The sequence below is a fragment of the Lutjanus erythropterus genome, chromosome 20 (genome assembly GCF_056507025.1).
Source record: "Lutjanus erythropterus isolate fLutEry1 chromosome 20, fLutEry1.hap2, whole genome shotgun sequence".
In the NCBI taxonomy this organism is placed as follows: domain Eukaryota; kingdom Metazoa; phylum Chordata; class Actinopteri; order Lutjaniformes; family Lutjanidae; genus Lutjanus; species Lutjanus erythropterus.
The window spans coordinates 18,650,596-18,768,199 of NC_139336.1; the positions used below are offsets into that span (position 1 = coordinate 18,650,596).

The 117,604-nt window shown below is 39.2% G+C and overlaps 5 protein-coding genes across 6 annotated transcripts; 4 read left to right on the forward strand and 1 right to left on the reverse strand.

Annotated features, from left to right (window-relative positions):
• Positions 1–4,424: 4,424 nt before the first annotated feature.
• On the forward strand, positions 4,425–34,463 carry LOC146308369 (nipped-B-like protein B). Its single transcript, XM_084745442.1, has 47 exons — positions 4,425–5,053; positions 7,601–7,749; positions 8,567–8,732; positions 9,044–9,174; positions 13,596–13,704; positions 13,784–13,932; positions 14,116–14,246; positions 14,334–14,424; positions 14,541–15,068; positions 15,521–17,242; positions 17,710–17,829; positions 18,746–18,907; positions 19,268–19,339; positions 19,458–19,547; positions 19,648–19,748; positions 19,839–19,925; positions 20,042–20,273; positions 21,451–21,596; positions 21,701–21,781; positions 21,924–22,024; positions 22,144–22,273; positions 22,381–22,463; positions 22,938–23,070; positions 23,176–23,319; positions 23,441–23,527; positions 24,021–24,238; positions 24,339–24,441; positions 24,525–24,623; positions 25,123–25,269; positions 25,596–25,730; positions 25,824–25,922; positions 26,011–26,064; positions 26,188–26,296; positions 26,403–26,539; positions 27,913–28,053; positions 28,153–28,246; positions 28,891–29,045; positions 29,139–29,229; positions 29,382–29,555; positions 30,014–30,204; positions 30,362–30,469; positions 30,810–31,010; positions 31,132–31,278; positions 31,370–31,773; positions 31,872–32,046; positions 32,297–32,485; positions 33,477–34,463. Exons 2-47 carry the CDS (start codon positions 7,686–7,688, stop codon positions 33,834–33,836), a joined length of 8,391 nt encoding a protein of 2,796 aa, XP_084601568.1. The 5' UTR covers positions 4,425–5,053; positions 7,601–7,685; the 3' UTR covers positions 33,837–34,463.
• An 865-nt stretch (positions 34,464–35,328) lies between these two features.
• nup155 (nucleoporin 155) lies at positions 35,329–50,746 on the forward strand. Its single transcript, XM_084745880.1, has 34 exons — positions 35,329–35,473; positions 35,699–35,865; positions 36,516–36,653; positions 36,790–36,886; positions 37,024–37,094; positions 37,181–37,273; positions 38,057–38,320; positions 38,410–38,483; positions 38,606–38,697; positions 39,250–39,347; positions 39,447–39,614; positions 40,162–40,262; positions 40,406–40,576; positions 40,693–40,803; positions 40,959–41,053; positions 41,619–41,704; positions 41,918–42,059; positions 42,206–42,272; positions 42,375–42,490; positions 42,703–42,806; positions 43,027–43,160; positions 43,330–43,521; positions 44,439–44,577; positions 44,919–45,054; positions 45,152–45,305; positions 45,394–45,498; positions 46,338–46,492; positions 46,936–47,065; positions 47,208–47,321; positions 47,427–47,547; positions 47,648–47,758; positions 48,108–48,244; positions 48,388–48,494; positions 49,436–50,746. The coding sequence occupies exons 2-34, from the start codon at positions 35,724–35,726 to the stop codon at positions 49,572–49,574; spliced, it is 4,104 nt and encodes a 1,367-aa protein (XP_084602006.1). The 5' UTR covers positions 35,329–35,473; positions 35,699–35,723; the 3' UTR covers positions 49,575–50,746.
• Positions 50,747–51,732: 986 nt separating this feature from the next.
• Positions 51,733–52,857, reverse strand: ora5 (olfactory receptor class A related 5). The gene has a single exon (XM_084746643.1). The coding sequence runs from the start codon at positions 52,855–52,857 to the stop codon at positions 51,733–51,735; it is 1,125 nt and encodes a 374-aa protein (XP_084602769.1).
• A 3,093-nt stretch (positions 52,858–55,950) lies between these two features.
• zdhhc8a (zDHHC palmitoyltransferase 8a) lies at positions 55,951–72,171 on the forward strand. The gene is made up of 10 exons (XM_084746380.1): positions 55,951–56,259; positions 65,241–65,362; positions 65,463–65,620; positions 66,912–67,084; positions 68,035–68,137; positions 68,298–68,389; positions 68,470–68,599; positions 68,691–68,805; positions 69,765–69,877; positions 70,441–72,171. The coding sequence occupies exons 1-10, from the start codon at positions 56,156–56,158 to the stop codon at positions 71,731–71,733; spliced, it is 2,403 nt and encodes an 800-aa protein (XP_084602506.1). The 5' UTR covers positions 55,951–56,155; the 3' UTR covers positions 71,734–72,171.
• A 17,307-nt stretch (positions 72,172–89,478) lies between these two features.
• LOC146308373 (splicing regulator ARVCF-like) lies at positions 89,479–115,786 on the forward strand. 2 transcript variants are annotated; one of them, XM_084746433.1, is made up of 16 exons: positions 89,479–89,919; positions 98,709–98,888; positions 101,300–101,913; positions 104,801–105,279; positions 105,369–105,552; positions 105,646–105,763; positions 106,200–106,368; positions 107,402–107,419; positions 107,573–107,644; positions 109,313–109,440; positions 110,443–110,593; positions 110,678–110,870; positions 112,012–112,123; positions 112,959–113,046; positions 114,536–114,612; positions 114,838–115,786. In XM_084746433.1, exons 1-16 carry the CDS (start codon positions 89,899–89,901, stop codon positions 114,928–114,930), a joined length of 2,697 nt encoding a protein of 898 aa, XP_084602559.1. In that variant the 5' UTR covers positions 89,479–89,898; the 3' UTR covers positions 114,931–115,786. The 2 variants fall into 2 exon arrangements, with proteins under 2 accessions (XP_084602559.1, XP_084602560.1); XM_084746434.1 differs by lacking the exon at positions 107,573–107,644.
• Positions 115,787–117,604: the final 1,818 nt, after the last annotated feature.

Consider the following 117,604-nt stretch of genomic DNA (forward strand, 5'->3'; position numbering starts at 1 on the left):
CTAATTCAACACTATAGCGAGGTACCAAATACCATGAAAATACTATTAAAATAGGGGAGACCGGGGAGTGTAACACTAGCTTAGTTGAAACACTGTCAGTTTTATCAATGAGAAAAGTGCTGCAGTGATATAACTAATAAGGTAAAGCCCCATGTCCTTTTTGAGCTCAACACTGTGGATTTTATGAACTCAAAACTGATTTTTCAAGTAATAATGAGAAGCTTTCTCATTTTATTGAATAACTATGTTGAGCTGTTTCTCATTATTTTGAAATACTAACTCATTATATGTATATCACACATTATTACGTATGATGCCATTATATAGACTGACCTTTTACTGACTTCCAGTGTCCCTGTGCTTAGTATTAACAAATTAGGGAAAAGAAAATTTAAAACAAAATCATATTTAACACTCAAGTTAAATTTTGAATCGTTTTATTTGATGGTCTTCCTACTCTGGCATTTGACCTTTGGAAGTGTGGGTCAGATGTGTACACTGTCAGTTCTTGGCTCACAAAGTCTGCACTCTAGGGGCAGCCATCTATATTTGCCACAATTGTGACAGTGATGAACCCTTCTGTGACACATGCAGATTCAGAAATACAGTCCACACACACACACACATACATAAAGTGCTTTTTGTCACTTTAAATGGTTCACTTTCTTCTAAACTGTTGTTGTTGTGGAAGTCATCCAATTTAGTTTTATTTGTGGTAGGCAAATTTGAGAAATTTAGCATGGAAAACCAAGAAATGTTGCGACCCTCCCATCTCCTCAACTATCCTTATCAAGTACTTCACAGTTGAAGAAGCTATGCCAACATTTAAGTTAATTGCTTTTTTTTTTTTAGGTTATGATATTTCATGATAGTCTGTCATCTTTTGTCTGCATACAAAATGCAAAAGACTTTCAAAACAAGTCCAAAATAGAACTCCAAGCAATAAATAATTTTGTCTTGCTAAAATAATTACATGTAGATACACTGTCACTGTGAATGATTACTAAAACTGATCATCTTTATGTAAATATAATATGTTGAACTACAAATTAATGATTCAACAAAATTGAAACTACGGAGCAGTATGGAGCCATTAAGATCTCCAAAAAGTCAAGTCAACTTTGGTATGGAGTAAACAAGCTCGGAAAATGTGGTTTCACCTGTGAATGAGGTAAAAGAATGAAGTTTCCATTCACATGACTTTTATTTCTTCAGTAAATGTATGGGTGTTGCATAGAAGGAGAAGGAAGTCCTGGAGGTATCATTTCACATAGGATTCACATGGCCTCACTCTGCCTTTGCTCCTGAATAACAAAGTCTATCTTATGACGCATGTTGGGCTTCATGTGTTTTTTTTTTTTTTTTTTTTACATAAATCAACCCATTGATCTTTGATGGTATTCATTCAGAGTAAATGTTTATTACAGTAGAGTAAGATTTTCTTACAAAAGCTCATTCTCAACAATATAAAATAGTTCTTCATGGTATTATTTGATTTTCATTATTCAAGCCGTTGCCTTGGGCCTGAACTGTTGTGTTGATTTTTTCTTCAGATGGAAAAATCTAAATGGAAATATCACAGTTTGAAAAGGGTAAGCTGGACAAAGACGCATTCAGAGTGGAAGAGTAAGCAAGAGACAGCAAAAAGTTTAGTTTGGAAAAACATTCATTTTTTTCCCCACAAGAGGGAGACCACAAGCTGTTTATGAAATTGAGTCAGCCTTGATCTCTCCGTCCTCATCTCGATAGGCCTACATGTTGTATTCGATGCTATGAATTTGTTTGTTTTCAGCTGCCCTATGTTCCTTCACTGCGGCATTCCTGAATAGTTTAGAGCATGTGAGAAAACCTAAGAGGAGGAGACTTTTGCAGCTTGGGGTAAGTCAGCTGATTGGCTGATTGTTCATGTGTTTGTTGTAATGACAAGCCTATACATCAGCTCTCAGTTGAATAGACAAAACAGGCACATTGATGTGGGCTGCTCATTTTGTCAACTGGTTACAGAATATTTATGTTAATTATTCTGGTCTTCTTGTCATTCTTGTAGATTTTTGTCTGTGCATGGATTTCCCCTTATGTTGATTCTGATTTTTTCCTTTCCTGTGTTCCTTTTAAAGTGTTCTAACATTTATTATTTATTTTAAATAATTTTGTTGGTGGGACAAAACAAGCATGTTGGGGTCTGGCTCATTGTGACAACTTTTCCTCACTGTTTTCTGAATTTTTCCAAACAATTGATCTATTAATGAAGAAAATAATCACAAGATTAATCTATATTGTACATAATCATTAGCTGCAGTCTTATGCAAAGTAGATCAAATTGAGTTCCAGCTCAACCAGCTCCAATGGTAAAATCCTTCTTTTACATTAAAGGCATACTGTGCAGGGTTTGTCGGTTGCTCTTTGTAAACACACTAAAGTTGGCCTGTCCTCAGCTCCCCAAATATATCAAACACAATATGTAAATTCTGCCAGTAAGAGTCTTTTTCATATTAAAACAATAAAAAAAACATTGCATTTTGGTGATGTGGCATCATGGGAGTTGTTATCTTCACTAACAGCCACCATAGCTGATGAGAATCTATCTGACATGACTCAAGCAGAAATCATGTTCATGGATGAAGTAACATTGAAGTTTTATTCAGGTTACATGTAGTCATGTATGCTGACTCCCTTCCTCACTCTCTGCTGTATCCAATGTGTTCTGTGTTTTCCTGGAAGTTATAGCAACTAGCAGCTAGCTAGCAAAGGCCAGCAGGAAATACACTATTACCCTGAATAAACTACGGATTTCTCTGGATTTGAACATTGTTTGAAATATTTAGGATAATGTAAGTACACAGCTCAACAAAATATATAAAATATGTCTGACATTTTTAGATTTTAATGTGGATTTGTTATATATTCTAGCTTTAAGAAAGGGACCGGTGTTAGCCAACAAAGCAGTGAATCAGAGAAATGATTCACAAACATAAACATAGTTCAATGCACTTACATCTGAATAAAAAAAAGTTTTCATTTTATTTTCAGTCATTAGTTGGGGTAATATTTCCGGTTTATTTAGTTGTTTTATCAATAAATACATCACTACAACCTGCACTGCAAATGCAAAAGTATACAACAATGGAAATGTACATACTTAAAACATATCTCATAGTAAACAATTTTATTTTAAATGCCATGATAATGTGTAAGTGTGCATGTGACATAGCTTAAAGTTTGTGCCAGCTCACATTTTCTCTAATTTGAACACCTAACAGTTAAAATGATATATATTCCATGACTCATAAACCTAATAACTTTGTCTACTGTCCCAAAATTGTCCTAGACACCATTATTTTGTGTCCCATGGGCTATTTTTATTGTTCCCTGCACTACCCAACATCCAGAAGCATCCAAGTATGGCAAAATATGAGAAAATAATAAAATACTGGCAGAGGGCACGGTATCCGTTTAGACACTACCACACATCTAGTGGGTCATAACTAATGATTGGAATAGATTATTTTTAGATATATGTATGTATGTATTTATTTATTTACACATTATATGCACATTGTTTTTTTGTTTGAAAACCCAGCATGTCATGCCTTTAATACAATAGTCTTAATAATCTCATTACATAGTGTTACAGTCACCCCTTTAACACTTTAAGTAAATGATTATCTAATGCCTTATAAAAACAGTCATTTTATTGCACCATCAATATTGGAATAGCTGCCCCCTTTATATGAGTCAATCTAACAGTAAATCCTCGTTCAAATACCATTTACACATGCATTACTTATGCAGCAGATTAATAGTCCAGTGTTGCTCATGTACTGTTTTGTTGTATTTGCCTGTGATACTAATTTATGACGCAAATTCCTCCAGACCAGCCTCCACTCACTAAGTAAGAAGAGTCAGAAATTAATGTACTGTAGAATGAATGGATGACAAATTTGTATGATCAGTTTCTTAATGTACCACAGGTAGAGATGCACATGTGATGAACATAAAATAACACTAATGTGATGCTGTATATGCAGTATGATGCATATTATGAACTGAATTTTGGACCCCAGGAAAACTATGGGGTCATGGGCATTAGCTGATGGGGATCCTTTAAATGAATAAATAAATAAATAAATAAATAAATAAATACTTGGGCCTACATACTTTTACTTTTTAATAACATTTTCAATGCAAGAATTTTAGTTGAATTGGAGTATTTTTGCAATGTGATATGAGTACTTTTATTTCAGTAAAGGATCTTAATTCCTCCTCCATCACTGCAAGTATCCCAAGAGGTTTTTCTCTTATCAATGGGCGATGGTTTGGGACTCAGTCCTTTATAAACGGTGTGGCTCCCCGCCGGTTGAGGGAGTTATTCCTTTTACCGGTTCTTCCGGTCGGCATTTTGAAAGAGAGAGAGAGAGGGGTAGGGGGGCAGACGCTGTGGATCCCCCTTTTTTCTCTGTTCCCCGATTGTTTTTATGTCAGGGAGCTTAACCTGTACCCGCAAACATAACCTCCAGCGTCTGATAAGATCATCCGCCGATTTGAGGGGATGCTCTTCTCCTCCCAGCAGACATGTTCGCCGTGAGAAAGAAGAAAAGCCCCCAGTCCACCCGACGGGAATCACTGTCGTTGTGTTAGCTAGCGTTATTACTCGGAGGAGCTGTTTGAACGGTGGGACGGATAGGAAGCTAGAGACTCTTCTTCAGTCGTGTCTAGATGGGAACCTAAGAACCGCGGAAGGTCTCGCGAGGTTAATTATTTTAAACAAAACCACGATCTTTACTTTACCCTAACAAATGTTTTTATCGTCAAACCTAAGAAAATCTTGATCATAACGATGTAATTTTATAAAACATAATTAGTTTGTACAGAATGCACAGTTAAGAAACAACGGGTGGAAATCTCGCGAGCGCCTTCCAAATCTAGGGTTCCCTTGTAGATACGACCCTGTTCCCCAGCTCCAGCTGCCATCCTACTCCTGCTCCTCCCCCTCCTCCTCCTCCTCCACCTCCTCCTCCACCAGAACCACTTCTCTTTCTCATCACATCCAGAGGTAAATAAGCCAGATTCAACAATAACAGTCTCTTTTCAGACAAATTGTTTACCTTTCTGAGTATTTCCGCGTTGCCAGATACACCAGGGGCCGTTAACGGGATCAGCCAAAGGGGATAATTGTGATTTGTGATGGGGTCTTTGCTTTGTACCCCTGCCTCCCTGGCGTCGGGTCGGGGTTACGCTTCCTTAGGCAAGTCCGAGGTCCACTTTGTGAGCAAGAGATGCGTCGATGAAGGCCATAGTGAGTGTGAGATAGAAATCTAAACCCATACACGACCTGTGTCCTAAAAACAGCGACACATAGCAGGAAACCCACGGCTAACCGGGCTTGATGCACTCCCGGTGATGCTAGCTTAGGCAAGTTACACATATACCTTGCGAGTTAGCATACGTTAGCTAACTACATCTCCAGTTGTTGCTAGCCGGCTAACGCCGAGTTCATTTTAAGTCACTTTCACATACGCTGGTATGCTGCTTGTATTCTTAGCAACTGTCTACGTCGCTAAAATGATAATAAGTGAGTAATAATACTGTCATAGCCGGTGTTAAGATAAGCTAATGTCGATGTTATTGGTTTGGACAGCCCCGGAAACCTTAACTGTAACAAAAGAAAGAATATAGAGATAAAGGTTAGCATCATACAAGCTATATTACAAGCTTCTCAATATTGCTGTTGGATATTGTTTGGTAGGTTTCGTTTGGAAAAACGAATATAAAAAACTCAGTCAAGCTAACGTTTGAGGTTATAGGGGCACTGTAACTTTTTATTCATTCTATCATAGATTGTCACCAGCTGAATGTACATGCATTGCACGTCATGCTGCAAAATGAGACCTTATATTGTTGATTGTCTGTATGTTATTGCAGCAATTGCGTTTTCGACTTGTGCAGGTTGAAACACCACAGCTAACAATAATGCATGCACCGAGGAAGAAAGAGATATTGCAGTTTACGAGAGAAAGAAAGAACCAGGAAACAAGATGGTCTGGACACCAGAAGCTGATACAGATCGATCAGTACGTTTACATGGACATGAGTATCCTGGTTGTAATCAAGCTTTTGTGTCATGGTTATGTTTTGCAAATGTAAACGTCATATCCTGATTTCTGAGACCTGGATAAGGCTAGCCTGCTATGAGATGCTACCTGGAGTACTCTTTATAGAAACCATAATAGTGTGGCCTTATCCTTCTTGGCACTGATCACAGTGGGTAAGACAGTGAGAAATCAAGATGTTACTCAAACATATGATTGGAAATAGAGCCTCACCGATATATTTGTATCAACTGATATGTTTTCCAGTATGCACTGATATGAAAACTTTTTTTTATAGAACATACAATGCAAACAATGATGCTTGGTGTGATTTACATTTAGCACACTGGGTGACATTTATGCGGACAAGAGCTGCCCCCTGACAGCTATAAATGCTGAAAATGCTTCTTGTTTTACAACCTGCCCCTAACTGACTGGCAGTATTAAGATAGTCAGCAATTCACTGATACTGAACAGTACAGATATTTATTTAGCTATTTATTTTATCTTTATTTATTCTCATTTAAATTGTCAGCAGTTGGCTGATACTGAACATACAGTATTAATGTTTATTTACCTTTTTATTTTATATTTATTTATTATTTATTTTGTGAGTGGTCATTTATAGAATTAGTTGAAACTATATCTTTGATTATTTAACATGTTAAAGACTATTCAACTCAAATATTCTTTAATAAATTTAAAGTTTGTTTAAGAAAGGAACCTTCTGAGTACCTTTGCATAGTCAAATCACATGCAAAATTGGTGCAAAATCCATGAAGGAAAGGTCTGTTTTCATTCCAGCTAAATAATTCACTACATCAGCCACCACATCAGTAATCGTTATCCACATTGGCCTCAAAAATCCTGTATCGGTGGGCTCTAGTTGGAAATCTGGATATTGTTAGAATCATACAGGGATATGAATAACCAGGTTTCTCCGGCTCCATGTAAACATCATATCCTGAATAAAATCAAAACCACGATAAGACTCAAAACTGGGATACTTGTGCGCATGTAAACGAAGTATAGATATGTCACCATCCGAATCTACTTTCAGTGGAAGACATACTGCATTCATATGAGAACTGAAATAGTTGATTGTCTGTATTTTTCTGCAGCAATTTCATGTTCAACGTGAACTGCACTGTTCACACTGAACATGTGTATTATGGAGGAAAAAACACAGGAAAAAAGAAGGTCTGGACACCGGAGGCTGATATAAATCAATAACTTTAAGACATGCCCAGGCTTGCTACGAGGCCAGTATAAACTGTCTACGTCAGAGGTGCAGTTATGTTGGCACCGTAATAATGCACACTCATGAGCTGACACAATTTTTAAATCCTCATCCCAGAAGAAGCACTCTGTAGTTATATGGAAACACTTGACTATTTCTTAATACTCATAATCTTGATAGGAACAGTGCTGCATGTAATGGCATCCAACCTTGTTGACAGTGAACATTCTGTAGGACTGACTGTTCTGTTGCCGCTTCTTTGTCTCTGCAGCATTTTGGAGATGTGAGGAATAGGAAGAGATTGGTGATATTGAGCAGCCTGTGCATTGACACGACCTCTTGACCTCATCTTCAGCATGAATGGTGATATGCCTCATGTTCCCATCACTACTCTTGCTGGAATTGCTAGCCTGACAGACTGTAAGTGAAACATCATCTCTCTAATGTTGTTCACACAGCCTAAACACTAACAATTCAAACCAAGATGTGGCAAAGGCTAAGGAATACTTCACTGGCTATGTAGTTATACCAGAAGCTAAATACTGGTAATTGTGATGCTTCTTGTTACTGGTGATTACAGTGCAGACAAAGGTTAAGTGGCTTATATTTCTGAAGATGGGAAGATAGAGGCTTAAGCTTAGAGATCCTAAACCAGTTTTGATGAAAGAAGAATGGTTAATTGTTGAAACAGTGGAACATTATACCTTTCATTATTTAATTTCATGATTAATTGAAGAAAAATAGACTGATTTCGATTGTTAAAGATTACTTAATAAAGGGGTAACTTTATCTTAAGTCACTCTGATGTTACCCTACTTTTAAGACCGTTTTATAAAAAGATATAGCCTATAGCATGTTTATTATATTATATATATTTTGTATTTTTCATGCATGAATTTGGCATATTTTCTGAGGCCTTCAAAATGTTCATTCTGATTGGAAATGGAGTAAACACCATCATGAAATCCAATTAATGTGTTCTGAGTTTGATAAATTTGTTTCATTAAAATTAAAGTAAAGTATAATCAAGCTTCAGTTAACATACATTAAACATATATTGTCTAAAAATAGTTATTACCACATAGAATGGGCGAGTTTCATATTTTCAAACTTTGAGTGCTTACATACACATATTTGCATGTACTAACCCTTTTCTGAAACAAGTTATTTTACATTTTTTCCTATCTTTCTTCTTTTTTTTCACTCAACCTCACTTGTCTTTACATCATCCTTTTAGTGTTGAACCAGCTGCCCTTGCCTTCTCCTCTGCCTGCCACCACCGCTAAGAGTCTGCTCTACAATGGAAGAATCTCCGAAGAGGTCAGCAGCCTGCTGGTGTGTCGGGATGAGAATCTGGTGACTCAGCTGGCACAAAGCCTTAACCAGGTCTCCACTGAACACATGTAAGTACCACTCACCCATCTTTCACACCTTACTGAAAGTTTAAAAGAGAAGATTTTAAGAGGAGAAAGCTTACTAATACCTTAAAGGGATGTAAAGGTGTAAAATGTTTCTAAAGCCATCATTGTTGAATCGATTTTGTTATCAGGCATTGCTGTTTCATTTTCAATGATCACATTGCAGTCATGGCTTTACCAGATTTGTCAGCTCATGCTCTGGATTCTCAGAATCGAGAAGTCAAAACTGGATTGAGTCCAGTGGGCGGCTATTGCCTGCAATTTGACTGTGGACTCTACTTTTGCTTGCTTTCCAGAGAGTTGAAGGACAACTTGGGCAATGATGAACCAGAGGGTGATATGCCAATGCTTCTACAAACTCTGCTGTCCAGGAACCCCAAAATCTTCAGGGACAAAAGTATGCCAACCCAGTACAAGGTTTCGGGTGGTAAGGAGGAGACATTAAGTCGCTGTTGCTGTTGACTCTGCAGTTGAGCTCACTGCATGCTCTCTCAGTGGCTGTACTCTTTCTAATGTAACTAATTATCCACTGGAGCATTTCCTGGGTCAGATGCACTATTTGTGTATAGTTTTACTACAGTATTTATTCTTAAACTGAGGACAGAGGCATTGCGGAGGGAAAGTAAAACTTAATTTAAATAAACATTTTTTTCTGTTATAACAAATCAAAGAGGATTTTTTGGCTTTCCAATGGGGACATGACAGAAAAAGTGTGGGAACCACCAGCAACATCACCAGTTGTGTTTATTTACTCTTTGGCATTACTCAGTTTTTTGGCTGTAATGTTAGGTGATAATTTATCTGTGAATGTAGGTGTAGTTTTAATTGGCCAGCATTAGCATTCATTGTCAGCACAAGAGGTAAGGAGGTAAGATTACATGAAATACAGATGAGTAGTCTGTACATATTTAGCCTTACTTAACTCTGTGGATTTTAGAGTATGCTGTTGATCTATTTCTTGATCAACAACTACAACTTTCAAACATCTGGAAAGACTAGTATTCATAGTGGGGTTGCCAGGTGTGCGTGAGTATAACTCAGCAACAACATGACTCAGCCAAACCACAGAGATTTTCTGATGTATTGTGACTAGCTTGCTAGCTAACAACATAAAGCATCTAAGTAAGAAAGCTGTGGATATGTGGCAAGGTTTATTTTTGTAGTGGTTAACTTCCATTTTTTGAGTTAAGCTAGGTAAAGGATTAGTTTATCCAAATTACAGAAAAAATGTCTAAATATTTTCTCACTTACTTCATATGGTATCTAGTTATGTAGCACATATTGTTGACAGTGTTCATAGGGAATGTAATGTCTATTGCTTTGGTAGAAAGCAGTTAAAAGTTTTAAACCTTTTCACAACAAAGTTAATGGATTATCCAGAATGATCCCAACATTGATGAAGAAAGACGTATTGCTCTTTATTAGGACTGCGACTAACTATTTTCATTTGCTATTAATCTGTCAATTGTTTTTTTGTCATTTATCATTCAGTCTATAAAATGGTAAAAAAAAATGTGAAAAATGCTCGTAACAATTTCCCAGGGCCCAAAGTGACGTCTTCACATTGCTTATTGTGTCCAACCAACAGTCTAAAACTCAAAAGACACTTAATTTACTGTCATAAATGAAATAGAAAAGCAGCAAATTCTCACATTTAAAGGTAGGGAATGCAGTTCTGGAGAAAGACAATCAATATTTGAACTCAAAAAAATGAAAGAGGTGGCTGAAAAAACTGGACAGATATCTTAAAACCTGGCCTAGTGTAACCGAAGTTATCTCCAGGGCTAGATAGCATTAGTAGTAAGTGAGAAAGTATGTTTTTTTCAGTCATTTGGGTGAACCAACTCATGCAACCTTTGGTTGTCCCCACATAGCTGAATGTGCTTATTGTAAGACGCTTTGGATAAAAGCATCAGCTAAATAAATGTAATGTAATCTATTGTAAATATGTGTGTTCACTAGACACACAGAGACAATCTTCTAATAATCCCTTTGCCTCTTTTAAAATCTTCATGGGTGGGAATGAAGTATGGTATGGTAAACACTTGTTAGAAACTTTGAATTAAATTTTAAAATAATGATTTATAGTTTGTTGGTGAGAACTATAATTGAAATCACATCTTCACTTGTTTTTTAGCACATGTGATATTTACCAACAGAAATTATTTAAAAATATATTTTAGGATCGATCCTGGACACATTTCTTAAAGGCTTAGCTGTGTTTGTTTTTGGTATCAGCAGTGATATTGCTAATTGCCATAAACAGTTCTATATTTATCTCTTAACCTTTGTTCAGAAAAGCCTTCTAGTTTTATGAGCGGCTACACTAACCTGTAATTACAGGTAATTATAAGTATATAGCATGCAAACACATTTTCATACTGAATCACTATTTGTGCCAACGAGGGAAAACAAGAGAGAAAAGCTTTGCAAACAGTGTGTACTGCAAAGCTAGAGGTGTTGGCAACTGCAAGACGAACATTAGTCAGAAAAAATAAACCACAAGCATTTGTGGTAGTGACCGCACACTCAGCCCATGAAAATACATAATCAAGGATATTTTATTAACACTGATGTATGAGTCTCTTGAAGTGCTGAGCGAAATTCGTTGCTGCTATTATGATTGTCATGATTGTGTCGTTTTAGACAGTAGTAGGGACATAGTACTTCTGATCCATTGAAATGCTACTTCCAAATATGTGTCCATTGTGTACTGATGGGATTTACTTAACTTCACACCTTGGTAAACCCTCACTATTCTCCTGCAGCCATAACCTCCTCCTTCATCACTCTGAACTCCAAATAGTTTTTGTGGTGATACATTTTATTTTCAGAATGATTAACAGTGTGCATGATCAAGCTTACAATACAGAAACCAGACTTGTGGGGTTATGGGTACTAGGGTTCCAAATTTTGTGCATTTTCCTTAACCAATAGTTGACAGCGCTAAAAATCGATTAATTGTTATTAAGATACACAATGTCCATTTTTTTCAGCTTTTTTCACATTTTCATTTTTTGTTGTATTTTTTCTCTTCTTTTCTCATTTTAAGTTTCCTTATGCAGCAAAAGGATATGCCACACAAAATGTGATTAATTACTGATTTCTATGTTTTTAATTGGTTACAGCAATTAATCAATTAGTGATTAATCATTAACACCCCAATTGAAAAACATATATATACAGTAACTGCACAATAAATCCTATTTTTGTGAAGCTTTAAATATTCTGTTTTTGTAGGCACTGAGCTTGTGACAAACACACAATGACAAATTTATGGAGGCAGGATATTTTACACTTTTTTGTCTATTTCATATCAGGGCACTGAAACAGTTAAATTTCAACAGTATTTTTAATAATTCTAAATGAAAAAATAAATAGAAACATGAATAGAGCAAAATACATATATATACTGAACGTGAATTAAGAAACGGGATCAAATATATACAAATGCCTATCAAACAAACAAACAAAAAACATATGTACACAACATATATGCTGATCCAGACCAATAAAACTATGTTAGGCCAATATCAGACAGATTATATTGACTGACCGTTATATCTGTCTGGCTCTGGACAGAGTAGTAGTAGAAACCCCTCTAAATATGCAATCGAGTACAACAATACCACTAACTATGGCCTCAAAAATGAGGCGAAGCAACCCGTCTGACACACTGTTAATGGAAAAAATGAAAGTAGGATTAATAAGATTGTAGCATATTAGTAGCTTCTACTTGTATCGCTGTTAAGAAGATGGGTTTTGGTTTAGCTGGAGACTTTTGATATTCATGGGAATGTTATCCTATTTCACTTTCACTTTTGAATATTTTTTTAACCTGAGGGTCCTTATTTCAGCAAGCTGATGTTATCAGATATCAGATAAAACTCATGTTACTGATAGGGGTGCAACGGATTACAAATCTCATGTTTCGGATCATATCATGGTTTTGAGTCACACATTGGATAATTATTTGGATCAGTTTTTAAAAAGTGAAAAAAAAAATGCTCTGGTGTAGTCAGTTCTTTCTGTCTGTTGTTACCACTATAGTCCCGCCCACAGCACTATCTGTCATGAGTAATGGCCAATCAACACTGAAGACTATGTCACAGACAGGCCGAAGGCTGCTCCTGTGAGTGACAGCTGTGTTTCAGAGGGAAAGCAGCAGCAGACATCGCTGAAGTTACAATAAACATCACAATCTTGCCCAAAATCATGGTTGGATTTCACTTGATGGAGGTGAAAGTGACGCCTTTTAAATCACTCACTCTCTGTGACCCACAGCACAGAGCTTCAGAGTAAAACACAGTGCGCATCTATCTCATCTTTTCACCGTCTCGTCATTTTACTCTGCATACGATACGATATGATACAATATACTTTATTGTCCCCATAGGGAAATTTGTTTTGGACTCCAATGCTGCACACAACAGCCTCCACAGTGTGATAAAACAAACAACGTAATAAATAAATTGCACATAATCCACATTGCACATTACAAGATATTGCACATACAAATACATAACACATATTGCACATACCCTGTGCTAAAAAAACATCATGAAACTATTGCACAATCCCTGCAGGAGTTAGTGCTTTAAAAACTAACCCCGACAGTAAAACTGTATTTCACACTATGATGGTTTCATTTAGTCTGCGGATCACATGCACTTGGGGGGATGACCTGTTTGGACCACGGGCTAATTGTAATCCCTTTCACCCCTAGTTACTGAGTTTCCATTGTGTAGGTACCTAGGGGAGTTTTGGTGCTGCAGAATTGTGTTTGCTCAGCTCCTTGTTTGTGTGACCTAAAATGTCATTTTTTAAAATCCTTATCTCTTATCATAGGTGTAATGCAACAGCCAATGATACAGCAGTATAAGCTGTCTCAGAATCAGGTGCATGGGAGTCCAGGATCAAACTATCAGCAAACCACTGTCCCTCAAAGCCCCTCTGGGTAAGGCAATGTCCACATACTGTCAGATGATGAAGAAATATATGTACTTCTACTTAAACTATTTCTTCCTCCTTCACAGATGCTTTACATCCCCGCAGTCTGGGTCAGGTACTCGGTTCGTGCCCCCACAGAACAGCCCTATACCAAGTCCCTACACCCCTCAGAGTCCTGCAGACTACATACAGTACAACCCACCCAGTTATTCTCAACACCAACAGACTCAGCAGGGTGAGTGGCAATTTAAATCAGAAAATCGTGTCATTAGCTATCAGATATTGAGGAATACATCACTAGCTTTATATATACTAACTTAAAATGACATCTGTCTGTCAAGTGTGAAAGACTGTCTCAGGTAGATGTGAGACATTACAAATAATTTCATGGGATATTTCATTTTGGTTTTTGTTTTAGTTGCTGGTGGTGTGAGAAATATCCATGACAACAAGGTCTCTGGACAGCTATCAAGTAACTCATCTAATCATAACTTGAGACTAGGCTCAGACGAAGACTACATGAACATGGCTCACAGACTGGGAAATGAGGTAACGCAGTGAATCAAGACATCCTCAACTGGACCTCATCAGATACTGAGTGTTAAAAGTGCTGAAAAATGTCTTGTGTTCCAACAGGAGAACGACCCCTCTATGAGGGCTGCTGCTTTTCCAGTTAAATCACCACAGTCTGTGTGTTCCTCTGTGGGGAGTGAAGAGGCTGCAAAAGGTATGCTGCCTTAGCAACAAGTCGATTCTTCTTCATTTTGTGGATCAAAAGTAGGTCCAAAAAAAGACTTATTATTAACTGGTGTGCACCTTTCTTTAAATTTCTTTGTGTTTTAGTAGTGTCCAGGCCTCCCTGTATCATGCAGTCACCTCCACCTGATGTGCCACCAGGTGCAGCACCTGACCTGCTCCTCACCTCTGCTGACCGCAAAAAGAGGCAGAGAGAAAGGAGACAAGAAGAAAATGAACAGATCGACAAAAATGCTTTGTATGGCATTGTTAGTTCTCCATCGAAAGACTCTTCTAGACTGACTTTAAAACTGTCCCGTGTGAAGAGTCCAGACACGGATCAACCTGTAGAACATCCTTCGAGGGCACATATCCACGCAGACCATGAAACTGATTTGATGAATAATAGTAATCAGTTGTCGAGGACTCCCCATGACACATCACACAAGTTAGGTGCTGAGGAGCAGCCAAACTGTCAGCATCAGGGTCCTGTTCGGCCAAACACCAAGGACTCTGGAGTCGTCAGTGGGGCTGTGTTTGATGATGCTGAGATGGACACACTTGCAGAGATCGAGAGAATAGAACGCGAATCAGCCAATGAAAGAGAACGATGGTCTAAAGAAGTTCAAGACAAAGGTATTGTGTGCCTTGTACTTGGGCTACAACGACTAATCAATTGGTTGTCTATTAAATTACTAGACTAACTATTATGATAGTTATAGGTTTTTTAAATTTATTATAATTACATTTATAATTAAATTTTTTAAATGAAAAAAATCAGATTTCTCTTATTCTAGGTTCTTAAATGTGAATACGTTATGGTTACTTTACTCCTTTACTATTCAGTGAAATGAATATCTTTGGGTTATGGACAAAACAAGAACATCATCTTGGGCTTTGGGAAACACTGATCGTCTTTTTCACCATTTTCTGACATTTTAAAGTCTAACAACAGTTAATCGAGAAAATACTCAACAGATTAATGAAAAATGAATGTTAGTTTCAGACCTACCCTTTACCTTCTTGCATTTATTTCATTGCCAAGGTTTTGTGTTTATAGCAGATCTAAGCTACATTTTTTTCTGCAGATAAGCCACTGAAAAAACGGAAGCAAGACTCGTATCCTCAGGAATCAGGAGCTGATTCAAGTGATGGGCCTACCGCACAAGGGGGCAACACTGACAGCAAGTTGACACCCAAGAAGACGAATGCTGCAAGTAACGGAGCCAGTCGGCCAGCTTTGATGGTCAGTATTGATCTGCAGCAAGCTGGCCGACTGATAGGACAGCCTGTAGTGGTCTTGGAAGCCAAGCAGTTGTGTGAGGACCACCTACGGCGCATTAAATCAAAGACAGATGGAAAAGTAGATAAAGTTGTTGAAAACAGACCTGCGATCATCAAACAGCATGGTGACAACCCCAGGAAGTCTGGCTCAGATGGGCAGCAACCAGAAACCCCCAAACAGAAGCAGGAAAGACGGCGCGAATCCAAACACAGACATGATGGCAAAACCGAGAGCAGCAAGGGACACTCAGATGACAGACGGCCAGACACACCACGACAGAAACATGACAGGCACTCAGACTCGCGCCACAAAGAGGAAAAGAACCACAACAATCACCGGCCCAATGTCAGCCAAACTGAGACTCCAAAAACCACGAGCAAGGCAGAGCGTACCTCCAGACAAGGAGAAGACAAAGTCAGGGACAGAAATAAGGATAAGGACAGAGATAGAGACAGAGACAAAGACAAAGACAAAGACAAGGACAAAGACAAGGACATAGACATAGACACAGACAAAGATAAAGATAAAGATAGAAACAAAGACATAGATAAAGATAAAGATAGAAACAAAGACATAGACAAAGATAAAGATAGAAACAAAGACAAAGGAAAAGATAGAGATAGAGACAGAGATAAAGATAGAGACAGAGACAAAGACAGAAACAGAGATAGAGACAGAGACAGAGAAAAAGGCAAAGACAAAGTTAAAGATAAAGATAGAGACAGAGATAGAGATAAGGACAGGGACAGAGACAGAGGTAAAGACAGGGAAGGAGAAAGAGACAGAGATAGAGACAGAGACAAAGACAAGGAAAGGGAAAAGAAACACAAGATGTCAAGGGAAAACTGCAACAGACACTCTCCTGACCGGCATACTAAACCTGACAGCCCCAGAGTGAAGCAAGATGGAAGCAGAAAATCCACTGACCTCAATGGTCGACAGAGGACAGAGAATTCTGGCCTTCAAAATGTTCAAAATAAGGAAGAGAAGAGAAACGGGGACAAGGAAGAGAGGAGAAATGGGGATAAGGCAGAGAAGAAAAATGTGGATAAGGCAGAGAAGAGAAATGGGGATGGTAGCATCAGCTGCCAAGGTAGAAATAAACAGCAGTCTTCTGAGACAAAGCCCAGCGAGTTCCCCTCATACCTGCTGGGTGGCAAGTCCGGAAGTCTGAAGAACTTTGTGATTCCTAAATTGAACCGGGAGGGTAAAGATAAAGATAAAGATAAAGATAAGGATAAAGATAAAGATAAAGATAAAGATAAAGATAAGGATAAAGATAAGGATAAAGATAAAGATAAAGACAAAGATCCCCAACTTTTAAACAAATTGAAAGTGGGCTTGAGTGAACCCCTTGTCCTGCTGGAGAGAGTGTCGTTAATAGAGAACTTAAACAAAGGAGCTAAGCCTGTTGTTGTGGTTAAAAGACTCAGTATTGATGAGGTCAAAAGGATCATTAAGGAGAGCAGGAATGCACACAGGTCCAGACCCAGGAACTCGTCATCTTTTGACAGATCAGACAGAGGTATGATTCACTTTGCTATCTATTTAGTAAGTCAGCAGTTCACAGGTCGGCCATGTTGGAGGCACTGAACAAAAACAATACATCCAGTCTTGCAACTGGTCCTGATTATTTGCTGCCTTCAAATGGGGTCGTGTTTACCGTGTTCACAGGAAGAGTCTGTGTGAATGCCCCCTTTTGCAGTAGTCACAACCTTGTAAGTGGAAATTGTCTGAAAGCTCTGAATTCACGAGATCCCTTACCTAAATATTACCATTTTTTAAATTGAATATCCAATGTGTAATCCATCCTGTTGTTTACATCCCAGTACCTCCAACATGGCCATGCATTCAGGTTACTGAGAGCAAATCATGACATACATTCTCTCTATCCAAATAAATATCTCTGGATTAATGAGTTACTGATTGTATCTTTTTTTTGAAGTGTAATTAATTCCGTGCTAAAAACGTGATCACCTCTTGTGCTAACAGAGATGTCACTTCATGGGAAGTCAAACAAGCGGAAGCACAGTATGATCAGTAAGACATCCAAGTACGCTGAGGTGGACTCGAGTGAAGATGAAGATGAAGACGATGACTCTGGGGATGAGTGTCAGTATTAAACCTAAGAAATTTGCAATGTTTGTACAATAAATGCACATCAGAGCACTGCAAAATCTGTAAAAAGCAGAATGCTATCTACACTATTGACAGAATATTGTTTTATCATGCAGTAATCCTTGAGAAGAAATGTGTACCTACAAAGGCTTTATATTAGAATTATTTAATTTTAATAATTTAACAATTTATTTAAGCAATAATTGGTGTTTAAAGGTATACTTCAGATGTTTTGAAGTCTATGAAGTATTTATTGATATTTGGTGTCCTGACTAGGAAACTAGGCAGTGTACTGCTGTGGACAGTGACAGCAGCAAAATGTATTTTACCTACCTAAAAAGACCCACCTAAAAAAATCAACAACAGTTTAAGTGTGCGCCATAGTTAGAATATTTTAACCAGCCTCCCTTGCTGTTAGACAGTTTTTTCAGACAGGAAACCATTATAACATAAGCCAACTATTGCTCTGTCCACAGCCACCAGGCTCCTTTGGCCAAAACAGTACATTTAACTGGTAGAACAGAGTTGCTGGTCTGGAGTGGTTGGTTTGTTGGTGTTTTCGTGTGATTCTGGTGAAGTCAAACTAACCCTCTAGAACACGGAAGTCACAAAATAACACTAACAAACCACTCAAGGCAGCAGTAGGCAAGAAACTCTTGAGTTCTGCAAGGTAAAATGACTATTTTTGCCAAAGGAGTTTGGTGCTGTTACCCTATCCCCAACAGTACATTGCTTAGCTTCCTACACTGGAAATCCTGCTGTCTTCAAACTGCTGACCAGAATCTACTGTCGGTAATACACTGACTATGGATAAATACCTCATGAAACCCCACCTCAAAAAACCCAAACTCTCCCTGTAAGGTTCTGTGAGTCAAATTTTGGACTTATCCGTTCTCTGTTATTGTTACAGCTGCAAGAAAAAGGTACAAGAAAGATCACGACAAGACATGGAAGCACGAAGGGAAGAGAGGCTCTGGAGACCACCGGCGAAGCCGGGGATCTGGTAGCCGTCACCGTGAATGGAATTCTGATGATTCTATTGAGGGTTCTCCACCACCAAGCCTGAATGATGGTGAATCTTTTTTTTTGTACTGGGCGTATGCAAAAAATACATTAATTAAAAACATATTTTGTAGACAGTATAGAGGATATTTTTATTTTATTTGTCTCTAGGAAGGCAAAATGATTCTATCACGGTAATAACTGTGCAATAGACAATCCAAGTTGTGTCAGGAAAAGCGAATTGTGATTCTTGTTTTTGATGTCTGTCATTTGAATTTTTGCCATTTGAAAGCAGTGATCAGCTGGGCCAGCTCCCTGGATATTTGAATTACTACACCCAAGTCTTTCTCTATTAAATATACAGTGCTTGAAGGTTAGTTGCTGCTGTCAAGGATTTGACTAATGTTGTTATTGTTTCCTCTTTGTTCAGTTGCCAGAAAAATTAAGAAAAAGGAGACACAGAAAAAAAGAAAGGCGTACGAGTGCAAGCTGTCATTAGAGGGTATTGTTTTACCACTTTGTTAAGAAAGTTCTCTTATAATATTAATGTTTTTTAATTAATAATTTTAATTACATGTTTTATTTATTTATTTGTCAATTTGTTTCCATTTGTCACACAGAAAAGTTGGACTCCTCCACATTTAAGAGATTCGCGGCCACATTGGACAACATTCTTGAGAGCCTTGAGGATGTGGACCTCACAGCTGCAGGTAAACAACAAGCGCTGCACAGTTTTCCAAAGTTCTTAACATTTGTTGAAGTTTTAAGTTAAAAAAAAAATCAACATTATAACTTTGTGCCCACAAATAGATGATGATGAAATACCTGAAGAGCTCCTGCTTGGAAAGCACCAGTTGGGCGAGCTAGGCAGCGATTCTGCAAAGATTAAAGCTATGGGTGTCTTTAACAAGGTAAGAGGATGTTTGTACACTGTCACGTGGCCTCACTCAGATTCACAGTTGATATTCACAAAGTGACCAATCATTTGCTTTGATCCACAGCTTTCGTCTAGCAAACTGGTGAAAATGTTGAATATCCTGGACAAAAACATTCAGGACAGTGTCAAACTTTCCACATTAATGAACCATGTAAGTTGATATTTTTTTTAGTTGTGTTTTTCTTACACAATTTTCTTAAAGAACTTTTCAGTGAGTTTTGTCTGTTGTTTTATATGTTTTTTAACGTATGTTTTTGACATTTGTAGGGTAATGATTCCATGGAGGAGGAGCGGCTGTGGCGTGACCTTATCATGGAGCGAGTCACGAAGTCTGCTGATGCCTGTCTGACGTCACTCAACATCATGACGTCTCCACACATGCCAAAGGCTGTTTATATAGAGGATGTGATCGAGAGGGTGTTGCAGTTCACCAAGTTTCATCTACAAAACACTTTGTACCCTCAGTATGACCCAGCCTACAGAGTGGATCACCATGGAGGTCAGCACATTTTAATTCTGTACCTGTGAGTTCAAGATTGCAAGAAGTTTGTTTTCCAGGAGCTTTTTTCTATAAGAAAAGTTGACATATTAGCAAGCTGATTATATTGATTGGTGTTAGAGTTTTTTTTAAAGAACAGATTGTGTTAAAGGAACAGTGTGTAGGATTTACTGGCATCTAGTGGTGGACTTGCAGATTGCAAACACCTCACCTCAGCCTTGTCTTTCAAGCATGTAGGAGAACCTATGGTGGCTGCAAAACTTGCAAAAAAAAAGAACATTCCAAAAATTCAACCAACAATCAGGGAGAGCCGCATGCTTCTCTCATCTAAGGAACACAACCAAACTTAGTTCCATTGTGTCAAGAAATGAAATGGAGATGCTGCTACATGCACTCCTCTTGTCACATTTAGACTACTGCAATTGTTGTTTCTCTGGCCTTAATAAGTCTTCATGACACCATCTGCAAACTAACCAAAATGCTGCTGCTAGGCTTCTAACTCCATCCAACAGATGGTCAAATATTACACCTATTTTTACCTCTTTGCACTGGCTTCCTGATAATTTTAGAATGCATTTTCAAATCTTGGTGCCGTCTTAGAGAGCCCTACGTGGTTAGGCTCCACAGTCAATTATTGACCTTCTGCAACCCCCACACTATGAGTCAGTCTCTTAGGTCCTCCACTCAGGGTCTTCTAAGTGTTCCTCAGACACATTTCAAGACTCAGGGAGCTCTTTTCAATTGGCACCCCTAAGCTTTGGACCTGTCTCTGAGTAGGCTTGTAATTTTAAGACTCTGGACTGTTTTAAAAAGAATCTAAAAACCTGTTCAGACAGCTATTTGGATATGTTTGTTTAATTCATTTGAATTCTATCTGATTTTATTTCTTTGACTCTGAAGCACTTTGTGACTGTTGTCTGTGAAGGGGACTAAATAAAGTCACTTAGTTTGCTTGTTAAAAAATATAAATATAATTGAAAAAAAACAATAAAGCTGATGAGTTATAGATAGTTCTTACAGTCACACAGTCCTGATGTGAAAGTGTCTGACACACTCCAGCACTATTTTATATATTAAAAAAAATAACCTGCAACCTTGGTATTTTTCTGCTTGTGTTTGAAGTGGATTACTTGTCTTTTATTCAACTGTTATTTTCTCTTTATCTCCCTTATCTAAGGTGGTGCTTCAAAGTCCAAGAGAGCAAAGGGGTCCACCCACAAACAGAAGGTGGTAGTCACACTCTACAACAAAGTGTGTGATATTGTCAGCAACATTGCAGAGCTCCTGGAGATCCAGTTGCTAACCGATACAACTATTCTCCAGGTGGGACTTTTAATCTAGTTTTATATCACTCCAATTCATGACCCCATTTAACCTTTGACTCTTAAGCTCTAACATACCTGATTGCTTTTGTGCCTGACTTTTAGGTGTCCACCCTGGGTATTACACCATTTTTTGTGGAGAATGTCAGTGAGCTGCAATTATGTGCCATCACACTTGTGACTGCTGTAAGTCTGCCATGGCATGCAATTTTAGTGTTATTTTAGCAATTAATCCATCTTAAATTAACTGCTGAATGATTCTTTATTTTATGACATTGCCTCTATTGTTATGCTTTGATTTGGCACTTTGTATTTTACTCTTCCGTAGGTGTTCTCTCGTTACGAGAAGCACAGGCAGCTCATTCTTGAAGAAATTTTCACCTCCTTGGCAAGACTGCCTACGAGTAAACGCAGCCTCAGGAACTTTAGGTAGCTACATTTGGAGTGAATATTTGCTCATAAATTACATGAATGAAAATTGTTGTCATTGTTGAAGTCCTCTGTGTTGCTCAGTAAACATACTGTATTTGCTACTTTTACTCCCCCAGGCTAAACAGCAGTGATTCGGATGGAGAGCCCTTGTATATCCAGATGGTCACAGCACTGGTTTTTCAGCTCATCCAGTGTGTGGTACACTTTCCCTCAGAGAGGGATGGAGAGGAGGAACACAATAAGAAGGTAACTACCAAGGAATTAACAGATATTTAAACCACATTTATATGTTATATATATATATTTTTTGATCCTGTAATTGTTTTACATATGAAGTTACTCTATTTCTCCAGGTGGACAAAGATGTCTTCATCACAAACTCTTATGAAACTGCCATGAGGACAGCTCAGAACTTCCTATCAGTGTTCCTCAAGAAGTAAGACATTCTGTCTGCTCTCTAGTGTTATTTCCATTAACAAAAACTATGTCAAAGTATGTATGTCAACAACTTTATTCCATGACTAAGATGAGAAGATGACGAGACGGCACTGACAACATTTAAGACTAAAATGTAGTTTACAGTAAAAATAAAAAAAATTAATAATATTTGATTCTGCAACTACGATTCTGGAATTACAGATTTTAACCATCACTTTACAGTGAACTGCCTCCTTGGCAGAGGTTTGAGAGCATTTTCTAGTTAAGTATCTATTAAATCATTGTAGTTTCAATTCCATTTTTTTACTGGAAGTCCCTGCTGTGTCTGTTTGTCTGTAAAAAAATTCTGGAACTTAGAAAACTGTAGCTGATGACCTCTGATCTGTAGCACTATAGCTTTGTCTGTAGACTGTCAAACAGGCTTAATTTCAAAAATACATTCTAATAAAATATTGTATTTTGTATGTTTCAGGTGTGGCAGTAAGCAGGGAGAGGAGGACTACAGGCCTCTTTTTGAGAACTTTGTTCATGACCTGCTGTCTACAGTCAACAAGCCTGAGTGGCCTGCCGCTGAACTGCTGCTCAGTTTACTGGGTCGTCTGTTGGTGAGTAGCATTGTTCACTTCACAGGTGGCATCACTCAACATTTGTCCAGTGTTGCTGATGTTTGTTTTTGTTGTGGCGTTTCTCCTCCTCTCTCTGTGCTCCAGGTGCACCAGTTCAGTAACAAGCAGACAGAAATGGCGCTCAGGGTGGCATCTCTGGACTACCTCGGCACTGTTGCTTCTAGCCTACGCAAAGATGCTGTCACTAGCAAGATGGACCAAAAGGATATTGACCGCATCCTCAGAGAGGTAGACAAGATAATTACAGAAACATTTTTGTTTTAGATGTATATTAACAGTGGTTAGATGTAAATTAACAGTGGTGGTGAACTGCTTTTGAGATGCTCCTGGCTTATTGATTTCCTTGCAGAATCCAGGGAGTGATGAAATCCAGCAACTGCAGAAGGCCTTACTAGACTACCTAGATGAGAACATTGAGACAGATCCATCTCTGGTGGTGAGTGTTTAATTTTCATACACTCAGCAGTGTATTTACAGAAATCACTATGGTCACATTTATGATTCCCTAAGGACTGCATGCTCAGTGTTTGCATGCAGTAATATGCACCCCTTCTACTCAGGTTTCTTGAAACTTAAATGCCTTGACACAGTGTTATTACAGGCTGTTGGGTTTAGCGTAAAAGAGACATTGGCTTAGTGCTGCAATGATTAGTTGATTAATAGGGTAGTTTCCAACTATTAAATTAATAGGGCACTGTGAAACAGTAATCAACATTTTCACCTATTTTTTTCACATTTTATGGACCAAACAGCTAAGCAATTAATTAAGAAATTTACTGAAAGTTTCATCTGTAATGAGAATAATCATTACTTGCAGCCCTACAGTGGTTAAACAGCATTCTTTGGGGTCAAAGCGGTATTAAACTCTATAGTATGCTATAAAATGTTCTGCATTTTTCATCACATATGTATGTATTTGTGTCATATAGTTTTCCAGGAAGTTTTATATTGCCCAGTGGTTCAGGGATGCTACAAGTGAGGCAGAGAAAGCGCTGAAGTCTCAAAATGAGAATGACGAGGACTTGAAAGGTCGACATTATTCCAACGATGTTGACTCAACTGAGGAGGTTGTGCAGAGGGCCGAGATACGGAAGAAATTCCTCCGCAAGGTCATCAAGTCATCACCATCACAGTTCAGTTCTCAGAGGTAAATGCTACCTTACTTTGGATGATCGCACTAATTTTCTATGCTGCTTGACCTCTTTACCTATCCTGGTGTTAAACGGTCATCTGTATTTTTGTTTCAGGTTAAACTCTGACACAGTCAACTATGAGGACTCCTGTCTGATTGTCAGATATCTGGCCTCTATGAGGCCGTTTGCACAGAGCTTTGATATTTATTTATCACAGGTAAGAGGATTTATTCAGTGTGAGGGAGAGGTTGGATTGAGTTGGCTGTCATTAACCTTTTCCTTTTCTGGTCTCTCGCATAGATTCTGAGAGTGCTGGGTGAGAGTGCCATTGCAGTCAGAACTAAAGCCATGAAGTGTCTGTCTGAAGTAGTAGCTGTGGATCCAAGTATTCTGGCACGGGTAAGTTCATGGCTCATTTATGTGTCATTCTATAACACAGGGTTGAATGGTGGAAAAGATGGTGGAGTATTAAGGATGAGTTGAGGAGTCTTATAGCCTGAGGAATGAAGCTGCCTGTAATCTGGTGGCACAACAGCAGATACTTCTGTATCTCGTACCCAGACAGCAGCAGGGTGAACAGGCAAATGGATTCCGATGATGTCACAGAGCCCTTCTGTGGTGGGCCACACACAAACCGTGCCAATTTGTAATCTCTCCAGTCAGCATACTTTCTTTTGCTCCTCTGTGAAAGTTGGCAAGAACTTGGTAAAGGAATTCAAATTTCCTGAAGAATTATAGCCATTCTTTCTTTTTCAATTTGAACAATTGAAACGGGATTCTCTTTGAGTTTTATGGGTAGTATTGCATCATTCCCAGTTAAACATAGTCAAACTAACAGCTATTACATTCATTAATTTTTATGTGTGCTTAACTATTAAATCTCCTGTCTGTTTTTCAGTTGGATATGCAGCGTGGGGTTCATTGTCGCCTCATGGACAACTCCACCAGTGTGCGAGAGGCAGCTGTGGAGCTCCTTGGCCGTTTTGTGCTCAGCCGACCAGAGCTCATTGAGCAGTACTATGACATGCTCATTGAAAGGATACTGGTATTTTCTTAAGACTCACACTTCACCTTTTTTAAGAAACTGTTTCAGTGCTATCTCTGGTGGTAAAGCTTAAATTGATTTGGTCACATCATGCACCCTCTTAGGAACTTGGAATAGGCCAAGTGAAAGATCTTTGCCCTTGAATTTGCATTGACCAAAAAGTTCATATTAAGTGCATGAGTTCAGCTGAGGTTAAATCATCTTTTCCCCACGCTTCTGCCTTATGATCAAATTAAGGACTGCAACCATTTGGCAGTCGAAACTGCATTTCAGAAACTAACTTTACACTGCATTTAGCTTTTCTTGTACCCATTTGTCTTACACAGGACACTGGTATCAGTGTGAGGAAGAGGGTTATTAAGATCTTGAGGGATATTTGCCTGGAGCAGCCGGACTTCCACAAGATCACTGAGATGTGTGTCAAGATGATTCGAAGGGTCAACGATGAAGAGGGGATCAAGGTTTGTGTTTTTAATGTGAATGTCACTTTAAACTGCCAGTTTTCAGTTTTTAATATACCGGTTAATATGCATACAACACCTCTACCCATGCAGAAACTGGTGAATGAGACATTCCAGAAGCTGTGGTTCACCCCCACACCCAGTCATGACAAAGATGCCATGACCCGGAAGATCCTGAACATCACAGATGTGGTGCGTACTATGTATTAGGCTTGTGACCTGTGGCCTGCGTTTGATATTGATGTAATCTGACTCATGTTACATTTTGATTTCATCCCAGGTGTCTGCTTGTAAAGATTCAGGCTATGACTGGTTTGAGCAGCTTCTCCAAAATGTGAGTTCTTTAACTTGTGTGGCTGCTTTGATTCCTCCACAACAGCTTGTGTGTATTATAAATAGCTGCTGTAAGCATATTTTATCTAGCATCTTATCTAACTTCTGTATGGCATCGGTTTAGCTACTGAAGTCAGAAGAGCAAGCCTCATACAAGCCTACCAAGAAGGCCTGTGTTCAGCTGGTGGACAATCTGGTGGAGCACATACTAAAATATGAGGAGTCTCTCGCAGGTAAACATAAAAGTATTTTTGCTTACAAAATTCTTATTACATTGTTGTTGTGTTAAACATTACTGTTCTGTGTCAAATGCAAATGTGTTCTGTGTTTGTGCTTCAGACTGTGAGGACAAAGGAGTCAACTCAGGTCGTCTGGTTGCATGCATCACCACTCTCTACCTGTTCAGCAAGATTAGGGCACAGTTAATGGTCAAACATGCCATGACGATGCAGCCCTACTTGACCACCAAGTGCAATGTAAGTGAAGGGTCATTTTCTTCATTATTAGTTTTTACTTGCCTGAGTTGGAGATAAATCACACTGAGTGCCCACTGGATTGAAATGAACACCAAATTTTATGTTGCCCTATGGGACCATCTAGTGGCAATCAAGTGAAAGTACAAATGTTCAACATAGGTCCATCATAACACCCACAGTACTAGCAAGTGGTCAAGTACCTACATGCAAATACAAATACTGCATGACACAATTACAGAATTAAAGTTACAACCAAATGACAGTAAAAGAAAAAAAACATTCAGGAGCATGGGGTAAGAATAAATGATATTATTTTTAATGGTTTCTGCTAACTATTTTTATAGGATTATTATGGATTATTATTCAAAATAAAATTATATGATATTTGAAATGTATTCTAACTATGTCAGATAACTTTGAGATGACTGCTATGAATAGTGATATTTATGCTGAATTCGGGAAGTTTTAAGGCCTTTACACAACCACAATGACACAATTAAATGGCACAAAATTGCAAATATTTCAGAGGTGAAACTTTAACTTGCTTGATTTTTTTTTGACACAATATAATCTTGTGAATAAATTGTTAAGCTTCTAGAATTAAATTGTGCCCCTCAAAAAGATGTAATTATCATCAAGTGAACATGACTGTGTGCTCGTTTACTTATTAAAGCAAAGAAAAAACGATATATTTGGGTACACCTGATATTGAGAAAGAGGAAGAGAGTTCCAGCTGTGCACAGCATGCATTTGGTTCATTCATACTTTTCCACAGGAGAGTAGGCAATGATGTTTTCTGCAGACTGTTGAAGCTTGATATACACACTATGGTCATACTGAAGCACACTACTACATACTAATCCTTGTCTCATGCTGTTGTTTCTGCAGTTTTTTTCCATTTTATCATATAAATGGAGTTCTGTGACCCGAATGATCCGCTATGTTTAATTTTTTGAACATGACTTTGTCAGTAACATGCAGTTTGACTGGTCAGATGTGTACATGGCAGAAGTGAAACTTTAGAAAAACCAACCAAAAGAATAAAAGCTGCAGTGTCACTTGGTTAAATTCTGACATTGTTGTGAGAACTTGCTATGACTGGACAGAAGTTTGAAAAATATTATCAATGTGTGAATTAGTTGTGTGGAAAAACGTGTCTGGTATGAAAGTAAGAACTTATTTTTTATATTATTCGGTCATTATTGTCAGTCCAAAAACTTGATGTGAGTGGCGCTGTAGACCGTGTTGAATTGTGGAATATACTGAGTGCGATTGTGTCGATTGTGCATACTCTGACAGACCAGCAGTGGTCCACTAAGTTATTTTCCAGCTCAGCTTTGGACTGTGCAGCTGTCTCTGTATTGACATTTCAGACTCAGAATGACTTCATGGTAATATGCAACGTGGCAAAAATCCTGGAGCTGGTCGTGCCTCTGATGGAGCTCCCAAGTGAGACTTTCCTCACTACCATAGAAGAAGACCTGATGAAGCTCATCATCAAATATGGCATGACGGTCAGTGTCATTTATCGCTTATAGCTTTCACAGAAACTGCTGCCCTGAGCATGCAGGTTTGATTTGATCATGATGCCATTTGTTGTGTCTGCTTCTCAGGTTGTGCAGCACTGTGTAAGCTGTCTTGGTGCTGTTGTCAACAAAGTCACACACAACTACAAGTTTGTTTGGGCTTGTTTCAACCGCTACTATGGTAAGGCTTATGTGCTGTAACAAACATTTTGTTATACCAGAATTCTACCTTAAAATATCTTTAAGCTTTTAGCTTTTACACTGGACAAAAAACCCACTAACATCCACTAGCATCTGGCTTTTTGTCTTCAGTAGGAAAGCGTACAATTGGCATTCATTCCCAGCTCAAATGACCCTGCAGTAGTTACAGGTATTTAGCAGCTCAAGCTCTGATTGGCAGTGATGGAAACATGACATCTGCATGGACATACTAATTTTCTGCATTTTTCCAGTGGAAGCCATGACAGCTATTTACCTTTGTCTGTAACTTCTGCAACTCTTGGTTATCTCAGCTGCAAATTCCATCTGTCTCCATTCAAGCAGCGCTTGAACATCATTCCAAACTTGTCAGCTTTGAGTTTGAAGGAGAAACTAAATCAAAAAGTTTAAAGAAAGTAATCATCATAACAGTCACTGGCCTCCATGCTGCTTTCTAGTCTTTGCTAATCCTGTTTTCCAGGACTTGTCAACTGGCAACAGGAAAGGAGTCAATCGCGTATTTTTAGCAGGTTTACCCACATTTAAAAAACTGTACTTGTTAACCTTAGAATTAAAGGTTATATTTTAAGCACATACTCATTGTCTCATTTCATATCCACTTTATAGGAGCTCTAGCCAAACTGAAGACACAGCACCAAGAGGACCCCAACAGCTCCACTCTGGCTGCCAACAAACCCACTCTCCTGCGCTCACTGTTCACTGTGGGGGCTCTCTGTCGACACTTTGATTTCGACCAAGAAGAGTTCAAAGGTGCTAACAAGGTAAACACCAGTAATCAGTCTAAACTATGTATGCAGAACTACTTTAGAACATGTGTTGATGACTTACTTGCCATCTGTCCCTGTGTCTCTTAGATTGTCATCAAGGACAAAGTGTTGGATCTCCTGTTGTACTTCACCACGCATGAAGATGAGGAGGTTCAGATCAAGGCCATCATAGGTCTAGGTATATTATACGTCATCTCAGACTGTATTTATACTGTAATTCATTGGTTACACCTGTTCTGATGTTTAATTCACCTGTGTTACCTGTGTCTTTGATGTTAGTTCCCTCAGTAATTATTATGTCTGTATTTGAATTATTTCCTTTGTCTGAAGGCTTCCAGTTCATCATGCACCCAGAGCTCATGTTTGTGCAGGATGTTAAAGTTCTGTATAAGAGCATCCTATCAGATGAAAACAATGTGGTCAGTCTGAAGATCCAGGTGCTAAAAAACCTGCAGACGTACTTGCAAGAGGAGGACTCTCGGATGCAGGAGGCTGATCGTGAATGTGAGTTTGAAAAAACTGAATCAGAAATACTTTACTGGGGAAATGAGTCATGTTAAAGATGCTCCCATTCAAGTTTAGAGAAATTTGTAAGCATAGATGAAATGATAAGAAAATGGAAATAGAAGTATGTAAAAATATGTACATTCTGCTACAATATATAACAAAAATAATATCACAAGATAAATATATAAATAAGAAGAATGTAAAAATGTGTGCCTTATTCTTCAATGTGCAACAGAAATGTCTATATACATATAAAATACTACATTAGAAGAATTAAAAGAAGAATTAGGAAAAGATAAGAAATACAATATAACAAATAAGAAATGTAATAATTATGCGCACAAATGTGCTTCATGGTACAATGCATAAAGTGTAAATAAAAATACTGATATTATTGTCATGTCAGCTCAGTGGTGTACAATCCATCTCATGTGTTCTGTCTTTTTTTTATTCAGGGAAGAACCAGGCCAAGCAGGAGGATCTAAAAGAAATGGGGGACATCTCATCAGGCATGAGCAGCTCCATTATGCAGATTTACCTGAAGCAGGTGCTGGAGTCTTTCTTCCACTCGCAGTCCACCGTTCGACACTTTGCCCTGAGTGTCGTCACACTTACTCTCAGCCAGGGCCTCATCCATCCTGTACAGGTATGTTCACAGTTTCACTCTGATAAAACATATACAGTACCTCTTGCAAGCAAGATCTGTGAGAGATTTTCTTTTACCTCACAGTGACAGAATTCTTTGCTGGCTTTAACGCATCATGAGCTGTTCACAGATTAGGCACAATTGTGTTTTTTTTTAGTGTGTGCCCTACTTGATTGCCATGGGAACAGATCCAGAGCCAACCATGAAGAACAAGGCCGATCAGCAGCTGGTGGAGATTGACAAGAAATATTCAGGCTTCATCCATGTGAGCGGCTTTCTGGTTTATAATCAGTGTTTGGAAATCAAAACTTAAATAAGATGGTTTGCTTTAACAGAATCTGTAGGCAGTGGTGTGTATATTTTCTTATGCCAGGATGATTTAAAACAGTTGAGACTACACTGAACTCTGAATACTACAGGAAGGAAAACATGGCTTTAAATTTGAATATTACACACAAGCACCAGAAAATACCAGAGATTAATTGTTGGATGAGGCTCAATGTATTTCAAACTTTGATCCTAGACAAAAGTTGATATTACAGAATTTCAGACATTATCTTCTTATCTATGTACTTGCTGACTTCTGTCTCTCTGTGAACTCACAGATGAAAGCTGTAGCAGGGTTGAAGATGTCTTACCAGGTGCAACAGGCCATAAATGGATCAAAAGGCGCAGTGGTTCGTGGTTTTCGTCACGATGACTCAGATGCTGCCCTCGGCTCTCATCTCTACACAATGGTCCGTGGGAACCGCCAACATCGACGCGCTTTCCTCACGTCCCTGCTCAACCTGTTCGATGACAGCTCCGTAAGTTTTACTCTCTCCTTTGTGCACCACCCACCCATCCAGTTGCTGGCTTTACTACTCGTCATGAATGGTTAATTTTAAGTGGTGACGTTTTGTTTTTTTCACTCTTTGTCCCCTGCAGAAAACAGAGGTGAACATGCTGTTGTTCATAGCCGACAACTTGGCCTGCTTCCCCTACCAAACGCAGGAGGAGCCTCTTTTCATCATGCACCATATAGATATCACTCTGTCTGTCTCTGGTAGCAACCTGCTCCAGTCTTTCAAGGAGGTGAGAGGCTTTCTTTAATTTATTGTATTACTCTAAGAGATGAAAATCCAAGCCTGTGTAATATATCCACTGTATATTTTTGTCTGTGTAGTCTTTACGGAAAGAGCCTATACAGCAGGAGAAGAAGACGAAACCAGAAAAGAAGAAGAAGACAAAAAAGAAGAAGAAGAAGAAGAAGAAGAAGAAGCAGGCTCGGAGAAGGAAATACAGCTCTGACGATGATGATGATGACGATGATAATGACGACGATGACGATTCTGATGAAGAGAGCAGTAGCTCATCCAGCAGCAGTGATGAGGAGGAAGAGGTGGTCCACAGGCGAAAGAAACCGATGGCTACAGATTCTGACTCTGACCTGGAAGATGAGGATGCGGTGATGGAGCGTCTGCCTGAAAACCCCAACCCTCTGCTGGACTTCGCCAGCGCGTCACAGGGTATTCTGCTGCTTCTGGTGCTCAAACAACATCTGAAGAATCTGTACGGCTTTTCAGACAGGTAAATGCCGGTAAACAAAATCTTTCATTAACTCTTCCTCAATATCGCAACTCTTAACAGGACTGAACTTTTTTTTTGTTTGTTTGTTTTTGTTACAGCAAAATCCAGAAGTATTCACCCACAGAGTCTGCCAAAGTATACGACAAGGCTGTGAACAGGAAGTCTAAGGTGCACTTCAACCCTCATCAGACACTGGATTACCTGAAGAGTGATGTAGCCAACATGGAAATCAGCTACGAGACCAAGAAGAACATTATCAAACAGTATTTGGACGTAAGCATTCAGCACCATGTTTTGAGTTTGTTTATGTCAGTCTCAGGAATATATGGTAGAGAAAAGATGTGTCTGTGAGAGAGATTGTACAGAATACGGCTCAAATAGTCATGTTTGACTCTTGAAGTAAACTGAAATTTGTCTATTTTGTCCACACTAACTGTTGGTTTTTCAAGTCCTTTTGAGTTGGCTTGAAAAAATTCCATCAAGAAAATATTTGGCTGAAGTTCTGCCTGCTTTTATCTTTTAGTTCAAGGTACTAATGGAGCACTTGGACCGTGACGAAGAGGATGAGGAGGGTGAAGCAAGTGCCAATGCCAGAAACAAAGCCATCAACTCGCTGCTGAAGGGCTCAAAGCCCTGGAATCACAACCACAATAATCACGCTGCTCCAGTGGAGTCCGATGAAGAGGAGAGTGAGGATGAAGATCCCCCTGCAGTAAGTATTTTATTTCTGTCTTAACTAACCTGTAATCAAACTGTTTCTGCAGCAGAAACTGTTTACACTCACTGGGCATTAGGACTTGATCATTTGAGGGTAATTTTGGCAGTGAGAGACGCCTTTTTCCAGTCGTTTGGTGGCAGTGGCAGAGAGTGTTTGCACGCTATGAATGCACCTGGACCTTGTGCCTCGTGTCGTTGCAGGCGTGCTTTGAACGCCTCAACCTGAAAAACCGGACGTCATTCACTTTTCATTTGTTTTTGTTTTTTTCCCATTGTTCAGTTGGATTAGTTGAGAGATGTGGTGGTGACAACAGTTCACAGTTGCACGGAAATAGTAATCATGGAAGACAAAATAGCGGTGGCTGTTGCTGGATATCCAGAGCAATATGATTTTACAAACTGCAGTTACCATGATTTGAACTGAAAACAGCAGCAATGCTTGACATTTTGCTTAAGTTGTTTTTGTTCTTTTAAACCATATTAAGAGTTAAGCTAATGCTAGCTCACTTTCCACGTCTCCCTTTCAACAGCCTCTGGGCAAGCTGCAGTCTGCGAGCTGTGTTTTTTTCTCTATCTAAGGGTCTCATGTAACCACATGGATCTGTTTCCCTTTGTCCAGCAGAGCTTTTGGGAACAGCCTCTCACCTGCAGTCAGAGCCAGAGAAAGTGCCCTCTGCATGTCCATTTTCTTTTTTTTGCAGATGTTTAGTTACCTAACTAACTAATTACTATGTAGGAAGTTAACTTCCTCTGGCTAACCAAAATAGAATGTACAGATCTGAGTTTAAAAAAATGACCTACTGTAACGCCTCTCACCTCCAGGGTACACAAACATCACAATGGTTTTTATGGATTTTAAGTTTTACATTTGTCCTGCGTCTACTGTTCACACATTATTCCAACATGAAAAATGTCTAAGATTTCTGTGTGGTGCTTCTTATGTTAAAAAAAAGGTTTGTTCATGTTTCCGGTTCTTCTTTCCACAGCGGAAACCAAGGAAAGGTGGGGACTCTGCAGAGGATTCAGGTCATATGAATGAGACAGTGGAGGCCATGGACGTCGTCGCCATCTGCCGCCCCAAATACAAAGACAGGCCACAGATTGCCCGGGTCATCCAGAAGACCAAACACGGCTACAGCATACACTGGATGACTGGATCGTACTCTGGGCCCTGGGTTGTGGCAAAGAAACGGGACGGTCGCAAAAAGGTGCCTTGGGTTGACACTATCAAGGAGTCGGACATTATTTACAAGAAAATATCCTTGACAAGCGGACAAAAGCTGACGAACAAAGTGGCACAGACGTTACGGGCGCTATACGCCGCCAAGGAGGGGACAAAGAGTTAATCATCTGAAAATATTCAGACAAACCCCTCACAGCCCAAATCTACGTGGATCCAATATGTTACAGAGAGATAACGGACCTGCTGGAGAAAGAAGTATTGAGAACACTGGTCTGTTTGAACACAGACATGTTTAAGTTAAACAGAAAACACAAGAAGGAAATGTTTGGGAAAACATTGTGTGGGAGTTCCTTCGCTGTTGTGCAGCAGCTTCGTTGTTTGATTTTTACTCCCACTGTATCATAGTTTAACTAAACACATGTTTATATCTGAACATAATTCTGTAAAAAAAAGAAACTGAATGTTGGAAATTAGTGTATTGATGATGTTCTTAATAAAGTGTTTTTGGAGTTTAAACTAGCACCAGATGGATTTATTCACTTGACCTGAGCTCCAACAACTTTTAACTTTCTTTTCTTTTCTTGTTTGTTTACCCACACTGTGTACTGGAGTCTCTTTGATATAATTTATTTATGTTAAAAGCAGTGCAGTATCTGTGCCTATATGCAGGGGAAGTTATATTGTTTTTAATATAGATTTTGATGTTATAGAAAACAGAGCAAGAAAAAAGTGATCCCCCGCTCTTCTGGTTGAACAAATACTGCAATAAATTTTTCTTACGTCTTTGTTACTTGTTTGTGCTTTTTTTTTTTACCCCACATTGGAATATGTAGTTTATCACTTTCAAAGTCATCAGGCTCATATTTTTGCTTGTACTGTGATTCCCTAACCTGTGGGACAGAGATCAGGGAGATCATATCCATCCCTCTGAAGAAATACCAAATCCTCTTAACTGGTTACTTGACTCATTGCAACTTTGAGATAATCTTGCCATGACTGTGAGGATGAGCACATCAGTAGCTGGCAGGTAACTAACTGAAATCTGTTGCTGTTGTTTTTTATATTTTGGCAGAAAAAATAGAAATAAATGCTTTTTACAAAAAAAAAGAAAAACAATTTACAACATGTTCAGTTTAAAAAAATATCTGACAACATATAAACTGATACTGGTATATAGCTGTGCTAGGCCAATGTCTGGCCACCTGATAAATCTTTCTCTACTCAAAACATGCACGTTCACAGCAACATTTCAAAATATAACAAAATATGATATCGCATATATATATACATGTCTTGTCAAGGGAATTATATTTCTCTTCTTTTGCAGCTGAAATGATAAACACCAACTAGCTATCATCTTTATAAGGGCTGGAAAAAAATTCTCAGTAGGCTAACAAAAGAATGAAAATGTAATTTAATTATAAAACTCTTGCAACCTGCCTCACTGAATTTGTTTTGTTTTATTTCTTCAATTTCTTATTTATTTTAAATATCTTCAAAATATGTTCTAATGCAATCATATGACTATCTGCATTTCTGAGTGGTGAATATGTTAGAATTACATTGACCGATGGATGGCAGCACAAACATTCACGTCCCCTAGTCTACAGAAAAGTAAGGAGACGAAGAAGAAGATGACTAACCGGAAGAAAACGTTTCACCTCTGCCGTCGTGCATGAGGTTGGCGGGCTGCTAGTTGTGTGTGTGTGTTGAGTGTATTCGTTTAAAATTTGTAGCTGAACTGCTGAACAAAACTTGTTTGTCACATAACTCAACACTGCGCGGAATCTTTCCAGTCGGGTAAAGCAAGGAGTTCACTTTAAAACACTTTATTTCACACTTAGCTAGCACTTAGCTTGCATGCTAAATAATAATTTAATGCTAGCAGTCAGCTAACTAACCGGCGTTCCACTACCAGTTAGCTAACTTAAGCTAGCTCTAGAAACGGTTAACTTGTTGTTGCAGTGTATCTGTCCATTATGACATCTCTATCTCTATGTGATTTTTAAACGCTCTCATCTGTAGTTAAGTTAGCGGTGGTAGACCAGCCATGCCGTCCAGCGCTGGACCCAGCAGCCCTGCCGCTGCACTCGCCGAAGCGCTGGAAAACTCTGCCCGGCTAATTGACAGACACCTGCAGGATGACCGCTGCTTCCCTGACCTGTCGGAGCTCCTCGGTGTCCCCTCTCACAGTAAGTCATCTGTGTTGATGGGACAGAAGAGAGTCCTAACAGTAGCTATCGAACTCAAGTGTTTGTTTACACAAGGGCTACCACTGCCAAACTAGGACTGGTAGGGTAGGATACAAAGTTTGAGGTTGGACAAACCTTACAATAGGTGTTGTCTAAAACATTGATACAAAAAAGCTAGTTAGCCTTACTTTTGCATGTTCTTTACAGACGTAGACAAGTATGCACAATGCATTTTATGTTATATATTTTTTAAATGTGCATTCAGTCCTCATGATTTGTCTCTGAGACTTTCATACACCCTGTCAGGTACCGTAAGACCGTAAGTATTAGTGCAGGCTTGAAGCAGCATGTGTGCTGCTATCAATACATCCGTTTTTCACCCGTTTTCCTCTTATCCTTCTTTGTATCTTGCTGATCCTCACACATATGAACAGCAGTCAAACGAATTAACTGTAGAAAAAGATGACTGTCATAAAAACTATACCAATAAAATGGGTCATGAATGTTATTTATGGCATGATGGAATTTGTTTGTATACACGAAAAATCTATTATATTTGGGATATAAAATTTGGTCTAGGAATGGTGCATAATTATATAATATAATATAATATAATATATAATTATATATTATATATAACCCATTTATAGATATGCCATCCCTCTCTGGAGTGTCAGACATGGACTATCCCCTCCAGGGACCGGGTTTGCTCAGTGTGCCAAATCTCCCGGAGCTCAGTGCAGTCCGCCGAATCCCCCTGCCGCCCGAGCTGGTGGAGCAGTTCAGCCGTATCCTTTTGGGCATTCAGGAAAAGCTGATCAAATGCTTGTGGATGGATCCAGAGGTTTCCATTAGACACCTAGCAAAAATGTTAAATTGATTGCTTTTGATTTCAATTTGAGTTTTGAATTAACCATTTTACAGACATGCAGTGTAACTGCATGATGGGCGTTTTTCCTGAAATCAGTCGAGCATGGCTCACTATTGACAATGACATCTTCATGTGGAATTATGAGGACGGGTGAGTACATTTAGCTTATATGGGACTAAGTGACTGCTTTCATTATTGGTATTACTTTTTTGTTGTGAACTTTCATTGACAATAAACCTGGAGTAAAGGCAGTTATTCATTATTTTCTACCTTTACATTCTTTTCAGAGGAGATGTGGCCTATTTTGATGGCCTTATTGAAACCATTCTGGCAGTTGGCCTTGTAAAGCCAAAACAAGGTTTGTGTAAACATGTGCATTGGTTGTTTGTTTTGATTATTTTTTTATTTGATGTGATGTTCATGAGTTGTGTTTTTTTTTCTCAGGGATTTTACAGCCACACATTCACTACCTCTTAGTACTGGCCACCTCTGTGGATGTAGTGATCCTTGGACTGAGCTTTCCCAAGAGCCAGGCTGGTCAGTGCTTCACACAATTCTATCACAGTAACATTGCATTTGAGTTTTTCCCTGTAGCATGTGAGTATGTACATCGCTGGTTCCCCACCTGAAGGACCCAACACCCTCAAGAGGTTGCTTGATGTTAAAAAGTAAAAAAATATGTAATACACAGACTTGTATTAAAAGTTCCTAAATATATCAGAAAAACTCATCTTCCTTAAGGACAAAAGTTGTGAACCACTGACATAGATGCCAGAGAGGAATATTCTCATGACATTTCTCTGTTTTAAAATTAATTGAAATTTTAGCGTTAAGAGGCGGGGCAGCAAGGAAAGAAAGGTTGGGAACCAGTGCTCTGGGGAATCTTGTAATAACATGATCATAACATTCTGCAGTACAGTTAAATGTGTCCGACTGTTTTAAAGCTGCATGCCAAACATGGCATCTTGCAGGAATAGGCTAAATATGCTGCCACCTACATAGTCAAATATGTGCAAACAAGTGCCAGGAATTCATAGACTAGGCAAATGTGCAAGGTAAGGACAGCTGCTTTACTAAAACACATATTGTAACTCTGTTTCATTTTAGACATACACACTGTTAAGAAGTAGTAAATAGGTAAATGCTGTATTTAATTGATGTGTTACTGTGGTACTGGCATGTTTGGACACCAGGGTGAGATATGAAGAGAACTGAGCTGTCATACCCTACAGTCTTTCTATGTTTGCAACAGTGCTATTAATATCATCATGTGTACTGGTTTATCTGGGTCATCTTTGTGTCTCTCTCATTTTGTTCTAGGGTTGAATGACAGCATGTCTGGTGGGATGCAGCTGCTGCCGGACCCCCTCTTTTCAATCCCCACAGACAACACCTACATCCTGTCCATCACCTCGACAGACCTGGGACGCATCTTTATGGCAGGAAAAGACGGCTGCCTCTATGAGATAGCTTACCAGGCTGAGGCTGGATGGCTGAGTCAGCGCTGCAGAAAAATCAACCACTCCAAGAGCTCTCTGTCGTTTCTCATTCCCTCTGTGCTCCAGTTCTCCTTCTCTGAAGATGGTAAGGAGAGGGACACATTTCAATGCGGAGTGAAAGATGTCCATGATTTAAACTTGACTTTAATCTTTTCATGTGCTTGTGCTACACAGACCCCATTGTGCAGATTGCTATTGACAACTCCCGCAACACACTGTTCACACGCTCTGAGAAAGGTGTCCTGCAGGTCAGACATTTAATGAATTTCATGCTAGTTTTTGACATGTATGGCTGTTCATGGTCAGCTGGGAAACTAAATTAACTGTGGTGTCAGTGTGCTGAAATGATTAACAATTTTCCGGTTCTTAGGTGTATGACCTGGGTGCTGATGGTCAGGGAATGAGTCGTGTGGCAACCATGTCGCAGAGCTCCATTGTTGCGGCTGCTGGAAACATAGCCAGGTATGTCCAGTGTCATGACATCTTTTTCTACAAATTGTCACTATTACATCATAAAGGTCCAACACGCAGATACTCGTATTTCTTGATCTTGATGTTCTTTTTGGTCCATATCCATTCTGACAATTCATTGTTTGTATTTGCTTGTTCAGTGTAACCAAAACCTCAATTAAAAAATTAAATATGCCTTTGCAACAAAAGGAGCAAAACTCCAACAATAAATTCTCCAAATACAGTTCTTTCTTTGTTTATTTCTCCTACATTCTACTATTTTTTTTGTTGTAGTTGCTTTGTAGTTGAGTAGTATTGCTTGACAGCGTCTTCCAGCTGCAGCCTTGTCTTAATTCTATTAGCTGGCATGGACGGCACAAGCCATTTGCTCCTATATTCCTTTTGCCAACCTTTCACCTATGGGTGGCATTGCTTCTCAAAAATAAAAACAAAACCAGCCAAAACATTTGGGTTTGTGGAACTGCATGTTTCTTTCCCATGTCATTAATTCTCCTCAAAGGGAAGTAAGATTTTTTTCTCATTGAAACTCACCTTTCTTTGCAGGACAATTGATCGTTCGGTCTTCAGACCTATTGTCCAGATCTCTGTGATTGACAGATCTGAGTCCACAGACTGTCACTTGCTTGCTGTCACTCATGCAGGTAAAAATTACAGGTGGTAGTGAGGATAAGCAACAATAGTAGAATACTTGAAGAGTAATATGAATTGTTTATACTTCATGTGTGCCTCTATTTCTGTAGGTGTGCGTCTCTACTTCAGCACCACACCTTTTGCCCCTCCGCACCAGAAACAAATTGCAGTTCGGCCTAGCCTGTTAGCTTTGGTCCATGTTCGTCTGCCACCAGGGTTTTCTGCATCCTCTACCCTGCAGAAACCTGCAAAGGTCCATAAGGCACTGCACAGCAAAGGTAAAACTATTTTTACTCTTCTTTTTCTTTTTTTTAACTTTTATTGCTATCTTTAACATTGTTTTCAGCATACAGGCACAGTGATTGCAAGAATCCCGACCTGTCTGTAGTATAAATAATTTCAAAAGACTTGAAATAAATTGACAAGGGTTATATTAAAAGTTCATCCACCTACACATCTTGAACATGCACATTTTAAAAAGCTTAACTGGTTGATGGTGGAAAAAAGAATCATGTCTATTAAGAGGCTGCTCACTGACAAAATTGTTAATAATATGGTACCAAAGTACTTAATTATTTATTACATATTTCTCATACAGGCCAAATTGGCCTTACAGAAATGGTGACAGCACAATGTAGCATATGCATTTTTAAAAATAGAATCAGTAGGCTTTGTCCTTATCTGCTATCTTGTTGGTTTTGCTTTATCTTGTCATGTGTGAAGTGTCATACTATATGTAGTGACTACAGTGCAGTGTTGTATATATTTCATAATCAAATAAATCCCCTTCATGATTTAGCCTTTTTCTGTGTTTACATCTTGCAGGTGTTCTGTTAATGGCTGCTTCTGAGACTGAGGATAGTGACATTCTGTGGTGTATCAATCATGATTCCTTTCCCTTCAAGAAACCCTTGATGGAGACTCAGGTTGGCACATAAGAAGCATACAATAAATAGATTAAACTTTCAAGTGTCTTACTAACATTGGTCAGTCCTCTGAAGTGCAGCTGATGTATACTGTATATACTGGTTAAAAAAAACCTACACTCTACCCCTGTGTTATGTTGCAGATGATGTCTAATGTAGATGGACACTCATGGGCTCTTTGTGCGCTAAATGAAGAGAGGCCAGCCAAGATTTCTACTCCTCTGAACAAAGAACAGATCCCCATCACAGATTCACCTGTGGTTGTCCAGCAGCACAATATCCCTCCACAGAAGTTTGTCCTTCTCTCTGCAAAGGTTAAAACTCCTGTCATGACTCATTGTGTTGCATACTTAGAGCCTACTCCTCTTTTAATGTGACAAAAAATGTCTTAATTTTGCATACTAAGTGTAGATTCCTTGGTGTCCTGTAGGGGAGTCATATCTTCCAAAAACTGCGGCCAGTAGACCAGCTCCGTCACCTGCTGGTGAGCTGTGCTGGAGGAGAAAGTGAAGAGGTTGAACGCTTCTTCAAACTGCACAGGGTACAAAGAATGATATTCACTGTCTAATATTTTATTAATCCCTTATCACAACCTTTACCTTAAGCCTGTGCATGACACACAGACCCCTTTGCACAGGATTAAATTATGTTTGTCACACATATACAGTTTGTTTGAGGTGTTGATGTTCTGTACAGGAAGAGCAAGCTTGTGCCACAGCGGTGATCCTGGCTTGTTCCAGTGCTGCTTGTGACAGAGAGGTTTCACAGTGGGCCACCAGAGCCTTCTTCAGGTAATAGATATCAGAAAATAAACACTTTCAAATGTACGATAATTTCCTCTATCATTCAGAGTATGACAGTATTCTGAATTATACAGGTCATATAAACTGCATTGTTCTGTTTGGATATTCTGAATTCGGCTTTATTCTGAATTTAGCATTTTTATGTGGCATATGCCGGTATTATTCGGTTTTGCACAAATATTGCACCACTGACCTTTTCAAGTAGGTGGTTGAGTGGTTTTAAGTGGGAGGCTGTGTTGAACAACTCCATCCTTGGTGGATAACTTAAAAACAAATGCTGTTTTGATGCAAAGGTGCAAAATGGCTCAAGCAGCTCCAGCTTCCTAATGTAGGAATACACACGGCTGCATGTAAACAGAAATATTAATGGATTATTTATTTTGATTAGCCATGTCAATTGCTTAGTAACAATAACTTGTAGTTGTTTTGCAGTAGGAGCAAAAAAATTAAGATTTTTTGCATGTAAATGTAGTCACTGTTGATACACATGTACAGATTTACACTCACCCTGCACACAAACTAAAAACACTTTCTCTGTTTTTGTTGTGATCAGATATGGAGGAGAAGCACAGATGAGATTCCCTGCAGCCATGACATCTCCCAGTACTGTTGGACCTGTGATGAGCTCTCCAGCACCTGGTAAATGATAAGAAAATACTGTCCACCTGGCTTGGGGTTAATTAGATAAAGGCCAAATGCAGCAGCTTAAACTCCTGTGACATTGAATAAAGCCTCATATAGAGATTTAATTACCATGCCTGCAAATATTTAGTAATTCATACGTCACATTTTATAATGACTATCTTAAAATATACATGTAATTCTTTGTAATTTTTGGTACTCCCCTCTCAGGCATTGTGCCCCCAGCTTTAGCCACACCTTTTGCACCAATGCAAACCGGTGCTGCCCCCATCACGCCCATGTCAGCCGGCCCAGAGGTGATTTTCTCAGGGAAGCACAATGGCATCTGTGTCTACTTTGCTCGCATTCTTGGGTAAGTAAATCATTTGAAAATGTGTCAATGTGACAATCTATTTTCTGGGTGAGAATCTAAATAGTCAGAGGTGGGGATACTGATGTATGATGATGGTGTCCACACTGAATGGCATGTCTTTCTCTCCTGTTTGACTTCACTAACAGAAATATTTGGGATGGCAGTATTGCTGTTGAGAAAACGATAAGTAAAGGGAATCAGACGGTCAGTATTGTAAGTATCACAATTACACCAGGATTTATTTAATAGTTTAATAAGCACCACCTCATATAACCTAAATCTTCCCTTTAACACCATTATCTGTTGTCCCTGCAGTTAGAAAGCAGTGTTGGTGTGTTCGATCTGGAGTCAGTACTTCTGGAGCTCTCTGGTTTGCAGGAGTTTCTGGATAAAAACTCTCAGTTCAGTCCCTCCTCTTTAGGCACAGCAAGGTAAGAGCTCCTGCTTGCTTAGTGTTACATTGAAGTACTTGGTATCCTGATTTATGTTATGGTACCTATGTTTCTCATTTCCTATTACTTTTACTTCAGTAACATTGTCAGTATTGCCTACAAGAAAGTGGAATGTGCAAAACAGAATCCAGATTTGCAAAACTCTACTGTAACTGAGTCTTGATTGTAACATCTGTTCTGCTTGCTGTTAGTTTCAGCTCCCCTGCCAACCTGCAGCAAAGGCTTCTGGGATTTATGCGTCCTGACGGTGCCAGCTCACAGCAGGTCCAGCAGGAGCTCCAGAGGAAATATCACAGTGAGTTATGAGCGCAGGCTTCTATATTCTCCTGAATATTGTCATGAGAATCAGTATTCTAAATATCAATGATATCATAAATCTTTTTCATAAGTGTGGACCTTTGATGTGCCAACAAAAGAGGAAAAAATGATTTACTTTACATTTCACACTCATCACTGTCTTTATGGCTTCACATTCCTGTAACTCTTTGTCTCTTTGTGTTTCTATCTGTATCCAGCCAAGGCTCAGGTCTATGAGAAAGTGTCCCTGCAGGGCATCCAGCAGTTAGTGCATCGCTCCTATCAGACTCTGGCCCTCTGGAAGCTCCTCTGTGATCATCAGTTCAGCCTCATTATGTCTGAGCTGCCAAAGGTACAAACACTTCCCCTGTACGACAGCTGCAGATGCCCGCACATCATCGCTGCAGCATTCATCCACATGCCTTCCTCAATGTAGAACTTTTTTTGTTTCCAGCCAAAAGCCTGGTGCACAGTCAGATGTCTCTGTTGTTCACGCTGCCTCTTTTTTTCTGTGTTTGTAGGAGTTTCAAGAGCAGATGAAAGGAGCAAGTTTTAAAGATGTAGTGATCCGGGGCAAGGAGCTGTCTGGAGCGCTCATCACAGCACTCATTAATGTCTACATCAAAGATAATGCCTCTGTGGATGCCATCAGCAATCACCTGCGGGACATCTGTCCCCTGCTGTACAGCAGCGATGACAACGTTTGCTCCAAGGTGCATACATACACATAACATATGGTGTTTGTGGGTCCTTAAAAGTTTTTAAAATATTCTGAGCTGAATTATTTTAAGACCTTAAAATCAGGCTTTGTACAAAGTCTTGAATGCTTGGAAAATGGTTCATTTTAACCATTAGTGAGTTTTTAAGGTTAGGAGTAATAATCTTTATTTGTAGAGCGCTTGTCGAAATCCATGTTACAAAGTGTTTCACAAGGGCAGCAAAATAAAACAGATCAGATCAGAACAGGTTGTAAAATCATTTTGTTTAAAAGAAAAGATAAAAACAATTTGGTGTATAAAAACCAATACAGTGTAAAAGGCAAGAATAGGAAAATAAAAGCATTTAAGAAATAAAACAGTCCAAAAACAATTAAAAATCAGGAAAAGCTCTCCAATAAAAGCATGTTTTAAGAAGGGATTTAAAGGAGATCACTGACTTGACTGACCTGTTTCCTCAGGCAGGTTGTTTCAGAGACTTGGGGCCTCTGACTGCAGTGTGCTGAATCTAAAATCTTTTAATGAAATTAAATAATTCAGTTGTCATATTTGTGGTGAATAGATAAATTGTCTGTTGATTCCTTACTAACAAAGTGACCATATACATTGATTTCTGTGAGTATAAAATGTGTTTGCATTTAGTAAAATTTAGATAAAGGCTTGGAGAGTCTGGAAGTTTTTGGTTTTACGTACCTTGAAAGTGCCTGAATTTTACTCTTAAAAAGATGTACCTTCCCTGTAAAAGGTACTAGATTGAATCAAATGTGTCAGTCTTTATTGCATTATTCTGCATTTTTTGTTTTATTGGTGTCTTTGGTGCTTTCCCATTTCTTGCAATCTTCAGGAGGAATTGATTCACCCACATTGATTCATGTGTCTTAATACTGAATTTGTTGCTTTTGTCTCCCACTTAGGCTAATGAGTTGCTGCAGAGCTCCAAGCAGATCCAGAATAAAGCAGATAAAGAGAGAACACTGAGGGAGTCTCTGCGGCTCTATCAGCAGATCAGCCAACACACCGACCTGCCGCTGGTCTGCTCCCAGTACAGACAAGGTAGGGACACATGAGACCCTCCTCCTTTTTGGTATTTGTGTACATGAAAAGCAAAGTTCACCCCAAAATCTAACTACATGTTTTTCCTCTTACATGTAGTGCTACTTTTTAAATGTATATTTTTGGCACTTTGAGCACCAAAAGAAGTGCCATCCAGTTCCATTATACTGGAGAGAAGGCAAACATCTCTGTGGCTGATATCTCCAAACCTCACACCAGAATCTAGATAGTCGTACAGGCCAGAGGAAGAATGTGTTTATTTCATTTTGGGGTCTAGTGTCCCTTTAAATAATGCTGTCATTTTTTAAAATACCAATACTGACTCTGCTCAACTGTCTCAGTGCGTTTCTACGAGGGAGTCCTTGAGTTGTGCCTCACAGCAGCAGACAAGAAGGATCCACAGAGACTGGGGCCGCACTTCTACAAGAACGGAGAACCTGAGGACGACAGAGTGGGACAGCAGGCCTTCCAGGAGAGGTAACAAAAGAGAGCAGTAGTACAAAAATAGCCATCACTGATGGCCATTTTAGTCGATGGTCATCAACAGTTTTCCCCTCTCCTCTCTCTGCTCCAGACTTTCATGTTACAAATGCATCACGGACACAATGCAGGAGCTGGTGAACCAGAGCAAAGCTGCCCCTCAATCCCCCAGCGTCCCCAAGCAGCCCGGGCCTCCTGTCATGACTTCCGACCCCAACATGCTCAGTAATGAAGAAGCTACAGCTCATGTGAGTAGGAAGGGGACATGATGCTTATTTTAGCCTCAGCAGTATACGTGATCTGCATTATTAATTAACTAATGTTGTCCCCTTGTAGTTTGAGCAGATTCTCGGTCTGGCCCAGAGGTCTCAGGACGAGCTGTTTCACATCGCTCTGTACAACTGGCTGATTCAGGCCGACCTGACTGACAAGCTGCTAGAGGTAGAGTGTCTGGTCATGTGTGTTTTTTGCTTTGGTTTTTGAATGAAATTTGCGTCTTAATGTAGTTCCTGATTGTGCGTAATTTATATCTAGCCTCATTGTTTTATTGTTTTAATGAAAAATACCCTGATTTTTAAAACAAATACATAAGTTGTCATCCAGAATTTATGGGTATGGGAACAGAAAACATACCATCAAGCTGGTGGCAACAGGCCCTTAAAAAGTCTTAAAATGTCTTCAATTTACATTCATAATAAAAGGCCCTAAAAAGTATTAAATAGCCTTAAATTCTGCTTGGGAATGTCTTAAATATTTATTTATGCCATGTAATGGTGGTCTAAAATGGTCTAAAATTCACTCTAAGCACAAGAAATGAATTTGAGTCTGAATACTTATGTTATCTTATTATAGTCTTTTAGGTTTTTGCTAATAAATGTTGTATGAACAAATGTTATTTAACTCGAGTAGTTATTGTCAGTTTGCCTTACTTATAATTTTGTTTTGATCATATATTTATTTACTCAGAGTATACCTATATTTTCACACTTGATGTTTAGTTTTATTGCAAAATTGGCCTTAAATTTATTTAACAAGGACATTAAAGTTTTAGAAGTCTTGAATTTAACTTGCTGATGCATTACAGCTAAATGTGAAAACCTAGGAGAAAATAGACAAACAACTCCCTTAAAATATTACACCTTTTTTGTAATGTTTCACCTGGATTCTTGTAGGTTATTTTCTTGTGTATACAAACTAAGCATATGTCTGTCAGCATTTTTTATGTGATTACACGCCATCTGTCCGACAGCAGTTTCTTTTATTTGTCTTCTATTGTTCAGGTGAATTCTCCGTACCTGGAGGAACATCTGATGCATATGATCAAACAGGACCAGAGTAAGGTGCACAATATGGACCTGTTGTGGCGCTACTATGAGAAGAACCGCAACTTCGGCAAGGCAGCTCATGTACTTGCCCGTCTTGCTGACATGCACAGGTTTGTACCCACAACAACTGTTTCATTCTGTTTAGTTTCATTCTAGTAGATTATAAGCATGTAAAGGTAGAATATTTGTTTGTAAATGCACCAAAAAGATAGTTGATTGTTGAGTCTCATTCTCAAGCCATCAAATCCTGACACTTTGGCTTGATAAAGTGTCCGTAACACAGCAGAATAAGAAGATGCAGGCAGAGGGCAGGGTCACTGTAGATACAGACACCATCAAACACTTTTAGTGAGTAATAAGTGATGATTGAAAGGGATTATTTGCAGTCTGCACAGGTCTTTTTATTTATAAGGAAAATCTTGCATAATATGCCTTTGGCAAAGCTCCATAAAAGAAATGTAACAAGCTCCAACACTGACATGGGCTCTTGACTAACTTTTTTAAGTTAAAACATGCTAAGAAAGTACCTTATTGTTGTTCTCTAATCCTGCAGCACTGAGATCTCATTGAAGCAGCGTTTGGAGTATATCGCCCGAGCCATCCTGTCTGCTAAGAGTTCCTCCAGCATCTCTGCTCAGGCATCTGATGGAGAGTTTCTACATGAGCTGGAAGAAAAGATGGAGGTATGTAAGAGGTGGAAAAAACTGAAGGTGTGATTTTCACAATAATTGTTTAGTCCAGTCATGAATCAACTAAAGGTTCCAGCTCTCTAATTGAATTCTGCACTGTAATCACTCAGTTTCTGTATTTTGTTCTCCTTCCTAGCTGGTGCGCATTCAAGTACAGATTCAGGAGACCCTGATCAGACAGTACTCCCATCATCCCTCAGTGAAAAATGTCATTTCTCAGCTGGACTCAGAGCTCATGGACATCACCAAGGTAACAAAAGCCAAACAGTGATAACCAGAAGTTGAGGAATGTGAAGAATTTTCATCGCAGTGTGTGGGAAATGGTTATAAATGCTGAATATGTTCCCCCGTACAGCTCTACGGGGAGTTTGCTGACCATTTCAAACTGTCCGAGTGCAAGCTGGCCATCATTCACTGCGCGGGACACTCTGACCCGATCCTGGTGCACTCGCTGTGGCAGGAGATCATGGAGAAAGGCAAGTGAAATGTCAGCACCTTACAAAAATTTAGCCCCAAACCTTTCTAAAAATACCTTTCATGTGATGTAGGTGTCAGTAATTGTTTTGTCTTTTCTAGAACTGGGAGACACTGTGGCCATGAGTCCAGTGGACAGGATGAGGTCTCTCAGTTTGAAACTGGTGTCACTGGGAAAGATTTACGCTGGAACACCGAGATATTTCCCTCTGGGTAAGCAGCATTCTCACGCTCCTGTAATTATGTTCAGTTTTTCATTCATTAGTATTTTCCAGCTTGCTGTGTACTATTTTGTTAACAGTAATATAATTAGTCTTCCCCTTTGCACCATTTATATCAGCATGTCTCTGTGGTTCAGGTCCGCAGGGTCATGCTGGTGCTCTGGGTGATTGCTTAATTATCCTCTGATTATAACCAGCCTGCTCAAACTTGTCCTCTCTGTGGAGATGGATTCATTTTCTATACGTCCTTGGTGCATGACAAGCACGCACAGAATCAGTTATGTTGGAATGAACAAATTGAGTGTGCAGTGATAACAAACCAATGTGTCCTGCAATTGTAGAGTTCCTGGTGAAGTTTTTAGAGCAGGAGGTGTGTCGGCTGAACTGGGACGTGGGCTTCGTCACCTCCACCATGCAGGAGATTGGAGTACAGTTGCCGCGTCTTCTGGAGGTCTATGACCAACTCTTCAAAACTCGGGTACGGATGAAGTATCATGTTTCACGACATCACTTTATCAGTTTTGTTCACATTAATGCACATGAAATATAAGCAGTATTTTCAGAGTTTTGCAGATTGAGGATTAAATTGTTTCTTAATTAATTTTCCAATACTCTCCGTAGGATCCTTGCTGGCAGCGGTTGAAGAAGCCTCTCCACCTGGTCGAGTGCATCCACGTGCTGCTGTCAGGATACGTGGATGATCCCAGCAGAGTACCCACCTATGACAGGTAATGACTGTCCGAGTAGCTGTTCAGCTGCTGGCCTGTAGTAGGTGCTGTAGTGTTGGATTTTTACAGAGAACATGCACATGTTATTGCTGGTTACAACCCCTGTGACACTATTGATATATCTTGCCAAAGTGTCCTTGAGCAAGACGAGAACTTCCCACTGCTTGCTTGCGTTATTTTAAGATGCTCCAGATAAAATCCAAAAGTGTAACCTTCTACTGTCTACACAGAGCTTAAAAAACATGGTTAGTTTGATGGATACAGAGCATGTTGAATAAAAGTATCTTCAGTGAGGACAGCAAAATTCAGTGAGAGGCATTTTTGCTGTTCCTAGGCAACACATCATGTCTGTCAATCACTTTTGTGCTAACAACAGCAGATATATTCAGGCGGTCGAAAGACACAGTAGACAGACAATATAAACCTCAAAATGCCCACTAATGTTTGTCCAATCTTGATATCCACTTGGCATATTGTTTTTGTGATGTTAATTTCTCTCTGAGATCAGATTGCTCTATGTTTGCAGGGGGTTCTAAGGGATAGGTTCACATGCTCACATGTAAATTGGAAGTTGTACTGGTTTCTTGTCCTTACTGGTTCTGAAGAAATCCACAGTCCTCATTTTGTTTAAAAATACGCATCTAGATGTGAGGCTTCAGCAGTCTGAGCCAAATCAAATGGATATCTTCCAGAGTCACGGTCTTTTTAATACACATTTCCCTTGTGTTATTACCGCCCCTGAGCAAATACACACTGGGGAAATACTAAGAGAGATGTGCACCAAAAAGGCCAACTTTGGAACTTCCCAAGCTGATTTGATGAAACCAGGCTCACCTTAAAGCCTCATAATAGCATCATTCATGTGCTTAGTGTGCTAAAACCTGAAACCTGGAATAAACTTGCAATTAACCGTTAAACCGCTTGTCTTCCCTCCGTTTCAGACGCCGATTCACTAATGTGTGTCTTGACAACATCTGCGGATACCTCGTGGAGCTGCAGTCTCTGAGCCCCAACTCAGCCCTTCAGCAAACCATCGGCAACTTCAAGTCTCTGCAGGCAAAGCTGGAGAAGCTCCACTGACATTACCAGTAACGTTCTTCACAGGACGAGGAACAGGTGACCTCTGGATGTTGCACTGCTGGCCTTAATTAAACAGCTGATGAAAAGCGTGATTACATGATCAGCACACCCCCTTTCTCTTCAGTCTGACACTTTACAGCTTGGAAAGTGAGAGCAGTCTTCAGATAAAGACGAAACCGAAGAGACAAGTTTTATAACTTATTTAATACATTTTGTGAAAAGTCTAAACATTATGCTGAAATACAACGTTGGAAAGTAAGACACTGTTGGTGATTTGCATTGTGTGCAAATAGCTGTCAGAAAATAACAAGATATTTGTGTTACCTGTGTTTACAAAAACATGGAATCACTCTGAATTTTGCAGGTCAGTTTTCATTTATTGAAAATGCACTTATTGACAATTGAATTGGGATTTTTTCTTATGAATCCACTTGGTAAATATAACTGACTAAAACCTTTTGATCACAGGGGAATCATTTGGATTGTTCTACATTTGCCTCCAAACAAACAGTTCAGTGTTGATGTTGTAATTATGTACATAACTTGGCCATAATGTCATCTCTTCTGCCAAAGGTCATACACACACAAACATTTTTTTCTTGTGTATATTTACACTGAGCAGATTGTCTACTTGGCTGATGAATTTGACAGTGCCGTTGTGTATGAATGCTTTTGTGATAATTTGGAATGTAGAATTTTTTTTTTTTAACAGTGCAGTTCACAGCACTGAAAACTTTGGCCTGTGTTGAGGGAAAAAAAAAATCATAAAACATTTTTTTATAAAGAAATAAAATTTGTCATTGTTTTGTGTGTGAGGATGTTTTGAAAACACTAAACAGGAAGTGGTTGTAAACCTGAACAAACAGACTCATGTTCTCAGGCACATTTCTGTGTTAAATTTAACAAATAATTGCCAACAGAAATAAAGGAGACTTAAATTGCTGTGGGTTGATAATGTGACACCGCAGAGGGCGTCCAGTAATGGACTAAACGTCGTCACTGTTTGTGTTTACATAATTATCTTCAATCGAAAGTGGCACTCAGGGTTTCTTACAGTCATCACCAACAGGTCGGTAATTGCTGAAGGTCTTTTTCTCCAATTAGATGTGCACTCTAGTACACAATTATGTGTAATTTCTAGCCATGTGAAAAATAAAATAATTTTTACTGAATGCTGGGGAGATTTCTCTTAATTATGCATCAAGTCAGTACAATTACAGAAGTGCCAGTAAAGTATATCATAACATAACATTTACTGGGTAAGATGTCATTTAATAATACAGCTAGTGTGAACAGTCCGACCCCTTCCATAAAAAAAAATAACGTATCATCGTTATCACATTATTCTGCTCAACACGCCTTTTTAACAAGAAGCATTAAAATTCATGAAGAAAGCCAATAAAAATGTTTGAAATTGTGACTCTATGCATCATTGTGCACATGTATAAATGCACTTATGTTTGAGCTTTTAGAGCCTGCAGTTTGAGCAGCAACACATTTGTACCTGCTGTGCCATTTTTACATTTGTTTGCCTTAGAAATATCTTTATTTTAGCTGGCTTTTCAAAATAAAGTTATATTCATTGTTTCAAAGTAAAAGACTGATGTATTCAGACTGCAACAAAGCCTCAGTGTGATCCTGGACTGTCTAAAGTTGGGCTGCAACAAAATATTGCATCATAGATTAATCAGCCAATTATAATCAATTAAATTGTTTGATTCCATTGAACCTGTTAACAGTCATATTTACATCATACCAGCAACATGACTTCTTTTACTTCAATTTCAGTGTCTAAATCTGTAAAATATGCCACATACATGAAATAATCAGGTGAAGGGCAGTATTTTTCCAGTGTGCCCTCTTCTTCTTTCTCTTTTCTTTCTCCCCCTCGCTCTCTCCGAATGAGGAGAAAATTCTTGCAGATTTGGATGTAGTTTTTCATGGAGCAGTAACAACACCTGGATGAACAAACAATAAAGGTAAAGGTCCACTTTATTGTAACATACAACCATACAAAGTGCAATTATACAGTAAGCTTCAGTCTGCATTTAACCCAGCCTAGTATTAAGAGCAGTGGGCAGTGGAGGAAGATCAGATACAACCAGATATACATAATCACATATTAAGTCCCAAAGTAAAACCTGTGATGTAATTATTTCTACTTCTTGCAGCATGAACAGGAAAGCTTTTTCACTCCGTGCAGGAAAATGTAGGGGATGATGCAGGTGTAGGAGGCTGCGATATAGCTGGCCACCTCCACCACGATTGACGAGGTGTGGATGCTGTTGGTGATGCGCAGCAGCAGATGAGTCAGCCAGCAGACCAGGAACACACTGGCTACAGCCACCACACTCTTGGCAGCCCTCACCTGAGAGCTCGAGCTCGGGCCGGGCTTAGCTGGCATCTGGCTGGGCCTTGAAAGATTTGGTGGGGCTCCAGCTCTGCTGTCTGTGAGGGGGGAGTTGTTAGAGCTGTGACCTGACAGCCCTCCATTTGGGCAGGAAGAGGCAGCCACGCCTGTGTAAACGTCGTTTGGGGATGCAGAATCTTTGGGATCTTTTGAGGGCCCTGGACTGACTGATTGTTCATTATCTCTGTTCTCAGCACTCTTGTTTTCATCCGTAACCGTCGCCTTATTAGGGTCAGATTTATGACTCTGAATGCGTCTCTGGTTTTGGAGCAGAGTGATGACAATCTGGATGCTGGCAAACACAATCCCAGCAACAGGGATAGCATTAGCAAGGGTTAAATAAAAGATCTCATAGGTTTGCTTGGCTAATTCACTAGGAAAGACGTCTATGCAGTCTTCATGGCTATCATTCGTTGCCTTCACTTCAACAAAGAACAAGTGGGGTATGCTGAAGACCACAGCCACAGTCCAGCTCCCAGCCAGCAGACAGCACACCAAGCACAGGCTGTCCAGCCGCACCGCCGCACCTCCACGTTTCAGGGAGCCAACAAGCTTCTGGTACCAGAAGACGCTTATGAAGAAGGTCGTGTATATGCTGCTGGTCTCAGACAGGTCAGCACAAAAGCGAAACACGCCACAGTAGGTCTCCCCCAGGAACCAGCGTCCAGCGAAGTCTGCGATGGTGTCGGGTAGGTCCACCAGGTAGTTGGTGATGAGGTTGGACACAGCCAGGTTTAAGAAAAGGACCTCGTTGGTGCGGAGGCCAGATTTCTGCATGGGCAGGGAGCGTACAGCCAGCCAGTTGTTTCCCAGGATGCCCGCCAGAAACATGAGTCCTCTGATGATTGATTCAATCAACTCTTCTGCGTCCATCGCTGTCCTAGTCTTCACTGCACAGTTGGTCTCTAAGCTTGAGCAGTGGGATGGTTTGGACCGTGGACATTTATAGAGGAAGGTAACAAGCCCAGCCCATTTCACTCTGTAGAGTTCAAACAATGTCTCACCATTTAGTTTTTCCATCAAGAAGCTTTCATCATGTCGTCCCACTGAGATGGAGGTGTATTTTTCTCATGATAAGCCCTCCCAAGGAGCTTCCCCTGACAGTACACTACAGCATATTATCCAACTGATAGAAGAACAAACACAGCAGAATCTCAATCTGTGGAAGTCCCTGAAGAGACACCAATTAAGGCAAAGAGTCTTCTGATGAATTACAAAGAAAATGATACTCCATTGTTATTTCTTTGCTCTACTGTAGCTTTGTTTATGCACATTTGTTTAAATTTCTGCATGCAAATGGCATCAACTCTCTTTTGTGTGTAAGACATCAAGTTTTTGCAGCAACCCTCGCTTTACACTCCAGTGGCAGGATAAATTGTGTGATTTTCTTTCTGATTTTCTTTTAATGCTGAGAAATGAACAAACACTGACTGAACTGTAGAACACGGTCTGTGTACACTGGTAATCATCAATAATTCAGATATGTTACTTCAGAAAAAGCACTACTACCACACAGTAAAAATACTCAATTACAAGTAAAAGTGTATAAAATATAATCAGGAAAATCTCCTTAAACTATTAAAAGTAAAAGTATATTAAAAAGGCCCATGAGACACTATGAGAAATTATTAATATAATTGTTCTATATTGATAATTACGTTATTATACTATCCTTACAGAATCATTAATGAAAAGCAGGAATTTACTTTTGGTTTTGTTTGAAGTTTACACCTTTATAATGCTTGTTTTTTTCAGCCAACAGTCCAACACTTAACACTTAAAAAAGTTAAAAAATTTAGTGTGCAATTAGTGGGATAAATGTATGTATTTCCCTCTGAACTGTAAGTAAACATGGAGACAAAACTACTCCAGTACAAGTGTACAAATTTGTTCTTTAGTGCAGTACTTGAGCATATGCACTTAGTTAGATTTCTGTCCAGATGCTCTGTTAGTGGTCCATTAGTCTTCCTCTTGAAATAAAAATACAAAGCAAAGGTCAAGAGGATGAACACCAGCCAGAGTGGCTCTCCACAGCCTGCCATCCAAAATTGGGTCTTAGTAATGCTCTTGGTAAAAGTCATTAGATAAAACATCTTTAAACTCCATCTATGAAGACTTGGGGTGGCAATATCAGTTTAGAAAATAGCCAGGGGTAAACTGGGAGCTGCTGCAACAAGTCTTATTCCACCAATCAGAAACTTCTTTCATTCAAATCAAAATTGTTAATGATATGCCACATGCAGTGATTTGAAATGGGTGATAAGCAGACAGATGTAAGTTTAGCATATAAACCCACTCAGCAAAGATACATCCAAAAGACATCTTTTGAAAGTCTCGTAAGTTGGAAATTGTCCCCCAGTGTGCCGGAAATGTGTCCAATGTTGATGTCTACAGGGGCTTTAGCCATAATTTAACACATAAAACTCTCTCTGTCGTGCTGTCTATGCAATAAGAACAAAAATATGCTGTCAATAAATTATATGCATAATTTATTTGTTAAATTACAAAAAATATTTCATTCATCACATGGCAGCTAGGCCTCTTACTGGTTTTAACAGATGACATCACATCACCCCAATCCTGACTTCCCTCCACTGGCTCCCTGTGCGTTTTAGAATTGATTTTAAGATTTTACTGATCTCTTTTAAAGCCCGCCTGGGTCTGGCCCTTAGCTACATAGCTGAAATGTTAACCCCTTATGAGCCAGTACGCAGCCTTAGATCCTCAGGCGCGACCTTCCTGGCTGTTCCAAAGTCAAGGCTTAAATCTTAAGGTGACCGCGCTTTCTCCATCAGGGCCCCTCGACTGCCCGAAAAGATAAGGCTTGCAGAATCAGTGACATCTTTTAAATCGCTTCTATGAACCCATTCTTATAGACTTGCTTTTATGTGATGTCGTCGTCCCTTTTTAATATTTTCAGTTTTATCATTTTATTTGTTTATTTAATTATTCCATTTTAATTATTTAATTATTCCATTCCTTTATTATTTATATTGACCTGACAACATCATGTTATGTCTCTGTAATTTCCACCCCTTTTTTATTTTAATTTATTTCTAGTTTTAATGTTTTTATCTCTTTTACTGTATTGTGTTGTTTTTCTGTGTTTTAGTGTCTTTGCTTGTGTCTTATTTTACTTCAAATTTAGCTTGATTTTGTCTTCCTCCTGTTTGGTCCTCTGTTGTTATTTTTAGGGATGTCCAGATACAACTTTTTCACTTCCGATACGATACTGATATTGCAGCCTTGAGTATTGGCCGATACCGATATCGATCCGATACGATATCAGCATGAATCATACATACTTTTATTACTTATTTTGTAGTGTGGAATGTTAGAAAAGGCCTGATCAAGTGATGTTACTCAAACAGAGAACAATAGTCAGCAACCAGAGTCACCTATGGATAGAAGTGCTGGAGCGGAAAATGGACTGCTTATTGGAGCGCTTATATCGGAGATTTTAGATGCAGTCCGATAAAATCTGATACTCGTTTTTTGGCTGATATCGGACCGATATCCGATATCAATATCGGACCGATATCCGATATCAATATCGGATCGGGACACCCCTAGTTATTTTGCCTCCTGCATATCCTGCTAGTGTGCTCTTCTGCTTTGTCTGTCAAAGCACTTTGTAAACTCAGTTATATAGTTAAAGTTATATAAAAGAAGTCGTAATCAACACAAAGGGTTGCAACCGTCCCCAGTCTCCCCTACTCAAACTGATCAGATTATATTTTTGATTATAAAGTTTTGAACATTATTAACTCCTTATTTTGCTGATATTTTAATGGTTGGCAGATAAAAACAGCTCACAGCGGCAGGTCTCAGTGGTAGTGTAGTGTAGTGTAGCGTAGTGTCGTGTTTTCACGTGATTCCTAAGTAAAAGCTCCACCTTTAGGATAAACCGGAGGCGGCATCTGTGCGCGGCTGCTGCTGCTGCTGCTGCCTGCCGGGACAGACAGACCGGACGGGATGCAGGAGCGAGCGGTTCTGCTGCTGTAGCTTCTTTTTTTCTCTCCTTTTTTGACTATGATTTTCCTTCTCCTTCGCTCTGAGGTTGATGAAGGGCTTCGTCCGACCAGACGCACAAACAAACAGGCACTTTACGCGGTGCGTTTGCCGTCGCTTCCGTCAGTAATGAGACTGTGATGAGTGTGGAGAGGACAGGATGCCCGCCAGCGGCGCCGACTCACTGAAACCCAGCGCCTTCATCCCGGTGTGCACGGCCGCCTGCCTCCTGGTCGGCTCGACCTCACTCTTCTTCGTCTTTACGTAAGTGAAGGACCCCAGAAATAAGGAGGAAAAGTTGGTGACATGCGCTCTTGGTTTTGCTCCACAGAAAATTCACCCATCCATCCATTTCATCCAGACATCATCCACCATGCATCAGGTATACTTTCATCTAAATATATCTTTATTTTTTTTAGAGTTAAAAATGTTAAAAAGGTTGCCATTAAGATGAAAATGACTGTACAATTTTATTCCCAATTTAATTCTCAATTTCTTTAAAAAAAAGTTGCTTTAAATCCATAAAAAGAGCAGAGCTGCAACAATTAATTGATTAATTGTCAACTATTAAACTATTTTGATAATTGATCAATTGGTTTGGGTATTTTTAAAGACAATATCTTAATATCATTTTAATATTTTCTGGTTTCTTTACCCCTCTATGACAGTAAACTAAAAATCTTTGGGTTGTGGATAAAACAACATTTGAGGACGTCACCTTGGGCTTTTAAATCATTTTTGACCATTTTCTGACATTTCAGACCCAACAACTAATAGATTAAAAAAATGGACAGATTAATTGACAGTGTAAATAATCGCTAAAAAGGGCACAGTTTCTTCTTCTTGTCTGACTTCAGTCCATTGGCAGAGCCACCAGGGGCGGCTAACATCTGACCTGGTTGGCTCACAGAGTGGGCCAGTCTGGGTGCCTGCCCAGTGCACCCTGAGGACTCACAGTAAGCACACTTTAGGGGATAAGCCACCCACAATCAAACACGTATCAGCGTGTCATTATTATGACCCACATGTCATAAATTTAGCTGGAGAAGGAAGCTGAATAAATACACTCACTGTGGAAGGTTTTTGTGTGGTTTGTGTCAAAATCAAAGAACCTGAGTGAAAAGTTTTAATGCAACATTTGGTGAAAGTGTTAAAAATAGTTAATTTTAGCCTCCTGGTTTTGACCTACTTGTGTGAGGAAAGGCAGAAGTAGTGGGAGGTTGGAAAGATTCAAGCCAACGCTGCATTGCATGCAGGGAAATATTAGATATAATATCCCATAATACCCTAGAATCCAATTTAAAATGCTATAGGTCAGTCAGATTTATCTATACATTTCAAAGCCCTTACTTATGCACATTAAGAACCACAAAGAAAACAACAAGCCCCCAACTTTCAGTATGAAATCCACTCTGATATCCGCTCTATTCCCTCGCTGTATGAAGGCTCCTACCTCATCAGCTCTATATGCCACTACTCTACTGACCCTTGACCTCTGTAGCCATATCTGTCCTAGATTCTCCTGTGTTCTCCAGCCATGCACCGTTTCCACTGGAATCTGACACCAGATTGGGAGTATGGGATTAGGATCCTCTCACCAACGTCATGTGATCCCCCATCTGGGAAAAATGGAGTCTGGGATCTTTTCGTTTCCTATCAGCAAATATTTACTGCTATCTATTTGGAGTGACTTTCACTATAAATAGCATGCATTTAGTTGCTTTAGAGGGAGGTCACTTTGTTTTCCGTATCGCCTTTGCTTTTGTTAGTGACATAAGAAGTTTAGGGTTATAACTGCCTTTTTTGTCTGAAGTCCTCAAAAGAAACAGTTTAAACAGTTTTAAGTGAAATTGTCTTTATTTTAGGGGCAATTAGAACACAATCAATTCCTGCCATCAGAAACAAGCTAATGTGATGACACTCTGCACATGCACATCTGCACATCAACAAAAAAATGATTTTGTGGCATGGAAGTTACTTTTTGGGTGTACAGTATTTTTCATCTGCTGTCTACAGTTTACATGACTGCTAATATAGACTAACATCAATTTTATATCTGGGTTATTGGTTAAAAAAAACAAAAAAAAACATGAACAACTCTAACTCCTGTTATCGCAACTAGCAGCTAGCTAGCAACAGCTAAGGAAACACACCGTTACCTTGAATAAATTACAGATTCATCTGCATTTGAACATTGTTGGAAACATTTGGGGCAATGTAAGTATACAAATCAACAAAATATATAATATTTTTTGACATTGTAATGCTTAAATGTCGCAAATGATATCTTTAACTCAATTCGAAGAATTGAGAATTGAGAAGAATTCTAGTTACCACCAGAATAGAATTCTACAATTTGAACCAAAGAGAAAAAAAAAATCTCAAGTGTCTTTATTAGATACTACAGTGGTAATGTGATTATTTTGAGTTGTGCTTTTATTTGAGATACAGTGGGTCAATATGACTTATTTTTCTGTTACACTTAAACCCACCAAGGAGCCAATTGTAACACTCTGACTTATTGCATTAAATTTTTAATACTATGGTCTTGTCCTTAAAGATGACTAGTGTATATCAAGTCTGCTGTGAGTTATGAAGGAAAATGTATAAAATGTTTCTATACATTGGAGTTGTCAGCACAGATGTGGTTGTGCAAATCTGATGCTTTGATATAAATCATTATATTGTTTTTATTATACAAATTCTTTAAATTAGGTTTGAAATGTGGAATTGCTCTAATCGATTTAGAGATCTCTCCACACTGTGACACACACAAATTCATGTGTCATCTTGAGAGCTGTCTAATTGCTGTACTCATGGGACGTTTAGAGACGGGCTCTCAGGCCAGAAAAGGTAGAAAAAACCCTGATGAACTCCATCTATACTCTGTGAGAGAAAAAAAAAATCAATGGCCTGCTGACATGATGGATTGAAAAGAGACTGCTTAATTGGGACTGCATTGCTAAACCACCAAAACCAGGACACTGCAAATGATTGAACAGAGAAGTGATGAATCTGCTTCTTATGGGACGAGGGTTGCACTTGAGCTCAAATGACCTTAAAACCTAAAAATGTTTTTGATTAACACAGCCGAGCAGAAAAGAGCTTAAAATGTTCTGACCTCAGGACTACTTTATATAAACCTTTAAAAATCTCATTGTCTCACCATCTGTAGTTTAACTTGTATGAGCGTATAGCTTTTTGTTAAAAAGTTAGAAACTTTCTCTTTTCTCACTTAATATCACAGTTTTTGTGAATTTGTTATACATCTTGTGTATCTGCCATGCCAGCAGCTATAGCTGGAGTGACTCCCCTCCTCCAAAAGCAGAGATAGACAGGTGCCACGCTGTGTTCAGGCCTGCCTCTATAATACTGAATCAAAGGGACATCACTTGTCACCTGCCATAACATCACCCTGGCCTCTACCCTGCTTACAATGAATCATGGGAACATATAACGCCACCCCGTCAGGCCTTTTGTCACTTTTTCTCCTGCTGAACACTTTTTTTTCACCCCAAATTTTAATTCCAAAGCCTGCAGTCATGTTATATATAAACTCCCAGTCCTTTCATCTGGTAATATTCATGCATTTATCAGCGTGTGTGCTTTAGCAGTGCAGGCATGCTCCTATTTCTGTTTCCTCTGCAGGTTTGGTGGAGCTAGGAAAACGACCTTTAAAAATCGTGGAGGCTCTTTTGTCTCCCTTCGCCTGCAAAAATTAATCAGTTACCGGTTTCCTGCTTTTGTTCATCTGACCGTGAACTTTTGTTTAGGTTAGTGCTTCAGGTTTTGTGCATTGTTAAAGGCAGGCAGGTCGCCGACGCCCAACAAAGGCCAAAGACATCAGAAAGACCAAGAAAAATGTCCCTTGTTCATTAAGTTGTTTCACTCTGCTCACACTCAGTAAACCCATGCTTATCTACTGCGTAAACTGTGTGTTCAGAATACTGAAACTAGAAAAGGCATTTTCTGAAGAAAAGTGTGCTCGTTTATGCTGAAAACTGCAGATAAAAATACTGCAGACAAAATGAAATGTTTTTGCATGTGAAATGTTGGATGGGAGTTGCAGTTTTAAGGGTTTTTTCAGATTATTTGAGGGCTTGTGTGAGGTACTTATTGATAGTCAGTGTTACTCTTAACTACAGTAGATGGCAGTCTGCACGACCCCAGTGTGGAAAAACAGAGAGGGGCGCCAGCATTGAAGCTAAACAATGAATGCTATGGATGGGGTCATTAACAAAAGCTGTTTTGGCCACTTAAAAAGGGTTCACTTAAAAAAATCAACATCAGTTTAATGTTATATTAAAATATGAGAATATTTCCAGTACTTCACTTTGTCATCAGACAGCCTTTTCTGATGATTTGGATGACCAAAGGAACCAAACTCCTGTTTGTTTGTCATTGTGTAACTTCAGTGTTTTAAAAGGATGGTTCGGATTCATCAGAATCACAAAATAACAAACAGATCAAGGCAGACCAGCAACTCAGGCATTAATTTTTCCTACAGAGTTTGGTCAGAAAAAGGTGGTCTGATGGCAAAGTAAAAGCGCTGAAAACCTTCTGAATATAGCATGCACATAAAATGATATTATTGTTTTTAGATGAACCCTCTGTAAGTGGTTAAAATACCTTCTGTTTCTGACCCTGTCCACAACAGTTCAGTGGTCAGTTTCTGTGCTGCTGCCCCTCTCTGCTCCTCCAAACATCTACTGTTACAAAAATACTGACCTCATACAATCCCACAGCAAATAATCTGAAAAACCACTTTAAGTTGAAAAAAAAAGGACCAGTATATAAAATTATGGGGATTATTTGGCAGAATTAAAAAGAAATTGAATATAATATTCATTAGACTATAATCACCTGAAAATAAGAATCTTTGTATTTTACCTTAAAATGAGCCGTTTATGTCTACAGGAGGTCACCATGTTGCTACAGGAGCCCAGAATGGACAAATCAAACACTGGCTCTAGATACGGGCTTTTGTGTTTTTCGTTTGATTGTCTCTTCGTGACCACCATAGGTTCTCCTACACACTTGGAAGGGGAGGGTGAGGCAAGTGGAATTTAGTTGGTTGTAGTCCACAATTATACATATTGTATCCACAGGTTAACAATGGCTCAGACAGAGAAGAGCCATTAAGTCGGTGAACTAACTCAGTAATAGTAATTACATTGAATCATCTGTCTAACGTTGGCTAACATTAACCCCCATTAGCCACCGGTCATACGAGAATAAGTAAAGCTCTGGCAGGAAAATCCCTGAGTGTAATGAACTGAGCAATGGTACATTTTTTTGCTTATGAATTCAACTTTTCATGTGTAATAGCAGGAATGTGTTATTTATTCATTTATTTTTTATTTATTCATATACATGCCATATATTCCTGCTCTTTCTCTGTGCTGATTATTACTTTACTTATGTGCATCAAAAGAAGAAGTCCAACCACTGAAGTCAATCGTTTTTTTAAAGGTTTTACATGATCACGACCACAATCCTAAATTGCTTTTATCTTTATTGGATGTTGCATAGCGAAAGGTCCCAGATCACGTTAAACCCACAACACTGTGAGCACACGCTTCAGTATGTGGAGATTTAATGTCCAGTCTGTGGGAATTTTTTCACCACCCGTTGTTTTCTGTACTGAATTTAATGTTTAAAAGTCTGACAGATTACATGGCAGTGATGTCACTCGTGTAACTGTACAATAATGTCACAAAAGGAGCCCTGGCTGCCAGCAGCTGTGGTGAACTTGACGCTTGACCAACTGTGCGGCGTCTGCTGTGCCACTGACCCACTGCGGGGATGAGGCCGGCGTGCAGATTGCAGAGCAGCTTACTGTTCTGTGTGATTTAATACAGCTCTGCCCGGGCTGTTTCATTAGGTGCGGCTTGTCTTTGCCACGCTGCGGTGTAATGAACTGTCTCTCCCTGCGGTCCAGATGGTCCCAGACCAATGATGGAGGCTTGGCCATCCACACAGGGACGTTCACACTGTAATCTGCTCCACAAGAAATCAGTTGGATGAACCAAACTCACCTTCTGTGTTTCATTGATCGCAGCAGAACTTACATATTCTGCATTTAAGCCAATTTTGGGGAATAACATTCTTTGGTGATTTATTGGGGATGATACCAGTATTAGGGAGAAAAATATTGTAGGCTGTAGGGCCACATGCTATGGTAAAAAAAATATTTTCACTGAAAAATAAAATAAAATAAAATCATGATGTTGTGATGGTCTGGACCAAACAGACCCATCATTATACATCTGGAGAACAAGATTTTGTAGGCCAGGGCATCTTTGTTGCATTCCACTACTTATTTATGATGCTGTCACACATTTTTTCTTACATAAAAAAAAATATTACTCTTGGCCATTATGCAGCTGTGATTATATTTTGATTAATTATGCACCCCTAATGAGCTGATATTTTTTTCTTTCTTCATAACTTGAATTAATAAAAAAAGATCAAACATATATAAAATGCTGCCTTTGAAACTAGATTGCTGTAAGTAACCAGCTCAAGTTACACAGCTTAATGCAGCTGATCAGCTGTGGTGGTTTAAGCACATGTTAGACATGACTGTATTTAGTGAGATGAACTTGGATGCATGTCCTGAATAGCAGCTTTAGGAGGAGAGGGGGATCATATTATGCTCCTTAATCTTTTTGTCACATATTTTTTGCTTCTCCTCATAATTTCATTATGCTAAATATGTTCAAATCTGCAAAGAAATTCTGGTCCTATTTTCCTCATTATCTGTCATAAGAGGGGGTCTTCTACAGGTATAGACTGAATCAGTTGGATTTACCTCATGGTATATGCAGTGTATAGTACAGTAGCGTGCTGTGTGATGTATGGCGAGCCTTGACGGCACGGTGTGTTTGTATCTAATGTGAAGAATACACAATGCATTGGACTGGCAGAAATGGTCTGTAATCCAGAGTTCATAATCCAGGGATTACTGGGTTTGCAGCTGGCATGGCATCAGCAGGCGCTCCTCTCGGGGGTGGGGAGACCCCTCCCCCACAGCCTAAAACCAGCCGGGGGGTTTGGGGATTGAAGCTGCACTGGGATGAAGCGCATAATTGAGCTGGATGATTCTTAATTTTGTCAGTGTTTTCACTTTCTTGCCAACGGAGTCATACGGGGAAAAAAAAAATCTGTTTGGAAAATGTAACCAGTCTGACACATTTTTCTGGTCCTGACACTGGTTATACTGGTTATGCTATTTCCGTTAAACAGTCCTAGAGGATGCATGATTATTATATTTCTCTACCTGTACTGATGCCACTATAAAAACTGTTAACATTTGGCTGTTCAAATAGAAAATTCCCATGCAGTATACATATGTAGGTTAAACATGTGATGTTCAATCAAACACTGTTAATGTAATCCTGTGAATCTTTTCCTCTCTGTCTACCACTGTAACCTGATTACACTGCCCCTCCCTCTAATCTCACACAGTAGAGATATAATCATACTTCCATTCACTATAATTCACACACACACACACACACACACACACACACACACACACACACACACACACACACACACACACACACACACACACACACGTGTGGATGGGATAAGTGATGGTTCTCGAAAATTTTAGTGCACACAAAGATTTTATACTGGTTAAAATGTATAGAACTGGAAACCAGGTCAGTATTGTGATAAAAATCAATTTATATAATTAATACAAGTTAATTAAAAGCCACCAATTCCATTGATTTGCATTCATCTTCTCATTTTCATCTTTCGTCTTCTCTCTCTTTCAGTCATTTCATGTTTGCTTTCACTTGACAGCTTTAATTATGACTGTTTGCTGATTGCTTATAGTCAGTGCAATGAGATAATCTGCTTTATACATACATTTTTTATGAACGTGAAAGCCAAATAAATGGCTTTAACTAACCGAATATTCTGCAGATGACCCTTTCAATTAATAGATTAATTGTCTGGTCCTTAAATGCCCACCACAGAGTCCAACATGATGTCTTAAGATGCCTTGCTTTGTTCAGTCCACAGTCCCAAATCCAAAAATATTCAGTTAACAATGAACAGAAAAAAGCAGCAACTCCTAATCGTTTCGGCTGTGTATACAACTAATCGCGATATTGCAACAAAATTAATCTTTGAAACGCTTTTGACTTTTCATAACACAACAATAATGTGACAGTTTCACACATTAAGGTGGGATCACAACACTGTAATCCTAAATCATTAGGTTTCACCGTGCTCTGTAAAGAAAATTCATATATTTTCTGGTTCAGTGTTCTAAAATATGAGGATTTTCATCTTTTGGCTGTTTTGTATTCATTGTAAGTTGAATATATATTTGGCTTGGTTTGTTGGTTAAAACTAGCAATTTGACAACGTCGCATTTGGATCAAGGAAGATGATCTGTGTCTGTCTCTATTTTCTGATAGAAATCTTTAAATAGAGCTGCAACGATTAGTCGATCAAAAGAAAATTACCTGCCAGCTATTTTGATTATCAATTAATCGTTCAGTCATTTGCAAACAAAGGTGTCAAACATTTGCTGGTTCCAGCTTCTTAAGTGTGCAGATTTGCTGCTTTTCTTGACTTTTATGATAGTGAATCTTGTGAGTCTTTGGGTTTTGGACTGTTTGTTGGACAAAAGCAGCAGTGTCACTTTGGACTCTGGGAAATTGTGAACATTTTTCCCATTTTTTGAACATTTTATGGACCAAATGATTCATCTATTATTTGTAAAAATAATAGACAGAGCAATCGATACTGAAAATATCGTAAATAGTTACATTAAATTTATTTAGTTAAATTAAATAAATGACTAAATGATAAGTGAAAAAAATATTCAATAAATTCATCCATAATGGAAATAAACATTTGTGACAAGCCTTTAAGTGCTTCACGGTTCAACACAGATACAGTAAGTGTCTTGCCTTCACTGCAGGGTACCTCGTCACTTAATCCCTTGTTGTGGGCACTGGTGAACACACACTAATACACGCTTATCTTTCACTGTAAACAATTACTTTTGGGATCCACTGCTCCCATCAGAATAAATGGGATGAAGATTATCCCTTAAAATCTTTGTTGTAGCCCTGATTTGTGTTAACCTCAACCTGTGAGGGATGGATACTCGCTAGGCTCAAAAAGAGTCAATCCCTTGATTTACGACAGGAACTCTGCTTTGAATGAATGCTCAGTAATGAGTACAGTAAATAGTTTTTCTGTGTTTGTATATTCAGATGCCCGTGGCTGGCTGTGACCATCTGCCCTGCTGTGCCACCATGCTGTGCCATCCTCTTCCTTTTTGTGCTGGCCAACTTCACCATGGCAACCTTTATGGATGCTGGTGTGCTGCCAATGGGTTAGTAATCAAAGTGATGCTATGCTGCTTACAGCAGGACACATCGCTTGTTTTGATTTTTGGAGATGTTAATTTAGCAGTTTCATACATTGTTTTCCAGCCAACGAGGACGAGGACAAGGATGACGAGTTCCGTGCTCCGCTATACAAGAACGTGGACGTGAAGGGCGTCCAAGTGCGGATGAAGTGGTGTGCTTCGTGTCACTTCTACAGACCCCCGCGCTGCTCTCACTGCAGCGTCTGTGATCACTGTGTGGAGGTTAGTTCATGGACAGATTTGAATACGGGATAAGAAGCAAGGTGTTGACGGTGTAGGGTCAAAACAAATGTGGTGGTGGGGAATTTAAATGTGGAACCTGAGCGATGGAGGGTAAGAACATAGACGGCAAGGATGGACAGATCAGGAGAGAAAAGTGAGGAGTGCTTATGAGTGAGTGTAGCAGTGTGTGTGTGTGTGTGTGTGTGTGTGTGTGTGTGTGTGTGTGTGTGTGGGGAGTCAATAAAAGGGATTTCTGCAGAGTGAATGATGGACAGAGTGTGATGGAGGGAGAGAGAGATCTCATTAATCAGGTTAATCCTTTTCTCAGATCCCTTGTAGTCTCAGTAGAAATGCAATTTGAAAAAGGGTTCAGACGGCCTGTATTATTAAACAAAGCGTATTTAGAAAGCACAGTGGATGTTTCACAAGTTTTCAATGACTGCTTGATTTTCTGTGCTGCAAATATTACCTCTGTCGAGGAGGTTGTGTTTTCAGCGCTGTTTGTCTGTTTGTCAGCAGGATTATGTAAAAACTACTGGCCTGATTTTCATAAAACTTGTTGGAAGGGTGCAGCATGGGCTAAGGAAAAACCCATAACATTCTGGAGCAGATCCAAATAGACAATACAAAGATTATTTTTCACCTTTGTTAAAGGTGCACTAAGCAGCTCTGGAGAAAGGTAGTTTATTATTAAATCTTATTCCCAGGTTGTTAAATATTGACACTTTGGGTTGGAAGATTTGACTGCGCCAACAACCCAAAATGCTGGTGATTGACGACCTGAGACTGAAACTCAATAATCAACTATTTCCAGAATCGCTTACTGCATCGACCAGTGATTTGCCAAAGTCTCCTGTCATGGGCTAAATTTTTGAAAGCCTGAAAATAGAGCCAAGAGGATGAGCAGAGGTCTAGTTTTCTCTCAGACCACTTAAATTCCAATGTGCAAAGAGATTTTGTCCAATAATGGCAAAAACGTTACGTGCTAGGCTCATCTTAGGAAGGGTCAATTGTTACAATGCTTTTTATTCTCAAACTATGGTGAGCCCATGGAAACATAAATACACACATATCATGTATCTAATAATTGTACTTGTACTCACACCCAAATTGCCTGCAATGAGCTCCACCAGAGATATTCAGGAAAAATATTCAAACTTTATGCTTAATAAGAGCAAACAACAATATCATAGAACAGTGGACTGTTGGTGTGTTCTAGTTCTATATAGACTCTGTGATATACCTCTATTTGTGGTTGATTTGATTTTTTTCTCCCACATTCTCCCCTCAGGACTTTGACCACCACTGTCCCTGGGTGAACAACTGCATCGGGAGGCGAAACTACCGTTACTTCTTCCTGTTTCTATTGTCCCTGACAGTTCACATGATTGGTGTCTTCACCTTTGGCCTCATATATGTCCTGCACCACATGGACGAATTATGGATGCTTCACTGCACTGTCACGTATCCTTATACACATTCACTATGAACAGTGTTGGGGGAAGAAACAGAAGTTCAAACGACTGCACAAAAATGATCAAACTGACCATTTACATGTGAAAATTCTGACAAAAAGCAAAAGGTGCCCACTTGTTCAGAGGTCATAAATAAACCAAAAATAAAATACCCCACCGTTCACTGGAACGTGCAAGGAATGTCAGCTTTGGTTTTGTGGGGGCAGTGTTGGCCTGAAGGTTTGAGAAACAAGCTTGTGAGTGGAAGGTCATCGGTTCAGTTCCCCGCTATGATAAATCTGGCCGGGTCAAGTGAAAGGTGGCACCACTGACATGTCCTCGAGCAAGTGGAGCTGGTCAGCTGGTTGGCTTAGATTGTTGTAGTACTGGGCAGCGTTCCTGAAAAGAAACTCCCTCGAATAAATAAAAGGTTTCTACAATGTCCATCAGGCAGACACCTGCATTCCAGAAACTAGAGCTCAGGCAGGGTTATTGCACCAAGCAGGATTAGCCAGTTAGCCAGTTAACTTCTAAAACAGCATAGAACACCTTCTCTGAATATATTTAAGTTTGGTGGTGGCTGCCTGTGCACAGTGCATGAAGGGAAAAAAGGGGATGGGGCTGGTCAAATGAGGTTCAATTATAACAGGGAAGCAAAGGTACAATAAAAATAGAAAACTTCCCTTTTATGGTCTAAAATGGTTTGTGGTTTCAGTAGTTGACATGAAAATAACAGAAAAGGTCATTTAACTACTTGGATTATACGCAAATATGAATGTAGTTGAACTACCAGCAAGCTATTGAAAAATGTAGTTAAACCACTGGTCCAGTTACATGTAGTTCACTCCTTCACACTCCATATGTGTAGATAAGTGCATTAATTTGTGTGAATGTATTAAATGTGCCTAATTGTGACTAATATGAATTAGCAATAGCAGTTTTCCTCAACAGTTTGTACAGTTTGGTAGTGATCAGTATATCAGGGCTGTTCCTTATCCCAGTCCTGGGACTCACTGGATTCCACCTGTACCTAGTGTCCAGAGGACGCACGACCAATGAACAGGTCAGTTTGATTTTTCAAATATTAAAACATTGTCAAGAGTAGTAGAAATGTAAAAAAAAAAAAAGTGAAGTGTATCAGTAGAGTAATAGATTTAGGGTTTAAGAGTGATGTATTATCTATTAAAACAGAACAAAACTTTTATCTCTTCATGCTCCCACAGGTAACTGGGAAGTTTCAAGGAGGAGTAAATCCTTTCACACGTGGTTGTTGTAACAACTTGGAGTATCTGGTTTGCAGTCCCATCTCTCCAAAGTAAGAGCCGTTTCTTCGTCTTACTTTTAAGCTTTTCAGGAAGCTTTATAACTCACTGGCTGTTTGTCATGTGGCACCAGGTACACAGCGAGACCCTGTAAGAAAACAGCGATCCACATTCAGCCTCCGTTCCTGAGACCAGAGATCGACCGGCAGATGCCGGCGAAGGTCAGGGACAATGGGATACACAGTCAAGATCTCCAGAATAAAGTATGCATGAACAAATTATCACACCATCAGTTCATCTAACCTCAGCTGTCAAGGGATTAGATCTCTCATGTTGTTTTTTTTCTCCTGCCAGCGAACCCCAGCCGGAGCTGTCGAACTGTCAGACATCAAACAATTGAAAACCCCACCGCCACTGCCACCGAAACCAGACCACGGCCTGCTGAAAAGCCAACTATCTGCCATGGATGGTATTGTTGAATGACACATATATACTGAGATAACCAGACACAGCAGTGAAGCAGTGTTTTTTTACAGCGCACATACTTCCATAGTGGCAAAGATACAGAAACAAGCTGACATTAAATTGTGTTGCTGGCTTTAACAGTTGTATAATACTACAATCTAGTATTGTCTGTTTAGCCAAAAGCCTAATATAACTTATTGCCCTGCGTCATAAACCTCCATTGTTGTTCAAAAAGTAGTAAAAACTCATCATTGAGTCACGTTCCTTCACTGCCATCAACAAAGGCACTATAGTTTATTTGATCCCACGTACTCCACCCTAGTGCTGTAATGTAATGGCTACTGCCACCAAATTGTAAATATATTTGTGATTCACCTTTTTAAAGATGTACATGTTCAGTAGAAACAGTTGTCTTGGAGCTGCTTCCTACATATCAAAAATACTAAATAGAAAGAAAAAGAAAAATATTTGACCTCTAACCTTTATCTATCCCACCACTGCAGTTAAGATTCAGTTCGTTTTGGGAGATGAGAGACGTAAGTTTGCTCTGTGAGCTCTGTGAGCCATAGTTTCAATGTTGCACTTCTTTCTTTTTCCAAAATAATTGGATGTTTTTTTTTGCAGTGATACGCCAGGAGGTATTGTTGTGCCAGTTTTAGTTTTCTTACATCTTTAGATATCCCCAGAACAGTTGAGTCTGGGTCAATCTTTGACAAAAAATAGAAGATATCAATCCAGTAGACTTGTATTTTGGGCCAAAGAGCGTGGCTGTGAAGTGAATTACCTTCCTCTGGGCTGCAATTGTTCCTTGGAATATTGTAATATGTGTGTGTTTTTAAACTATTTTATACTGTTATGTGCATTTATGGAACGTGTAAATATAACCTACACTGAAAAGCTGTAAAATACTGAGCTGTGCCTGTGGATATTCCACTGATTTCTGTTTCCTATAATTAATCACAGAGATGGGACACCACACCAAATCCATCATTCCTGTATCCATTCCCACTGTGCCACAGTTACGGCCCGTCTTGGAAGCTATATCCAGAGGATCATCACCCATTCCTCCAGAACAGGTGCCTTTCTGATTTGTTATATTGTAGGAGCGTGATCCTCAATGTTCACCCGATGAAAATATAAACACAACACTTGTTTCTGCTCCCATATTTCATGCGTCGAGGTTAAAAATCTCTCCCCTCGTGTAGACCACAAATGTCACATGAGCATCATGCTTGGTAAGAATATCAGTCTAAACCAATCAGAGACAGAGTAAGATGGCTCGTAAATTCATCATCATCATCATCAGCAGCAGCAGCAGCCTTATATGAAACAGCCATTGACCAGTCCAAGGCACACCTCTGCAATAATCATAGTAAATAATCAACTTCTCTATATGCCACACCTGTCAGGTAAATGAAGTATCTTGGCAAATGAGAAGTGCTCATTAACACGAATTTGAACAAATTTGTGAACAAAATTTAGAGAGATAAAAAACACAAACCTTTGTGTGCATAGAAGTTCAACTCATGAAAAATGGCAGCAAAAACAAAAGTGTCGTGCTAATATTCTTGCTGAGTGTGCAAGTCCTGGTTTTGATCCTTGTCTGACATTGCTGTCTGGTTTTTGTTGTCTTGTTTAGCTGCTGAAGACTTCAGAGCAGCAAGGGGTCAACAGAAGTCCTGACCTTCGCTCTGAGTCTAGAGAAAGCCCTGCGAGAGGCAGCCAGCAGGCCGGAGCGCCCATCCAGACCAACAGCATCTCTGGCTCACTGCAGCTCAACTCTCTGACGCTCAACTCCCGTTCTCTCACCCTCAAACACAACAGTCGCCATGGCAGCAAATCCCAGCTACCTGCCATGCATGGTGATGGGTTGGGATCCAATCCCTTGCCTCCGGGCATCATTACGTCTTCCAGCCTGTTGGCTAACCACAGCAGCAGCAGCCTCTCCTATGATAACCTCATCAACCCTGCAGACCCTCAGTTCTTGCCTCAGAGAGGGGCTCCTCCTGTCGGATACCACCCTCACTACATGTCTCTGGGGGCAGATGGGACTGTGGTGCAGCGGCCCCCTCCTCACGCCTACAGCCCTGTGTTTATGGGCGTCACCAGACAGTCTCCTCAGCCTCGAGACCCCTCACCGTCTCTGCAGGGCCTCACCTCAAGGGATCCCTCACCTTCCTTCCAAGGTTTCATTCAAAGAGACCATTCTCCAGCTTTTCAAGGGCTGATGCCGAGAGACCTTGCAACCCAGAGCGTTACGTCACGAGACCTCCCCCCTCCAGGTTTGCGAGATCTGACCTCTCAATCGCTCCGAGACAGCCTGCGTGATCTTGGTCCACAGGGCCTGACGCCTCAGAAGTCTGCCGCTGCGCGCTATGATAACTTTTCAAAAACCATCATGGCATCTATCCATGAGAGGCGGGAGATGGAGGAGAGGGAGAGGATGCTGCGCCTCCAGGCCCGTTCGCAGGCGCTCTACGGCCCAGATGTGGGGATCTATGACATCCCCAGCAGGAGGAGTCTACCACCTGACAACATCCGACCAACAGGTTCCCGTGGACCCACTCCTCCAGCTTATGGCTCCAGAGAGTTTCTCATGAGCACGGGCATCCTCGGTTACGGCATGAGGACCTCGCCTCTCTCAAGCTCCTCCACGTCGTCTCTGACTCGAGGCCCGAAGACGTCGAGCTCTCCTCTGCAGAGCAGCAGCAGCAGCAGCCTCCAAAGCAAAGGCAGGTCCTCTTCTCCGGCATACTGCCCTCCTGACAGACAGACTCAACCCCTCCCGTCCTCTACGTCCACTCTGCCCCGGTTACCATCCTCCTCCACCTCTTCCGCCCCTTCATACGCCTCCTATGCCACCACCAAACGATCCTCGCTCACATACTCCTCTGAGGGGAAGGACTCAGTTACCCTGGGAGCCCTGAAATAAAAAAAAGAGAAAACATACTCCATGTTTCTGATGGTGTGAATGAATCATCTATGCAGTGTTAGTCTCAGTCTTCACAGATCCAGAATACTTTGTAAATAAGAGGCCATTTGGGACTCTCCTGTGTGGGAGGGTGTGTGAGAAACATACACACAGTGGAGGATAAACTTAGAAATATTCTTGCAAAGTCACGTAAGTTCCGAAAATCTCAGGATAGTTGTGCCTCCTCTTACAAACAGAGCGAGCTCTATAAACTCAGTCAAAGCAGAAGGGCTTTGTGAAGAAAACAGATAAACAGATCTGTTTGTATGTGTTTTGATATCGCTTTTGTGAAACAATGTTAATACCATGTCATCTAATTTGTCTCCCGCTGCAAAACACCCAATTTAATAGAATTTTGTAGTTGTTTATATGAATAAACTTATTTTGTAATTTTCATCTGTTTTTATGTTATTTTCTTGCGTGAATGGCTGTCAGGTAGGACTTGACTGGTACTGGATTTGTTGGGCCGATATCAATACTGACATTATACCCTTATAAATGATTTATAATTAGGTTGTAAAGACTTTATAAATTATTAGTAAGGTGTTACAGGACATTAGATAAAAGAGCCATCAGTGACCTGTTGCTTGCCAAATAGTGAGCACACATTTACACATTGGCACATACTTAGCTTACTGTTTTCTCCATCAGCAGCATTTATACCTGTTAACTTAGATATTTGTTAGTAAGTTACCATTATTTAACCACCATCAGCATATCCTAATAGTCTAAAAGATTAATTTAGCATCCAATTATTATATCAAATTACCAGATTCATACATAATGATCTGACAATATTGTTTACCTTGATATTTTCATCATGCACCATTTTGCGCTTTACAAGAAGCCCCCCTTTGCCAGTTATAAATGTCAGTAACTATACTGACCAAGAAAGCTGAGTTCTCCTACTGCAAACTGCATCGTTGTCGGTTGGTGAAAGCACCTATATGTGACTACAAACAAATTTAATGACACTGTGAATCAGTCTTTACACATTTAAAGCACCTGCTGCTCTGAGCAACAAATGCAAAATTGTATTTTACTGTTGGTTATCATTGCTTCGTTCTTTTTTTTATTAAATCACATGATAATTTTAGCTCATAACTCAACATATGACATGCTTTATGCAGATAGAGCCAAAATCCAGTTTAGCATGTTCATTCATTTGCCTTTCAGTGCATAAATGCATCCATTTGTTCAGCAGTGATGATAGTTCTGCTAGAAAAAATGACATTACAACATGTAATGTGGAGTTAAGTGAAATATAACACAGTGGTGGAATGAACTGCACGTGTGTATGGCGCCCTCTAGTGAACAGCTTCAGAAGGTGGTGTGATGTCAGTCACACAGTCAGATCCAGCAGATGATGCTATTGTGTGTGAAAAGCCAGAAACAAGCATTCTGTCCATGTCAATGGCAAGAATAATGGAAAAGACAAGAGGAGGCTCCATTGTGCCAAAGGGGCAGGATGAGGAATCCACTGACCGTCCACTGATTTTACCTTTTCAAACAGCTTTAAAAGTCTTCTGTCTGTCCTTCGGCCTTTGCATGGGCTCGTAAGTCTTCATGACGGAAATGTTTCTAATAACAGAGACTTTTATTACCTTGAGCCGTGATCGACAAGCACACATTTTTGTTTAGGCAATAAACGACAAGACTTGACACTTTGAGGTTGGAGCTTTTCACGTGAGTTATTGTTGCACTTGACCTTCTAGCAGGTGGAAGTGCAGATATGACAACAAGAAAGCTCTGAAGCCCTGACTGATTTAAACTGCTGGCAGGAAATTTACAACAGAGCTGAATAAGTGACAGATCTCTCAGCAGACCGGTAAATTCAGCGGGATGTAAAAACGACTCACTTGTGCAGGCTTAGTTAAAGACCTGACAACAACAAAAGACGTGGAGTGTGAACAAAAGGAAGCCTCTCGGTTAGAATGCCAGGGAGCAACAAGTAAAGTGTAAACAACATTGTTCAGTAGTCATCGGAGCAGTTGTTCTTGCCAAAAATGTCTAACAAGATTGCACATTATATTACACAGTCTTTTCACTCAAGAGAAAACAACAGGGAGGAATTCAAAGGAGAAAGAAGAGGACAATATCAGAGGCCTTCAAAACATCACTAGAAGCCTGGAGGGACGTGAATAAGCAATTTATGAGTCATTGCCACTCTCTCCTCAAGCATCTGTGAACCAGACCTCAACAAACTTTTTAAAATGTTGTTTCATTTTTAATCTATTATTTTTAAGCCCTATGGCGTGAGGTAGCTATGACGGTTCCCGGCAGACGCTATTATGACAGGCGCTAGTGCACGCTAATTACTAGTTATGGAGCAGCTTGCTGTCCTAACGTTATGTCAATGCTGGTGCCAGCCAAACTGCTGCAGTGCTGCTTAAAGGGTAGTCGTCACTTGGCCGGTTTCTGAAAAGCCGAAAGAATCTAATTCAGGGAGTGACCTTCGCTTATTCTTTTCTGTTTGTCTTGTCATTTCTTGCAGCCACTTTTATGTTTGAATAGTATGACTGCGTGCTCAGCTTGGTAAAACTCCAGCAACACTTGTAGCATGTCGAACACCTTCTTCTCCATACACCTGGGACGTAGGTGAAGTTGTACTTGCCTCTACAAACGCACAGCTTAACAGTTTTAACAGTTTTTGCACTTGATTTACTGTATTAGCAAAGCGTGACATTGCATGATCAATTATTTACTTGATATTGGACAACATCAACATAAATGTCACCCAGCAGCCATTACTGCATATGTGATTTTACAAAAAAGATTGCTACTTACTATTTTACATAAAAAGAAATAAAAGAAAACCATGACAGAGATGGGTTCACCCTTTTGGTGGCATATATAGCATATGGCACCATTTTTATTAAATATGTTTTCTTATTTGAACACTGAGGGGGCAATTTGAATGTCCTGCAAGGGCCTGTTCTCTGCCCAACACAGTATTGGAGGGCTCTCTCCAGGGGCCTCCCCACTCTACAGGCCCCAACGCACCTGCACTGTCTATATCTATGACGCTGTTTCAGCCCTCTGTCCACACTAAAACAGTGTTTGTCTTCTCCCTTTTCTCACCAGGTTTCCAAAACGTTGTCCAGAGTGGAGAAATGCTTAATGCGTGTTAGGGTTTGTCCACATTAATCAAGGGATCAAGGTGATTTTTTTGATAATACAACAGTGTTGTACAACTAAATAAGAATTGTAGTTCTTTCATGCTACACACAAAATACAACATATACAGATACATTTACAGATAATTTGTTAAATTCAGAATACTGTTGAATCTAAAAACTCTCTGCCTCAGTCTCCTATCCAAAATGCAAAATGATAATGTTAGCCAGCCCACTGAAGTTCGGCAGATTGTCTGTAAAGTCAAAAACTGACTTCTACAATCAGTTATTTTAAATGTCATCTTAGCCCCATACAAAGATCAAATAAAAATGTTAAGAATAAAGTAAAACTTTCAGTATCAGTGCCATCAGTTCCAGATGTAAGCAAAAAAAAAATTGATTTTTAAGATTTTTATTTTTTCCTTTTCGGGAAGTTGACATGTCAACAATAAAGTTAGATAAGTATTTCAACTTTATTCTTGACATTTTGACTTTAATCTTAAAGTGTAAGATAATTAAAAAACAAATCTTCCTCCATTTTATTTCATTATGTGTGCCCCTAATATTCTTCCACATACAGAGCTGCTGTTGTCATATGTTGCTTTTGTCAGATGGTAACAACATCACAGAATAATAATTTGGTCAGCTGGGCTGTGGGCTGGTCTTTGATTCACAGCTTTGTGGTTTGTCTACTGAAAGGAAAATGAAGAAGAACAGATTTAGTGGAGATTTAGGGGCTTATAAAACTTAAGGCTTAAGTAAAAGTTACATGAACGCAAGTAAAAAGAAAACTTTTCTATCTAATTAATCCAAGGTTTCTCTGCCATCGAAAGTTTAGGACAAAAAAACAAAACAAAAAATCAATTACACAAAAAAGCATTACTATAATTACCCATATGGCTCCTGTTCCAGCAATTAAAGTATTGATGAGTTTCCTTTTGGTCAAAATGTACATTGTAAAAAAAAGAAGCACTTTGCAATCCTATTATAATAGAAAACAAATAACACAGTAGCAGAGAAAACACATCACACTCCTTCTCTCCTTCACATGTTTTTGTATTTTGATTTGTAAATATATATTTACTCAAACACACCTTTTATATTTCTTTCCTGTAGTCTTCATTGTTCTCCTGTGGTGCTGGAGTAAGTTGTTGTTTGTCTCAGGGAGGTAATGGTGCTGAAATTTCACTGTTATCTTGTCCTCTCTTTGAAATTACTCTCCCATTTTCAAATCCAACACAATAAAACCTGTTACGATTCAGTTTTCACATCTGACTTCTGCTTGACTTTCCTAAAAAAAAAAAAAAATGCATAAGCTAATATTTTAGAAATTACTCTATGTCAGGATCACTGGTGTTTTTCTCCATCACTCTCTCTTCTGTTGTTTTCCTGCTGTTTTTCTCCCCCTCTTCCTCCCTCTCACCCATCCTAGTTTCTGTAGCCGGGGGTAAAATGGTAATGACGGTAATGACAAGGCTGCTGTGCAGAGGGATTGCAAGTCGTTGACTTAGAGGAGTGGATCAAAAGTGTTTTATGCAGACTGTGGTGTCTGAGAAGCCCTCCATCTTACATCATGCTATTTTTACAATGTGTCTCCATAACAAATATGTCTTAGGAGAGACTCAGACTCTACATTTGTGTCCAATGTGTCTCAAAGTAGAGGTATGACTGCACACCTATGCTGATCTGTAAACCACAATATAATTGGTAGTTTTACACTGTAAACATTCTTTCAACTAAAATCACATTTGGTCGTTTCTTTTGCAGTTAAAAAGTTTGTTTTTATGACTGATTGATAGTTTTATATAATTAAAAGGAAGGAGGCCATGACAAAGTAAACAAATTGGATCAAATTACAAGTCGAGGACTGTGGTATTGAAGATCATCTAGAATTTAACCAGAACGAAGTGATATTTGCAGGTACATTTACATGCACTTTAATGTCTATAACTGCACTCAACTAGCTAACTAGTGGTGGTTGTTAGTAGCTAGGCCTGCCCCCCGAATAGTCCACTTAACCATTAGTCGGTGCTAAGAGTCTCGGTCAACCACCAGAAAACACCAGCAGGAATGTTAAGGTAGATTTGTTTAGTCTTTGGCTGTCTGGGTCAGTGACCAGCTGCTCTGCCTACTGTATGATAGAACGCTGACGTTACTGTTTTATGCAGGATTTTATTGACTGTATCGATATAACTTCTTCATCTACATTGACAGAGAACTAATGATATTCCATCGAATTAATGCACTGAGAGGCACCATAAAGAAACAAAAAAAAAGTTTTTTTTTTCTCAAAGGTGAACACAGGGCAAGTGAGTAACAGAGCAATTTAATCACAGTTGTAGTTTAAAGGCTCTGTTCATCCATTAAACAGCAAAGACAAAGATTTCTTCTACTGATAAAATTCATAGCCCTCTTTCTTTGCAAAAATGTGATATAGCCAAAGTTAATATGCAGTTTATTCTGTTTTTCCACACTGTTTCCTTGAAGGAGGGACAGTCACACAAAGAGATAATTTAAAGGAAAATATCCACAAGGACGCTGGATTTTTTTTTTAAATCTCCATGTCATCAAGGATGGTCTCTTTTATGTGTTGGTATTTGTTGTATGTCAGAAATTGGAGCACTTTTGCATATGTTTGTGTGTTTTTATGCGTTTTAACAAGAAATAAATACCAAATTAGTTCAAACTGAAAAGCAAAACAAAGACTAGTCTCTCTGCAGCCAGCACAGACAAAAGTTAGAATTATAGCAACCAACAACTAAACTATCAGCATGGCTAGATTTTTGGGTGAACTAACCCTTTGAACCCACTGATGACATTACATATAATCAAATATTGTATGAAACTGTACCTTTAACTTTGTTGTTACTAAAACTAATTTGTTTGTTTTATTGATAAGTAATTAAAGACTGCAATGTTCTGATCATATTTAGTCATCTAGACCTTGAGGTTGTCAGAAGTGTTGCTACCTACAAATTAAACCTAATATAACAACAACTTAAAAACTACTGGTTACTGTTCAGTTTTTCTGCCTCTGGATCACAGATTGCTCTGCGTTGCTATGGCTCTTCTTGCTTCTAGACGCATGCTTTTATAATAAACAGCAGTAACAAAAAAAAAGAGCAAATAATCATGAGGTTTCATCTGAGGACTCATGATAACCTCTTGACATGAGTTCATCTCATTCTCATCCATCCCCAAGTCACCTTAATCTTTTATGATACTTCTAGAGATGCTGCAGACTGACCTACATTTGTGCTCTCTCTGTAGCAGCGGGTCTCTCTCTCTCACTCTCAGTCTCTTTCTCTCAGCTCATTGATATGCCTGATCATCAGAGGCATCGCTGAACCGGCTGATTGTCATTTTCAGCTGCAGTGGCACTGATGCATTTCATTTCCTCTCCGGGCTCTCTGTTGGTGTGATTAAGCACTTGCTGCAGTGACACTTGACAAAGAGGAGTTGGATTGATAGCACCCCGGTTCGTTTCTCCGTTGGAGGGGGGGCATATTTTATAATATTTACATTATTTATCAAATCACCGGGAAGGGAGGCATTGTAGTGCTGCTTCATGAGAAGTTGCTTTCTATATGGGTGATCCTGACTGACAGCTATTGCTGTTACTATAGCTCACCAAGGGGGTGCAGCAGTAAGTCGATGTGAAAGTCAGGACGTCAGGTGTTGCCTCGTCATTTATAGTCTGAGTGCAAACTCTCAATCTGACTGGATCCTTTCCAGAAGCAGCAGAATTTACATATTTCAGGCTCCCTGCCTGCAAATAGAACACTTTGTCACACTTTATTTTACATTAAACTAATTAGACATGACTAGAAATAATATGTTCTTTATTAGACAGCATCAGACCATTTATTAGACCCTTATAGGCTTAGACAACATGTGAACCAGACCTGAACTTTATTTTTTTTTAACAGTAGAAATGAATGCATTTAGTGTACAACACAATTCTGTTGTAATTTGTGACTAATTACCTTTCATAAAGTCTAATAAGGAAATAATAAAGGTTTTAATACTGCCTAATAAATTAAATATTATTTCTAGTTTTTGTCTACTTTGATACAAAATACAGCTTCTTATGTCTTATTAGTGTAGTGTTCAGTGTATTTTGTCACATTAGGGTATAGTTGTGTTTGTTTACCGTCTAATAAAGAACATATTATTTCTGGGTTTTTTTCTAATTTGATACAAAGTACAGCTTGTTACATCTTGTTGGTGAAATGTGAAATAAAGTGCAACCAAACAGTTTGTCTTTGCTTAACTTAAATGTTTAGATCCTCTTTGAATATTTGATTATGAAAATGAAAGCTGACCTTTCTCTTCTGAAGCAGAACTGGTGACCTTTTCTGGTATTTCCAGTTTTTATTATGCACTCTGTGTGACAGCGCCATCAGAAATACGAGCAGCATTCAACACGCTGCTGGCACCTATTTCCTATTTTTTGTAAACTCCTCATGGATGTTTTGTCTCTGCGTTAAATTGAATTTTCCTCAGCTGCACATGCCAGCCTGAACAGAGCAGAGGTGGGCAGTGCGGGGGTTTAATTAGGACAAAAATCTGCACTGACTGTGCCTCTGTGTGGCACGGTCCGCAGGAAAAGGATGTGAAAAGCCCTGCTGAGCAGCAAAGACTGTGTGGGCATTTCATTGCAATTAATACAACACTACACAGGGTATAATGTAACATGTCTTTTTCTGTGAGGATTTTTGCAGGAAGATTGTGTGTATTGCACAGCACTGTAACCCATCTGTTCATCCCAGTGTGTATAGATAATAGGCAACAATAATTACATTCATCTCTGTCATATGGTAGAGGTAATTTACTATCTGGTTACTGTGATGATGTCAAAGAGCTTCATCATCTGCACAGGTGCAACAAAACAGCATTTGCACAGAAAGCTGGGGTGTGCAATTGCAGATATGTGTGCCTGTTTTGCATGTTCAAATTTGTCAATACATTTAGTTGAATGAGATTTATTGTTGCTCTTTATATTGAGGAAATTGTTTCCTCTGCGTGTGTGTATGAATGGTATCAGGTCAGACAAGGAGAGACTTTATTCACAGGATGTAAGTGACAAAATGAAAACATTTTTCTGGTATAATAGGAGTCGGGGTAGGAAAACATAAAGTCTTTAAGTTTAAAAAAAAAAAACATGATTGGAGTTGTGACATTTTAATCTCAGCACAGAAAGTCCTCAGTGGCAGGGTATCAAGGATATTTGCTGCTGTGCTTTCCTTTAAAGGGACAGTTTGGATTTTTTTTTTAAATGCAGGCGTAGCAGAATAGAAAACTAGGCAATTTGTGGCTGTGGGCAGAATAAGCAGCAAAATGTATTTTAGCCACCTAAAAAAAAGGTCCAACTAAAATAAATCAGTCAGTTTTTTGGCGAAAATAGCAGTTTTACCTCACAGAACACAGGAGTTGCTGGTCTACTGATTAGGTTGGTTTTTTTTTTTGTTTTGTGTAGTTTTGTTTTTTGGATATTGGGGGACTTCGGTACTTTACTGGAAGAACTGGGTTTCAGCAAAGTCACACAATAGCACAAACTAACCCATTGAGGCACTGGTAGAACACCAACTCCTGCATTCTATGAGGTAAAATCCCTGATTTTACCAGTGGAGTCTGGTGACTTTGGAGAGAGTGATATTTGCTAAAATAGCTAATAAGTTAAGTAATCTACTGCTGCTGACCTTGTCTGCAGCACTAGATTTCTTAGCTGACTATCTTTCTCCAAACTGGGGGTGTTTCAACCACCATCTACTGCAGGTAGTACACTGACTATTGATAAGTCCCTTATGCAACCCCACTTCAAAAAATCTGAACTATCCCTTGAAGGCATTTTTGCTGTCTTGTTTTTGGTTAGTACACAGATAGTAAAAACTGAGGAGCGCTATGAAACATGGGTGGAAGAGACAGAGGGGTGATAATGCTCAAAAATGGACCCCAGCCCAGGATGTTACCATATGAAAACAAATTACACAGTATGCACCACAGACTATGGAGCTTCCCAACTAACTGATTTTACAAAAACAACCTTGCAATTTATCTGTTTGTGCAGAAATAAAGGGAGGAATACTTGGATTTTTTTCATTAATCCACTGCATTGGTTGCCTTTCATATCCTGCTATGACTGGACAGACAAGACAAATATTTTATCCTTGAATCCATTGAAGGACTTGACTCTGTGCAGTCAGGGGTAGTACTGAAAAAGACACTGTGACTCACCACAATCCTCCATTTATCTCACCCGAGTTCACGCTATAATGAACTGAAAATAACATAGCATGCACCAGGGAGTGTCTCAGTTTTCTAACATCAAAGACAATCAAAATAATTTGAAACATCCTATCATCACATGACATTTCTACACACAGTTGCTTTGAAGCTGTTGTAGCTTTTGTCTCCTCATTGGTTTCAGAGCGCTGATCTCCATATGAGGAGGTTGGGAATACTTGAAGCTTTTCTTCCTGGACTTTAAACAGGGTTCATAACCTGGCTTACATCGTCACGATCACTGCAGTTATTACAAAACCTGGGTTAAAGAACACATAAATGGTCAACTGAGAGGTGCAAAATGTCTCGTGTTCATGTGAGTCATGCTTCAATCCGTCAGCAATTCAGAAAATACATTTGATGTGTGACAAATGATTAGCTTAATTCAAATCTTCCATGTTCTTTGTTGTATTTCTTTAGTAAACCATTCTGTTGTTTATTCAGAGGCATGAATATAATACAATATGTTTAAAGTGAAAATTCAACACATTTTGTTGGAAAAGCAGCATATTTTGCAGCAGGAGAACTCAGCTTCTTGGTCTGGTGAATTGATTCTCTCAGTTGACTGCATTTACCATCAACACTGACTGGACATTCACAAGAAAAAGAAATGTGGATTTTCCTTTTCAGAATGTCTGTGCAGTTGTTTTGAATGGTACTGCAGAAGTTATAAAGAAGGCAAATGAAATGGGAAAAGGAGGGAGAGAGAGCAATACCAAGGCTGCAGACGAATACAAACAGGCTCGCTCGTGTCTCCCAACTACACATTTCATTAAATTTACAGGAGTTATTAATACAGTCTGCAGATCCTGTCTGCTCAATATCTTCTACATGTGTCACACATACATTACATGAGGCACACACACACACACACACAAAAGTCTGCAACTCCTTAAGGTTTGTTCATCTTGTTCATTGTGTATGTTATGTCATAGATCATAATTGTTCAATCCTTGTTTTTCTGTGATCCTGTCTTAACTTAACAGGTCTATTGAGATTTACCAGGCTTTATTATTATAAGAATAATTCCTTATGCCTTAGTGTGAATAATTTTAGAGGCATGTGCTATTTAACATACATGAAAGGTGTTTTGTGTTTGTGGAGATGTGTGAGCGGGCCTCAGCCAGCTGTTTACTTCAATATCTACACTTCATTTGTGATATACGTTCAAAGGACACTACACCTATCCACACTCCTGTGTTGTGTGTGTGTATGTGTGTGTGTGTGTGTGTGTGGGGGGGGTTAATATAAATATGCATGTGCTGTGGTCAAACATGCCGGTTGCTGCAGACTTCAACCAGGTTTTAGTTGGTCTAAAGCACAAATGCTTTCAACTCAAATGCACCGTGTACAAGATACTAAATGCACCTGGCCACACCTTAATTTTACCTTCATTTTTGGACCTCCTGTCCATGGCTGCATAGACCATGTGCAAGTCCATCTGCTATTTTGCAGACGTGATAAAAATGAAAACTGTGCCGGTGTAAGATAGCAAAATCCACCTGTGCTACTGGTGCCATCCGTTTTGCGTTGGGTGTAAGATAGGGTCTCATGTAATTAAAGCATGCAAAATGCACTTTGTCTTACATTCACTCTCTCTGTCTGCCACAAGTCTGCATCACACAGAAATATCCCAGTTTCCCAGCGGTTCATAGGTGCAAGCAACACAGGAAGTCACACTCATTGTAAGGCCCCCCTGTAAAATCAACACACATTGTTGCTAATATATATTTACTCTTCATAACCAGTAACTAGTGTGCAGTAGGGCCCATGATAATAGCATGCAGATGGTAAAAATTTAGATTCTCAAAGTACAATGGATGCACAGGTAAATGTCACTTGAAATAAGACGTGGGGGTCATTGAAAAGACTGATGAATGCTGAAGTCATTTGATTCAAGCCCATAAATGAACACAGGATATGTATGTAAAGAAATGTATATTTGTTTGAGTCTGTCACTGTGATGTTATTCTAATATGTGAAAGCTGAAAGGAATTCAGTGAAAATTACTAAACCTGTGGGCAAGACACGCTGACACACTGAAGATGTGTGTGTATCAGGTGGATACAGGTGCTTTGTGTCACAGCAGCTCCCGCTGTCGATCCAACAATGAAGTAGTTTCTCTATTCTGCCCAAAGAGATGATTCTGAACCAAGTCCTTGAAGAAAAAAAGTTGTGTTTAAGACTTGTGTAATGTGTCTGCGTGCACAATCTATTTCAAAACATGAGCATGCACGTGAGGTGGTATCAGGTAAAGAGGCTCATAATGAATGAAACATTAAGTTTATCTCACAGATCTGTATAGCTGATATTTCCCAACATTAAGTGTAATAATCTCAAAGAAATTTCCGTAAATGTACTCCCTGAGGAAATGTCAATAAATCCAGTATAATTCATCTTTATTATAGAAAGGTCTCATCCATCATGAGTGACATTTCCAGCTCTCGCACAAAGGTGTCATTCCCTGCTATCTCACACTGACTCCCAATCACCTGTGTGGGTTTCTGTTGAATTTTCAACTTCACTTCTTGTTTGTTTTGATGGACCCACGCAAAGCTGTGAGAAGGAGCGCAGGCTCTGATATTAAATCTGATAATGTACACTACTATTCTAAAGTTTGGAAGCACCTGTTAAATTTATGTTTGCCTTCTTTCCTTCAGTAAGGTTTTTTTAACAGAGATGAAAAAACTGTATATTTTAGATATTATACCGTTATATATACATTTTAAAATAGTTTTTACCCCAAAAGAAGGATAATTAAATGATTAGAAATTCCATTTAGTTGATGTTCCTGTCGGTTCACAAGGAAGACTACTATTGTAGCCATTTGTTGAAACTAAAAACGTTTTGATTTTGAATGTTTTCCAGTCCATGAAAGGATAAGTGGATCCTGGACTGGACCCTGGATCATTATTGAACTATAGTGGTGCAAATGAACTCTAAATAGTTTGGGAACCAGTTTTGCTTTGTGACCTCTGAAGTTTATTCAGTTAGATTGATTAGATTCTAAATGTGATTTGTCAGTCCTTCATATCTTCAGCGGATATTTGCTAACCCTCGACTAACCTTTCCTTTCTATTTTGAACTTTCAAGAATAGTTTGCCTTAAGAAACACACCTGTTAATTCCAGCTTGCTGTAGCCGTTGTTGAGCGCTTGACACTGAAACAGGAACCCGTTCCTAAAATGCCATTTGCATCATATTTAATACATGAGTTTCTGAGACCTCTAAAACATCAATATAATCAGTACTTTTCTGAAGAACCTGTTGTTTGCATTCTCGTCTTCTGCCCTCTTAAGATTCAAGATTCAAGACGTTTATTGTTACACCGGTTATATAAGTACAATTGTGAGAAAAACATTGGCTGGCATGCTCCAATATGAAAAATAACAGTAACAAAGAAGAACAACATGTAAGTAATAAAACACAGATAAATAATAATAAAGAGAGAAACATATACAGTGAGATAAGATGTGCATTTAAAAAACAATACAGTACTGAAGAAGAAAAATATTGACGTATGTACATGTACACTAGTATATAGGAGATAAATATACATACAAAGCAGTGAAGGTTGCATCGTTTATATTGCACTTACATGTGACTCCTAGTATGTGAGTGAGATGTGTAGGCGTGTGTGTGTGTGTGTGTGTGTGTGTATGTGCATTATATACTGCATATGTGGTGGATTATCAGTGCTCTGCAGGCAGCAGCCAGACTGTGAGTACATAATCCAACATGGCTGCCTTCACATAGTGAATCTCACGTCTTTGGCAGTTAAATCTTTTCTAATTTTTAGAAAGTTGCTGCAAGAATAACAATTATATAAATTGTTATAATATGAATATTTATTTTAGTGAAACTACCTATAATTACTGAATATTTTGTATTTTCTAGTAAAATCATATTGAAAATGTGCGTGTCTGATGATATATGATATATAAGTTCAGCTAATTTGTTTGTGAATTCCTTCATCATTTTTCCATTTAATTTCATTATGCAATCTACATTATTCATACCTTAGTTGGGAGTGCACTGTTTTACTTTCTGGCTCACATCCACTTTAAAAATGTATTCCAATACCATTACTGATTACCTGGTAAAAATGTAATCAGTAACCTAGTTCAAGTATTACAATATTTAAGTAATGTAATCTGATCACTTTCCATTACTTTTGGATTACCTCAATACCAAATAGTGAAATTGTTTTGTCTAATGTAATGTTATATTAGGTTATTAATTGTTTTCCAGCTATTTCGTCTTTAGTTATGCAAGAATACATGTTTAGATTAATAACAATAATTCTGCATGTTTTAATGTACTTTGTTTAGTGTGGTATTCACATGTCACACTCAAACTTCAAGTGAATTGCTATAAGTAGTAGTTGTCAGGTAAAGTAGCTTTGTGCAACAATACTCAGTGATCTACATCACACCCACACAGGATTTCTCACATGGTTGTAACAAAAGAGGGGACAAGTGGTGGAACACATGGCCGTACAACATGGCGGCCTCCATGGAAGAAGACCTCTGCAGGTGATTACACACAAAAGAAAATGAATATTATATTCCATTTCTGCCATATTCTGTGAATAAATCCCCATAAATCTTACACACTGGACCTTTAACATTGTAGCTCAAAGCACCACTTTGCAAACACTGTTTATAAGGTCATAGATAACATCCAGTATGGTATATAGATGTAACATCCACACAAGATTTGATGAAGAGCAAAGGTGCAGACCAGAGACTTGGGTGCTTTTTAAAAATCATTTCTCACCCTATTCAAAAAGTGTTGCCATTTCCTAGATGGCTAATAATAATGTTTTTATTTGGATAGACATTCTCATGATACTGCCGTTTTCAATATATTTTGAGACAGTTTGTATTGAGTTAAATACTTGTAGTCCTTTATATCTGCATCTGTTCAAGTTTCCTCTACATCTCTTGTGGATATCCTGTTTTCTAAATGGAATTTAGTAACAAAAAAAAAAAAAAAAAATCTGAATATCAAACAGTTAAAAAAAAAAACACCTAATGTGATGAAGCGCTCTGGTGTCTGTCAGTGACCCAAAACCATTAAAACACTTAATGCTGATATTTTCAATTTGATGGAACTTGTATTTTTCGAGTGTGCAGATGGAGCAGTGGGAGAGCTGTGAACAGCAGTAATCATTTCTGTAACAAATGGATCCATTTTTGCATGTCAGTAAATCATTCTAATGTGAAACATGCTGTTTCATGGATGTTGCTTTGATTTCACCGTGGAAGGATCAAAGATTTTATTTTAATTAAAGTAGATGTCTCAGCTGTCAGTTCTTCACTTTGAGTGAGCTTTAAAACTGATTTACTGATGAAATGTAGCTTGATTATCTTTTGATGTTTGAAACAAAGCATTCGATGTTGTTTTTCTGTTTTACTTCATTGATTTCTGTTACTGCACTAATGTATACTGTATATTCTGAATTATATTATTGAAGAGGTACTATAAAGTGAAAGAAATAATCAACAAGGGAAAATGAAAATAAGATATGGCTGACTGAGCCAACAAACCTTAAAAATGCAAAGGTGTTGCTTCAAAAATGACAAACTGCAGTCGATTAGCAAAGTTTAGACACATACCAAGATGAAAGAAATACCGCAGAGGCCGATGAGGATTTCTAAATGCTCCAAGATCGATGATATTGAGGGATGCTCTTAAATCAATAAGACAGACAGCTGATAGAGAGCACTGCTGCTCTGTGGATGAAAGTAGATCATTTTTTACTTGGATTATTGCTGTCTCAGTGCAAGTGCTCTGATGGCAAATTGGAAGATGTCCTGGATTGAGAAAGCAAGTAAGACATGGACTTCTATTAGTCATGTGGAGCAGTGGATTTGGTAGGACATCTATAGTGTGTTATGCGGTGGGGGGGGTTCATAATGTATTATAACACATTTATTATGCTTTATGGCTCCACTCATAAACACACATAATGCTTTCTGATGCATTATATCAACAGTAATGAAACATTATAGACGTGCCTTATGATTATTTATAAGTTCAAGTGTCTTATGCTCCTGACTAGTCATAAACTAGAGGTTGACTGATGGGGTTTATAAAGCATTATGACTATCCGTACTCACTCATGCGCACCTCAACAATCAGTTGTAGCAAGGATTCATAGAATTATATGCATCATATTCATGAACTATCATAAGTTGTCGCTCTGCCCACCATGCTCAGGTTATGAAGAAAAATTATTAAAATTAAAGATTTTATGTATGTAAAGAACATTTTACCTCATAAAACCAGAACAGTATAAACAGTGATTTATATAGTAATTTTTAAACATTGTTTTTTAGAAGGTTATGCACGCAGTGTCCACAATTAGGGCTGTGATTAACAATTATTTTCATTATTGATTAATTTGACAGTTGTTTCCTCAATTAAAACTGTGGTGGGCAACATTTTTGGCATCAATGAACAATAATTCCACAATAACCTTTCAGCACATTGTGAATCAAATGGTCTGAGACAGAACTAAACTTCTGCATCTATTTTTGGCTCTGTTTTCAGGCTTTAGGAAATCTCACCTGTGACGGTAGACTTAAACCAATCACGGGCCATCTCAGAGACAGGGCGTTCCTATTGGCTGTTCTACTAGTGCAGCTGTGCATGCACGTTCCTTCGGTGAAACCCTGAATCAATGGCGAAAACTCCTGCAGGAAAAGTTGCTATAAAATAGAATTATCAGAAAGAGAATCTTAAAGAGTCCACCTAATGAGCAACATTTCAGCTCAGCTTTGCCAAGGTAAAGGAAAGAACTGACTTCTCTGGAGAGCACTGTCAGAGGCTGACACATGCACACAGCAGATGTCTGCTGGTCAGTGCTCGCTTACGATTACTTCGGTGAACTGATGTGTATGTGCATGAAGTGCATTCTAAACGTCTGGTAGGAGGGAGTCCGGACAGAGAAAGCGAAACCTTACGCACATCCTGGAGGTGAGACTCAACAATCAACTGTTTTTCTACCCACTTCTTTCTACCCACTACAGCTTTAATCGGTTAACAGTTAAGTCCACAAAATGTCAAAAAAACAAAACAAAACAGTTAGAAATGCTCATCACTATTTCCCAGAGCCCAAAATGACATCTTCAAATTGCTTCTTTTGTCCAACCAACAGTCCAGAACCCAAAGACTCTTCATTTACTGCCATAAATGTCAAAGAAAGGCATGAAATGTTTGACGTGTTTGCTTGAAAAATGATTGAAATGATTATTTGATTATCAAAAGAGTTGGCAAAATAACTTTCTTTAAATTGATTAACTAATTGTTGCATCTCTGCCTATGATGACACCTTTAATTCTTTTTTCTCTAGAAGCATCTGGTGGGCCAAATCAAACCTTGTGGCAGACTAACTTTTGCCCACAGGCACAACTTTGGGCAGTCCTTGTATAGGTAGTCATAATCCATTATAAGCACCATCAGTCAACATCTAGTTTATAACCAGGCAACTCCATCCATAAGACACTTAAACTTGTAATTCATTATAAATTACATCTATAATGTTTTATGACTGTTGTGCATCAGAAAACACTGTGCGTTTGTGAGAGTAGTCATGAAGCATTATGAATGCATTATAATTCTCTATGAATGCTCCTGTAATGCAGTATAGATGTGGTCTTCAGAGAGTCTTCCTGTGGATTCTGTCTCAGATCATTAACTGACTATTTCAGACCACTTCAGATGAATCTCAGACTCCTTTAAAATGATGTAATACCTGCTGAAAGAGCTGGGAGCCGCACACAAGACAATCACAAGGAGTAATTCAGAATTTTACAGGGACGACATCTTAAAAAACGGGTGCTAAGCAACTTGCAGGATATTGACTCCCAGTTTAAAACATCTTGTTTGTTTTATTTTCATGCTTCTATCAGATACCTTTGAATCAAGCAGGTGTATGAAGATTCGTAGGCAGACAGTGATGAGTGAAGAAAAGGGGGTCTGATTTGTTTGCTACAGTTTGCTGAACAAATCTGTTGGTTCTAGTGTGTCTCTGCCTGCTGCTGCATACAGCGTTCATGCACCATCCCATCCCTCCATTCCCCATCCCTCTTTTTCCCCTTTATTATGCTGCACATGGGTGACATAGGACTGAACTAGTGCGGGCTGCTCTATGCTCCAGCAGCATCTGCTTGTGTGAGCCCACAGGGAATGCTGTATGTGTGTGTGTGTGTGTGTGTGCATGCATGTGTGCACCAGTGCTGCCAGAAAATATGGGCAGAGCACAGGGATTGCAGGGCTCTGCACTTACCTAAGCCATTCACAGGCTTCAGCATCACACAGTTGATTCAGCACCTTGCTAATAGCGCACACATTAACTGCAGCACAGAACAGAGGAGGAGTGCAGTAATGAGAGAGGGAGCCCGGCGTTTATTGCTGCTCAGTGTGTGTGTGTGTGTGTGTGTGTGTGTGTACGCGTGAGGGAACGTCTGTGTTGAGCAAATGTGTGCACGGTGCGTCTAGTGTGTGTTTGTGAGAGAAGCAGAGAGAGGGAGGCACAGAGAGCGGACGTGTGTTGGTGAGAGCTGGGAGGAAGGATGGCCGCTCATGTTTGAACTGCCTCAAATGCTCAAAGGGAGAAGAGTCAAGGCAAAAAATTCAGCAGAGGGAGAGAGAAGCAGACGTCTCACTGGGGGACGCATCTTGTTCATCATTTGTGGGGAAGCTGCAAAGATTTGGCAATGCCTGCTGAAGTGAAAGAGGTAAGTGTGTGGTGGAATGGCTCTATTTGCTCTGCTGTACCCTCCCTCTTTCAGTTTTTTTTTTTTCTTTCCTTCTCCTGCAGAGAACTGTAGCCCTCCACAGCTTTTGCGTTCTGCTGCCTCTGTCATGATGAATGAAGGAGGCATCAATCGCTTCACCTCCTTGCCTCCTCTCACTGCTGTTCGGTGCAGTCTCCTTGTGTGCATGGAGGGGGGACATGATGCTATAACATCTTCATCAAGTGTGAGTGCGTGAGTGTGTGTGCACGCGCATGGCTGTGCATGTGTGCAAATGCATAGGCAAGCTTATAAGGGGGGGATAATCTTTGATTGCATTATGAGGAGAGGGTTGTCCCTCCAGGGGGAAAATGCTGCACACACTCTGGTAAGTGTATTGCCATGATGTATCAGAGAGACATTAAATCTGACCATGCAGCATTTAACTATTTGAGGATCAGAGCATAACCAGTGCTGCAAATAGAAACTTCCTTCATTTTCATACACCAGCATGGTTGAATTGTGGCTAAAAAAGATGTGTTGCGTAATGGGCAATGTTTTTTTTCTGCTTAAATAAGAAGAATCTGTCATTTCAGACCCACAGTTTAGAGTGACCAATCTGAGCATCACTGATTCAACAGATAGTGGAGGGCAGATGAGTTGTGACAAAGTTGTGACTAATGTCTTCTGACATCAGTGGGCTGATGTCATGTTTTATTATCCAACAGGGGCATTACTCTTTCAATCCCGCACTTTGATAAAGACAAACTGCCTGTTAAGCCTAATTTATCCTCAAGTTTGATAAAATGACTCTGCCCTGCTGATTTAATTGCAACTGAGAGTGCCCATTTTTCTTCTTTTTCTTTTTCTTTCACAAAATGGATTTGTGACAAGTTTGAATGGTGGCTTCTTGTGCCCTTGAGCTGGTCACCAAAAAATTGAACTCACTCAGCATTAGATCAGACTCTGTGCCTCCCAAAATAATACCCTGGCTGGCTGCAGCTGGCCTCAATACTGAGAGTTGACGGGAACAAGATGCTAATCATGTCATTCTGTCTCCTGCATCGCTGCACCTAACATCTATATACCATACTTCTTTTTATTTTTTTCTTCAAACGAAGTCAGATTCAGAAACATCATCTCGACCTATTTGGCTCTGTGAGCACACTTAGTTAGTGATGGTGCAGTGAGTTATTTAAATGAGCTTTGACTCACAGAGGCCTGGCCTTCCCTGGAGCTCGAATCAGACAGGGACAGCGCACAGGCCCCTGTCCAGCCTATTATCGTCCTCCAAATCCTTAATCAAGCTGTCTGTAAAGGACAGTAGTACCCCGTCTGTCTGTCTTTTGGGCCAGGCGTTCATTTAAAGCTGCCTAACAATATCCAATCAGCCTCCCCCGGAGGTGTTCAAGCCAGGATTGTCTTCCTGCTGCCAATTTCTCCTGCATGTGTGACCCCTTTCATCTCTTCGTCCCTCTGACACGTTTTGCACACGGATATGAGGGGCTCTTGTGTTTGGTGAGGTGTTTGAAAAGCGAATCAAGCTCTCTTCTTCCTCCACGTTCAGTCAGCTGTTCACTGCAGCCTGATTTAATGCAGTGGAGTTGAGTCCTCAGCACTTGTTCGGTTTAATGCTGCAGCCTCTGAGAGAAAGAAGAGAGTTTGGTGGAGATTTAACAGCTTATTTGGATTGTTTTTTATCTGTCTGTGATATTGAGTGATACATATCAGGTCAGATTAAAGGCCTTTTGTTTAACATTTCTTGAAAAAACATGATTTAGGGCCATAAATGATGAGTGGGGTTGATCTTCTCTACGATGCAACCTTTTAATTGCACTCTCTAATGTTTTTTGATGGGTTGTTTGTGCTATTGTTTGCCCTAGATTTGAGAGAAATTCAGCTGCTGCAATCAGAAGGCCTTCGAGACAGAAAAAGGTGTATCAGATAATCAGATATTGACTGAGATTGTTGGAGCAGCATTTTTTGTAGACACGCTGAAACGAATGTGAAGTTTGGATGAAAATCAGCATAAAATGTGTTTACAGTCAAACACCGCCTCCAGTTCTTTCTCAGACCAAGATGCTGAATAATTAATCCACTCTGGTTAATGAAACCCATTTTGTTGAAAAGAAAAGAGAATTTAAGTTATACTTGGAATAAACAAGTGGAAATTACAGAAATATCTACATGGTGTAGCAGAGCAGCAGCTGGGAAACTGATCCGAGCTTCAGTGGCGGTAAATCAGGATACACAGCAAATAACTTAAATAACAATAACTGACAGCTCACATCCAATCTCATTACAATGTGGCTGTATTTTGTCAAGGAGCTCTTTTTTATGCATGCTTACATAACACAATGAGGGATGTCAACATCTGTTCAGAGGCACTAAAGCATAAATATGCCGATGAAATGGCCAGTTTTATTGTAAATGGAAGGTCTGCTCTTTGTTTTATTAATAAAAGCAGATAAACTCAACAATTGTGAGGTTCATTTTTGTCAAAATACAGATAACAATGCAGATATTGTTTCATCACATGTATGATTTTCCCAGCAGTCTAGTTGACCTACTAAACTGTAACTGAGACGCACAGCATACATCTGAAAAACACTGCTTAACCCTCTCCTGATTTATTACCAAACACTACCGTCTGTTTTTACTTCTTCTTGCCTCTTCTTCTGCTTGTTTCTTTTTTTTACACAGCACTCTGAACTTCAAAGAGGTTACCTGTCAGTTTTTGTACATATCAGATGAAGTAAATCTGCTCTCTGAAACCATTAAAAAGGTTGGACAAAAAGTGCACAGAAGGTTGGACGGTAACTTTATCTATTTAATTGTAGCTGATTTAAAAAGGAATTGTAAAAATAGAATATATCTTTTAATTGAAAAAAGTGTTGTGACTGCCCAAATATCTTAAGTTGAGGTACTTTTGTAATGATTTAAAATAGTAAACTTTTTGAGTGAAATAAACTTGATATTAACTCAGTTGTAATTGAGAAATCATGATCAATAAGCCTAAGATATTAAGTTGAACCAACAACTCTTGCTGTTGTAATGTTCAACACACTGATGAACATCACAAACAAATTTGATTTCCTTTGACATGTTCTCAGCTTGAAAAGTCAGTTCTTCATTTCACACAAAATGAAAAAGTTGAGAAAACTTAAAATTTAATGGCCACTTACCTCAATAGATCTTTGAGTTTTGAGCCCAATTCAAACTTAATTTGACTTGAAATAATTGACTTTTCTTCTTTAGATAAACTTCAGTCTTTGAGTTTTAGAAACCCCGAGATTGTTGAATAAACTCATAACCTCAATGAAAGTGAATAATGCTGAATAATTTAATATTTTCAATTGCAACCATGTAATTTTCAAGCACACAAGAAATGACAAATCAGGTTCACATCTCACTTTGAACATTTTTTGGAAGTTTCCACATCTCAAAGATTCAAATTTATCTATAATGTTGCCTTGAAATTATGAGTTTTCTCAACTCTGATAGAGACTGAGGATAGAGACTGAATTCAGTCCTAACCTTCATCATGGTTTGCAGTGTTTTCATTGTTATAACAAACTATGACTTATCTTAAAGATAAGTTATTAGATAAAGAGACACATGGCAAGTTTTCATCATATGTTTCATCATATGTTTATATCATAGGTTTTCTTCAAGCTATAAAAAATGAAGGTCTTAGGAGAGTTGTAACTCATGTGCTAATCTGCTGATCATGTTTCTTGGTGGTTGACCTCTGTATAGTACATTCATTCAGCTTAGCATTTCAAGTCAAAAATATTTAAAGCTTGATGAACTAATGTTTATAAGTTCTAAAGTTTTCTCTAGAAGTTTTAAGTTAGGGCTTCTGGGCTAGCTAGCAACATGATGGCAGCATACAACAGGCTCCTGACAGCAAAAATTCAAAGTCACCCGAAATAATGTGAACATTCCTGAAGATGCACTAAAGTAAATGGTGATAGTGGGTGACCAAGAATGGAAAGAAAAGAAAAGGCACGATGAAGGTCAGCTCTTGCAAGCTTGTAGCAGCATGGAAGATGACATGTAGCCCGTCACTGATGTGGAACCAGACCGTGACTCTAACCTGGGTCTAACACTGAAAGAGCTATGAGAATTCAGAGAGGACTCCAGTCAGCAACTATACAGCATAAGGTAGGATATGAGTAAAATCTACGAAAGAGTGGAAGAAGCAGAGGTCTGAATCCACACGGCCGAATCCAGTCAGCGGAGGACATTTTTTCAGAGTGGTGTTCACATCAAGACAATGTCTGAATATTTGGGGTGAAAGAAGGAGCTGAGGAAGGTACGATGTCAGTGATTACTTTCGTGAAAGAATTGCTGATAAAAGGTTTGGAGCTTTCTCCCTCTACAGTGTTATACATCAAGAGAGCGCAGCGGGTACTCAACCGAAGCCAAGATCAAGTTTTCAAGCTACGGGATGAAGGAGGATGTGCTCCAAAGATCTCGGCAGACAAACAGATTCGACTTCTAAGGACAAAGGTCACACTTGGACCATGACTATGCGCTGGAATGTCTGAGCAAGCGGAGGGAGAACACAGAAGCGCTTGAGAAGAGAAGTAGAAGATTCCAGTCTTCGTTCCTGGCCAGACTGAGAGCGTTTTATGAAGATGGCATGGTGATTTACAGTTTGGCAGAGGAGGCAATAGTGGACATGGCAGAAAGGGGGATACCAGTGACGTTTCTGGAAAAAAGAACTTCTCTTCTGGTTTTGATCAGAAAACTGACTGATGATACAGTGAAAAGTGAGGAAACTGGCAGAAGACACGTCCTAAACACGGCTTCAAAGGACAGCTCCAGGCATTCTGACATCAGGACACTTGATGAGTATTGTTGAGTGGAACTATTAATAGGTTTCTTTATATAGTAATATTGCTTTGATAGAAATGCTTTCACTTACATTACAGGAATCTTCGACAGTGCTTTTACTGGACATTATGGACCATCGCATCAGCTTAAAGGCTGAAGAGGGCCCTCTGTCATTATCAGGAGGACGAGACTTTCCCTCTGTGCTAATATTCCAACTGAGTCATAAGGCCACAAAAGAGGCTCTAACTTTGGAAGTCGCTGCTATGTGTGATGGGGTTTGTTATTATGTTATTATGTTACTGTGTTAAGTCGATTACCTGTAATGTAAATGGTTTAGGAAATCCAATTAAATGGAGCAAAGTTCTGGCCAAACTGAAGAGGGAGGAGGTCGGCGCAGCTCTCCTCTGAGAGACTCATCGAACAGATCCACAACACGAAAAACTTCAGAGATGGAGATTTAATCAGTATTCGTCCTCCTGAAGTCAAGGTTCCAGGAGAGGGGTGGCAATTTTAGTCTCCAGTAAATTAAACTTTGAGTGCATATATGAAAAGAAAGATACTGATGGGAGATTTGTTCTGGTCCCGGGATACCTGCAGGGTATATTAGTTACTTTTTTGCATATCTATACTCCTCTGGGATATGAATGGAAATTATATAAACAAATCTTTGAACTATTAATCGTGGAGGCTCAGGGTGTTTTAATCTGTGGGGGAGACCTCAATGTTAGACTTCATCCGACCCTAGATACATCAAAGCCCCACTACTCAGGAGGGAAAAAAAATGACAAAAAATATAAAATGAATGATGGCGGAGCTAGGACTCTTGGACATATGGAGGGATCTAAATCCGACAGGGAGGAAGGAATTACATTTTTTTTCTCACTCGCACTCTGTCTGTTCTAGACTCAACCTTTTTTTGATGTTTCAGAGAGATTTATATGGGATGATAAATTGTAATATTCAGAGCATGGACCTGTCAGACCACATCCCAGTCTCCACTGACTCAATACTAGAATCTAAAAAAAAAGAGTTCTATTTGGAGGCAAAACACTGGGATCCAGAATCAAATGAGGCAGCAAATAAGGATGGATATAAACAAGTATTTTGATGAAAATGATAATGCAGAAGTATCTCCACCAATCCTCTGGGATGTATGTAAAGGCCATAGTTTTAATTTTAAAAAATGGAGAAAAGAAAAACTGGATAGGTTACAAACCAAACTAAAAGATTTTGAGAACATCCATGAAAAGAATCAAAATGATAAAAATGGAAATAGACAGGGGAAAGAACAAATTAAATGAAATATACTCGAACAAAATTAAAAGAGCTTATCTTGGTAAAGCAGTGATTTTATGAAGCTGGAGGAAAATCAGATAAACTACTTGGGTACAAATAAAAAAACCCACAATTTATAAAATTTAAAGGAATCTATAACAAACTCCATGCACAGCAAATTATCAGATATACAACAATCAACTGAAACTTTCAGAAAACTTTCTCAAAACTGGAAGCTTTTTATGACCTGATAAAAATGCCTTAAGTGAGTGATGAACAACATGAGATTCTAATTAGTGAAATTACAGAGGAAGAAATTAAAAAGGTAATATCAAATTTAAAACACAATAAGGCAGCAGGACTGGATGGCTTTTCAGGGGCGTGGTAGAAGGAGATGAAAGATCTCCTGAGCCCTAAAATAAAGGTCATATATAACCACGTGCTCAGGGTTGGCTTAACCCTTCCTTCCTGGTGATTACTTTGATACCAAAAGAGGGAAAGGACAAACAAATGTGGAAGTTATTGGCTAGTAAGTGTACAGAACCAAGATTATAAGGTGTTTGTGTTCACTTTGGCAAAATGACTCGAACCAGTCCAACCCCGATAATAAGTCTATATCAGACAGATTTTATTCAGAGAGGCAGACACAAGATAACATCTGTATACTACATGTGATTGAACATATAGTCAAAAAATAAACTCCAGTGGCAGAGATATTGAGCCTTGATGTTGAAAAAGCTTTTGATCTACTTAATTGGAAGTTTTTATACATACTACTACAGGAATTTGGAATTCATCAGACGTACATTGAAACTATTCAAGCATTGTATAATAGCCCAAGGGCAGGACTAACAGTAAATGCAGCCATATCAAATTAATTCGGCCTGGAAAGAAGGACCAGACAAGGCTGTCCAATAAGTCCATTACTATTTGTTATGTTTATTGAAGCATTAAGTCAGAGGTTCGCTCAGGATGACAATATTACGGGTATACAAATGCAAGGTCGAGAGCATTAAATTTCTTTATTTGCTGATGACATTTTAATTTACTTGTCAAACCCGGAGAGTTTTGAAACTGCGACTAATTTTAGATGTTTTCAGTTCTGTTTCATGTGATAAGGTGAGTAAGACCCAAATGCTTGAATACTAAGAGCATAAATGGTTAACTTAGAAAATAAAGAAATCTTTAGTCATGAATTGAGTCTATAAAAATGAATAGGTTACCTTGGGTGTTATAAGTGATAAACAATTTAATGAATGGAATGTAGTGATATCATGATACATCTGGCAAAGGAAAAACCAAGGATAAGATTTCACAGTCTTCAACTGATGAAGAACAAGGGAGGACTTGCACTTCCCTACCATAAAGATCACTATAGATCTGCCCAGCTGAGGGTCTTATTTTATTGGTGTAATTCTGATTGTCAAGCAAGATATTGAGAACATGTCCGGAGCAATTCAAATTGAGGCACAGTAAGGGGAACCTCTAATCATACATCAGGGGACACTGCACAATTTTCAGCCATTTAACAGACTACAGTGACTAATAATGGAGACTTTTTTAGGTTTCTTCAAATCACATCAACAGTTCTGTGTTAGAAAGTCAGTCATTTGAAAACAACTTACTGAAGGTTTTTATTGGTGCATATAGGACAGACTCTGGTCTTCGGGGGTTCAGACTTATCATAAGTACCACCTCTATAAAACAGACATGGTAAAAGGAAACTATCAGTTGTATCCCAGAAGAAGCCTGGTCAAAATGTTGTGAATTTCAATGGAGAATATCCAGTTCATCCTCATGGAGACCGTTTGGCTGGACGAGTCTCAGTAGATATTTCATGACACCTGTTCTCATCACTTCGGCTCTTCCAGCTTTGGCCCTTTTTTGTTTTAATTTGTTTCTGCAAACTGTCTATGCATAAGCATGTGTATGTGCAAATGTATATGTATGTATGTACATGTATACATATGTAAGTTAAATCAACTCGAATAAATACAACTTGTATATTTACGTTAAGTCAATGAGAAAAGATTAGTTAATTCCACTAAATTCCTGCAGACTTTTTAGAGTAATTGCCTATTGTGGCTAAAATAAATGAAAACACCAGTTTCTTCTTGTTATACCAGTAAAACACTTTAAAGCAGTTATTTCTTCATAGAGATAAGCTAACTGACATATTGTGCAACCTAGTCTGTGCAAAAGGATACAACATCTGAGAAGCCACTTAATTAAATAAGTGGTACATGGTGTCTCTCATCCATCTATTATATGTGCCTGTACTTTTGCTGTCTGCACTTGGTCACTGGCAGAACTACATTAAACCAGCATGAGTATTGTTGTCCTATGGACAGACTGCGTAATTAGATTACAGAGAAAATGCCCAGACACATACTATTTTAATTTAAAAATAAGTGTGTGTATATTGGCATTTTTCAGCATGAATTCAACTGTTCAAATTATACAAATTATACGGTAATGGAGCGGAAATGAGTTGAGCTCTCACCAGTGACTCTGCTCACGGCCCAGCATCAACAGCAGCTGTTTTATCATTAGAAGACAGCCTTAATGACATGGTGTTGTATAATGTAAACATTATGTACGCATAATGTACACAAATGATTCTGGAGTGGTGCTGTGTCCACAGTGCTTTACTTATTTCTGTCTGTGTGGTTCAGGAGCAGAGTTCAGAGGGGCCTCCTCCTCCACTGTCGCTGTCCCAGGAGGCTAAAGAGGCGACTCTGGACAACCCGTCCGCCACTGACGAGCTGGACACCCCCACTTCCATCGCCTCTGTAATGACCTCAACCAATGAAAGCTCCACGGAGACTGACACCCCGCAGCAGACAGACACTGAGGTTCATGACTTTTTATTTTGTCATTTTCTCACCACCTCCTGACATCCTACAGTTTGTCATAACAGTTTTTGATTGATTGGCAAAGAGTACAGACTTAAAACAGACCAAAGGCCACTGAAGAAAACTTTTGTGTCCTTTTTCTCAAAAACAAAGAAAGTTTGCATAGTTCTCTTAAGCCTTGTTTTGACTATGCAAATTTGTCTGTCCCAAAATGATGCTGCCATTATAGACTGAATCGTTCACTGTGGTGAAGATGCCAGTCTTCTCATTCATTTTGAATGGGGCTAGTCCATTTGGGCAGTGGTGTGTGGCACAGAAGGTTGAAAGAGAGTCAGTTTTCCCATGTGGCCAATCAGGAGCTGGTGGTCAGACTCTCTTTACTGTCAGCCTGAGATACCACTAAAAACGGGTGCTCTCTAGGTGGAGTTTATTCTGATATGTAAGACGTGTTGCGTCCTTGCTTGGTTTCTTCAATTTACCTAGTTTCAACATCTGGGTCTGACTGCAGTTCATGCTGCAAAATAGCAACACCAAGAAACTGTAGGAGTCGAGGTATAAACTGAATGGGGAGAGAGGTTGTAATGAAAAAAACAGAAAATCAGAGAAATAAAACCTTATTTTTTGATATTTTTACATTAGAGATTATGTTCTCAGCACAAAGAAACACCAACACACACACACCCTACACTGCCGCACAACCCCGCGGCTCAATGCTGTGATGCTTGATTACGTCTGAATGTAGCCTAAGGTAGCGGTGAAGACATTGACAGGGAAACGGATTTCGACACAACAGGTGTTGTCTTTGCTCCAGTGGCATAACAGTAATACCACTTGGAAATGCTAAGGTCCGAAAAGTTGTCTGTTTCTACTTTAAATGTGTCCGAGGAATGAGAAAACATGAAAAATGAGGAGTTTTACTGTTACAAAATAAAAAGAGCCAGTAAAAGACACGTGGGATTGTATTTGGGATATTTTTTAGTTTTACATTTAATTTGATGTAAAACAGGTTTGCACAGTCTGTGACTGTGGGCCTCCCTTCAGACAAAACTTAGAAAAAGGCAGCCTCCCCTTAGTTTAGCTTGCTTAGTTTTGTTCAGTTCCTGGATGTCTGTGTGATTATGATTATGTTATTTGATCTCATAGATACTCAACAATTGAGCCAATCTAGCCTTATTTGCTGTTTGACATAATTCAGTGTACACCAAATATATAAAACAGATCTGTTCAAAGCCATTTTTTTCATTTCTGACTTGGAGAAAGTGAGAACAGTACAATTCCCCAGATCTGTATGTCTGAACTATCTCTTAAATCAAATCAAACACATTTGTGCTATTTTGTGATCTCCTTTTGATAACTAAGGTGTTATTTTTTCTCTTTCAGTCAGTAAGCCTGCACTGAAACTGTTTTTCCAGTGTTCTCAGTTTGAAAACCTCTGAATTAAAATGTTCTTAAACCTTTTTTCAAAATTGATCAATTATTTTATTTATACTTAATAGCTGTTAGCTTACAAGAGCCATTGTCACTCTTTTGACTTCACAGATCCTCATAAACGTGCCTTTGTTAATTACTTACTTGTTATCTTTTCTTCTTTTAACTTAAGTCTTGTATTATAGAATATAAAAATATGTGCATCTCACAGGAAATTCTCAAAATGCACACAAAAAAATCAATCCCTCTTCACCCGAGGTACCTCTTATGAGTCTGGTCCCCTGAAATTTCCATTTAAAACATCCATTAAAGATATTGTAAAGATCTCCTCAACAGATGGGATTATAACACTGATTTTCAGTTACACTGATTGGCAGAGAACAAAATTGGTCTCTGGGGCAATGATACCATGAAATTTAATGCAATCAGGTTCTTATTCTTTGAGTTACTGTATATTTACATGTTTTGAGCTCAAAACAGGCTTTGCTCACACGATGCCGGGAAGGTGGAGTCAAAATCAAAATCAATTTACTAAACCAGATAATTAAATTTCCTGCAATTTACTCTGTGTCTAAACAGTGGCTGGACCTCAAGTTGTTTCATCAGACTCCAATCTAAACTCATTTTCAACAAGGGGAATTCATTATTCTTTGGCAGCAACGAAGAATTCATTATTTACTGGTGGCTCAGAAAGCCAGAGAAGTGCTGAAATGATGATGATTGATCATCGCTATGAGAAATGAGCTGTACAGTTTAGATGAGCGATAAACACACACTGTAGGTAACAGAAACATGTTTGGTCTATTCCAAGTAAATGAAATAACCAAATATTTCCTGCTCTGACAATAAATGCACCAATTTGGTGGCATTTAATCAGATAGAGGCAACCTGAGACCTTTCAGACAAATGGGATTTTAAAGACTAACAGAGATTCTGATTAGACTTTTGTGGAGATAATAGCTGCGGTGCATCAATCCTTGTAGGAATCCAAGGCCGTTGAACAAGAGGGCGAACCAGCGCCCAGTGACAGCCCAGAATCCTCAGAGACGCAGCAGGAGATCTTCCAGACGTCAGACACACCTGAGCTCGCACTGACTCCAGAGGTTCAAGAAAACACTCCTTCTGAGCAGCCTATTAATGAAGCAAACATTGAACCGTCTGAGCCTGTCACACCAACCACAACAACAACCACAGCGCCCCTGCAACCTGAGGTGGTGCCGCAGTCTGGGGAGCCTCAGCCAGGTAACCCAGACAGGCAGAGCAGAGTGTACACCCTTCCTGACAGCTACAGAGGCATCGGTGGTGACTTATGTGCAGCAGGGTATGGAAGCCTGTCCCGCTCCACCCTCCACAGCTACTGGCCCACCAAGAACTTCCAGCCCGGGGCTCACTACACCTTACCCTTCCTCAGGGACAGCTACGCAGCTCCCGTAGGCCTCAGCAGCCAATCAGAGGAAGATGGACTCAGCGAGCGGGGAGAAAACCCTCTGGACATGAAGAGTGACCACCCGGCTGCCAGTTACCCAACACTGGGGGGAATCCACCAGTTCAGGCCAATTACCACCATGGAGCTCCTGCGGGAGCCCTCCAGAACTAGGTAAGACGAAGGTATATTAGATCAAACTTTATTGATCCCACAGGGGAGACTGTGTAAATGGGTTTCAAGGGCTCCTGTGGTTTCCATGGCACCTAAATGTAGGGTCAAATACGGAGCACTCCCTACATGTACTTGTACCTGAACATGAGGGAAAGTGAAAATGTAAAGTGTGCGTTGCTTTGTCAAAGTCAGTAAAGTGCACTAAAAATTTTTAGTTTTAAAAATGTATTTCCATTAAGTTATGATTGCTCTCGCCTTGTCCTCTGTGGCAGATTGGGAAGGTTTTTTTTTTTTTTTTTTTATATCGTTGAGTGATCCATTAAATGTCTTTTGGCCAGACATCAGACAGGGAAGATAAAGGAAACTCAGTCACTGTGTCACTGAAATATCAATATGGTCTCTGATAATGAGATCACCTTTAACAAAGGCTACTAGACAGCCACTAGAAAGCAATTCACCTTTGACATTAAGGGAGCAAAATGTAAAACCTTAGCATTCAGAAATGATTACTGCAGTCCAAATAGTGAGCTGGAGCCATGGACAGTATATTTTTAAAAGGGTTGAATCCCTACCTAATTTACCATTTATAGTTGAAGCAAGTTGTACTGGTGGGAAAACACTATTATTTAAACCAAATATTGCTCTCTCCAAAGCCACCAGACTCCTTTTGCAGTCAATTTACCTAACAAAACACAGGAGTTGTTGGTCCTTTACTGCCTTAATCAGTGTATTTGTGTTATTGCGGCACTTTTAAAGGGTTGGAGTCTAGTTGCTTTGAAGAGAGTGATATTTGGCTCATATACCTTAAGTTTCCTATCAGAACAGGCTGTCTGACAGCAAGGTAAATCATAAAAAATATTCTAAATGTAACATACACTTTAGTACATAAAAATCCAAAATATCCCTTGAATATCAAGCCTGTTTCGTCTGTTTTTGCCAGTTTTATGATAGAATTGTTCACCTTTTAAAGCTCTGGATAAAAAAAGATGCATAATCTATGAAAAACTATACTGCAAAAACATCTGAAGATCAATGTTCTTCCTTGTGCGGTCCCAAATTTGCCAAATTATCCAACTAAATTGCCATTTTGTTTTAAAATCTGAGATGTGGACAGAGATTCGGAGGTCTGGCACCAGGGTAATCACAAATGAAAAAAAGAATAATTTAAAGAAAGTGAGAGAGTGTGTGATTGTTGTGCTATATACTGACACAGTTCAACTCATCACTCTGGCTAATTTTATCACCGAGGACTTGCTGTGATAACATATATATCAGACTTTGTGGCTGCACACCAAGTAGTCGCCTCCATCCTGTTCCTGTAAGTCAGCCTGGACAATAGAAAGACAGATGGACAGCAGTTAAGCAGCAGCTGGTATCAATCAGGAATGGCAGCCTGCTGCAGAGTCGATAAATAAGGAGGTTTCACCTGTTATTGCCTGCCAGAAGCTTTTCCTTAGCCCATATAAAGTGACAGAGCTGTTTACAAAAGATACAAGCAACTCACTTATGCTGTTAAACTCACTGGGGCCCAGTTTATTAGACTCGGAAATGGCATTCAACCTGTTGAATACAAAAGGGAATACTTCGACATTTTGTGAAATAGGCCTTTTCACTTTCTTGCTGATAGTTAAAAGATTGATACCACGTTCATATCTGTCTGTTAAAGGTCCAGTGTTTAGAGTGATTTAGAGGGATCTACTGGCAAAATGTGGCAGGAATGTAATATAAAGCTCTATTTCCACTGCATGGTACAGCTTGACTTTTCTCTACTCTACTCCCTTTTCTACTTCTTCTACTTATTTTGTTCTTCCGTTGCAGATAGTACTACCTCAGCATAGGTGGAGCTAATGCTAGTGATACTATTCATGCAGTAGGGAAACAACACACATGGGTGCTTTGGTCTTTAAAAGCTGGAGCCTTTATTCATTGACAAAATGTGACTTACACTGTACATTTACTGCCAGACTGACAACTTCACTGCTTACCTTTTCGTCTGATCCGCTGCATTCACTGTCACTCTCTCTCCCTCTATCTCCACCCCTCACTACACACACAAAAAGGAGCTTTGCTGCTCTCATAACACAGGATATGAAGGGGTGGTGCTCTTGATATGTCTCCACTTTGTCAATAGACCATGGCATGGCTTTATGGGATGCCATTTTTGACTGAATTAAAAAAATGCAGTTGCTATTGATGGAAGCTTGGCTATTTAAAATGCTGGTTTGTGCAGGATGTGCCATGTTATGCCACCAATCAGTGGTCCGCTGTGTTTCCACATCACTGTTTAGTATTGGCTCAGCTTGCTTGAAACCTCCACTATAGAGACCATCATGATTCTACAGTAGTCCAAAATGGACAAGCCAAATACTGGCTCTAGAGAGGCCTTTCACATTTTTGCTAGGTTTTTGGCCACTTTAGTTTCTCTTACAGTCTTGAAAGGGGATTATGAGGTGAGCAGGATTCAGTTGGTTGCAATCTACAGCCCCACCACTAGGTGCCAGTAAATCCTACACATTGGTCCAATAAATATGAAGCTACAGCCAGGCATCAGTTAGCATAGCTTAGCATGAAGCCTGAAGTAAAGGCGGGTTCTGTCCCAAGATAACAAAATCTGTCTGGAGTCTTTTGTCACTTTGAGGAGACTTCACCATGTCATTGATGTTTTAACACTTCAGTTCTGGAATAAAGAGTTTAGAGTCTTTAGGTAAAGCTAAGCTAAACAGCAGCTGATTATATATTTATTTTGTATTATTCCCTATACAGATTTATATTTCGTGTACAGATATTGATCAAACTCTTAGAAAATCTTAAAATTCATAATGGATGGTAGTGTAATTTTGACCTGATCCCAGTATGCATGTTTGCACGACTCTCTCTGTCTCCTCAGAGGTGGGTATGATGATGCCTTCATGGCCCAGCTGGAGGGGAACCTGAATCCTTTCTTTCAGGCCATGTGCCGAGCACAGACCCTGCAGTTCCCCCACAAACGCAGCAGCATGGTCAGCCTGGACAGCATTCGCAGAGACCCACGCTGGAGAGACCCCAACCTGCACGAGGTGATTGCCATGCTCAGCCACCCAATGGACCCAGTCAAGTCCAATGCAGCTGCCTATTTGCAGCACTTGTGTTATGAGAACGACCGCATCAAGCAGGAGGTGCGCCAGCTGAATGGGGTGCCAATGCTGGTGGAATTACTGGATCACCCTAAAGCTGAGGTTCACCGTAAGGCCTGTGGTGCTCTGCGTAACATATCCTACGGAAAAGACCACAATAACAAAATGGCCATCAAGAACTGTGATGGCATCCAAGCATTAGTCAGGCTACTGAGGAAGTGCAGCAGCATGGAGGTCAAAGAGTTGGTCACAGGTACAGTTTCATTCCTGACTGTTCCTGGAGCCATTACCTGCAATCCCTCAGTTTATTGCTACAGTTTGTTTGCTCTTCTTCCCCTGCAGGCACTCTGTGGAACCTATCCTCACATGAGCCACTGAAGATGATGGTCATCAACACCGGGCTTCAAACACTGACTGATGAGATCATCATCCCACACTCAGGCTGGAGAAAAGACTCAGTCGATCCCTCCAAGCTGATGAGTGCTGAGTGGACCACGGTCTTCAAGAACACATCTGGATGTCTGAGGTAGCTGCTGTCATGGAACAAACGAACAAACTAAAAGCTGACCCTGTGATTTACTGAGTTTTTGCTGCTTTGCTAACAAAGTTGTTTCTGCAGGAACGTCAGCTCAGATGGGGCAGAGGCTCGACAGAGGCTGAGGGAATGTGAGGGGCTGGTGGACGCACTCCTTCATGCCCTTCAGTCAGCTGTGATCAACAAGGACACCGACAATAAGGTCACTGAAGTCTTCACACTGACTTAAGTTTAGAGGCTTAGGGTTACAGTTGCCATTAACCATGTGTTAGAAAGGCTTTCTGGCAGAAAGGCTAACTTCTCCCATATGTATTCATAGGCTTTCAGTCAATAAATACTACTTTTGTTTGCATAAATATAATAATTTTCTCATATTGCACTGATTTAGCATTAAAAAATAAGTTAATAGCCTGTTCAATATTGCGTTTGATCTAGACATTTAATGCAATCATCAAAGTAACCCGAAGTATGAAGTTCTGTAAAATCTGTGACATTTCCTCAGTTTCAACAGAAGAAAATCATCGATGTATTTTATTTTGAAAAGGGAACGGAAGATTTAGTCAGTGTAAACACTTGTTCACCTCCTTCTGCTGTTTCTGTCTATGATTGAAATCTTCTGTCATTGTCCTCCACTTCAGTCAGTGGAGAACTGCGTCTGCATCCTGCGAAACCTGTCCTATCATGTTCACAAAGAGATACCAGGGGCGGAACGATTTCAGGAACCCCATGCCAATCACTTAATGAGGTCAGTGGGGCACCCGAAGAAGAAGAACGAGCCCGACTGTTTTGGAGGGAAAAGACCCAAAGGTTGGTTGGCCATCATATGTGATGACATTACAATAATCATCACTGATTGTATTATTTCAGTTTTGGGCTGTTCTGATTTAAAACATTGATTGTCATCTCACAACTTTCCTTTTTTTATGGTTATTTCATTTGCTCAGTGACAAATTCAAGCTTGTTTGCAGGCTGTATCGTGGCGTTTCTCACCTGTGACAATTAACATCCCAAATTAAGACTTTAAAAGGCTCTATTTGAAATTTTAATCTGTGAGGGGCTTAAAATAGCAGTTTCTGCAGCTGACACTACTTAAACAGATGCACTGGTTTTAAAGTTTTGAAATGAAAACCTTTTTATGTTTTATGTTACTTATTCATTTCCTCCCAGAACATTCCAAATATGTGTTTAATTTTCAATAGGCTCTATTTTCTTCATTTACACTTAAAAGTTGTACTATCTATTAGTAGTGTCTGTAAACCAACCATTTTCTCCGTTTGAAAAATTTCATTTAATTTCAGTGTGTCTTGGCTTCGAGCATTGGTTTCACTTCTCTTCTTTTTATGCCAATGAGGGCTTGAATATTTCATGCTGGAGCTGATAATATACTGTATTTAGCTGTGCGGGAGGAGTGCCAGGTTCCAAAATTGAATAAGCTTGTTTATACTTTGTTACATCGGTTATGTGGTTTTTACACCATGCAACTAATGTAACAAGCAAGAAGTTTTTTAAAGTTGTGAAACATAACCCATTTAATTTTAATAACAGCTGATATACAGTAATTAATAGTTAATTCTGCTGCAGGAAACAACTTAATGGAGAAACAATAGGGTTGGAGTTAATTGTGATTTGAAGTTTTAATGTCTTTTCACCAGTGCTAACCTTTCAGCTAATTATACAAAATTGGCATATGCCCCTCTGAGCCAAACATGGACCTGATACTGTCAATTCCCCAGTGTCTCACCACATGAAAGAGCTCTGTGTTTTCTGCTGCTGTGTCCTTTTCTATCATAATCAAATCTTTGACGTTCTTTCTTCTTTTCCCTTCGGCCGTATTCATCAGAGGAGTGGTTCAATCAAGGTCAGTCTGCTCGTTACTCCTGAATATTTTCATGGCGCTAATAATGTGATTCAATAGCACATTGAATTTGCTGTTGAAATTATCTGTTGGTGTGGTGATATAATGAAAAATGGTGTTTGTGTCTGTGTGCATGTATGTGTCTGTGATGTACAGGTTGGAAAAATGGATTTATGGACAGAAAATACGGTACATTGGATTTACCAAAACGTACAGAACAAATGAAAGGTATATACTTGAAAAATGTAATATCAACTTCACATAAAACATTGCATTTTAAACAGAACACAGACTGCAGTTTGACTAACAGTGACATTTAGAAATAATATGCATTAGGCTTATTACTCATACATGAAAGGCAGATACATTATGAAGAGCTTCCATCATCGTCATTGTGTAGCACTTTCAGAAAGCATCAGCGCCTGCTTTCTGTGTTATGTTATTTGCTTTTTATGCATGACTTTGGCATGGCCTGGAAGACAATTCATTTAAATGCAAAGCCACACATCAGCACCTGCACCACTTGAGGAGAGTTTCATTACTAAAACAAAATGACCCACCAACTGAAAGACTGATAACATTTTTATCTGGCAAAATCTAGAGGAGGAACATTTCCTCTGGCAGGCACTGGGATCTGCTTAAGATTCTGTATGACCCACTGATATATCTTTATTTGTTTTGTTTTGTGTAGCCTTATGGCTGTTTTTAGCCATGAATGCAGTCTTTATATAGAAACAGGGAGGGAAACATGCAACAATAGTACTGTAGGGCTGAATACTGTATATGTGCATCTAGCTGCTGTTAGAACAGAGATCAGAGCTAAGCTTATGCCTCCTACACTCCAGCCAGTGAATGCAAATCAGAGTGACAAGCATGTTACGGTCGTAGGTCAGCTTTATAGTACTTGTCAGCCATCCAGCAGCCTCTACTGGCTCAGTATAAAAAAACCTCTGCAGGAGTGTGTCACAGTTGTAATTTTCTTGCATAGAGAGTTTAATTAAAATCATTTATATATTTTTCTACTGACCTACCTACCTACTAACCTTTACTAACATAGATAGAAGACACTGTGGTATAATTTTAACATATTTGCATTTATACAAACTGGTTTGGTGACTTAAAGGGATTTTTTGAAATGGGGTTGTATCAGGTAGTTAACCATAATCAGTGCATATCCTAAAGTAGATGGCGGTTTACATGCCTACAGTTTGTAGAAGCAGCAGGAGTACTAGTGTAGGAAGCTGTGGACAGGGTCAGCAGCAAAATGCAGCAAAAAAAAATCATTATCAATTTAAGTGTACGCTATATTTAGAATATTGTAAATATACTGTCTATACTGCCATAGCCAGTTCATGAGTTATGAAAGGGGGCAACGCTTCAGTATAGGGGTGAGGCCAACTGTCACCAATGTAAATTTAACTATGCTTAGTCCAAAGATGACTCCCACAAGTGCCTAAAAAGGCTGATGAGTTGTGAAGGGGGCATGGCTAAATATAGGGGGCAGGACTAGATGCACAATTGAAACAGAAACACTCTGCTCAGACTAATGATGCCTCGCACAATAGTCTATGAGAAATGGTTCATGAGTTATGAAAGGGGTGGAGCTAAAGTGTAGAGGGTGGGGCATAAGTTGAAAAAATGTTATGTGGCTCCAAATGGAAGTTGATGTGTCTTTTTGCAACAGGCCACTTCCAATGCCACGCCCCCTTTTAGCACTGACTTTTGATAAGTACCTTATACAACCCCACTTCAAAAATTCTGAACCATCCCTTTAAAGCTAATTATCAATGACACTGATAACAACACAGTCCTCTAACCCTTTAGCCACTGATTATCACGCAGGTATTTAGCCACTGCTGGACTGTCATCCCTGACTTCCTCTCTTTCTTGTTAAAGGGTTGGAGCTGCTGTACCAGCCAGAGGTGGTGAGGCTCTACCTCTCTCTTCTCACCTGCAGTCACAACCACAACACCCTGGAGGCAGCCGCAGGAGCACTGCAGAACCTCGCTGCGGGACAGTGGGCTGTGAGTGGATGGAATAATGTAGCCGCTAGTTATTGCTTACACTCAAGGGGTTTGTGATTTTGGAGTTTATCCCAAACAAAAACTGTCTCTGCAAGTCTGGACATTGGAGCATTAAACTCTAAATTGATGTAGTTATCAAGCGACATTTTGTTGGCCCATTCCCAGTGTACTCATGTGTATTCATAGCAGGGTGTCATAGCTGCTGTCACAGTGTCCTAGTGCCCTTATATGTTGTCCATGGAGCAGATCCAGAATTTGTCTCTAGATGACATCATCAATAACGCTCTGCTGTTCAGCTTAAGGAGAATGTAAATAAATAACATCATCAGTTAGGTGAACATAAATTAACTCAGAAATTAAGGTTCTCTAATGGAAACAACCCAAAGAACCCTATATGTTTCTAGTTATCATATTTATTTCTAAGAGTATAAATGTAACAGTTCAGTCAGTGGATGGATTTACCCTCTCTGTCAGTTTGTACTCAGACTCTTACTGTACATGGGGGCCTCCATGCCTAAAGCTTTATTCTTTGCTGGTTGTGTTGTATTCCTGAGGTGCTGCATCAGTGTTCCTGTGTGCAGAATGAGGGAGATGTGGCATCTTAATCTAACTGGACTCCTTAGATTGACTCAGCAGCCCTGCATGATCAAAAATCCCTTTTACTGCTATGTTCCCCAAGTGGATCCATAGGCCTGTCAAATAATGTGCTTTGCCAAGATATATCGTGCAATGAATGTCACTATAATTTAAGATCAATGTGAAGGCCTCAATCAGATTAAAGGAGCTTTAAATTCCTTAGATTTTGAAATCGAGTTGCATCATACACAAGAGAGCAGTTGGGAAGAACTCTTACTTATGGTGTATTTGCACTGGCAATTTATTTTCAAAGTGTACTTGGGGTTTTGTAAAGGTGGAGATAGAGAGGGGAGTCCCAAAAGCAACTCACAGAGACTCTCAAAACATTAAACTCAGGTATTATATATTTTGTGTTTGGTCTCTTAGTGGTCCAGCTACATCCGAGCCACAGTGAGAAAAGAGAAAGGGCTGCCTATTCTGGTGGAGCTGCTGCGCTCAGATGTGGACAAAGTGGTGCGAGCTGTGGCTATTGCTCTTCGCAACTTGGCGATGGACCGAAGGAATAAAGACCTAATAGGTACAGGCTTTTAACTCTTTTTGACTGTGCATACACATGGCCCTACACCTGCACACTCACACTAACTTTGCTGTGTTATTACAGGCAGCTATGCTTTGAGGGACCTTGTCGGTAACCTGCCATGTGGGCAGCAGCACCCAGCGAAGAATCTTGAGGGAGACACGGTGGTGTCTATTCTGAACACTATACATGAAATCATCACAGACAGCCCAGAGAACGCCCGGGCTCTCGTACAAGGTCATGCTGTGCAGAAACTGGTGGCCATCAACAAGTCAAGGTAAATAAAATGTTAACTTCATACCTTTTACAGATGCAATGATATATGACCTTGGCATCGTAAAAAAAAGGTTGTGTCTACCTTAATTAATTACTGATTTAATGCACCAAGACTATTCCTTTAAACTGATATTTTAAAATATACATGTACATCTTTACTTTAGAGTCTCTATTTCCAATACAACACATAATCTTTTTTTGTGATCAAAATTTTATTAACAAGATGTAGATGAAGAAAATCCAGATAAAACTGTAGATCACCAAAATCCTTGAACAAAAAAAAAAAAAAACATGAACAGATTTCATGAACAGCAGGGATAAAAATAAATAAATACATAAATGCATAAAAAGGTAAATTAATGAAAATAAACAAAAGAGGTGGCAGTTGGCTTCAGACAGCTCATAAAATTTACTTTAGCTGAAAATAAGAGACTAAGATTAAAAAGCACAATAAGAGGATGACACACACATATATTTCATTAGTAGTTTTATGTCATTATGAAATCATTTTGATTCTTTGGCCCAGCTGCATTGCCAGTGAATATTAGGGTAGAATATTTGCTTGATTTCAGGTGACTTCCACAATAAACCACGCCTACTTCTGGTCTTCTATCCGAATAATAAATAGTGACATCTCTTTACACAAATATCTAAATAAATAAATACATTTCAACTAAACAAAACAATAAAAAACAAAATTGATCAAATAAGAAGAACAATTTAAAATCCAAACTAAAAGTTTCACATATTGTTCTTTTTTTGATGCAACAGTTAACCTGTTTACATTTTGGACATTGTGTACATTCAGTCTGCAATTTATTGATAATCTGTATTGTTTTCGCAGTAAAGGTGTTTGCAGTCTTTCCTTTTTTCTACTGCAAATGCTGTGCAGCAATGTCTTTTGTTGTTAATTAAGTTCCATCTTATCTCATGTTAAGAGGAAGCTGCATTGGTTTTGTAGCATTTGTTGCTGCAACTGTTTAATATCTGTTTATATTTGTGACAGAGCCTCCATGCAATCGTTCATGATATTATAAGCATCATATCCCAGGGCCATCAGAAATAGATTTTAATCATCGGGACAGAATTGTCTCAGAGCTGTCCTCTGTTGTTTCCCACAATGTCTGATGATTTGTTGTCAGCCAATCAGCACGGGAGACCAAGGCAGCTTCCCATGTCCTCCAGACAATTTGGTCCTACAAGGATCTGAGAAACACTCTGAACAAGGCAGGTTGGAACAAGAGCCACTTCAAGGTATTCGTCAGTCTTTCCTGGTCAAGAAGTCAGCATGCATGATGAACTAAATAAAGATTTCAAGAGAAAGGCGTCTCCTATTTTAATGTGGAATGACTATACAAAACCCCATTATGCTTGGTAATAGTTGTGTGCATTGTGAAATAACATAGTTGTCAAACATGTACAAGGAAGAAACAAACATACGTTCAACTGTGAAAACTGTTTTTTCAGATAAAAAGAAAAGCAACGGTGGCCAGTTTGACAGGGAATACAGTACCAAGGTGGTTTTCTTGCTGTGTTTGACTCCTGGCACCAAGTGGCTGAATCAGCTAATTAGATGACTAGCTCCATGGCTAACTGAGCTAACCAGCTAACACCAGCTACAGATAACAGAACAGATAAACTAGCTAATTGCTATCTGCCCATCAGCAAACTCTGTAAACTAAATCACCTTGGTACCGTACTCTGTCGTCAAACTGGACTTATACACATTTAATGACATCTTTATGACAAGTCCAAAATGTACCACATACTGACATTATGTTAGTATGTGGTATATTCAAGATATTAATGACAAGTTTATGATGGTATGAAGATTTGAACCTGAAAATTGTGAGTAGGCCACTGAGCACCAGGACACAAGACACTAAAGGGATCAATAAATTTAAGCTTATAGTCTTGTGTTGCATCCAAAACATGAAGAAAATCATAAAAGGTGTGTTACTGTCCAAGACTGAGTACATGTCAGGCTAATCAAAACTGATATAAAGCCCTTTTTTATGAAATTAGAACATCCAGAAAGCATAAAATTCTGGTTGTCATCCAGTAATGTAATCCTTTTTGTCTTTCAAAGCCAACAACTGCCGGAGTGACTAAAAAATCCAAAAGTGGAAAGCAAGGCAACGATGACATCACCTTGCCTCTCATGGACAAAAACCAAGGTCAGCAAATCATTGCATGCATTCTGTCAGCAAAATGTTATTAAATCATCATCTAAATGAGAAAAGTGTCCTCTAGCACAGGGAACAAAAAAAATGCTTTTAAATATACCGTGGTTCTTGTCATGTCAGGGACAAAGAAATGGGCATTTTCAGTCCCAGACCATATTCTTCTGAAACATAGCCTTAAACCAATGATGTGCTGCCAAGGTTATCAGTGCAGAGACTTGGCTTATTAGCCTGAACAGTCTCTCCCAAAGGCAGGGCAGGCTCACGCATCACCAGTCACATTTCATTTCAGCGTTATTCCAAAAGGGCACCCAGTTTCCCACGTCAAGAGCGACCTCTAGCTTCCCACCATAACAGGGGTTTTCTCTGCAGGCTTCCTTATGAATTATAAACCTAACTTAAACATCTTTGCAATATTAATGTGGGTGAAAAAGGTATAAACTACTTTCCATGAATTATTGCATTGCTTTTTCCAGTTTCTCTCTCTGATGTTGCAGTATAAATGAAGAGATGTGCCCTTTTCGAAACTTGTTTCACTTAAAAGGGCAATCACTGCACACCCTATGTATGTTCTGAGTTAGATCTGCAGTATCGCTGTTTGGAATATATTCATGTTATATATGGCACCCATAAATAGTTCAACATAGAGCCAACAAATAAATGAATTGAATACATGGCATTAAATTAAACATGCTCAAAAATTCTAATAATTGATTGACTGTTGATTCCTGGCTTTTGTGTGAAAAATTACTGTTGGTATAAGGTTGATAGTCTCCTGTACACAGCAATAAAAAATGTAGGCTGCCCCAAGGATATCAGGGTAAGCCAGTCAGAGGCAGAGCAGGCTGTCATACCTTCACTTCATCATCCAAGGAAGGAAACATATTGCCTGGTAAATAAACTAACATCTGACTGACACATCATGTTTGCCTCCTCCTGACTCTTATATCTTATATTCATGGCCTTTGTAGGACCATTAATATTTGCAAATTGGTCCTTGACAATTAATATTAATTAATTAATCTGCACCTCTTCTGTGGCAAATGCTTTTTTCATAATGACCTTTACCCCCTGAATTCAAGCAGCAGAAGTTCAGTGATAATATGCAAATACTACTGGCCCATTTCTGGGTGAAGTTAATATGCTAGAATACATTTCATTTGTTACAAAACAGGGGGTTTGTCCTTTGCTGGACAAGGTGCTTTAAAAAGATATTAGGGACCATAAATCAAGAGTATATCCACTTATCCAGGCAGCACTAACCAGGGGTTCCTTGCTAAAACATTTAATGAGAGGAGCAAACACTAAAAGTTTAATTTCAAAATGATTGAACGCACAATTTTCAAGAGCAGGCTCCAGGTGGCTATTTGACAAAGGTTTCCCCAAGAATTCACATCTGTTCTTTTCTCTCTTAGTACATTTTCCTCTTTGCTTCATATTTCTCATGATATCTGTCTGCTATGATTCTAATTTTTGTTTGCAGATGTGTATTCAAGCTTAGAGCCAAATGATAGAGTTGGAGATGGAAAAGGGTCTGTGGTGGAAAGAGATGCTCTCCAGGTAATCTGTCATACTGAACATATTGAATGCATCTAAAGAACAACTTTATAGCAGCACATAGAAATTGGATTGCATATATCTCCATTTACTTTAAACTAACCTCATTACCTATCCCTGGTATGGAGGATAAGCAGATAAGGTAACAATTCTGTTTTATAGGATTATTTTCTTGTGACTTTCATGCAAACTGACTAACAGCAGTGGTTTGCATATTTCTTGACCTAGGCGATAAGTGAGAGAAAACACTTCATCAGAGCTGGCAGGCCTGCGGTGGGCCTCATGGATAACAAACCTCCACCACTGGACTCCTGGGTGTAAACATGGCAACACGACCTATCAAGCTGATTAAATCCTCTAGAGACACTTTCCATAGGTGAAATACGGATTTGTGCCATTTGATCATTCTTGTACAGACAGAGAAACACATTCGATTAAAAACAATTTCCTTTGTTTACAGGAAATAATGTGCCAAACATTTACATGTATTTATTATGGGGGTAATTTGGAAATAGATTTGATGGATTTTGTCATTTGGGATGATATATTATCTGTCTGACACTCATGACGGATTATGTATGACATCTGAAATAGCCTAAATATGCAAGAATAATGACTCCAAAGAATATATGACGTATACAGTTTGACTTTTACTGCTACACAAGTATGAGATCATTTATAATACTTCTAGTTTGTCAAGCTACTCAAACCTAAAGTGACATGTGGATCTGTTGTTGTCTATCCCCATGGATTCTGGGCTTAAGTAGAAGATTCTGATATAAAATAATTTTAAAAATATTTTTGGTCAGTGTTTGAGATAATTAGGATTAGGGCCATTGTTGGCCTCCTCATCAAAAACATCAAAATTATTTGTAATTCAGTTAACAAACCTGCCATCAGACTAGACTGTGCAGTCATTAGCAAATCCTCTCTATTCCATTTGTTTTCATGATAGGCAAAATGGGATTGTAAATGTGTAACAAAGGACTGTTAATATTCTAAATGAAGGTATTTATATTGTAATATTTATTGTAATACCCATGTTATTAATTAAAGGTTATCGATGTGTATTAGCTAATACCAGTAAGTGATCCTACATTCAATACAACTCTGCTTTGCAGTGGTCCTTTTTGCATCGCGATGTTGAATGAAAAATGAAAATAAATGATGTGCATAATTTCTCATTTTAATTTGTATTCTCTTTTTGTAATACAGACTGAATTAACTCATGCACTTTTATTTGTTTTGGACAGGCTTAAACTGATTGATGAAAATAATTGATTTCCACTGAGTTATCCTTATAGGCAGTGATTTGTGGATATTAAGCTTTCTCCACATTAAAATGGTTAGCATTTGTGTTGTTGTGTGATGAACACGTGTTTACAGCCAAAGCTAATTACCACTGCTAGCCACGCTATACAGGGCACACAGGGTGAAAAATGATAAACATCCCCTGTATAAGAACTTCACTTAATTACAATTACAAACACAACACAAAATGTGCATCATGTTAGGCTGACTGCCAGTTAGCAGCTTTTGTCAGCTGTAAAACAGGTTTGGCACTCAGTACAATTATGTAAGTTTTCAAACCACTAGCCTGAACAGAGACCACATCTGTGCCAAACTGCAGGTACACTGGCCAAAAAACACTGAGAAACGTATTTAATTAATGAAGGGGAACAGTCGGGAAAACATGCTCAAGTCCCACAAGTCACAAGTTGAAGCTAATAATCAGGAATACGTTGGATATCTTTTAACAAATATGTAGTTATTTGGCACTTGGTAAACCACTGTAATATGCAGCAATGGATTTATTGTTATTTTAGAGGTAAAATATATATTTTAAGGAATTGTTCAGATTATTTTGTCTGGCCCAGTATATGCCCAGTTCTTTGCAAATAAATAAATCTGATATGTAGAATCAAAACAAAACTTAAAGGTACTATATGTTAGAACTGGCCAAACTCATAGTTCAAACAAATAGGAGGCAACATATCATGACAGTAGCTGCTAACTGTAGCTGCCATTAGCTCGTAGACACCACAGACTCCCGGTGAACATGTCTCAAGAGACAGCAAAGGTACGCCGGATTTAGGCAGGGACAGGAGAGGTATGAAGTGGGAGAAGAGTTCCCTGAAGTCCAGCAAAACCTGACAAGAAAACCATCTCAGTGCTGTTGGACTGAAAGCAAGGACTGGGTGCTGCAGTAACTCGGTATTGCATTTTGAGGTACAAAGTGGTATGACGGGACAGGATGGGCTTTAATTAATAATAATTTGGTTTATACATATATAATCAGTACCTGTAACAAAATGTAGTCACACACAAAGGTCAAACTGCAAACATCTTTCTTTATTTATATTCACTTTTCCCTCAAATGTCATTATATGTGTCCATTTAAGACAAAATCATGACCATGCAGACAAACTGTCCGGACATTCACATAACCTCATATCTGCAGTAGCCACGAAGACTGATTTTGCACACGACCACTGAGAGGGCTAAAATGTGTTGACATTAGTCATGGTTCCTCCTGCAGGCTGCAGACCTCACTTGCATAAGTGGTGGCATTTTGGATACACGGCTGCACTGTGGGTTCATATATCTATATCATGTAAAGTCATGATATGTACATAGGTCTCGTATACACTGATGAAGCACTATGGCTGAAATGAAAATTATGTTGCAGTGAGTTTTAATATTCTAATATTATGTATTTTCTAAATTAGTTTTCATTACTTTTTATTAGGTGTAATTTATTTGTTTATTTGTTGAAGTGGGTGTATGTTGAAATGACGGCAGTGATTGCATATGTGAGCTGTCAGACTGCCGATATTAGAGAACAAAACCAGTAATTAGCTAAAAGCATGCAAATGAGAATAAATCAGCCTCTACACCACCTCATGAAAATGTTTAATTCTAAAACAGAGAGGCAGAGTTACAGATATTGAGACTACACTGGCCTCTTGTGGAGATTGCAAAGCATAAATGAACA

Coding starts and splice junctions, on each gene's coding strand:
- nup155 (XM_084745880.1), top strand. CDS start 35,724: ATGCCGTCCAGCGCTGGACCCAGCAGCCCTGCCGCTGCACTCGCCGAA. Junction 36,887..37,023: donor ATGTGGAATTATGAGGACGG/GTGAGTACATTT, acceptor CATTCTTTTCAG/AGGAGATGTGGCCTATTTTG. Junction 42,060..42,205: donor TACTTTGCTCGCATTCTTGG/GTAAGTAAATCA, acceptor CTTCACTAACAG/AAATATTTGGGATGGCAGTA.
- zdhhc8a (XM_084746380.1), top strand. CDS start 56,156: ATGCCCGCCAGCGGCGCCGACTCACTGAAACCCAGCGCCTTCATCCCG. Junction 65,621..66,911: donor TCTGTGATCACTGTGTGGAG/GTTAGTTCATGG, acceptor TTCTCCCCTCAG/GACTTTGACCACCACTGTCC. Junction 69,878..70,440: donor CACCCATTCCTCCAGAACAG/GTGCCTTTCTGA, acceptor TGTCTTGTTTAG/CTGCTGAAGACTTCAGAGCA.
- LOC146308369 (XM_084745442.1), top strand. CDS start 7,686: ATGAATGGTGATATGCCTCATGTTCCCATCACTACTCTTGCTGGAATT. Junction 14,425..14,540: donor GAGTGAAGAGGCTGCAAAAG/GTATGCTGCCTT, acceptor TTTGTGTTTTAG/TAGTGTCCAGGCCTCCCTGT. Junction 19,548..19,647: donor TGTGGACCTCACAGCTGCAG/GTAAACAACAAG, acceptor GCCCACAAATAG/ATGATGATGAAATACCTGAA.
- LOC146308373 (XM_084746433.1), top strand. CDS start 89,899: ATGCCTGCTGAAGTGAAAGAG. Junction 101,914..104,800: donor CGGGAGCCCTCCAGAACTAG/GTAAGACGAAGG, acceptor CTGTCTCCTCAG/AGGTGGGTATGATGATGCCT. Junction 105,764..106,199: donor ACAAGGACACCGACAATAAG/GTCACTGAAGTC, acceptor CCTCCACTTCAG/TCAGTGGAGAACTGCGTCTG.
- ora5 (XM_084746643.1), bottom strand. CDS start 52,857: ATGGACGCAGAAGAGTTGATTGAATCAATCATCAGAGGACTCATGTTT.